General features: G+C 55.1%; 6 protein-coding genes across 20 annotated transcripts in view; 3 read left to right on the top strand and 3 right to left on the bottom strand.

Moving 5' to 3' along the window:
* The window catches only part of COL9A3 (collagen type IX alpha 3 chain), a 22,392-nt gene extending 6,146 nt beyond the window's left edge, over positions 1–16,246 (top strand). The window contains exons 6-32 of the mRNA XM_068565773.1: positions 35–70; positions 304–327; positions 614–667; positions 993–1,046; positions 1,426–1,467; positions 2,612–2,668; positions 3,077–3,130; positions 3,690–3,743; positions 4,127–4,180; positions 4,595–4,648; positions 4,997–5,050; positions 5,845–5,898; positions 6,825–6,878; positions 6,974–7,027; positions 7,213–7,257; positions 7,404–7,457; positions 7,538–7,591; positions 8,087–8,140; positions 8,246–8,317; positions 9,343–9,378; positions 9,863–9,907; positions 11,273–11,305; positions 11,484–11,630; positions 11,803–11,857; positions 12,343–12,525; positions 14,700–14,777; positions 15,594–16,246. Of these exons, the coding sequence (XP_068421874.1) occupies positions 35–70; positions 304–327; positions 614–667; positions 993–1,046; positions 1,426–1,467; positions 2,612–2,668; positions 3,077–3,130; positions 3,690–3,743; positions 4,127–4,180; positions 4,595–4,648; positions 4,997–5,050; positions 5,845–5,898; positions 6,825–6,878; positions 6,974–7,027; positions 7,213–7,257; positions 7,404–7,457; positions 7,538–7,591; positions 8,087–8,140; positions 8,246–8,317; positions 9,343–9,378; positions 9,863–9,907; positions 11,273–11,305; positions 11,484–11,630; positions 11,803–11,857; positions 12,343–12,525; positions 14,700–14,777; positions 15,594–15,784 (1,746 nt within the window). The 3' untranslated portion in view covers positions 15,785–16,246. The remainder of the gene's footprint in view (positions 1–34; positions 71–303; positions 328–613; positions 668–992; positions 1,047–1,425; positions 1,468–2,611; positions 2,669–3,076; positions 3,131–3,689; positions 3,744–4,126; positions 4,181–4,594; positions 4,649–4,996; positions 5,051–5,844; positions 5,899–6,824; positions 6,879–6,973; positions 7,028–7,212; positions 7,258–7,403; positions 7,458–7,537; positions 7,592–8,086; positions 8,141–8,245; positions 8,318–9,342; positions 9,379–9,862; positions 9,908–11,272; positions 11,306–11,483; positions 11,631–11,802; positions 11,858–12,342; positions 12,526–14,699; positions 14,778–15,593) is intronic.
* Positions 16,247–16,860: 614 nt separating this feature from the next.
* TCFL5 (transcription factor like 5) lies at positions 16,861–34,596 on the bottom strand. Of its 6 annotated transcripts, none has more exons than XM_068523852.1 (6): positions 33,947–34,596; positions 32,657–32,843; positions 32,209–32,371; positions 30,453–30,696; positions 28,432–28,573; positions 16,861–17,212 (listed from the first exon to the last, which is right to left on the bottom strand). In XM_068523852.1, exons 1-6 carry the CDS (start codon positions 34,594–34,596, stop codon positions 17,114–17,116), a joined length of 1,485 nt encoding a protein of 494 aa, XP_068379953.1. In that variant the 3' UTR covers positions 16,861–17,113. The 6 variants fall into 6 exon arrangements, with proteins under 6 accessions (XP_068379953.1, XP_068379954.1, XP_068379957.1 ...); XM_068523853.1 differs by lacking the exon at positions 16,861–17,212 and adding an exon at positions 27,369–28,315 and having other exon boundaries at positions 30,453–30,699; positions 33,947–34,514; XM_068523854.1 differs by lacking the exon at positions 16,861–17,212 and having other exon boundaries at positions 28,396–28,573; positions 30,453–30,699; positions 33,947–34,514.
* Positions 34,597–44,261: 9,665 nt separating this feature from the next.
* DIDO1 (death inducer-obliterator 1) lies at positions 44,262–98,644 on the bottom strand. Of its 3 annotated transcripts, none has more exons than XM_068525268.1 (17): positions 98,497–98,644; positions 79,144–79,319; positions 78,523–78,630; positions 76,878–77,715; positions 75,918–76,239; positions 73,769–73,981; positions 72,761–72,974; positions 63,539–64,016; positions 63,130–63,289; positions 62,474–62,590; positions 62,212–62,316; positions 61,813–61,948; positions 61,061–61,589; positions 60,469–60,622; positions 59,662–59,751; positions 58,655–58,850; positions 44,262–48,705 (listed from the first exon to the last, which is right to left on the bottom strand). In XM_068525268.1, exons 4-17 carry the CDS (start codon positions 77,711–77,713, stop codon positions 45,683–45,685), a joined length of 6,573 nt encoding a protein of 2,190 aa, XP_068381369.1. In that variant the 5' UTR covers positions 77,714–77,715; positions 78,523–78,630; positions 79,144–79,319; positions 98,497–98,644; the 3' UTR covers positions 44,262–45,682. The 3 variants fall into 3 exon arrangements, with proteins under 3 accessions (XP_068381369.1, XP_068381370.1, XP_068381367.1); XM_068525269.1 differs by lacking the exon at positions 98,497–98,644 and adding an exon at positions 96,322–96,362; XM_068525266.1 differs by lacking the exon at positions 98,497–98,644 and adding an exon at positions 90,498–90,592.
* On the bottom strand, positions 50,256–51,947 carry LOC137778771 (zinc finger protein 665-like). Its single transcript, XM_068566065.1, is given in 2 exon segments — positions 50,256–51,177; positions 51,179–51,947. Coding segments are annotated over 2 exon segments (1,470 nt in total). The 5' UTR covers positions 51,728–51,947; the 3' UTR covers position 50,256.
* A 163-nt stretch (positions 98,645–98,807) lies between the features above and the next one.
* On the top strand, positions 98,808–105,005 carry GID8 (GID complex subunit 8 homolog). Of its 2 annotated transcripts, none has more exons than XM_068524383.1 (5): positions 98,808–98,959; positions 101,630–101,759; positions 102,712–102,908; positions 103,215–103,412; positions 104,193–105,005. In XM_068524383.1, the coding sequence occupies exons 2-5, from the start codon at positions 101,642–101,644 to the stop codon at positions 104,364–104,366; spliced, it is 687 nt and encodes a 228-aa protein (XP_068380484.1). In that variant the 5' UTR covers positions 98,808–98,959; positions 101,630–101,641; the 3' UTR covers positions 104,367–105,005. The 2 variants fall into 2 exon arrangements, with proteins under 2 accessions (XP_068380484.1, XP_068380485.1); XM_068524384.1 differs by having other exon boundaries at positions 98,959–99,045.
* A 5,370-nt stretch (positions 105,006–110,375) lies between these two features.
* SLC17A9 (solute carrier family 17 member 9) lies at positions 110,376–126,117 on the top strand. Of its 7 annotated transcripts, none has more exons than XM_068523818.1 (13): positions 110,376–110,618; positions 116,254–116,451; positions 116,860–116,999; positions 118,741–118,840; positions 120,730–120,860; positions 121,339–121,435; positions 121,612–121,708; positions 122,353–122,440; positions 123,229–123,263; positions 123,625–123,740; positions 124,356–124,389; positions 124,557–124,586; positions 125,008–125,273. In XM_068523818.1, the coding sequence occupies exons 1-13, from the start codon at positions 110,560–110,562 to the stop codon at positions 125,176–125,178; spliced, it is 1,296 nt and encodes a 431-aa protein (XP_068379919.1). In that variant the 5' UTR covers positions 110,376–110,559; the 3' UTR covers positions 125,179–125,273. The 7 variants fall into 7 exon arrangements, with proteins under 7 accessions (XP_068379919.1, XP_068379920.1, XP_068379921.1 ...); XM_068523819.1 differs by having other exon boundaries at positions 110,377–110,618; positions 125,015–125,238; XM_068523815.1 differs by having other exon boundaries at positions 110,381–110,618; positions 124,334–124,389; positions 125,008–126,117.
* The last annotated feature ends 11,532 nt before the right edge of the window (positions 126,118–137,649 follow it).

Raw genomic sequence — 137,649 nt, 5'->3', positions numbered from 1 at the left:
CAGCCCACCCCTGACGCCCCCTTTCCTTCTGCAGGGAAGTCTGGGACCCCCAGGGCCACCTGGGCTGGGGGTGAGTACTGTCTTCTCCTCCTGGTGGGAGTTTGAAGGGCCCCAAAATGCCACGTCTGCTGCCCCTCTGCAGCTTCTCCTGGGGGCTGGTCCCTGGGCTGGGGTCCTAGGTGCTATCTGGGCTGTGCCCTCTCATCCCCAGCAACTCACCTGACCAGCTCAGGGGGATGGGGTGGGTGGTGGGCAACCTCCTCCCGCCCCCAGCAAGTTCTGACCCCATGCTTGGCATTGCAGGGCAAAGGCCTCCCTGGATCCCCCGTGAGTACCGATAACCCTCGTGCCCCACCCCCACCCCCCGAGCATGCCTGCCACACCCTGAGCCAACATGGCCACCAGGTCCCAAACCAGGGCTGGGGGCGGTGGGGGGGGGGGGGGCTTCTGGGCAGGGGGAACAGCGAGCTGACCCCTCACACAGAGTCCCCATGCTTTAAGAGAGGGCAGGCTGGCCCTGTGTAGGGATATGGGAGCCTGGTCTGGACTCCCCTGGGGATCCTCAGAGCTCCTTGGGTGCAGACCCCCATCTCTCACTTCTTACCTCCCCCAGGGAGAGGCAGGGGTGAGCGGCGTCCCAGGTGGAATTGGCCTCCGGGGCCCCCCGGTGAGTGGCTGCCAGGACTCCCCAAATGCAACCATGGGGGGGCCTCCCCGCTTTCCTTCCCTTTTCCCTCCCCCTTCACCGCCTCCCTGTGCCCCTCCTCTCCCTCCCCCTCGCCCTCTCTCTTGGTGGGCCTTCGTGGCTGACGTCCAGGACAGGGCAGAGCAGACCTCAGGACGCACAAGGCTGGGGCGGGGCAGGTGGGCAGCTCCGGGAGCGCCCCCATAGGGGCATCTTCCGAGTGGGAGGCTCCTCTCTGGAAGTCGCTGGTCCCCTCACCTCAGGTGGGGGCTGGTCCTGCTCCGTCTAAGCCATAATCCCCCCACAGGGACCCTCTGGACTTCCAGGCCTCCCTGGCCCCCCGGGACCTCCCGGCCCCGCTGTGAGTACTGGGCGGGGTTCTAGAGCCTCTCAGGAGGAGCCCCAGGCATGATGACTGCTTGGTGGGCTTGCCTCCCCTGTCCCCAGGGTGCCCGTCCTCAGGCCCCCCGTGCCCCCCGCCCCACCACCCATGTCCACGTAGAGAGTCCTGGAGCAGTGTGTGTCAGCTGACCCAGGGCTAGTGAGGCTCAGGCCTGGTGGCCACCCCGCCCCAAGGGCAGGTGGTTTCTGTCATTGTCACGTGCCCTGCGGGGGGGGGGACCAGCAGTACCTGGCACTGGCCACGGGGGGATGAAGGGCCCCTGAGTCCCCTGGAGGTCTTGAGTGGGCGGGGGGAGGGAAGGGGGGGCCATGTCAAAGCTGGCGTCTCTCTGTTCCAGGGTCGCCCAGGGGTCCTTCCCGAAGGCGCTACTGACCTTCAGGTGGGCACGTGCAGCCTTTGTGAAGCCCTTTGTCGGGGTGCCTGTCTTGGTGGGAGGGGCCCGTCTGGAGAGCACAGGAAGGCAGGGACGGGGGCCCCTAGGGACGGGTTCAGTGCTGGCGGCACCAGCTCTGGGTACGGCCCCCCCTGAGCTGCCCCTCCCCGCCCTCACCGGTCTAGCCCTGGCATGCGCAGCAGCACGAATTGAAGTTAATTTAAGCAAAATCACGTGTGGACCCATCCCGCTCCTCGGCACCGACAGGCTCCGGGTGCGGTCAACTGCGAGCTTGGCTGCCCTGGGGCGCAGACAGAAGGTTTCCCCATCACAGAAGCTTCCAGACCAGAGTCTGGGACCCACTTTTGGTTGTTGAGCTTTGTCTCTCTTGTCAGAAGAAAAACAGTGACTTTGGAGGCCTGGGGTTCGAGGGCTTCGCTTGCACAGCTGTTCGTGGGCCGGGCCAGCACCCGGCCTCCTCGGAGGAGCGGCTGGAAGTTATTAAAGGGAGAGCCTGGCCCAGCCCGCTTGCCCACTGGGGCCCCCGCTGCCCTTCTCTCCCCCACCCGTGTCCTGAGTGCTTGACGGTCGGTGTTCCTGAGGGAGGGTTTGGGGGTCTTCTGGAAAGAGGAGGACAGCTGGGGGAGGTGGATGTCACTGGCTCTGTGCCAGAGCAGCTGTGGAATGATCCAGACACCCCCATGCCGCCCCTGCGTTCGCCGAGCCCCCAGGCGCGGGGCATCCGGCCTGTGCCCGAGGACCACGTGTCCCTCCCTGAGGCGCCTCTGGCACCGAGGGGACCCCCGAGCAGAGCTGGCTGCAGAGCCGGGCGCGTGATGAAGGCCCCTTTGTGAAGCCAGCAGCCACCAGGCTGAATAGCTGCTTTGAACCTGCACTGGGGCTGAGACATCGGAGCCGGCTATGAGGAGGCGGCCGTGAGGGGCCGGCGGCCGTGGTCTGGCTCTGCAGCCCCTCACCGCGCCCCACGGTGGCCCTGAATGAGGCCCTGTCTGGGCTCCCCAGGAGGCCCCCGTGTGGCCCGAGCTCCCCTTCACCCGCCCCAAATGGCCCATCTCCGGGCCCCTGGGTTCTGACCTCAGCGCTGCCCCTGTTTTACTGGGAGGGGTCTGACCATTCTGTTTCCCAACAGTGCCCGGCCATCTGCCCGCCAGGCCCCCCAGGGCCCCCAGGAATGCCAGGGTTCAAGGTGAGCGGCCACTGAGGGTTGACTCAGACCCCAGCTCACCTTCACACCCCGTAGGAGGCGGCGGGGCCCCCATGTGGGCGGAGGTCCGGGGGGAGGTGGGCGTCCAGAAAGCCTGCCCTGGTTGCAGGATTGTTGCGGGAAGCAAGGGGGGCTGGCCCCTGCCCTGCTGGGGGACCTTGCTCTGTCCCTGTCCCCCTTCACCCCAGTGACCCGCTGGGGACTGGGGGGGCATTGAGAGAGGGCGTGGGGGAAAGCTGGCCTCAGGCCCCCAACCCCCTTCCCTGGCCCAGCCCTGCTCCTCCCAACCGGGCCTCTGTTTCCCCAGCTGGGCTGGTGGGCCAGGCAGGCCTTAATTGGCTCAGGGCTGCTTGTGGGGTCTGCTACCGTCCACCCGCCGCTGTCTTTCAGGGACCCACCGGCCACAAAGGGGAGCAAGGAGAAGTCGGCAAGGATGGCGAGAAGGTGAAGGCGGCTGGCGGCTGGCGGCTGGGTGGCGCCCCGGGGGGTGGCGGGGAGGCACAGGCGCTTGGGGGCACGGGGGCTGGGACTCTGGCAGGGCTGGGGGTGCCTGGCTCTTAGAGCCGGGTGATTTGGGGCAGGGTCTCTGGACAGAACCCCCAACACCTGGCCTCGCACGGAAGCTCCCTGAGCTTGGGCAGGCCCACTGCGGGCTGGAGAAGGTGGGCCTCAGCCCAAAGTGGCCCCCCGTAGTCCCTGCCACCCTCCCCCCTGACCACTGCCCTGGAGGGCATCTGCATCCTCCTGCACAGGCTGCGGGCGAGGCTGGGTGCCCTCCAGCGCGGTGCGAGCAGCCAGCCTGCCGCGTGAGCCGCAGAGGTGCTGGCCGCCGCCAGGAGGAGGTGTTGGGGGAGGACACGGTGCGACCTCTCTGGGCCTTGGGAGCTCAGCTGTGAAGTGGGGCGACGCCCCGCACGGCAAGGGCTCTGGCGGCGGGGTGGGGCAGTGGCCTCGGAGAGGTGCGGGGAGAGCTCGGGGCTGACGCCACCCACCTCTCCTGCAGGGTGACCCCGGCCCCCCTGGGCCCCCTGGCATCCCAGGCACCGTGGGGCTGCAGGTGAGTAAGGGGAGGTGTTGGACAGGTGAGGATGTAGGGTGGGGACCAACTCCCAGGACGGGAACCGGGTGCGGGTCCTGAGGCAGGGTTTTGGGGAATATACCAGAGCCCTTCAGCGGCTCCTGGGAGGTGTGGAATATACCAGAGCCCTTCAGCGGCTCCTGGGAGGTGTGGAATATACCAGAGCCCTTCAGCGGCTCCTGGGAGGTGTGGAATATACCAGAGCCCTTCAGCGGCTCCTGGGAGCTGTGGAATATACCAGAGCCCTTCAGCGGCTCCTGGGAGCTGTGGAATATACCAGAGCCCTTCAGCGGCTCCTGGGAGGCGTGCGGTCGGGGGGGGCTGCCGGCCCAGGCCCTGCAGCTCCAGCTCTCTCCCTGCAGGGTCCACGGGGCCTACGAGGATTTCCAGGGCCACTCGGACCCCCCGGGGACCGGGTAAGTCCACTAGCCCCCCGCCGCCTGGCCCTTGAGGGGGGCTGGGGGGCCACCTCCAGACGTTAGATGGGCCCCTTGAGCACGGGTCCTCAACAGTGGCCACAGGTGGCCTGTGTGACCGCGGCCCTCTGGGCCTCCACTCACTGGATGCTTCCCAAAACCGGGGCCTGTGAAGGCTTTTGTGGCTTAGGGCCAAAGGGAATGGGAGAGGCAAGCAGGGGCCAGCAGGGGAGGCCTTGGCAAGTGGGGGAGGGGGAGGGGCTTGGGGAACCACTGGGGGGCTGACGGGGGAGGGGCCTGCTGGGGGGCTTGGGCGGGGGGCTCCCGGCGGGCCTCTCCAGATGGAGCCGGGTGCTCTGGGGGATGCTGCCCAGGCCTCAGAGGAGAGGCTCAGGTGCCCCTTCTCCTCCACAGGGTCCCATCGGGTTCCGAGGGCCCCCCGGGATCCCAGGAGCCCCTGGGAAAGCGGTACGTGTGTCTGGGGGTGGGGGTGGTCCCGTGCAGGCCCAGGCTCTCTTCTCTTCTCTCTTGCTCACTCAGATGCCTCCCGCAGCCCCACTGGGCTGCCCATCCCGTGGGCACACCTGGGGGGAATCACATGTGGCACACCTGGGCAGGTACCAGTGGACACACCTGGGGGGAGGGGGCGAGTCCAGAGTCAGCCTGTCCTTCATGGGAGATTTGCGTTCTCTCTCTTTCCAGACATGAAGTGAGGTGTGGTGAGTGTCCCTCGGGCCTCTGTGACCCTCAGCATTGTCTTCCTGCTCTCCCACCTTCTTGAGTTAACTCTCTCCCTGTGCCCCCTTGTCATTGCAGGGTGACAGAGGCGAGAGGGGCCCAGAGGGGTTGCGTGGCCCCAAGGGCGACCTTGTAAGTGAGAGAACCTGTGTTCTCTGGGTCCTTCCTTGGGAGAACCTGATCCACGGGGCAGGGGGCGGGGGGTGGGGGGGATGGACGGTAAGTCCAGGGAGGCGAGGGGCAGCTGCGCTCTCCTGCGGGTAGTGGGGAGCCCCTGGACAGTGCCAAGCTGGGCCTGGGGGTCCCAGCCCTCCCCCTGCCCAGGCGGCTCCCCCAGGAGTCCCCCGGCCTTGTTGCCCCCGTGGCTCCTTGAAGCTACTGTCACCTCACCAACTCCTCTCCAGAGCAGCAGGGCAGGGTCCGGAGGACCACACTTCTGAGTGCGAATCCTGGCCACTAACATCCGTCAAGAGGCCCTGGGCAGTGGGGCCCGACCTGGGGCCAAGGATGCCCAGCTGTGAGATGCAGTAACACAGAAAACGACTCTCGGGTTAAGCAGAACATAAGTGAAGCCGAGAGATAATTAAGCCTCTCGCGAAATGAAGTGACCGTCTCCGAACCAATCCCGTCTTCCCCCGGCCTGAGCCCAGCGGCCAGAGGCCCAGAAGGCGGCCGTGTGATGCCGCAGCATCCACAGGACCCTAAGATAGTGCCCGGGGTGACGGGCCTTTTCCCCTGGGGGTCGGGCCTGGCCTACACAGCTGTCCCCTGGCCCAAGCTCAATACCCGGAGTCTAGAAAGTGGTGTGCACGGCACGTCTAAGGCTCCCGGGCCTACCTCCCCCGCCCCCCTCCCCTGGACCTAGTGAGGTATGTGGGAGGAGCAGTCCCCGCGGGCCTGACTGCGGTCCCTTGCGTGTCTTTCAGGGCAGGCCTGGTCCTAAAGGCGTCCCTGGCATGTCCGGGCTGGTTGGAGAGCCGGTGAGTGCCCGTGGATGCCAGCCTAGGGGCGGAGGGGGCTCTGCCGGCCCCTTGCTCCCTGCCCTTTGCACCTGCTTCCCCGGAGAGTCATTCTCCTCCCACGGCCCTGGGCTATACTTGGGCCAGCTGCCCGGGCCACTGGCCCTCCCTTGTTTCACTCTGCTGTCGCCTTCTGGAAATGCCTAATTGTGGGTGAAGGGCCCGCACACTTGCGTTTGGCCGGAGGCCACAGAATCTTTTGCCGTCTAGACCACACAGAGGTAGAGGGTCTCGGGCTGAGCTCATGTGCATTCCAGGGGCACGTGAGGGCGGGTGGGGGAAAGGGTGGCACAGGTGGGGGGCATTCTGAGGGTCCTGAGCACTGGCCCTCCACACCTGTGCCCCCTCATCCCTGCTATGTGCCCGTGCTCAGCCCAGACCCCCACTTCCTCCTGGCCCCCTCCCCATCCTGGCCCTAGAGGATGGGCCCCTGGGAGGCCCCCTGGGGTAGCACAGCCCGGCAGTGGGAGGCTGAAGGAGGGGAGGGAGGGACTCCAGCTGCTCTCCTGCCACCTTCCCAGCACATGGCTGTGTCTGAGATTCCAAAGTTAGTCAAGCCTGTGGGATTCAGCAGGCCTGAGCCCAAATCCTGGCTCCCAAGCCTCAGTTTCCCCGTCCGTAAAGTGGGCACAGCAGAACTTCCCTGGGCCGCGTGAAGAGTCTGGGTGGATGAGGGACGCGGGGGGGGGGGGCAGCGTGTGGTCTGGGTGCATCCTAACCGCCCTCATCTGCACGATCGGAGGGCAGCACAGGTTACTACCTGCCCCCTGAGCCCAAGAGGGCAGACCTAGTACAGGCGGCTGGGGAAGGGAGGGGCCTGGTGGGCGTGGTCTGGAGGGTGACCAGGCTGATTGCCCACTGGGCCTCACACCATCCGCTGTCCCCAGGGCATGCCGGGCAAGGATGGCCGGGACGGTGTGCTGGGACTCGATGGCGAGAAGGTTGGTACTGGCTAGCGGTCTGCAGGGGAGGAGGGGTCTGCAGGGAGTTCAGCCTCCAGGGCTTCAGCACCCCATGTCCCCCCAAACTCCCACAGGGAGAAGCTGGTCGCAACGGTGCCCCAGGAGAGAAGGGTCCCAATGGGCTGCCGGTGAGTGCACGGGGCTCCTGCCGTGGCCCCAGGGACAATGCCAGTGGTCGTCTCCCGTGGGTTCCTGAGTGGGAGCGCCTGCAGGGGGCTGTGCATCAAGGCCGGGGAGGCTGCAGGAGCCCCTCACCCTCGGGGGGTGCTCTGCCTCTGGCCTTGTATGCTGACCTCTGACCTCTGACCTGCAGGGTCTCCCTGGACGAGCAGGGTCCAAGGGTGAGAAAGGAGAACTGGTATGTGGCTTCTTTCTTCTGGGGAGGGGAGGGGAGGGGGAAGGAAGTGGGGAAGGGGGGAAACGGGGAAGGGGGTAGGCCGCAGCCTGGATCCTGGGCAGAGGGGTGTGGGCAGAGCTCACGCAGGGCTCACCCTTCCCCTGCAGGGCAGAGCTGGAGAGCTGGGTGAGGCTGGCCCCTCAGGAGAGCCCGGTGTCCCCGTGAGTATCTGCAGCCCTCACCCCCAACCCAAGTGTGTGCGGACCCCGCTAACACCCTCTGTGCCCCTCCCCGAGTGTAGGGAGACGCTGGTGTGTCCGGGGAGCGTGGCGAGGCTGGCCACAGGGGCTCAGCGGTGAGTCGGGGGAATGGAGTCTGGGGTGGGGGTGGGCACGGGGCCACAGCTGAGTGGTCCCCTTTTCTGTGTGGGCTGCGGTGGCGTTTTGGATGCATGAATGGGCTGAGCCTGTGAAAGCTGGGACATGGTGGTGGCCAGGCTCGAGCTGTCCTGTCCTTGAGACCTCTGTGCCGAGGAAGCAAAGTCCCAGCACCCAGCCGGCCGAGGGAGCACCCCGCCTTGGGCCTGGGAGGTGTGGTGGAAGCAGCCCCCACCCCAGCCCCACCACAGACCAAGATAATGAAGACACCGGCATCGGTGCCCCGCGCCAAGTCCGGCTGACGCACGGGGCCCGAGGGCATGCCTGACCTCTGCGACCCCCAGCTGCCCCCCAGGATCCCTCCTACCTCTTTCCCCAGCAACTGGGCCAGGTGGCTGGGGACCAGCTCCCGTGTCTGCCCAGCCCCCGCGGGGGAGGCGGAGCTGCACTCACACTGTCTGTCTGTCTTTCAGGGGGCTCTGGGCCCGCAAGGCCCCCCCGGAGCCCCTGGTGTCCGCGGTTACCAGGTGGGTGAGGTTTGCGCCCAGGGAGCCCAGGTGGGCCAGCCGGGCTGGGGAGGGGTCTCCACTGGGCTCCCTGTGGGTGCTGACGCGCTGGGTCCTTGTCTGTAGGGCCGGAAGGGCAGCATGGGAGACCCCGGCCTGCCCGGCCCCCAAGGCCTCCGAGGCGGCGTGGGCGACCGGGTAAGTGGCACCCCACCCACAGTCCCACGGGACACACAGAGGCGCCACGTCAGAGGCCCCCAGAGGCACCTCACACCGTAGGTGCGCAGTAGTCGGGCACTGTGGGTGTCCCTATTGTCCCATGATATTTGGGACACAGAGGGCCCCAGTCTGGGTGACCGGAGGTTGTGGGCTGTGTCCGGGCTCCGGCCTGGCCGCGCTACACCAGGTCCCAGGGGAACCTCAGGTGTCTTCCTTGGCCGTCCGCCCGCCCGCCGGCTGGCAGTGACAGGACCCAGGAGCTGCCATCTCTGGCGCCCCTTCATCCCGGGCCTGGTGGGCCACAGAAACCACGGCCTGGGGCTGGGACAGTGGGCCCTTCCTCAGCCTTCAGGCCAGAAATGCCAGGGGTCAGGGACATGCCAAGGGCACCAGGGCCTCCAAGAGGTAGAGAGAGAGGCCCTGGCACTGCGCCCGTCCCCGTGGGGGCCAGGGGCCGGTTACTGTATCGCCCCCCGGTCACCCTCGCCTGCACTTTGAGGTCACAGGGAAGTTTCACTTTCTGGACCCTTTGGGCGGGTTCTTCCTCATGCTGCTATCTGAGCAAATGGACAGTTTTTATTTTAACATTTTCGGGGTGATTCTGGCAGTTCCCAGACACGCCCCTAATCCCGCAGTCCCCTGGGAAGATGATCAACACGAGCTTTGGGCCCTGACTCGGCAGCTCGCGTCGGGAAGTTACCCTGGGATCGTGTAAGTGAAAATGCTGCACGATCCAAACTTTTTCCGGTGATGCCGAGCCCAGAGGCCTTGCCGTCCGGCAGCACAATCGCGCACCCCACGTGGGGCGAGGCTACGAGCCCCTAAAAAGATGAGGGCTCTACAGGAGGATCCCAGCACACTTAGGGGCCAGGATGCCGAACGTCCGGGAAGGAGGCTGTTTCCACAGCAGCCCGGGCGCCCCCCGCTCGTCCTGGCTCCACAGCGGGTGCGGGTCGCCCAGGGATCCCTGTGGTCTCTTTAACGCTCAGCCTTTCTCTGCCCAGGGCCCGGGAGGAGCTGCAGGCCCAAAGGGCGACCAGGTGAGCGACCGGTGGTCAGGTCAGCTGTGGGCTGCCCGCTGTCTTCAGGGCTGGGGGGCGTCCTTCTCATCTCTCTCATCTCCCTCCCTCTCCCGCCACCCCCCCCCCCACCAAGGCTGACAACTCTGGGCACCCAGCCGGACCCGGGGCCAGTTGGCTCCTGGGTACAACGGGGGCCGCCTGTGGCCTGGGCGGCTCCTCCGGGACCCTCAGAGTGGGGCGTGTTCCCTGCTGGCCATCTGGGTTCCAGGAGCAGATTAGAAAAGTGTTTGTTCTCCAGGCAGCACCTTCTCTCTGGAGGGCCCAGGGGCAAGGGGGGGGGGCCGCAGCTCTGGAGGATCTAGAAGAGTCTAAACCCACCTGAGGCTCTGCTTACTGTCTGCTTGGCGCCTCGGCCTGGCCCTGGGTCTCGGGCGCCGGCTCCCGCCAAGGTTGGAGGATGGCGGCGTAGACAGTTCTGCAACTTTGAGCCGTGTCGTTTCAGGGCATCGCGGGCGCCGATGGCCTTCCTGGGGATAAAGGAGAACTGGTGAGTATGACTAAGTCGGCCTCACTTTTGACAACAGAACTCGCCACGTTCGGGGTCGGGGGTTGGGGAAGGGCAGCATCTGCAGGTCCAGGCTGGGGTGGGCCGAGCTGAGGACCGAGGTGCAGCTGATGTCCTGGCTGCTGACCGGCCCCTAAGGCAGAAGGCAGCCCCAGGCCCAGCTGTGGGGTTTTCTACCGCCTCCCGTGCTCCATCTGCGGCTCCAGCATGAATTAGCCAGAGTTGAGATTGAGCTACAGAAAACTGCTTCCACAGAGGTAAAACTCAGGTTGAGTTTAGAATAAAACCCTGATGGAGTTCATCGACAGAGTCACACCTCGGGCGGTGACTGAAACGGAACAGTCAGGGGGTTTGGGGATAAAGATCTCTGTGGCTCCCACGTGGTGAGGGTCTCCAGTTGTGTGACCGAGCCCTTCTCTGAGTCTGGAGAAGATGGAAACGGCTCAGCCCCAGGGACCCTCGTCTCCAGCACAACCTTGTAGCCCAGAGCCAACTTTTCCCAGCTTGAGCCGAGGTGATCTCGGTTGTGTGCGCGAGTGTTGTTCATCTTGGTGAGTTCCTAGATGACCTTGACACACGGGACCCTGGGAACAGCCCCCCGACCTGCTCCACCCCTACCTGCGAGGCGGGCAGTGCCCCTCACACTGTGCTCTCAGCGACTTACCACTCAGGCTGTCTGAGCTGCAAAGCCTGGCCCCTCCACCTCCCTCCGGCTTCGAGGGGGGCCACCGGCTGCGGCCTGAGCGGAGGGCGGTGGCATGGATGGATGAGCGGTCCCGGGCCGTCTGCCGTCTGGCTGGGGCCCAGTTCCCGTCCACACCCTGCCAGGCAGCTTCCTGAAGTCACAGCTGGAGAAGGGGGAGCCTTAGGCCCAGAGACCCTCAGCTCCGCCAAATGTGTAACAATAAAGATGCAAGAGGGAGGGGATATGGGATATATGTATATATATAACTGATTCACTTTGTTATAAAGCAGAAACTAACACACCATTGTAAAGCAATTATACTCCAATAAAGATGTTAAAAAAAATAAAAAATAAAGAATGGGAATAAAATAAACATGGATGAGAAAAAGTACTATGCAGCTAATAACACTCTTTAGGGAAAACAAGTTTAAAAACATCAGTAGCTATAATACAATCTCAGCAATATAAAAAGAAGCCTAGAATAAAAAGGAGTAACCACTGTGGCTATTGTGATGCCATCAAATAGCAGCTTCATGGATGACTTGCTTTTCTCTTCCGTCCCCAACTAATAACCGCTAGACTGGTTCCTGGGGAAATAATTCCCACCAACTAACAACACGCAAGTAATTAAAATGCACAACTTCCCTTCTGCTCTTTTGCAGGGTCCCAGTGGCCCTGTCGGACCCAAAGGAGAGGTGAGTGCCGGGCAGAGGTTGGCTCCTCGGGGCCCCCAGGCCAGCCCCGGGGCACTGACGGCCGTGCAGATCACAGAGGCCTGCTCTGGTCAGAAGTCAGGAAACTGCCGGCCCTACTTCTTCTCCCAGAGGGGGAAGCCCATGCCCTGACCCACCCCTTCCTGCTGTTTCCCTCTAGTCCGGCAGTCGAGGGGAGCTGGGTCCCAAGGGCATCCAGGGCCCCAACGGCACCAGCGGCGTAGACGGCGTCCCAGGCCACCCTGGCCCCATGGGCCTCCAGGGCGTGCGCGGCGTGCCTGGCATCACTGGGAAACCCGGAGTCCCGGTACGTGTCTCCTCTCTGGAGCCAGTGCTTATTGGTGTTGGGCTTTTCCTGGATTTAGATCAAGTCTCTTCTAGATGAACAAGGTTACTTTGCAGAGTGTGACAGTGGGGGTGCCTCAAGGAGATGCCAGCGTGCCCCCCAATACGATGATGGATTTCGGGGTGAATTTCAGGGGAAAGAGGCCAGCGAGCAGCACGTCAGGGAGCTGTGTGGGGGGATGGTCAGCGGTGAGTGCCCTCTGCCCTGTCCCATCCCGCCCGCGGCTCCGCCCCTGGGGCTGCAGCCTCTCCCACCCCCAGCCCCAGCCCCGCCCAGCCTCACCCTCCGCCACCTGCCGGCCGGCCCACCGCCCGCGGTCCTTGGGGTCTGCACCAGAGGGGGCCCCCTCCCCGCAGGGCTCACCGCGGTGCCTGGTGCACGGGGGATGGGCTAAATGTCTGCTGAACGAAGTGGCCACGAGGGTCAGACAATCGCGCCCTTCCAGCTCTGACAGACCAAGTGGGCATCTTTCGGCCTCTCCGGTTCATGAGCTCCCTTCTAGGGCTGTGATTCACTCTTGGGGCCACCGAGGACCGTGACCGCATTTATCACGTACCCAAAGCAGTTAAAGCCCTTTTCAATCAATGAACAAACTTCCTCTGAAAGGCAGTATATTCGCGCTTTACGTAACACACTTCTGATGAACAGATGTCTGATCTTTGTTTTCCAAAAGAGCAAATCGCACAGCTAGCCGCGCACTTGAGGAAGCCCTTAGCACCGGGGTCCATCGGTCGGCCGGGTCCCGCCGGCCCCCCCGGCCCCCCGGGGCCCCCAGGCTCCATCGGTCACCCCGGGGCTCGAGGGCCCCCTGGATACCGCGGTCCCACCGGAGAGCTGGGAGACCCCGGACCCAGAGGTGAGTGCAGTGCACCCACCACGCGGCCACACACCGGAGCCCCCAGCCATGAAATCTGCCCCCGCCACGCAGAGAGGCTCCCCTGGGGAGACAGGGTGGGGGAAGAGACCCAGAGGGGAAATGGGCCCAAAGTCATCTGGCCTTCAGCCAGGGTCCTTCCGGCCTTGCCGATCCGTGTCTGACACACACGTCTGAGCTGCCTGGGGGCGCCCCCTCCCCTCCCCTCCCCTCCCTCTGGGTCCACGGGCTCATCTAGAAAAGCCCTGGGAGGTTGAGCCATTGCTAGAAGCCGCCTCGGGTACAGCCCTTCATGCTTGCAGGCCCAGCTTGGTTAATTCCTTATTAAGCCCACGGGTTGTGATAACGTTTTTCAAAATGTGATGGTTTTCTCAAATACCATTAGAATAACATTTGGGGGAGGACGGTTGAGAAGAATGTGAGGAATGAACGAAAAGGAGCCCCATTTGTAAGCAACAGCACTTCCCTTAATGAAAACTGGCGTGTGCAACCATTTCTGTGGCAAAAGGCAAAAATTAGAAATCAAAAATCCATTTTAAGGACTGTAAAGAACTAGGAATGAGTTGAAACGAGGTGAAAATCTTGATCCCACGCAGGGGTGCCATTGTAGGGATGCTTGGTGCCCAGACAGGGAGCTGCTGGCCACTAACCTTTTCCAACAAGGCCTTTAACACTTAGTTCATTTTAAATTCTAACCAACCGTTTGCCACTGCAGCCGGCCTGCCCCCAGGCAGCTAGCCTCACGGCCCCAATTCAGGATTTAAAGTTCGTGATTGCAATTTGTTCCAAACTTATTGACCAAATAATTTTCTGTTTCTGGAAAACAGCTTAAGAAAAAAGTTTCCAAGGGAAACTTAACTTATGTGAGTTCCTTTTATCCTCTGTGAGGTTAAGTTAAAATACCTCAGCAGGTGAAAATGCTTCCAGAATTAGAGGTATCATTTCATTACTGTTAAGACGCTGGGAGATTGAATAGTTTCAACACTAGAGGGCAAACGTGTCAAATGCACCTTCTCACCCCGTCCCAAGTTTACCATCAGACATCTCCCTGTTGTCTTGGAGACGTGTCTGAGTTCTGACCGTCCCTGGGCCGTCTGTGCCAGTACAGTCTGCGGGAGGGATGGTTGTCCTCAAAGAAAGACCAAACAAGGTTTTCTCCAAGTAGGGATCTGAGTGCCTTTAAGACTTTTGAAAATAAAATTCAAAAATAGCATTGATCACTTTATGGGTTCTCAGAAAAACAGCACAGCAGAATTCAGGGGAGGCCGCCACACGGCGCGGGGTCAGCGTGTTCCCTGGGGCGCCTGCCTCGGGGTGGGGACGACCGAAGGTTATTGTTTGAATTAAACGAGAATATATACTGTAGTTCTTCAGGCAGAAGCCACTGTCACTGCTGGGCTTCCATCTCCCCCCGGGACACAACAGATCAGGGACCTGCTCTGGAGGCCGGGAAAGCCCAGGCCCCACGGGAGGCCCCGACTGCCCGGCCCTGGGCCTCCTGATCCTTTGTAGAAGGTGTGCTACCGTCTGCGATGGGAAGAGGGACAAACGCCAACGGAAAGAAAACTGGTGCCACTGCTTTTACCATCAGGCAGGACAGAGCGCACCCAACAATGCTGCTTGGCTCACTGAGCGTCACTATGTTGACAAGAGGCTCAGTTTTCCGAGAATACCACTCAGGATAAGCTGTCTGCAGCCAGCATCACACAAAGTACAGGCCGACAAGCGGGCCCTCGTAGCGGGGCCTCAGCTCACCTCCCGGAGACCACAACCAGTTGGAGGCGGCGGAGTGGAGAACACAATTCAGGGGACATTTTAAAACACCTTAGATAATTTGTCAAAAATCATGTTGAACATAGGAATACAGGGTAAGCACTCAGCTGCTGAACAGGCATAAATACTGTGAACAAATCAGAAGTCCAGAAGCGCTGCTCTGAGGCTGGCGAGTCACGTGGGGGGTGCATTCTCTCAAATCCATCCAGCCCGACACTTTGCTGTGTGTCCTTTTCTGAACGTGTTTTGATTCAGTAAAAAGCTTAGGAAGCAGGCACCCTACTCGTAAAAAGGCAGGATCACACACTCGCCGCAGCAGAATTCTGTCTTTGAACCTGAATCAGGGCTTCTAAGCAAATGCGTATGTCACTTGCCCTTGACAGGAAACCAGGGGGACAGAGGAGACAAAGGCTCAGCTGGCGAGGGCCTGGACGGGCCTGACGGAGACCAAGGGCTCCAAGGTATGAGGCCGCTGTCACTAACGTTACACGGGCACCTCTTCTGAGGGGATAACTTTTCTCCTGACAAAGCACCCGTAGAGGCCAGGTTAGGGACTGTTTTAACGACCCTTTAATCAGATCGCCCTGTGTCTGTTTTAGTTCAGGAGTTTCAGTTAAATTCTATTCAACTAAAGCCATCGAGTATCTATTTCAGTTAAATCCTAACAGAATTTCCTCTTAAGTGACCCACATGTACCCTGGATGTTGACACTTTTCATGTTGAATATAAATACTTTGCCGAGAGGGAGGAGGGCAGCCCCAGCCGTGTTCCATCCCGAGCCTTCTCGGGGGCTGTCCCGGGGCCACCGCATCTGCACACACGTCCTGGGAGCAAACACACACCTGTCGGCCCAGCTCCTTGCTCACTCCACCCCTCCCCGCACCCCTAGCTCCTGGTTTCTCCTCTGCTGACCTCCTCTGCCGTCCACCTGCCCAGGTGGCCACCACCTGGTGGGGGGGGCGCTTTCTGTCTCACACCTAGTCCATCCCCATGGTTACCACCATCACCGTCAGCATCCCCCTCGCTCACCCCAGACCCATTCCTCACATGGCGCCAGCGGACTCTTCTCAAGTCCGAGCTGCCCTGCTTAGGACAGAACCCAGACTCCCGCGCCCTGGCCTCTGCCCTCGCTGTTCTCCGGCCTGAGCGCGCCTCCCCTGGGCCCCTCCCGGAGTTAAGAAACGAGCTACAGAAACACAAGACTTGGGTTGGCTGAACGGACACACCACTGATGTCCTCTCTCTGTGTCTCCACTCACCTTCCTGGTCTGTCTCAAGGACCACAAGGCGTGCCCGGTGTTAGCAAAGACGGCCGCGACGGGGCCCACGGAGAGCCTGGGCTCCCTGGCGATCCTGGCCTTCCCGGTGCTGTTGGCGCTCAGGGAACCCCCGGCATCTGCGACACCTCCGCCTGCCAAGGAGCCGTGATGGGAGTGGGCGGGGACAAATCAGGTCCCAGGAGCTCCTAAAACACAACTTCAGGAAGCGGGTGAGAAAGTGACGCCGACTGAGGCAGCCAGCTGTGCCAGGACCCCGCGGGGACCAGCAGCGTCCTGGCACCAACGGTTGGGCGCCGCCGTGCCGCCCAGCGAGGCCTGCCCCTCCTTGTCCTCAGCGGCAGCGACTGGACACTTGGCCCCCAAGAGCATCCTCCATCGAGCTGCTGTCAGAGTGCTCTGTCTCCACGTGTATTTACAGTGGTCCATTCGGCTGTAACATCATACCTCAGACACAGGCCTATGTAATAAAATCGTCAACCCAACATTTCAGAGGGATCTAGGGTGTACATATAGAAAGTTTTGTACAATTTCACGAGAGAAAAAAATATTCAGCAACTTGTTTACATGGCATTTGTGTAAAGGCTAAGATATCGTTTCAATAAAATGATATATGAAATCTTCAGATTAATGACTGGCCACAGTATTACAAAAAAAATAAAGAATTTAATGTACAGTATCCCTTCCATACAAAGGTCTCGTCTGATTTGCCTGCCTCCTTTGTGTACAAACGTTTAACTATCTCCCATTGACAGTATTTATTGAAAGTGACTGTATTGCACTAAAGTCTGTTGGTATTATCTATTGTAATAAATAAAGCCACTCATTTGAAAAACTCAGTTCCAAACACTACAGTTTATTACACAGAAAGTAATGACTCTCAATATGAAAATGAGGGCATTGAAGCAATCTACCGTGACAATATTTCATTTATGGACAAAAGTACCTTTAAAGGAGATCTCTGGAAAATTTCTAGCAAAAAGGTTTAAAATAGGACTGCATTTTGCAATACAGTTCTATGCAGCTAGAAATCATTACAAGGGGAAGCGATAAATAAATGAAATAAAATGTCCAAACTACTTACAGTTAAGAACAATTTAACTTGTTCTGGTTGCTAAGGGGGCATATTTAAAATGTAAATAAAATAAGTAAAAAGCAATGTACCTTCTAAGACTAAAGAAATTACAAAGGATGTTAATTTTTTAAGTTATCATGTTAAGAAAACATGATGGAATCAGACAGATAATTGAAAAATTACTTACTAATTGTCAAGATGTCTTCATCCACAAATGGTCTAAGAGGACATTAATGGGTAAGCATTTTGTTTTAGATAAATATTTTTACAAAATGTGCTTTCAAGGTCCCCACTGGAGTCCCATCAGCTGAATCAGGTCCCTTTAGAGTTAGACTATCAGAGCTGAGTTCCAGGGTCCTAGGAAATGTTTATGGGTCACGAAGGAACAGGCGTTTACTTCCCAGGCATCAGTGTTCACATCCAGTCACTTGATCTCCACAGCTGGGCTACTCTGTACTCTCCTGTGTGGGACCCGTCACCAAGGAGTCTGGTCTGGTCAACTTTAGCCTTCTGCCAGTTTTACCGCAAAATACACTCTCAAATTCCTAAAGTTGAGAAATGACCATTAATGTACCATATGCACAGACATGAAGACTGCTATCTTCAAAAACACAAAAGGTTGAAATTAAGAGCTAAACTACTTCAAAATATATAGTTAAGGTGTCACTCACAAACGTATGTCACATCCTGTAAGGGGATACAGATGATAAAAATGAGGATTCAAACATTTGTTTCAAATAGTTATCTTTACATGTATTTTTATTTAGTTTTCCAATAGATTCTCAAAATGCCTGACCATATTGTAAACCCTTCTGATATTTTTTTTAAAAGCAGACATATTTTTTTGTTATTTTCATTGTGGTAACACAGACATAAACTTTACCATTTTAACCATTTGTAAGTTTGCACTTCGGTGGCATTAAGTATGTTCACACTCTTGTGCACCCATCACCACCATCCATTTCCAGAACTTTCTACCACCCCACACTGACACTCTGTACCGTGACACACCCCTCCCGCCACGGGCATTTGCTGTCCCCCACCCCCGCCCCACTGAATGCTCAGTGTTAGGCGTGGCAACGGGGCCAGACCAAGAGCTAACTCCCCGGCACCCTGCTGGCCGCGGGTCAAGTTCATGCCACTATGCCTCTAAACACTTTGTAAAAGGCCTCAATTTTAATGGTTGAGTCAGTCTCAAGCTCACAAAAAGAGAAGGCAGGTGCGAGCAGACAACCCAAAGCTCATCGGCCTCCAGGAAACAAATGACATGGGTCTGCAAGATGCAGAAGGTGGGACGTCCTGCAGGACGCAGTATTCACGTTACTGAACCCAGCTTGGGTCCGCTCACCCACGTGCGGCATTACATGTCATGATTAGTTATACTCTTGTGACAACTTCAGCAGAGAATTTTTTTCCATATAATGGAAATTTCGTGTAATTTAATATACTAAATAATCTTCATTAGTTTAATAGTTCTCTCTGAGATGCCTCAGGAGCCCTTCAGAAAACTCAAAGTCAGCTAGAGAGGGAAACTTACAACCTGTTGTCAAAAGCAGCTCAATATTCCAGGAAAACTTTGCTTTCTTAACAGAGACAGAAAACCACATCCAGTCTTGCACCAGCTTACTTTTAATAGCGAAGTTCATTTAGTTAATTAAATTCAATCTAATATGAGCCAATCTTGACCCCACGCAAAACTCTTTCCTTAAGGTTCCTTTTCCACAAACCTCCCATCACTTTCTGTATCCATATTAGTTTGTCCCTTATTTTTTCTCTATCCAGAAACAACCAGCTCTGGGACAAAATATTCTCCCTTTTTTCCCTTAACAAAGATATTTCTATTCTTTTTTGGCTACACCACATGACATGCGGGATCTTAGTTCCCTGACCAGGGATCAAACTCTTGCCCCCTGCAGTGGAAGTGCGGAGTCTTAACCACTGGACCGCTGGGGAAGCACCTATCCCACTTTCTTTACACACTGAAATTCTTCCCTTATTACTTTTAGTAACTTAATTACATATGTATTACAATTTTTAATCCTTAAAAACTTTAATCTCTACTGAAAACCAAGAAGCAAGTAATTGAACTGTTCTTTGTATCAGCATGTTTTGATTGGCAAACTTACGAACACATTCTATGACCTCTAAAAGCATACATTTTCCTATAATACAATTTTTCTCTTTAATGTGGTACAAGACATGTATCTAATAAGCCCAAACATCTTTAGTTTTTTTCTCTCTCATAAGAAGACAAGAGAAGGTAAACTCGGACTTCTCTAGCAATCAATGTTCCAGTATTTTATCTTAATGAAAAATGACTTAGACCTTTAATGAATTTCCATCATATAACTTAATTTAGCAAAACTAAAGTTTCAAGTTACCAAAAATCTGGAAAAACTAATACACGATTATTCCTAAAGAGCTCACCTGAAAGCTTTTATCCCATTTATCTCTATTACTTATGACAATATTATATACAGACGTCCATCCATCCATCCATCCATCCAGAGATCTCATAGCTTTTATTTCAATACAAAACTTATTAGTTTATAAATTTTATCCCATTTTCCCCCTCTATTGTAAAACAGCCCTAACTGCATAATAGTAGTATAATTTAAGGATCCATTAACAGGCAACTTCTTTCCTGAATCTATGGAGTATTATGGCCAGGCCATGTTACAAAGGAAAATCATTTTTTTACACTTTGTTTGTGACTGAAAGTGGTCCAGTTCTAGAGAATGCACCCCAAGGGGCTGCATTCAGGAAATAAGCTTGAGTTCCAATACCAGCACACTTACACACAAGACAAAAAATGCACACAAACACACACACACACACACACACACACACACACAAAGAACAAAATCTAATTCCCGCAGGACAAAAACAAAGAGTGAAGTCCAACAATTTCCTCAAGTTCCCAAATGAGGGTTCCTGTTTTAATAACAAAATGCAAATGAAAAGATAGGAAATCATGACCTCACGTGTCATGGCAACTCACCCAGCAAATGTAAAACTTTATAACAGTTGGAACAAGTTAAATTTACCTACTTGAGTTTAAAAAGGCTCTTTCCCCTTTTTTCCTTTTGATTTGAAGTTCTACTAATTAACCCAGGCTGAAGTCTCAGGCAATGTGGGTTGTGTTTGCATTTCAAAGACATGATAAGAGTTATGGCTTCAAGCTTTCTCCTAGTAATATTTTTGTTCTCTGAGGGTCAGAATTCTGAGAAAATATTTAAGCCAGCTTTCTCTAACTGCATAGGCAAAAAAGAACCAGGTTTGGAATTTCAAAAGAGTTTCATCTTAACCAATTTTCTCCAGAGTCTGAAGAAAGTTGTGGCCATGTGGTGTTAGAAAAAACATTTTTCTTTTTATAGGAGCATAGCTGAACATATACCAGTTTGGTAAAATACACCCTAGACTACAAGACGGAACAGAGCTCTGATCACTCATTTCTTAATTATTCATGGCCAGTGTTGTCAAATATCAAGCCAACAAACAAACCAATGCAATGGAAAACAGTCTCTCAGGGTCGAAGTTCCCTAGTCCCAAAAAGGGAAATTCCCAACCAATGCCCCATCAGAGACAAAGCCAAATGACCAGGCTTCCCTGGTGGTGCAATGGTTAAGAATCTGCCTGCCAATACAAGGGACACGGGTTCGAGCCCTGGTCTGGGAAGATCCCACAGGCCGCGGAGCAGCTAAGCCCATGTGCCACAACTACTGAGCCTGCGCTCTAGAGCCCTCGAGCCACAACTACTGAGCCCACGTGCCACAACTACTGAAGCCCACGCGCCTAGAGCCCGAACTCCGCAATAAGAGAAGCCGCTGCAATGAGAAGCTCGCGCACTGCAAAGAAGAGTAGCCCTCACTCGCCACAACTAGAGAAAGCCACATGCAGCAACGAAGACCCAATGCAGCCAAAAATAAATAAATAAATTTATTTAAAAAAAAAAAAGCCAAATTACCAAGCCTTGGTCCAAAAGGGAAAATCCCAACCAATATTCTGCTATAGAAGTCAATGTGATAGGGAAGAATACTCTGGTGTCACCACACGTGAGCTCCATTACTTACCAAAGACATCTCAACCTGCCAATGCGAGTGCCTTGTTTCTTTTACCACAAAAATCAAAAGCGCTGTGGGCCAAGGATGGCTGGTTGGTAGCAAGGTCTTGGGGCTGCCCCTGAGACGAAGGTGCTCAGGCAGCTGCTGAACAAGATCCATCTCAGTCACAAAAACTGTCACCAAACCAAATCGGGTCCACTCACCCACACACAGTAAAGACAATCTACTGACACCAGGTTGTGGTGAAGGATAGTGCAACGTTTATTGCAGGCACCAAACAAGGAGTTCAGATTTTTGAGCATTAACACTGATCACTAGACAAGTCTAAGTTCACCTCCTGTCTTCTTATGAGAGAGAAAAACAACTAAAGATGTTTGGGTTTATTAGACACACGTCTTGTACCACATGAAAGAGAAAAACTGTGCTATAGGAAAACGTATGTTTTTAGAGGTGTGTTCATAAGTTTGCCAATCAAAACATGTTGATATAAAGAAAAGTTCAATTACTTGCTTCTTGGTTTTCAGTAGAGATTAAAGTTTTTAAGGGTTAAAAATTGTAATACATACGTAATTAAACTACTGAAAGTAATAAGGGAAGCATTTCAGTGTGTAAAGAAAGTGGGATATACATTGTCAGTGAGAGAAGGTATAAAGAATGGAAATATCTTTGTTAAGGGAAAAAAGGGAGAATAATTTTGTTCCAGAGCTGGTTGTTTCTGGATGGGGAAAAAATAAGGGACAAACTAATATAGATACAGAAAGTGATGAAAGGTTTGTAGAAAAGGAATCTTAAGGAAAGAGTTTTGCATGGGGTCAAGATTGGCTCATATTAGATTGAATTTAATTAAGTAAATGAACTTTGCTATTAAAAGTAAGCTGGCGCAGACTGGAAGTGGTTTTCTCTCTCTGTTAAGAGAGCAAAGTTTTCCTGGAATATTGAGCTGCTTTTGACAACAAGTTGTAAGTTTCCTTCTCTAGCTGACTTTGAGTTTTCCAAAGGGCTCCTGAGGCATCTCAGAGAGAAATATTAAACTAATGAAGATTATTTAGTATATTAAATTACACAAAAAACATTATATGGAAAAAAATTCTCTGCTGAAGTTGTCACAGAGTATAACTAATCATGACATGTAATACCGTGCATGGGCAAGTGGACCCAAGTTCAGTTCGGTAACAATTTTTGGCACCCCAGATGGGCTGGAAATCCCTGGGTGACACTGGGTCACCAAAAATTGTTACTGAACTGAATTTGGGTCCACTCACCCGCGCACAGTAAGGTCAATCTACTGACACTGGGTTGTGGTGAAAGAAAGTGCAGCATTTATTGCAGGTGCCAAACAAGAAGTTCAGGTCTTTTGAGCATTAGCTGCCCAGACTCCTTGTTTGGCACCTGCAACAAACGCTGCACTTCTTTTCACCGCAACCGGTGTCAGCAAATTGGCTTTACTGTGCGCAGGCAAGTGGACCCAAATTTGGTTCAGTAACATTCAGCCTCATCAATAAACAAACAGCAAGGAAAATAGGAAAGGGGAGCCATAACAGATTAAAAGATATTTAAGAGCTATGAACCCAATGCAGTGTTTGGATACTGATTTAAGTAAGTCAACAGTAAAAAGACAGTTGTGAGCCAAGCAGAGAAATCTGGACAGGGATGGAGATTAAGGAAGATGATGATGATGTGGTTGTGCTTTTAAACAGCCCTTTTCTTTTTAGAGATACATTTGTGAATGAAAATGATATGACATCTGGAAATGCTTTAAAATAATTCAGTGACGGTGGGAGGATGGGGATGTATAGGTGAAACAAAGTTATGCCTGAAGCTGAGTTACTGGACACGGAAGTTCATTATTTTAGTCTCTCCGTTTTTGTGCATGTATACATTTCTGTAAGTTTTTTTTTTTTTTTTAAGCATAGCATTCTTACACAATTAAGTCTAAGTTTATATATTTTTATTGTGGTAAAATATATATAACATAAAATTTGCCATTTTTTACCATTTGTAAGTGTACAATTCAGTGGCTTAAGTACAGTCACAATGTTGTGTAAACATCACCACTATCTATTTCCAGCACTTTCTCATCTCCCCAGACTGAAACCCTGTCCCTGTTAAACATGTACCCTCCCATCCATCTGCCTCCCCTAGTCTCTGGCACCCGCCATTCTACTTTTTGACTTTATGAATCTGATGACTCTAGGTACTTCATGTAAGTGGAATCATACAGTATTTGTCTTTTTGTGTCTGCCTTTACCCGGTCAGCATCCTGTTTTGGAGGTCCGTCCATATTGTGAGGCATGTGTCAGAACTTCATTCCTTTTCATGGCTGAATAGTAATCCATTGGCTCTACAGACATTCTGCTTATCCATTCGTCTGTTGATTGGACTGTTTCCACCACTTGGATTGTTTCTACCTTTCGGTGACTGTGAATAATGCGGCTATGAACACTGGTATACAAATATCTGTTTAAGTCCCTGCTTTCTATTCTTTTGGGTAATTTCTATTCTTTTGGATCATATGGTAATTCTACGTTTAACTTTTTGAGGAACCACCAGCTGCACCATTTTACATTCCCACCAGCAATCCCAAGGGTTGCAATTTCTCCACATCCTCACCAACACTTGTTATTTTGTTTTGTAATAGCCACAGCTAATGGGTGTGAAATGGTATCTCACATCCATTAAAGTGCTCTTGATTTGCATTTCCCTGATCATTAGTGATGTTGAGCATCTTTTCATGTGCTTATTGGCCATTTGCTTATCTTCTGTGGAGAAATGTCTATTCAAGTCCTTTGCCCATTTTTGAATTGTGCTGTCTCTTTGTTGCTGGACCATAATAGGTTTATATTTAATTTGTGTCCAGGAAGGGAAGTATAAGCGCTCTCTCTGCTGCCACTGCTCTGACTTCTGAGTCATCTGGAATGGCTGGAGCACTCCACCTGTACACACGCTAAGTGGCATCCCAACCGAGGCCATCTGCCATTTGCAACAACTGCCTATGCTCAGAAGCTATATCTGCACATAAATACATTCTAATTTCCTTCCCAAAATTTAAAAGATTTTCAACGGGTCTTAATGCAATGTAAGATGAACCATGGTTTGATATATTGGTTTCTATATTCTGACACCCAAAGCCCAACTATAAAATATTTGCCTATATTTGAGAAGGTAGAATTTACCTTTGAGAATAACTAAATAGAAGTCAGAAGGAAGAAAATAATCATCTCTCAGATGTAAGAAAGTACTTCAAGAGATTTTCTAAACAATCATCATAAAATGAGGAGGATAGCCCTGGGCACCCATCTTTATTTTGAATAGTTCTGCCAGCAGTGGGGTTAAGGTGTAGCTCAATCTAGACTCTCACGAGGTCCCTGGGACTCAGTTCATGGGCACTTGGGGTGACCGTGAAAGAGGGAGACAAGTGGACATCTCCCGCCCTTGACTGCCTCAAAGGTAAGCTAGTAATTGTTACTCTGCTCTCTCAATTAGCGTCTATTTCAATGAAACTTAAGTGAAATAGCTGAGTTTTAAGGGATTTTTACAACTCATCAGACACCTTGAGATGACGTCTGGTCAAAGTTGGATATTCACATTAGATTTGTAAATAGAAGAAGGCCAATAATAAAAACTATTTTTAGTAGGAAAAAGAAAGATCGTTCCAATTACATGTCAAGAAATTATACCAGGAAGTGAGGAAGAGGAAGAAAACTGGTGTCATCTGTACAGAGAGACGAGAGAATTAAAGGCAAAGGGTTAATGAAACCAAAAGGGGTGACAAACCTCGGGGCCCAGGTGGGAGGGTGTGCCCCCGACACTCTGCCACGCTGAGCCCCACAGAGACGGGACAAGGCCAGTCGCGGTGGGAGATGCCACGGGGGCTCTCAGAACAACAGGTCTGACAGACAAGAGAGGACAGGAAAGGCCTGAACCACAGTTCATAACCTCAACCTAATAAACATACAGAATTCGCCAGAAAACACACATCCTTTCCAAATAAACACAGAATTTTAAAAAATTGACCACATAAGAAGTCACAATGGAAGTCTCAACAAGTTTTTAAAAACTGCCATCTTCACTGATCAGAATGTGATAAATAAATGTGAGAAATAGATAAAATGCTGTTCTTAAAAAGAACAGTCTTATCTACAAAACAGAAACAGACTCACAGACATAGAGAACAGACTGGTGGTTGCCAAGGGGGTGGGGGATTGATGGAGTGGTAGCTTGGGATTAGCAGATGCAAACTACCATATATAGGATGGATAGACAACAAGGTCCTAACCCTATACAAGGTTACAGTTCCCTGTCTAGCACGGGGAACTATATTCAATATCCTGTGATAAACCAGAATGGAAAAGAATATGAAAAAGAATGTATGTAGATATATACGTGTGTGTGTGTGTGTGTGTGTGTGTATATATATATATATATTTATGTACAACTGAGTCACTTGGCTCTACAGCAGAAATTAACACAACATTGTAAATCAACTATACGTCAATAAAATAAATTTAAAATAAAAAGGACAGAGTTCCTACTGCACAGGAAAGGGAGAAGTAACAGTACAGCTGCACCTAATAACTGGGGCTGGTGTGCAAGGAAAAGTGGGTGCGGGGCGGCCCCCAGCCCAACTTCAGGTGGAGGAGGGAAGACAAAGCAGGGGGGCAGCGCCACCGTCCTGCCCAATGACTGTGATGGTGACAGGACAGAGGAGAGGGAAGCACAGAGTGAGAGACTGCCCCGCAGCCCCAGAGCCTGGCTAGGGTTCAAGGTCACGACCTCAAAATGTCACCTCACAACAACTGTGTCACCAGTGATCCTGGATTGGTGCTGGACCGGGGAAAATGGTGTAGAGGATGTTATTGGGACAAGAGGCAAAATTTGAATTAGATAAGAGTATTACACCAAGGTTAAGTGTCCTGATTTTGGCCATTGTATTCTGGTTATGTAAGATAATGTAATATTCTTTAAAATCACAGACTGAAGTGTTTGGGTGAAGTGTTTGGGTATCAAGGGGCATGGTGCCCACAGTTTACCATCAAATGGTTTAGACTGTGTGAGACAGAACAAATGGGGCAAAATGTGAACAACTGAGGGTTCTGGGTGGGCACACAAGGAGCTCTTAGCACTCATCTTGGAATTTTTCTGCAAGTTTAAAATTATATAAAAATTTTTAATTACCATAAATAAATACAACGAATCATCTAAATCCAGGCTTCTACAGGCACCTGTCTGGCCCAATCTCTTCAAAATCTCAGTGTCGTAATAGAAACTGCGGGGTAGGGAGGACTGCTATAGCTTAGAGACAGAAAAACGTCACTGAATGCAATGCAGAAGCATGGCTGGGTGCTGGTTTGGAAAAGAACGCAGCCATAAAAGTCACCTTTAGAACATCTGGGGGACATGGGAATACGGACTGGGTAGTAGATGGTATAAGAGAATGACTATCGACCTTGTGAGGTGTGAAAACGGCACTGGCGTTACGTGGGAGACGCAGGCGTAAATATTTAGCGGTGAAGGGTCATGACATCTGTCATCGTCTGAAATTGTGCTGTGCACGTGCGTGTTAAACACGGTAAATGTTGACGGCTCAGACTAGGTGAGGGGAGGACAGGTGTTCAGTGAACTCCGTGCTCATTAGAAAAATAAAACAAAGGGAACCACCTGCTTGCAGACTCGTTTACCTTCTCAACTTCTCCACCTGACGCCTCCTGGGCACTGAAAACCTAGCCCGTCGGACACAGAACGTGGATTCCGCCCCACCCCATCCTGCTTCTCCACACGTCTTCCCGTCTCAGCAAACAGCGCCGCCCGCCCAGCTGCTCCAGCCAGACGCCCCACCGTGGTCCCCAATTCCTCTGCCCAGCAGCCCTACATCCAGCACCGCGGGCCCTGGCCAGTCTCAGCAGGGCGGCTGCGGCCTCTGACCAGGGTCTGTGTCTCCACTCCTGCCCACCCCCAACCTCTCCTCCTGGAGTCTCTTTGCAGTATGTCAACCAGACCCCACACCGGGATGGAGGTGGTCCATTCACCCTCGACCTGTTAGCCGCTTCCCTCCAGCCCACGGGGTCTCTGTCTTATTCAAGGTGCCCCCAGTGTCTGGGACAGAAGCCTGGTTACAGTCGGAACAGACCTGTGGGATGAGATGTGTACTGAAATAATTTAGGAAAATCACTGAAGACTTTTGTGTATCACATCTTTAAGAACAAAAATGTTCATGCAAGTAAGAGGGGGAAAGTCACTACGGAAACAGGAAGGACACAAGGGTTTAAGCTACCTACATTCTAATTCCCCCCCAAATTGCTACTGACACCACTTCAGCCTGTTTCTTGATGGGTCTTGTAATCCGACCCAGAAACAATCTACAAATTCAATGTAACTAAATTTCAGAAGCCTAATACACATAAAAATTAAATGTCCATAAGCTTTTAAACCTATTTAATCTTTGAGTATAGATAGTGACAGTTAAGTTTTTTTATTGTAAACACCTTCATCATATTTGAATGAATCATATAAATAATAATTTACCACTATTAGGTACACAGAGCCAACCACTAAATCATTTTTTAAAATATAAAAGCTTTATTTTATTACAATAGACCAAGTCTATCACTAAAAACTAATGTTAAAGAGTAACCACATTATAAATAACCATAAATGATCCAAGCAGCACAAACTTGACACAGGTATTGCTTTAAAAGGCAATTAAATATACAATGAAAATAAGGAACTTGATGAAATTACGAAACACACAAGGTGGAAATGCACATGGGCACAGAAAAGGGAAACGGAGAAGACAAACTCTTACACTCAGCCCAAGGGGCCTCATTCCAGGCAGCCTGGGGCGCTCGGCCAGCCGCTCCCCCAGGATCTAGATACGGAAGGTTCTTTTTAAAAAGGTTCCACGTTTATAGTGCCAACCTCAGCTCGGTTCTCTAATCAGGCTCGTGCTGCCGTCAACGGCAGTGACCACACGACAGCCGGGGCCAGCAGCAAAGCCAGGGTGCTCTTCGCTAAGGCCTCATCCCACGCGCCCTGATCCCCCGAGTTCTGAGGCCGGTACCTGGACCCAAGGTCCCCCCAAGGCAGAGCACAGAAGCCAATGCAGGGGATGTTCTCTCATCTGAACCCCCAAGGAGGAGGCAGGTGGGACCCTCACTCAACCAGCATCCGCTCCCACTGGGAGCCCAGCTGGCCTGCAGGGAATCAATGGCTCCTCGGCCCAAACAGACAGGGTCAAGGTCGAGCTGCCTGTACTAAGGAACTGAGATGCCCGAGCCCCCGAGTCGCCCCCGATCCCCCAGGCTGCAGCGTTTCTCTTCTCTGCCTTCTGAACCGTGTTTGAAATCCAGACTGTTTATTTGACATTTAGTTGCCTCTTTTTTTTTCTGTTTGTGCTTTATCCCTTTCACATCTTCTGAGGGGGAAAAAAAAAATCATATCCTACAGGCAGGTCTCTGAAACCCCTTTAAGCCCCCAAACAATCCACTGCACAGGCGGGTGCCTAACTGCTGGCTGACCACACATCCAGGCTGCGGTTAGTACCTTGATAAGTGAGGAGCAGGGCATTATCCACACCGGACTCAGCATCTGACATTTGGTTCCATGAAACAAAGGACAGTTTGGGACATCTTAGAGGAAAAAGGATAAAAGACAACACTGATGCATTTACAGGATTCTGAAAATCTCCTGGCCTAGATACTAACCTTTTTAAGAGAATCTCCATGTCTTTCCTGAATATATTTCAGGAACGCTGTGGTCCACTGCAGAGTCGTTGCCTTATCGGTCTCGGCGTTGCAGAACGGGACTAAAAGATTCAACTCATCACAACAAATGCGGATTCTGCGCCTACAGTCAAAACCCAAAGTAATCACATAGAGAAGCTGAAGCAGAACAAAGGAATAAAGCAGGTGTCTGTGTGTCCTGAAGAATCAGCTCGCGGCCTGGCCACTGAGAGCGTAGGAAGGGCAGCCCCCCACCTCGGGGCTCCCCTCTACAGCGGCCAGCCCCCCCCTCAGCGGCCCACTAAGCCCAGTTGCGCTCCCTGGAAACTTCCCCGTTTACTTCTCCTGGGCCAGGAGCAAGGACCAGGTCCAAGTCTCCAGACCAAGGATGGACCCAAACCCCCTGAAATTGGAAGCAAAATTGTGTGTGTGTTTCTTCTGGGCAGGACATTCTCTCACTCACCTGCCCTCCAGGTGCCAAGGAAGTCACAGAAGCTAGGATTCACAGCTTTGATTCTCCAAGGGGCCCCAGTTCATAAAGGACCACAGACTACCAGCCTGTTAATATCCCCAAACCCGGTCTTTTTAGGGATGACTTACATCACAACTGGAGTCTTAGACCATTTTTAACTTTTACGTATTACATTCAGATAATACAGTCCTTGTTTCTATTTCCCCACCTGTACACTCAGAACTTTAGAGCAAACTTTGTAAGGTAACAAGAGCAGGAATTCACTAGATGCTCTGTAAGTGCAGGCACCGGGCCAGACGCTGCATTTCAGCTTGTTTAATTCTTGTGTCCCATCTACGCAGTAGGTAATATCCCTATTTTATAGACGAGAGACTCAGATGGAGAGGTAAAGAATGTGTAGGAGGTTGTTAAACGAGGAAATGGCAGAGTAAGAATTAAAACTTTTACCGTCAACACATAGTACGTATAAGGCTTTTTTTCAGATGGTAGGTATTCAGTAAATGTTTATTAAATAAATATAAACAATGCCCGTTATAATTCACGGTGAGTTCAGTGATGCCCTTCACTTGGCGTGTGTGTGCGGACACATCCTTAGGAAAGGTATCTAGCTGCCTAGCTTTAATATATCCCTTTAAATAAATAAATTTCCACTGCTCAACACTGTAGGTTCAGAGATGAATATTTGTCTTGCTCAATGCTCTATTTCCTGAGCCTAAAACAGAAACTGGTACAAAGTACTCAATAAATGACTAAGTTAATTAATTATATGTTAGGGAATCATCCCGTACCCAGCTATAACAGAAAAATTAACCATCTTTTGCTTCTACACAGAACAGCACAAATAAAATCCACAGATAAAACAGCTTACATAAGCTGTAACTTCCTCCTTCTTCAATATCCTTAAAAGAACCAAGCAAAACTGAGTAACGCAGCGTGCAAGCGGACTCCCTCCCAGGAAGGCTGCCCCGGCGAGCACCTGGGAACTTAGATTTCGGGGGGGTTCCCCCCCACCATTGGTCACTGGCTTATGCTAAACACCAGCTTTCCTTCTGGGCGTCTGGGATTTGGCCGCATGCCAGGTAAGGAATGCCCCCCCCGCCCCCCCCACGACCTGCCCCCAGTAGGACTCAGGGCCCCGAGTCTCTAAGGAGCTTTGCTGTCCGGGAACATGTCATCAGTGCTGGGGGGGTGACAGGCATCCTGAGTGGCTCCACTGAGAAGTGTTCTGGGGAGCTGGCGCCTGGGGCCCCTAGACCTCTCCCCATGCGCGTCTGCTGACTTTGCTGGGTTCTTTGTCCAAAATAAATCAAAGCCATGAGTCCTCCTAATGAATCATCAAACCTGGGGGTGGTCTTGGGTACCCCCATCCACCTAGCAAAGCAAGGTGACCATTGACTCTTGCCAGCTTTCCCTCCCTTGAACACAGAAATGGCTACACCATTGTTTTCTACAAAAAGGTGTCTGTTACCACCACTGACTGTCATCAGCTTGGCGTCTAAGACAACTGTATACCACCGACTCCACGCATTACCTTCTATCTCTTTCCATGCGGTTGTGCCTCTCCCTGCGCTGGGACCTGCCCCCCTGGGGCCCGCTCTGGGTCTGCTCCCCGAGGGTGGCCTGGGACGACTCCACTGACTGCCAAGCACCCTGCGCTGCTGTGGAGGCTTCACCCACATTCTGGAGCTCTCCAAGGGCTCTTCGTTCTATGCTTGTGTCCAACTGACGCATCCTACTCCGACTCCTCTTATTTATTGCTTGTTTACATAGCGTTTCTTCTTTGCAAAAGAAGGAAAAAGTGGTATTTTAATTTTTTTGTTCTTCTAAACTTACCCTCGTGAATGCTGAATATATTTTTTGGTATTTTCGATCCAAGATATAAACGTGAATGGGTAAGGAGCACACAGAACCGAACAGGAAGCACTCCAAAATTCCATAGGAACGGTTGGCACAAGGCCCTAGGTTTCAAACTATAAAGCTGAACATAAACTAAATTAGAACACCCCAGGTATTATGTAATCAATACAGCTTGTCAAAAGTCCCCCTTTTAAATCAACAGACCTTTTAACTGTCATCTATGAATAAAAAAACCAAGAAGTTGTTTGATTTTTCTGATATTCAGAATGGGGAAAAAAAAAACCACCTAGAAATATTTTCTCCAAAAGATTTTCTTGATATGCAATTATCCTAATACGACAATTGATATTCTAACTGCAATGCTCAGAAGAGGACAAAACCTAAGTGGTTTAGGATTAGACATGCCCTCACCTTACAAGTGAGATTCCCCCCACAAAAGGAGTAATCACATCACAGCTTTGACCTGTGCTACAGAAATATGTCCAATTTCTATCAAAGTACAGCAGGCGTCTAATTAGTACCTGTGGTGATGTGCATTCCCGAGGTACCGTACAAAGCCGAACCCTCTACAGCGAAAGAATCACTTAACACAAATTTCAGAATGGTGATAACTTTTCAAAAGACATAGAGAGGAATTCACAAGTATTGGTAATATTCTGGTTCTTCAGCTGAGTAGTCAGTACAGGGACTATTTTAATATTAACCTTTATACCTTACAAATGTTAACGTATACTTTCGTGAGCAATGTCATAAGAACAAGGGAAAATTAATCACTGGCGTGGGAGAAAGAAGGAGAGCTCCATCCCTACCCTGTCTTTATCAGCTCTTGAAAAGCTGAGTGTAAGCTGTGTTATTGTTGGATAACTCGAAAAAGAATGTTTTCCAGGAAAAACGGATTGAAGGTTAACGTCAGGGGTAAGCAAAGTTTGCCTTCAGAAGTTTCTTTATTTCTAAAACTTTCTGTATCACCTTATGGCCTCTTGCTCCCAATTCAATCCTTTGCCCATCTGCAGATCGTCCCCTAAAGCTCTGAGCGGATTTCAGACTCCTGCCTCACTCATGAAGTATGAAATAAGAGAAAAAAAAAAAAACCCTAAAAGTGCTGTCAGTAACATGAAGGTAACGAAAATGTACCTAAGTCTATCATTTTTCTGTTTAAGGAGGTTACTGTTAAGAAAAAGCAGCCCCTAAACTCAACGTCTCCAGGCCAAGTATAAACGTGATGTTCAAAATTCGCAAGGATGTTCAAAGTGAGGTGACTGGGCAGAGGGACGGAAGGATTCCTAAGATGCAAGCAGACTTCCCAGATCGTTTCATTTGTTTATAAACCACCTCTCTCCCCTCCCCAACCCATGGCCAAAAAAAAAAAAAGGGGCAAAGACATCAGGCAGGAGGAGAAAGCACCTGCCAGCTTCTGTTTTATCGCTTACCTCCTACTTTAATCCAAACTTGCTCAGGCAAAGCTTTGTTTCTACTACCCAAAGTCCGTTTAGTGGATTCAATTTCTTGCTGGTAACAGAAAGAAAATGCTCTCGGCAATCCAATATCCTGATGCTTGGTAGCTTCAAGTACAGAACACGAGTTACTAGAACTCTGGAAAAATATGAAGCAACAGGAACTTTATCAACAGGTGACAATCTCCTTTCTACGCACAAATAAAATGCACTTTAATAGAAGTAACGTCAAAGCTATTCACATGAACTTGAAGAAGTTTAGGTGCACTAAGGATTTTTAAATATCCCCGAACCACATAAATACTCTCGATTTTAAAAAGTTATTGAGCTCAATGAAAGAAAAAAAAAATCCTTGGGACCTAACTAAAATACAATTTATCCATTTAATACAAAAGAGCAAAGCTTCGCAAATCATTTTCCCTACCTGTGTTTGTGAAAGATTAGAATTTCCACTAGTAGAGCAACTATTTGCAGTAAACAGAGGGTATGTAAATTGCAGAGCAGTAGTTGCTGCAGCAGTTTTATTTTTCACTAATGTTGTACATTTGTTTTGTTGCTGATGAAGAGGAACATTCATTAATTCAGATGGATGGCGAATAAGGGTTACCAAACTGCCAAGACAAAAGAAACCCAGAAACACATGAAGAGTATGTGGCAGGTAAGTTTCCTGAAACACCACAATCACTCACTATCACACTCTAATGGTTAACCTTTGATTTTCTAGATAGGAACTCGAATCTGTTCCCATGAATGCCCCCCATCATGGAAATCTCTACAAAACAATTATCAGCTAGTGTTGTCGGGGACAAGTTCAAACTTTCTTCCTCACACTGGAAGGTGTGGCTGTGTGTCATCTTTTAGTTACACCTCCCTTCCCATCACACTTCTGACACCAATCTCTGTTTTTTTGGCCATCCTCCAAAATCTGACGACTATGGGCAAAATGGGGAAAACTACAGGGTGGGGACAGACAGAAAGCTGAGGAGACACCCTAGCAGACAGGCTACTCCTCTCCGAGAGTTGTTGCTGCGAGATCACTTAAGGGCTGGCAGTCTGGCTGAAGGATGAAGGTGCATTTTACACTCAAAGCCTCACAACATGACGTCTTTCCTCCCAGGGGATGCATCTGTGCAAGGAGAGGTCAGCCTCAACCTGAGTCAACAGAGGGAGAAGCAGAGGTCTCTCCTGACATTTAGGTGGGTGGTTTGGGGGCAAAACCTTTGTTCCTCAAGAACACGTGTGCACTTATCTCATCTCTCTTCCACATGCAGACGCAGAGTGCACACCACAAAGGTGATGCTGCAGGGTGTGTACTTAACATCTGCTTGCTGTGCTTGCGCAGAGCACACAAACTTTCAGCTCAGTCTCCAGACCCACTGAGGTCTGCTCCCTGTTAAGATGCAAGCTGCAGTGAGGCCGCTGGCCTCTGCACAGGACCCTGGTCTACACCCGGACCCAGGCTAGTGCCTCCCTGCAGAGGACCCTGGTTGGTTACACCCGGACCCAGGCTGGTGGCCTCTGCACAGGACCCTGGTTTACACCCGGACCCCGGCTGGTGCTTCTCTGCACAGAACCCTGGTTCACACCCGGACCCAGGCTGGTGCCTCTCTGCAGAGGACCCTAGTTACACCCGAACCCAGGCTGGTGGTCTCTGCAGAGGACCCTGGGCTACACCCTGACCCAGCCGGGCCCGCTCCCTGGGGGATGCACCCACTTGTTGAGCGCCATGCCGGTCTCGGGGGGATCCGCGCCGCGCGGGGCTGGCGGGGGCTCGGCGGGGATGCTGTTGAAGCGGTCCTCCAGGCGGACGCGCACTGCCGATTTGGCCCGCGCCTCGGGCGCGCCCTCCACGTTCTCCTTGCCGGCGCCGTCGGGCGCCTTGGGCCGGGGTGCGCCGGCGCCCGGGCCGTCTGCGCCCGGTGTCTTCTCGGCGGCGGGGGGCGCGCCCGCCTCGCTCAGCAGCATCATGCGCAGCTCCTGTAAGTCGACGTGGCCCAGGCACTGGTTGGCGCCCGCGAAGCCGCCATCGGCCAGCGCAGGCGGGCACAGCACCGGGTACACGGGCTGCGCGCCCGCCGCCGCCGCGCCCCCCGCCGCCGCGAAGCCGCCCGCCGCCGCGCCCGGCGCCGCCGCCGCCAGGAAGGCCGAGTTGAGGCGCGTCTCGAGCTCGCCGTCGGTCGCCACCGCCTCCATGTGCGAGTAGAGGATTTGCTGCAGCTGCGTGTACTCGACCTCGGTCATCTCCACGAGGCTCAGGTCGGTGGTCGCGACGCTCAGCCCCGCCTCGCCCGGCGCCGCGTCCGCGCCCTCGGGGCCCGCCGGCCCGCCCGCCTGCGGCGGCTCCCGCTGCCCGGGGCCCGACATGCCGGCGCCAACGGCGTGGGGCGCGTGGGCGGGCCGGCGGGGCCAGGCCGGCCGGGCGGGCGGGAGCGCGGAAACCGCCGGCCGCAGCGCGCCTGCGCCGCCCGCCCACAACGGCAGCCCCTCCCCGGCGCGGCCCCGCCCCTGCCCGCGGCCCCGCCCCGCGGCCCGGCCGCACCAACCGCCCGCCCCGCCCCCGCCGCGGCGCCCCCTCCCGAGCTGCGCGCGCAGGTCGGGGGCGCGGGGGTCGGGCGGCGAGGCTGCGGGGCGCGGGGCGCGGGGCCAGGCCGTCCGAGTCCAGTGCCTGAGGGGCCAGACCACCCGGGTCGAGTGTCCGCGGGGCCGCCCGGGGCCTGGCCGGGTATCAGGGCGCATGCAAGAGGCGCCTCTCCAGGGAACGCTTCACCACGTATCCACGGGGTGCCGTGCGGTCCTCCCCTTCTCGGGACACGAGGCCTGCAGTGCGCCCGCACAGTAGACAGGTGAGACAGCGGCCCCCAAATACAGGTGTGACAAGGCAGTGTGTACGTAGGTGAGAACTCAGTCAGGTAAATAAATGCACGTGGTGCACGGTTCCTCCTAGAACCGGCAGGGCTCCTGTAATCAATGCACTCGACAACACTGGCCAATGATGAGCTAGAATGCACATGCCACGTGGGTTCAACCTTTTAAAGTGTGCTCTTCAGTGGTAGTGTATTCACATCCCATCACCACAATCAGTTTTCGAGCATTTTCATCACCCCAAAGAATCCCATACCCATTAGCACTCCCTACCCACTAACCTTCTTTCTGTCCCTGTGGGTTTGCCAGCCCTGGGCGTTTCCTATAAATGGTATCATAGAATAGGTGGTCTTTAGAAGAATTATTTTTGCAGGCTCAAAATAATTACTGTACCCACCTCTCACCCTTACCCCCATCTCAACCAGTGGTTGTTTTCTGTATAGGAACCACGTGGTTTAAGGAAAGGCCTGTGATTTAGGCACAGTTTTCTTCCATCAGGCTCTGAATCGCTCATTCTGTCAGAGCTCAGACATCTATGGAGTGCTATTCATCTCTTTTGCAGTATCTTTTCTTTGAACAATATAAGATCATCCTGCACTTCCCTGGAGGTCCAGTGGTTAAGACTCCGTGCTTCCACTGCAGGGGGTGCAGGTTCAATCCCTGGTAGGGGAACAAAGATCCCACATGCCACGTGGCACAGCCAAAAAACTTAAAAAAAAAAAAAAGTAAAAAAAATACATATATTTGCTTTTCTTTTTGTCCACTTAATATGTCCCCAGTAGGAAAATGATGGACCACTTACTCCATAAAAGGTATCAGGTGTGGGGAAAAAAAAAAAGAGCACTTTTTCTCACACCTAACATAAAAATTAGTTTCAGATCATCGAAATACCTAAATTTAAAAAGAAAATTATACAACTACTAAATATATAGGATGATATCAATAAAATCTTTGAGAAGATTCTAAGCGTGACATCAACACAGACCGTAATGTGCACAGGCTCGCCCTGGGGATCTTGTTTAAAAGCAGATTCTAATTCAGCAGGCCTAGGTGGGACCCGGAATGCCACCTTTCCAAGGAGCCCCCAGCTGACGTATGTGCCGCTGATCAGTTGACCCCACTTCGAGCAGCAAAATCACGGAGTATGGTGAAATTTACAATGTTTAAAAAAGAAAATAAAATCAAGATTATATGCGACTTGGCTTTTCGCTTATTGGAAATAAAGACCATTGGCACCTACATTGTCCTTTGTGTTTCTTGATTTGGGCGGATTCCTTGCAGATAACAGTTTTTGAGCCCTCTTTTATTTAGACATGAAACGTGAGAATGATCTGGCTTTAGTGGGACTTATTTTATAAATAAAACGTGAAGAAAATATAAAACATGTTTTTTTCAAAGTCTAAACGTGGCTCCAAGCGGTTCCGGTCTAGCCCTCCAGGGGTAGCCTTCCTTAGCTGAGGACCCTAGCTGAAGAGTCAGGCAGAGCCCGGCGGAGCAGGTCAGGGCAGGAGAAAGGCCCCACCTTGGCTCCCCCTGAGCTAAGAACTAAACATGCAAATAAATAAATAAATAAATAAATAAGTAAGTAAACAGCATCATGGACCAATGCGAAGGGCTGGTTTTCGAGGACAGGAGGAGCTCTCTGTGGACAGGCCATCGTGTAGGGGGAGACCCCCAGTGGGTGGCAAGGTCAGTTTAGTGACTCTGGACTAACGGCTGGAGACGCAGGCACAGCATCCATGTGAACCTCAAGTAATGCGGGCCAGCGTTGGACATGACACCATTGTACGAATATATGGATTCGGTGAAACCGGCAGGGCTGGATAGCAAAACCAGACAGAGAATAGAGACATTACAGGAAAATAAAACTGCAAAGCAATATTGGACATGAACAGATAGGCAGACATTCTTAACAAAAGCTTGGCAAATTGAATCCAACAAGATTTTTTAAAAAGAGTAACTCAAAAAATAAAAATAAAAAATAAAAAAAAAAAGAGTAACTCATCGTAACCAAGTGGTGTTTATTCCAGGGATGCAAGTTTTGTTTACATTTGAAAATCAGCCAATGTAAATTACTATATTCATAGAGCAAAGTGAAAAACCATATGATTACCTCAAAAATGCAAAAAAATAAAATAAAAGTGGCTGGCAAATCTAACATCCATTCCCAGTAAAATTTCGGCAAATCAAGCACAGAGGGCAAGTTCCTCAACCTGATAAAGGGCGTATATGAAATTACCACACTTCACATCATACTTAAGTGGCAAAAGACAGAATGCTTTCCCTCTCGATGAGGAAAAAGGAAAGATACCCACTGTCGCCACTTCTGTTCAGCATTGTGCTGGAGGGTCTACTCAGCGTGACAGGGCAAGAGAAAGAAGAGCATGCAGGTGGGAAGACGAGAAGTGGAACTGTCTACTTCCTCCCTAGGCAGCACGATGACCTAGGGAGAAAATCCTACAGAACCTACAAAAAAGCCAGTGAGTTCAGCGAGCTCGGAGAACACGACGACATACTAATACCAGTCATGTTCCTATACCCTAGTGGTGGACATACGCAGACCCTGCAGTTAAAGTACAATAGCGCCTACAGTCACTCAAGCACACACCGAGCTGTGAGTTTAACAGAATACGTATAGGACATGCGTGTTGACTAGCATACAGGGTGGTTTCACTGCCCTAAAAATCCCCTGTGCTCTGCCTGCCCATCCCTCTGCCCCTTTGCCCCCTGGCAGCTACCGATCCTCTTACTGTCTCCATAGTTCTGCCTTTTCCAGAGCGTCACAGAGGTGGCATCACACAGCCTTTTCTGATGGGCTTCTTTCACTTCGTTAAATGCATTTCAGGTTCCTCTGTGTCTTTTCATGGTTTGATAGCTCGTTTCAGTTAGTGCTGAATAATATTCCACCGTCTGTGTGGGACACCGTTTATTTATCCATCAGCTGCTGAAGGACATCTTGGTTGCTTCCAAGTTTCGGCAACTATGGATACAGCTGCTGTAAACATCCGTGTGCAGGCTTCTGTGTGGACGTGAGTTTTCAGCGCCTTTGGGTAAGTAGCAAGGAGTGTGCTCCTGGAGCGTATGGTAAGCGGGTGCTCAGTTTTGTAGGAAATGATCAAACCGTCTTCCGAAGTGGCCGCACCATTCTGAATTCCCACTGGCGTGAACGAGAGCTCCTGTCATTCCATATCCTCAGCCGCGTCTGGTGTTGTCAGCGTCGCATGCTTTGGGCAGTCTAAGAGGTGTGCTTGGCGGCCTTCCGAAGACTCAGTTACTGTGCCAGCTAAGTGGCAACCCCGCGCGGGGCAGGGCGGGCAGGGCGGGGGCGATGTCCCCCGGGGCCCGGTCTGGCTCCGCAACCAGGGGTGCTCTCACTCCAGGATCCCTGGATCTGGAACCAAGGGGTGCGAATGGGGCGGCCCCTCTCCCTATTACCTCTCCTGATGCCCCGCAGAATCTGTGCTTCCTGTTCTGTGACTCTCGGTTCCAGAGGGCTCAGTCCCCAGGGGAAGAGAGCTTCCTGGCGGGGACGCAGTGAGGCTTCCTGGGGCCGTCGGTGGAGGCTGTGGCCTGGCCACCTGGGACTCCTCGGGCCCGAAGCAGGGGCGGCAGGGCCCGCCTCTCGCGGCTGAGGAGCTGGGAGCCGAGGCAGGTCCTCTTCGTCCTCCAAGCCGGCGGACAGCCACAGCGATGCCCTCGGGCCCGACGGCTGAGGCTCAGACCCGGCAGGAGCGAAGGTTTGGGTCACCCACCAGGCCACGAACCCCCAGCAGCTGCTCGAGGGCCCAGGGAGCGTGGACGGGGTCATGGAGGAGGGTCATTGTCGGTACCAGCGCCGCCGCTGCCGCCAGGAGTGACGGCTGTGACAGCCGCGCCTCGTCCTGCTTTTGATGGAAACGTGCCTGCGTGTTTATCCACCACACGCTCTTGTCTTCTCCTCCTTGCTCGTCCCTGATCACGTAGGATGCAACGAGAATGGCCGGCCTTATTCCCATAGTCTGCAGGACCGGGAAGCCCGCCCAGAAGTGATGGGAGGTCCGGTCCCCTCCCCTGGGGGCGGGGACAGTGGCGATGGGGGCGTCGTGTTGGGTGGGAGGTGAGTTTGTGCCTGTCTTCCTTTGGGAATTTGGCTCAAAGAGCGGCTGTAAGCAAGGCATGGAGGTGTGCGGGGGGCCGAGATGATGGGCGGGGGGCGGCTAGCCGGGCCCCTTTTCTTAGAAGCCCCTCTGCTGCGTGTTCGCGGTTGAGGGGGTCAGCAGAGACAGTTCTGCACGAGATCTGGAGACCAGAAGAGAAGCAACAGCCGCACCGATTTTTCAACTCGGAGGGTCGATCTGGGGTCACGCACGTGGGGGTCGCCTTGTTGGGGGCAGTGTCCCCACTGGCCACACCGCCTCCCGGGGTCCGCTCAGCCTCTCTCGGGCCAGGTGTGCCTCTAACCTTTATGACAAAGTGCACCAGCTTCTCGGGCCGGATGTCCGCACCGTCCAGGCTGGAGGTAGAGAGAAACACGTGGGAGAGGCTAGTCCATCCTCATGGGGCCCGGCCTGGCCTCACCTCGCCCTCCACACCCTCCCCTCTGCCCGTGCTTCCGTCCAGCCCTGGCCGCAGCAGCTCCCACAGCCGGGGGCTAAGCCTGCAGACCAAGCCCTGACGCGTCCCCCCATCCCTGTCTCCCTCTTCTCTCCCTCCCGCCCTCTCTGTCTCTCTCTGACCCAGATAACGAAGAGACAGTGAAACCCACGGCACGCACCGGCGTCTGTAAATCATTTGCTGCGCATCTTGTTATTGCTGTGATTTGTGAGTTTTGTTCCCTCCTTAAGGAGTAAAAGAATCGGAGAAACCTTTGTTAGAGATGTGATTTCAATCAGCGGCTTAGGAGAATTCGGTTAAATACCTTTGTGACCGATTTCTAAATATTTGGAAAAATTGTTAAGTATTTAATTTGGTGTTTAAGTGTTTGATATTGTGTTTAAATATCTCTAAAAATATTGTTTAATAGATTTATAGGACTAAGAAATAGGACATTGAACAAAATACGAGTTGCCTTCTGCTTGCTCGAAAGTTCCTCAGCTATTAAAGTATTGATTAATCACACACACGCACACGCACACGCACACGCACGAACAGAAGGAAAGACAAACCAAAGGAAAGTTTAGGGCAACTGTTTTTGAACTTCCAAGGAAATTAACGTGAGTTTGAGCTCGCGGGGTCAAGAGATGAACACTCGTGACGAGGGGCAGGGCAGCAGGAGTCAGAGGCCAGCAGAGGCAGGGAAGGGCCGAGTCTTCAGTTAAAACTGCAAAATCACAACACATTAAAAGCAGCAAGTGGTGGACCCAGTGCTGGAGAGAATCGGGTCCGAATGCCCAGCAGGGTGGAGAGATTCCAGGACTGGCCTAGAAAAAGGCACGATGGAGCAGGACGCCAGAGCCAGGGATGCACAGGGCCGTCCTGACCGGGGGTGACAGCATGGCCGAGAAAACCAGCGGCAGAGGGACCCGAGGCTTCTCCACGCGGCTCCTCTCCCTCCCTCTGCCCGCCTCCTCCCTCCCCACTCCTTGTTTTCTAAACAAAAGGAAAGTGCTCCTTTACTCCTTGATTAACACGGGTGGGGATCTTTTCTGAAGACCAAGAGTGCGCCACTACAGACGAAAGGATGCACATCGTCCAGGGAGAGACGCGTGACCGCGGCCGGTTCGCCTTCCAGACTTGAGCTGCTTTCTTTTCGTTCCTGACATGTGTGTGCGTGTGTGCCAGTGTGTGCGCACGTGTGTGCGTATCCGTGTGCGTGTGTGCGCGCGGGAGCTGGGGCTTATCCCTGGGAGCTGCCAGCCCAGCACTCGGTCTCCCTGTGCGTCTGGGTGTTGCTCACGGTCAAAGTCACAAGTGCAAACAGCCGTGCCTGCGGCGCTGCCATCGGACAGGACGCCCCTGTCCCCCAGATGCCTCCCTCGTGCTGCCCCTTAGAGGCCCCCCACCCCACCCTGTCTGCAACCTGCCCCCTCCAGCATGTCCCTCAGGGGGTCCTGCGGCCAGTGGCCTTGGTCTGGGGCTTCTCTCACTGGATGCACTTCCCTCCTCCCCGTGGCTGGGCCACAATCCACCCCCGTGTTGACTGAAGGGCACCTGGGTGGTTTCCTGGTTTAGGCAACTGTGAATAGATCACTATAAGTATTTGGGTTCTCACCCCCTTGGGGTGACATTGCCCCCACGGATGACGAGTCACTGATTGGAAACCCGCAGCTCTTCTCCAGGGCGGTGCCACCTTCCCTCCCCGCCACCCCGCATCCTCGCCAGCACTTGCTACAGTCAGTTTTCTGACCCTTTACATAAAGGGACACCCTGGGGTGGTGTCCACAGTGGCCGAATTCCTCTTCTTTTTCTCTGGCAGACCCTGATACCCTGATTTGCTGCCTTGCAGCCAGAGGTGGCCGCGTGCCAACCTGGCCAATGAGGTCAAAGCAGACATTTAAAAGGGGAACAGAGGCTCTGTCGCTCCTGCTGGCTTCCTCCTATAACACTGAGGTGATGACGTGATGGCTGCAGGAGCAGCCTTCTTGCAAACACGAGGACAAGAGTCATGAGCTGAGGATGGCAGAGCACGGGGGACCCTCAGTGACGTTGCAAGCCGCTCCAGCCACCAGGGCTGCCTGCCCCACCCTCGTGTGAAGCTCAAAGATGGAAAAAGTCTCTGTGCTTCCTTGGTGACCCCCCACCTGAACACCAGCAACATGGGTATAGGAAAAGTGGGCCAGGAACACCATTAAGAACACTTGTCTCAAAAAAAAAAAAAAAAAAAAAAAGAACACTTGTCTCCAGATGGCGGCATTTGGGAGATCTTGATTTTCTTGGTACACCTCTTTCATTTCCCACATTCTGGGAACACACAGGACCCCACAAATCTCCAGGGAGCCCACATTCTCTGGAAAGTAGAAGTTAGAAACTTTTGAACAATGTGAAAAATGTAAATGATGTTGTTTTTTTTTTATAAATGTATTTATATTTTTTTATTTTTGGCTGCGTTGGGTCTTCGTTGCTGCGCGCGGGCTTTCTCTGGTTGCGGCGAGCGGGGGCTACTCTTCGTTGGGGTGCGCGGGCTTCTCATTGCGGTGGCTCCTCTTGTTGCAGAGCGCGGGCTCTAGGCACGTGGGCTTCAGCAGTTGTGGCACGCAGGCTCAGTAGTTGTGGCACACGGGCTTCGTTGCTCCGCAGCACGTGGGATCTTCCCGCACCAGGGCTCGAACCCGTATTCCCTGCATTGGCAGGCGGATTCTTAACCACTGCACCACCAGGGAAGTCCTAAACGATGCTTTTGATGAATACTTGATACCTTTGGGAATTGCCCAGGTTATAAGAAGTGAAGAAAAGATACAAGAATGTATAGAATCCCAATTTTGTAGAAGAAAAATAGAGGGAAAAAAAGATTAAGGGGAAAGATACAGATGGCTGCCCGTGGTGACCGCTGGGTGGAAAGTGTGGGTGGTCTTGGAGGGCCTCCCCTTTCCTAAATGTCTGATGGGAAGCAGGCGTCAGAGCCATCCCAAGCCAGGAGCTCCCACCCCCGCCCTGAGGGGCCTGGGTCGGAGGCTGGGGCTCGTACCCTGGGGCACCTGCCTCCCCAACCTTTGCTCAGGCCCCTTCAAGGGCACAGCCAGTTGGTCCCCGTCGCTGTGCCCTCGCCCTGCTGTCTCCCTGTCCCTGGACCTGCTGGTGTGGGGGTGGGGAGGGTCCGGCCCCTGGGGTGTGATCCTCCCTTGGAGGCTGCTTTCATCCTCCCCGACGGTTGCCTCTGCGGAGCTGGATGGGATACGGGGCCCTGCCAGGCACCGCGGCCCTCGAGGCCTCAAGCGGGAGGGAGTCCTCATGCCAGGTTTCCGGAGAGCCAGGCGCTACACGGCGCACCTGATTGCGTGTGAGTGACTTTGGCTAAACGGGATCACGGGTTGGAGCCGTCAGGGCTGGTCCTGGAGGAGAGCAGGGCTAGTTGGCAGGGTGAGGACAGAGCTGCGGACGCCACGGGCGTATTCTGTGGAGCAGATAAAGCAGGGCTTGGGGAGGATGCAGACGTCCCAGCTGTACTCAAGGGACTGAGGATTTTAAAACTCGGGCATATTTTCCCCGACGTTTTGGGAAAACTGCTTGGACAGCAGCCTGCAGGCCGGAGGGACTCACGCGTTTTGGAGCTGGGCACTGTGCCCAGCCCTGCTCGGCGTCTATCCTGCAGGATTCGGGATTTCCTCTTTGGCAGGACCTCGCCGTAGGGCGGTCTTCCCCAAGGTCAGGCTAGCGCGGTGGGTTCTCCGTAGACGAGCGGCCACCCTCCTGGCCTCGCCCAGCCCGACGCCTTTCCGAGACGGCAGTGATGGCGGCGTCCCCTCGCGGGACCCCCGCTTTGCGGCACTCGCCCCTGGTTTGTCGTGCGCTCAGCCAGGAAACCAGACGATAAGCTACTGACTCTCCAGCCCACAGGGGTAGAGCCTGTCCTGCCGGAGGGATGTTTTCTGGGTGTCTCGGCTCACGGCGGGCGATGGGTGCACAAGCTTGTTGAGAAGCTAAATGCTGGCACAAGGGCCACCAGGTTGGGGCCAGTCAATGGTGGCCCTGAAGTTCAAGGGCAAGGCCCACACCTTTGTCTTCTCCTCCCAGCGGTGGCCGCTTCCCTGACCTGAAGGCACCGCATCTGCTGGTCCAGCCCCTGCCACTTATTCCACCCGGCAAGACGCCCGGGCCACCAGCTCCGCCTCACCACACACTCGTGACCAGCCCGGTGCTCCTTTAAGGCCCGAGTCAGCGGCCGGGACTTCGGGGTGCCTGCCGAGCCTGCCGGTACCTTTGTCGACCGCCTGCCCCCCCCCCCCCCCAACCCGAGCCCCACGTCTCTGTCATCCCCTGACCGTGCGCTTCTCTGTCCTTCCCTTGGTGGCCTCGGGCCTCCTGCTCTACACGGGGACCTGTGCTGGAACCATCCCGGGAACGGGGTGCATCCGGCAGGGGTCTTCAGGCCAAAGGGCACCGCTGCCCACACCACGCCGACTGCCAAGAAGCGGGAGCTGAGGCATCCCTGTCCAGACCCGACTTTCCAACGCGATGCCACACGAGACAGAAAACCTTCTGTAGGTGTTTATTCTACTTCAAGTAACAAAGCTATGAAGTTCCATGTTTTAATGTACAGTGATATAATACTTTGCAATATAAAATACAATTTACAGAAATTTCTATCAAGTAAACCTAAAGAAACACACTTGATTTTTTACATTTGTTGTACTTAAATTAGAAAAATTTTTGTTTTACACGTAAAAAAACCTTCACATCACGCTAGATGTTGGAACTCGTCGCCACTTTAACGTAACCTACTGACAGGGTCTATAACACCAATCACTCCAAATTGCTAAGTTCTCGATGTTCTCATAACTTAAAACGTTTGTGCTAGAAAGTGAAAAATCTGTAGTGATGTACGATGGAACAGACTCCAAAGAACAAATGAAATTGTCTCATTTTATATTTGCAAAAGTAAGTTTATGAAAATATAAAAAAATTATCAAAGTTTATTTGTACAGTCAAATAAATTAGCAAGTTTTTTCTCTCTTTCGCACTTCAGAAGTACTTGGAAAATACATGACAAGAAGCAGTATACTGTGTCTCACCGTGAAAAGCTTTCTAGTTTGTAGTTCTTAAGCTAATATCACTATTTTCATCTCAGGCTTTACACAAATATTGTTCCATTTCAATGACAAACGTTGAGATTTGTCACCTGACAAGTAGCACAAGGTGGAGCTAGTGCACTTTTCCTGGGACACAGAACCGCTCCGGTGGTAAAGTTCAACAAACAAAACGTTCCTGATTATTCAAATCAAAGAAATCTACTCCCTCCACCCGCCCTGCCTTTTAAAGTACACTTAATTGCTTTCTTTTCTCTCTTTCTTTAGGCTGGTAAAATTTAAACCTTTTAAAATAAATTGTTATTTAAAATTCCACAATTTCTATTCAGATGTTGCTTTTAATCATGTTTGGGTGGGGGGGGGGACATGTAAGGCGACACCTGCACAGTGAGCAAAACCAAGAAATGTGTTTTTGTTTCTGGTTGAAGTTTGTAATTCAGATTTCTTCATGACAAGAGAAAGATGCTCCTGTAAGTTTGGTGTTTCTCAACATTCCAGAGACCAGCTGACACAGCCATGCACAGAAACACGCGGCCGCCTGCCCCGAACCCTGTGAAGTTAGCTTCTGGAAACAGATATCACAGATGAGATGTCAGGAAAGGTATGGCTCTGAGGTCCACTAAACTCCCTTAAAATTTACAATAGTCAAGTTATTAGAAAAGATAACTTTATAATCTGAAAAAGCAATATGCTTTTGTAGGTACTTTCCCATTTCAGTACATTTAAATGGAAACGTTAAAGAGTTCTTGGTTTTTTGTTTTTTATTTAAAAAGCATCAGAATTGTAAAGGTGTGAAATTTTGTAAGAAACCATCATACACAAAATTACAGTAATTTCTCAAGTCCAGAAGGTTCTGTCCTGTGCGTGAGCTCCCAGCTCTTTCCAAGGCCACCTGCTCAGCACGTGAGCGTGGCTTCACGGCGGCCCTAGGTCTGGGCGGCGGGGGCGGCGGCCCGCGGGGCCTCGGCCTTGGGGTCCCGGGGTCGCTCCGGGCTCCGACTGCGGTCCCTGCGGCGCTCCCGCTCGCGGGCCTTGTCGCGGTCGCGGTCCCTGCTGCGGGACCTCTCCCGATCACGTCTGCGGTCGCGGTCGCGGTTGCGGCTCCGCTCTCGGGCCCGGTCCCACTCGCGCCCCTTGTCCCTGCCCGCGTTCCGCTCGCGGCCCCGGTCCCACTCGCGGCCAGCATCCTTGTCACGGTGTCGGTCCCACTCGCGGCCTCGGTCCCAGTCCCGCTCGCGGCTCCAGGTCCGGCCGCGTTCCCGCTCCCAGGGCTTCCCACGCTCCCGCTCGCGCCGCCGGTCCTCGAGGGCCCGGCCCGGGCGGCTGTCGGGCGGCGGGGCCTCGGGCTCCTCCGGGGCCTTGTCCCGGGGTCGTCCCTCGAAGCCTGGGCCTCTGTACTCGTGGCCCCTGCCCTCGCGGAATTCAGCCTCGGGGCCTGGGGCCGGCGCGGCGGGTGGCCCGGGCGGGTGGCTGGGCAGCTCCAGCAGCGGCCGGGGCGCCGGCTTGGGTCCGGGGGCGGCCGAGCCCTGGAAGTGGAAGCGTGGAGGCGCCGACTCGTTCTTCTCGGGGAAGGGAGCGGCCCCCCGGGGCCCCCCAAAGGGCAAGGGCGCCGGTGCCCTCTGGCCGGTGAATCTGGGCGGCGAGTGGACCCTCTGCTCTTCGAACTGCTGAGGCTGCATCCCCCTGGGTCCCGGCACGAATCCAGGAGCTTGGCCCCTGGGGCCTTCAAACTGCCCAGGGTGCGGCCCCCTCGGGCCCACAAAGTGGCCGGTGGGGGGGCCTCTCTGACCTCCAAACTGAGAGGGAGGAGGGCCACCTCGGGGTCCTTTAAACTGAGACAGCAGAGGCCTCCTCTGGCCCCCGAACTGGAAAGGCGCGGCACCCCTGTTTCCCAGGAACGGGGCCTGCTCGGGCCCCTCGCACTGGCCAGGGGGGCCCGAGGCCTCACCGTACGGGGCCTCCGGGAACTCCCTCTTCTCCCCGTGGGGGTCCTTGCGGTCTTCAAACGGAGGCGGCCCTGCTCCCCTGGGCCCACCCAGGTGGGAGGGGGACGGGCCCCTCCCGTCCCCGTAGGGAGGTGGCCCGTGTGGCCCTGAGAACAAGGAAGGGATGGGCCCCTTCTGGGGCCCGAATCTGGCTGGTGGAGGCCCCCCTCTTGGCCCATCGTTATTAGAATTCTCTTCCGAGAACGGAGGGACTGGCCCCCGTGGGCCTGTGAAATTGGGGCCGTGAAGGCCCGACATTCCGAAAGCGCGCGGTGCAGGCTCCCGCTGGCCTTGGAACTGGGGCGGAGGCCCCCCTTTCTGTGCTGCGGCAGGGAACGTGCCAGCCCCCTCGCCTGGCCTGGGCTGTGGCTCTCTGTCTCCTTCAGTTTCAGCTGCCAGGGAGTCACTTTTTTCGGGAAACTGAGCATTTCTTGGATCCTCGTGCTGGCAAGAGCCCAGAGGCTTTTCCTGAGAGGCGTACACTGGGCCCGGGAGAGGACCCCGTCCTCCGGGAGGGTGGAAGGTCTGGCCCTCGTGCTGCGAAGGGAAGAGAGGCTGCAAGGAGGCGCCCGGCGGCGTGGGCAGCAGCACCTTCCGGGCAGGCCTGGCCGCGCCGTCCCCGCCGGCCGCGCTCTCAGGCCCCGGGCTTTCCGTGGGCTCGCGCAGGGGGCCGTCCTGCTTGGCCGGCAGTGGGGCCTCTTCACCCGGAGCCCACGGTGGAGGGGCCGACTCCGGTTCCTCCTGGGCCGGGAGTGGCCCTGGGCCGGCAGCGGCCCCTCCGGGTGCTTCTCTGGCCGGCGGGGGCCTCGGGGCAGCCTCGCTCTCGTTGCTCTCCGCGGCCAAGCGCCGGGCCTGCCGGGGGTCCCGGCTCAGCCGCGCCTCGGCGCTCGGGCCCGGGGCCTGGCTGTTGGCGGGGGGCGCGGCCGGCTTGCCCGCGGCCTGGGGCGGCGGCGACATGAGCGCGTCCGACACGGAGAAGTGGGCCATGGAGGCCCCGACGGCGGCCCTCTGCTGCCTGAGCGCCTCCTCCTGCTCCGCCACCTGCCGCTTCTGCTCTTCGATCTGCTTGTTGAGCTCCTCTATCATCTGCTGCTGCTCAGCCAGGGAGGGGGCCGGCAGGCCAGGCCCGCCGTGCGCGTCCGCGCACATTCTGGTGGGCAGGTCGTCGACGGTCACTTTGGCTTCTTCCAGGATCGTCTCGTCCTCCGGGTCATAGGCCACCTCCTCGCGCTCGGCTGCCTCCGCGGCCTTCTCCGCGTCCTGGCGTCTCCCGCGGTCTCCGAGCTGAGTGTCGAAGGCTCTCTCAGGACCGTACTCTTCCTCGGGGTCGTACGGCCGGTCGTCTTCCTCCTCCTCCAGAGCTTTGTCTTTTGAGAACTGACCGAACTGCTGGACGATTGGGTCCAGCAGAGGCGCCGCCGGCAGCCCGCCGCCGGCTTTGGCTCTCGAGTCCTGGTGGGGGGCTGGGGCCGACTCGGCAGGCTCTTTGGTGGGGGGGTCGAACGCCTTCTTCTTCCCAAAGAGAGTCTGCAGGATGTGTTCTAGGGGCGAAGCTGTTTTTGAGGAAGAGGAAGTGACAGAGGAAGCGGCCACCGCAACGGTCACTGACGCGGGTGATGCTGTGACAGTGTTCGTGGCTCCTGGTTTGAGCGACGACAGTATCTGTAACACGGAAGACGAGGCCGGCGCACCTGGTGCTTCTGGAGGAGGGGGTGGGGGTGGGGGAGACCCCGGGGGAGTGGTGCTGACAGCCGCGTCCCCTGGGCACAGCGGGTACTTGGGGGGCTTCTTCTCAGGGAGCAGGGCTGCTGGCACTCTGGGGTGGACGGGATCGATTTCTTCTTGTGCCTGAAGACGGGGCCGCTTCTCCTCTGTCTTGTCTAATTCGCCAGCATTTGAAGGACGCTTTATCTTTTGACAGATTACTAACCCCAGGATTATGTTTGGACGCGGTGACTCGAGACCTAAAAAACAAAACAGTTGTGCAAATTTTAGAATCGAATTGTAGCTTTTGTCCTTCAGGGGTAAACTCTGGGTGTGAAGGGCGGCGGGGGGGATGGTTTCCAGGGGGAGGAGGAGGATATTCTGTGGCCAAACAGAACCAAGCGTTTGAAGACCTGCTGCAAAAGATGCAGACTGCACCGCGCACCTGCCCAGCCTGACGGGCCCTCAAACCGCAAAACCAAGAGCCCAATGCACACGCGCATTCGCCCAGTGCTAAAATTATCGCAGATTGTCAATTATACACAACGCTAGGGTAGAGGCGTGCTGGAGGCGGCGGGGAAGGCCAGCACGTACACACTCCAGGCCGTTCACCTACTGGGAACGAAGCCTGTATGTACCAGGATGTTTTCTTTTTTTTTTTTTTTTTAGACACACTACAGCCACTTATTGGAAGGCATAACACAGAAATGATGTCAAATGATCGCAAACTGATAGACAGGCTTTATGCATTTTCTATCAAGATATTTTGTAGGCACAAACAAGATTTTTCTAAAACTTATATGGAAAGGCAAAGGAACTAGAATAGCTAAAATATCTGAAGAAGAATAAACTGGTTGGAATCACTCATTCAATTCAAAACTTCTAATAAGATAAAAAGTAATCAAGACTGATATTTCTGGAGTGAGACATACAGAACGATGGACCAAAGCAGAGAACCCAGAAACAGCCCCACACAATCACTTCCAACTGAGTCTTGACAAAGGTACCAAGAAAACTGAATGAAGCAAGAATCTGAAAAAATTACACCATATCAACTGATCTTCCGTACTAGGAAAAAAAAAATGAAATAATCTCCACCAGAACTTCACACCTGTACAAATATTAGCTCATAATTGGTCATAGCTTTAAACGTGAAATGTAAAACCATACTACTTTAACCTATAAGAGATTTAGAAAAGAAACCATAGGATAACATCCTCAGAATCTATCTATATATCTATCTAAGTTTTAACATATTTTGACTTGTAATTTTATTCTGCAGTATGCAATATTTCAGACTAAACTTGAGACTTAGCTATTCCTCATGTGAATGCTCTGATGTGGATTCTGTTGTGAAAAGTCTTGAAGAAATTTTAAATATTCATTACGTTTGTAAGGTTTCTTTCCACTATGAATTCTTTGGTGAATCCTGAGGGGACACTGGCTTAAAGGCCTTTCCACATTCAGTGCATTTCCCTGGTTTCTCTCAGGTATAAATCCTCTCATGACATCAAAGCCATGAATGTTTAATAAAAAGCTTTCCCACATTCATTACATGCGTAAGGCTGCTCTCCAGTAGGAATCTTGTGATGTTCTGCAGTTTTGATCTATGGATAAGAGCCTTTATACACACATTACGTTCTTGTGGCTTCATCAAAGATGTATATTCTGATGTCCAGTCAGTTGCGAAGTCTGTACAAGTCCTCTGTCCCGTATGTTACCCTGATGTAATTTCTCTTTAGTGTGGACTCCCTAGTGTCAATCCACGCTTGAACTTGTATTATTTTGCCACACTCGTTACATTGGTCAGGTTACTCTCCAGCATGAATTCTCCGATGACTTATGAGGCTTGAGTTTTGAGTGAAGACCTTGCCACACTCACTGCATTGGTAAGGTTTCTCTCCAGTGTGGATTTTCTTATGTCTGTGGAAGTTTGAGCAATGAATAAAGGACTTGCCGCACTGATTACATTTGTAAGGTTTCTCTCTAGTATGGGTGACCTGATGATAAGTAAGACTTGAATACACACCAAATGCTTTGCCGCACTCGTTACATTTGTACGGCTTCTCCCCAGTATGAATTCTCCGATGACGTATGAGGCTTGAGTTTTGAGTGAAGACCTTCCCACACTCACTACATTTGTAGGGTTTCTCTCCAGTGTGCATGACCTGGTGTCGAGTGAGGTGGGAGCTCTGATTAAAGGCTCTGCCACATTTATTACATTTGTATGGTTTCTCTCCAGTATGAATCCTGCGATGATTAGTAAGGCTTGAACTCTGACTAAAGACTTTGCCACACTCATTACATTTGTACGGTTTCTCTCTAGTATGGATGACCTGATGATATATAAGACTTGAATACACACTAAAGGCTTTGTCACACCCGCCACACTGGTAGGGTTTCTCTCCGGTGTGAATTCTGCGATGACGTACGAGGTGTGAACTGTAACTGAAGCCCTTACCACATTCCTCACACTTGTGATGTTTCCCTTTCGTGTGGATTCTTTGATGTCTAGTGAGATGTGAGCTCTGATTAAAGGCTTTGCCGCATACATTACATTTGTAAGCTTTCACACCTGTGTGGATTACCTGATGGTTAGTGAGTTGTGAGCCATGATTAACTGCTTTGTCATACTCATCACATTTGTAAGGTTTTTCCCTAGTGTATGCTTTCTGGTCTTGTGTGAGTAATGAAGAATGCCAGAAATCATTCCCATATTCGTTAAAAATGTTGGTTTGGACACTCGGGAAGAATTCTCTGAAGTACTGAAAATGAGGAACCACTGTTGTTAGACTTCTCAACTTGATGATACTCATAAGATTGCCCTTCAGTTGGAAATATCTGCAGTTCAGCCAGATGTGACTGAAAGCTTAGTCCGAGCCTGTTTTCAATAGGCTTGTTTCCTTCATCTCTTCTACCAGTGAGATGTTTTTTATGGGTGACAGGCACTCCTCTGTAATTTCTTTTGTCACTTCTCCACTGGTACTCAAAGTCACGCATATGTCTCTGGATTTCCCTATAGCCATAGTCCTCAGTCTCACAGCTTTCATGTCTTTCCAACAACACTGTGTGCAACATTTCCCCTGTATGACTGTTCTCTTTTGGTGCTGATTCCTTGATCACACATTTAAGAGAGGTATCCAGGGAGAGCAGGTTCCTGTAGGTCTCCAACATCACGTCCCTGTACAAGGCCCTCTGACCAGGGTCCAGGCATTCCCACTCCTCCTGAGAGAATTCTATGGCCACATCCTTGAATGTCAACTGTGCCTGAGTAAGAGCCATTCCAGACTCCTCTTTCTTTCCTCTTCTTCCTCTTCGGGGTTTCTTCCTCAGGCAATATGAGTCTTTGAAGTCGACGATCCCGTAGGGCGACCTTCGCTCCGCGGTAACCCAGGATGTTTTCTAAACAAACTCTTAGCTGTGTTCCTTTATTTGCCTCTTGCTACGTATCAGGAAGGCAGCACCCCCTTTCGACTTTAACTTATGAGCTGCAATATGTAAATTAAGCTATTCATACTAAAATTAAAGGTTCAATTAAGGACCAATTCTACAACTCAATTATAATGATTAACAAAATTATACTGATTGATATAGCACACGCCATTCGGTAAGTTCATCAGTCACTGGTGTCAAAATTACAATTGATGGGAAAAGTGATGCTGACCAAAACGCCTAAAACAAATGTCCTTGCAGGTTTAGAAAGACATTCAATGACCAGTAACTTATCAAAAGTTACCGAATGCTCAGGTCTCTGTCAACACAGGACGTGCGGCTTAAAGCCCAGAGGTGTTCAGGACAGGGGCAGCAAAGGACAGACCACGTGGAGAACACGCTGGGAATTTCAGAACATTGCGCAGTTCTTAAAAAATAATTATTGCTTAAAAAATTCTTCGTCCAAACCCTCTGGATTGTGGTGCCCTGTCTACTGTTTCTGTGCGGCTCCTCCACCCTCACACTAGTTAACAAACCCGGAATACCAAGAGCGGAACAGAAAAGCCCAAGTCACAGATCGGTAAGTTAGGGAGAAAGGATAAACACAGGACCAAAATTCTGTTTCAACAGCATATTTAAAATCAATCAAATTGGATAAATTCAATTTACACATAAATCACTATTGTGTAAAAGATATTCATGCTATATATTTTTTGTTTTCACTCACTAAAAAAGAAAATCAGCACTGTTTTTCCTGTTCTTTCTGTGATTTTAAGTTGATCACAGATCAAATAGTTGTCTCTGGACACCCACTGTGTAGTTTCTGAGCGACTGTCACCCTTCCTAATTTCCAACAGAGATGGGGTGACATGCCGAGCACGAGGGTGGCGGATGTCCCATCCCACCCCCGAGGAGGAAGACCAGGCATGCCAGAGTGAGCTGGGCTGGCCCAGCATCCGCGTGGATCGGCGATGTACTGCTGGCCCCCCTCCCCACTGTACTCAGCGCCTCGTTTCACAGGTTGACATTCAATGGCTGAGGTGCCCGTGAAGACACCCACTCGTGATAAGAGGAATGGCTTCCAGAACGTCCTCTGCCTGCCCTTCTGATGACAGTGGTGACTCAGGGGAAGGAGGAGCTGGGCAAAGGAGGGCGTGGAGACAGGAAGGTCAGGCCCACTGCACTGAGCATGGCATCCAGACGGTTCTGCTCAGATGTGAAAGATACTCTATCAAGTTCGCTTTCTAATCAAAACGAATTATTTTAACTTAAAATAGTAAATCTCTCACTCACTACAACTGCCACTTACTGAACAATTTACAGCTCACTAATATCCAGTTTGGGGCACAGTCAATAGCTCAACTGGCTCTCGTGGCCCTTTCTGGACCGACCGTCGCTGACACGGCCCCAGAGCTGGCAGAGCAGGTCCCCACGCCGGGCCACAAGCTGGAGCCTTGGCCAGCTCTGTCAGCAGGCGCAGCAGAGGAGAAACGTGCTCAGCCACGCGGGCGGGGGTGGGGAGGGCTGGGGAGCCCTGGTCAGGGGCGCCCTCTCAGCAGCCCAGGGCCCACGACTGTCCTCATCGTCCTCAATGCAGATGGGCTACGTCACCTCTGAAGGGCTAAACTTCTAAGGCGCCAGCACCAGGGCTTGCGGCAGGAATCGCATTTCAGGTCAAAGACGCCGTGTGTGGAGGGTAAGTCACTGCGTTAAAACCAGGGAGATGGGGTCCTGTCCTCGGGAGGTGTGCCAGCCCTACAACTTGCAACAGCTTTATATGCTTCCTAACAAAAATGATATATCCCAGACTTGGCAAAATTCTCTAGACTCTACCCTTTGTGGTCACAGGCACCACAGGTGAGGTTATGATTAAATTACTTAACATTTACATTTGTTTCGAAAACAGGAAACTCCCTGGAGACCAGCATCTAACTAAGCAGCTAGTATTTTTAAATGCTTTCAGCTCTCAACTACTTCATCTACACACACCCGTAAGTGATCTAATAAAGCTCCAGAGTTGGAGGAGTGTTAGTTTTGAATTTCCCCACTAATCTTCCCCAGGATTTTACATTTAAATTGGGCTGTTTCTGAAGCGGTCAAATCTTATCTGCTTCACCTGTGCACGTTATGGCTGCATGGAGACTTGAAATGTTAACTAGCACCGTGGAGATGACTTACTCGTGGAAGAATATGATTCACCGTGCTACCGGGGCCTCGGCAGTGACCGTTAGGGAGGTGAGGGCACGTCTGGCTCCACCCCGCTCCGCACCCTCACGAGAGGCGCCTGGCAAGGGCACGCTGGACACAGTCGAAGGGCTACTACCACTGGGGCGGTGGCAGGGGCGGCTTTCCCCCGAAGGCCCCATTTTCCGCCTGGGGCCCCTGCGGGCGCGCCCACTGTTGAGTGTGACCCCTGGAGAGGAGAGGGCGTCCCGAGAAGGCGCAGCAGCAGTGAGCACGCTGCCTGCGTGCAGAGACAGGGCTCCCGCTGGGGGCCCGGGGCGCCTCCCCGGCTCCGCACAGGGCCTCTGTCCCATGGTTACAAGCGGGGTGCTTACTTACCGACCTCCCTTTGAGGGTAGTGGTGAGGCTTATGACTCATCAAGCAGATGAGAACTAGGTGGGGGGCCGCTGAACTATCATTTCCGGACAAGAGGTACTCATGACACTGAGCACCGGGGTGTCGGCACCCCTGCCCGACCCCCTCCACGTCGCGGGAGCAAGCGTGTCCACGATGTCCCGTGTGGGTGAAACAAGCCTTCTTAGCTGCAATGTAGGTCCCCGAGTCTTCACGGCGAAAGGGTCAGCCCCAGACCACCCGTACAGAGAGAGAAGTGGACAAACCCAGGGACGAGGGACAGCTGAAAAGGTGTGTGTGGATTTCCTGAGCCAAGACCCAAACCAGGAGCTGTGTCCCGGTGTGTCAGCAACAGGGCCGGGGGGAAGCAGCCCCCATGCACCTTGGACGTGGCACAGCGGGGGACGAGGTTTAGTTTTAATTAATAAACCAGCTGAAAGCTGCCCAACTATCAAATGAGGCTTTTACCCCTAAATCTACCTGGCATGCTCCACTATTCAGTATTTAAAGTGAACACCTTCTCATGGTCTGAGTCCGACAAGACAAAACGTCCACACCTGTGGGAACAGAAACTGTGCTGGAGTTCGCAGCAACCGTCCTCAAAGAGGACTTGGGCAGAGACCCAGCAAATACAGGGAGAAGCAGCTGCCCGCCCGCCGCACTCGGCTCCCATGCAGACTTCGCCCGCTCCCACTCTGGGGTCCCTAAGACCTGTGCAAAGCCAGGGCTCCGCGTCCCAGCGAGGAGAGCGTCGTCCATCCGTCCGCCCGCCCGCGTCCAGGCGCCCCCAGCGCAGCACCGCCGCCTGCACAGCCAGAAGCACACTGGCGTCGGCTGAGGCAAAGCAAAGCAAGGTGGAGACGGTCCTTCGTCACAGTGCACCTGGATGGGCACCAAGAGCTACCAAACGGTTCAAACTCAGACAAACAATGACCAGTTTCCATGAAATATTTTTATTGATTTCAAAGGAGAGAGAAGCACTTTCCATTCAGCACGATTTTGCCTGTGATTACAGCATCTGTACACAGCTACGCAAGCAGACACGCAGAAACTGAAGACGCGCTTACCTGACAATATGGCAAGTCACAGAAACGGTCTGCTAACTTAGGGAGCAGTTACGAGTGAGGACAGAAGGCAGACGCCACGGATGGAGCCAGCCTGCTCAGAGAATGGCCCTCTCCCTGCAATGCCGCGGAAGGCAGGTCCCTGTCCTCTGCTCGGGGTGGTCCACACCTTAGACGCCCGAGGGCCCTCGACAGGCGCCCCCCAGCCCCTCGGGAGGGCCGGGCGCCCTGGCCTAGGCCCAGCGTCCCATCTGACTGGTCTTCCTTCCGTGAATAAAGCCCCTAGACGCGCGGACCAGCTGAGACCCGAGTCCCCAGGGGTGGAGCCCCGACAGTGTGCGTGGGACTGAGCTGAGCCGCGTCCACAGTGGAAGGACTGTCCGCTGGGTCAGAGGGACGCGGGCCTCCCGGCCGTCCTCCAGGCTGCGTGACGTGGTGATGGCCTGGCACCTCTGGGACAAGTCGAGGGAGCCCGGGAGGACAAAACGCCCTGGAGGCAGACCGGGCTCGGCTCGGATGGGCTCTGCTGCCGTGCAGGGACTGCGCTGCGGGTTCTGCACGGAGACCGCCCCGTGTCCACCATCCAAGCGCGGGGCGGAGAGGACGCTGACCGCGAGCAGGCCGCGCGGCCTCCCCGGCTCCGCACACGGGTTCAACACCTCGTGTCCTCACCTGCTTCTCCAGTGTGAGCCACGCTGTCAAAACCTACGGGGCTCCCAAGTCCAGAGACTGACGTGCCGCGTCAGGCACTCTCCACCCCCACAGACCTGCCCTCCTCCTCCCAGGGGCCCGCCCGCTGGCGGGCTGCCCGAAGTGGGAGGCCTGTGCCCCACCGAGGCCTTGGGGTGGAGATGCGGCCGGGGCGGACCCTGACTCCACGCTTACTGGCCCTGCGACCTCAGGCAGCGACAACCCTGGGCAGTGCGGGCGCTCCCCGCTGCGGGGCTGACGCGGGGGTCAAGGGCGCTCCCATCAGGTTGCGGGGCAGCGCTGCCGGGCAGCATGTGCTCAAGCCCGCTGGCTGCTCCATCGAGGGACACGGCGGCCCTCAGACTGGACCTGTGCCGTCACAGGACGCCGTGCAGAGACAGGAGGAACGCGCCCGGCCCACCTTCCAAACACTCACGCACACACACAACACGCACGTGATGCACACGCCACGAGCCTGGGACACACGGACGTCTGTACCCAGGGAGCGCCGAGTCATGATACAAACGTGCGAAGCAGCTCAGGTAGGTAACGTGGCCTGGGGCCAAGGGAGTTTGGCTGATGCGCAAGTGTACAGAACACACACAGACGTTAATATCAAACAAAGGTATCAGGAGAATTAAAAACATATGTACTGAATTAAACAAGCTGAGATTTAGAAGCCCTTCGATTAACAAAAAAAGTCTTTCAAAGTTTATGGTAAAATTACCCATACAATTACGTTTCCAAAACCCTTCTCACTACTTTATTTTACTGAAACATTCGTTCTCTACCGTGGATGAAACCTGCAGGCTTTGGAGCGTCCCCTTCAGGAAGTGACAGCCTTGGGAATGCAGGCGGAGGAGTGACGTCCACTCCGCTGGTCATCAAGTGTGGTCACTTCGCAGATGAGGTGAGCGCCCTGCCCCGCCTTCCTTGTCCCCGTGTCACCCCGGAACACCCAGCGCGGCCCCCTCCCTCTGCCAGCCGGGCCCCAACCCAGCACTGCACCAGCTCCCGCCGCGGCTCCAACTGGGGGTCTCCTCGGTGGCCCCCGCGCCCCTGCCTCCTCACCACACCGGACCTCGTCCACCTCTGCCCCCTCAGGGTCTGTCCATGGCCCCGAACCCGGCAGCCCCCTGCTCGTGTGACAAGGTGCACCCGGACGGAGTCAGGCAAGATCCCACCGCGGGCTCTGCAGGTGGAGCCGAGAGGGGCTCCAACACGGGTGAAACAGGGCTTCGCCACCTCCCAGGTCCCGCTGCTACAGACGCGCAGAGTGTGCGTGTCACAGGATCTACGCTCACACTAGGCCCCACACAGGCTTCCGCCCCTGTGACTGACCGGAGGCTCCTCACGGTATCGGGAAGTCGGCTTCACCACCGTCACCGCTGCATCAGGAACACGGCGTCCAGGGAGCCGGCCGGCGCCCCAGGAGCTGCCTGCCAAGAACCTCCGCCACGGCCCTCCCTGCTGCCCGTCAGGCGGCACCGCTTTAGCGCGAGGAGTGGGACAGCCCCCCGGAGCGCCTGGCTTCTAACGTGTTTGGCACTGAGACGGTTCCGTGTGTTGTGGCAGGGAACACGAGCCCTGCGGTCACGGGGACCGACCAGGACGCTGGGCCCAGCCGCAGAGCCGCGTAAGTGCCTGGCTGCGGCAGGGGCGCTGGCCACGGACACGGAGGCGCCGCCCGTAGAGGCAAGCGCTTCAAAGAGCGCTGACCGCGGCTTACACTCAGCATCTTTTAGGCTTAGCCGTCTTTGGGGGCGCCACGGCCAAGGAGACACTCCCGTTTAGGCATCTTTCTGCGAGACTTAAGTCCCGTCAACTTCTCGGGGTTAAGAGAAGTTGGGTCCCCAGAGACCACGTCCCCCTTGGAGTCACCCTTAGCTCCCTTGACAAGCCTGAACTTTCTTTCCGGTCAGCCTGTAAGTAATTCTTTAGAAGCAGCACTTTCTAAGCAATGAGTGAACAGAAAGTGGTCTGCCAAAAATAGGAGTTCGAGCAGCAGATTTCAAAGTGACTATTTCTAGAACTAGTTCCCGTCTCAACGCTATCTCTCGTTTCTCCTCAGAACGAATGCCTGTAGCGAGGACAGGCGACGAGGCTCGGCCGGACGCCTGCAAGGAGGCAAGCCCGCAGGCCAGGCCCCGGCCCTGCCCTCCCGGCACTGCCCAGCCCCTGCCGCCAACACCCTGCTCACACGAGGCGGGCGGGCTCCGGACGGCTTTGTCCCTCTGCACAGGACTTTCCTAAGACAATTCCCACCTTCCTCAGGGGACCTCCGGTGCCACTCTCCACTATCCGGGAAGCCCCACAGCTCGACGCTGCTTCACCCCTGCTCCCAAGTTCCGCTGCCAAAGGCCGGGTCTGGGTGAGGCACGCAGCTCGCTGTGAGGGACTCCGCAGGGCGTGAGGGGGACGTGTGGGCGGAAGGCTGGGGCCTACCTGGCCCCTCGAAGGGCAGGAGTTTGGAGGGGACGGGGTCCGCAGCGCTCAGCGGGATCAGGTAGAGGTCCTTGACGCGCCTGCTGTTGTTTGCCACGACGCCGAAGCGGCCGCGGCTGCTGAAGTAGGAGTACAGAGAGATGTAGGCCACCTCCTCCTCCTCCGTCGCGGGGTGGAAGCGGATCAGACACAGCTCCTGCAGCAAACAGAGGGCGGGGAGCATTGACCTGTGGCCACTCCGGAAAGGCAGCCGCTTCATCCTGCACCTAAGCCCCAAAAGCAGGAGGGAAGCGAGGAGAGAAGCGACCAGCTCCGATTCTGACTGTCACAACCCTGCTGCCCAGCACATCAGAACAAGGAGCTGCTGAAGGGGACACAGGCCCGAGTCTCAAGACTGCTGGGTTTGACCTTGGTTTTGGAGGAACCGCTTTAAAACTACTTAGCGCCCCACTGTCCTCAACCAAGAGCCCACCTCCTGGGGCTCTCGTACTGATGGGGTAGTGTGTGTGCAGGGCCAGCCTGGGGCAGCGTCTGACACAGAGCTAAGTGACCACCAAGCGTGTGATGAGCTGCCCGCAGCTCCGAAACGGGAGGGCTGAACTAGACCAGGGTCGTAACCCTTCTGTGACCCCAGTGAAAACCAGAGCCCCTCCCCCAAAGAGCACTGCACACGCAGACACACAGCTGCGTCCGCATCTCAGGGGTTCACAGACTCCAGCCCGGCCGCCTCCCCCCACCTCTACTCCATCAGCTCAGACAAGAAGGGACAGAGCATCTGTATTTCTAACTCTGAACCGCACATGCGCTTTCACAGAGCTTCCACCGTCGTGCTACTCAGACACCCCTTCACAGGTTAGCCAGCTATCAACTTAAACGTTCACCTGCAAATATCTCACGAACTAGAGACACTTCAAGTACTAACGCTCAAGACGAGAAGTCAAAGAGCGAGTCGTGTGTAAACAAACCCCTTCTTCCTTGGGTGCAGAGGTCAGACTGTGGGCAGGTACCTTAGACACCGAAGATCTGAGTTTGCCAACGTAATCCCAGACTGTCTTTGGGGCAATCCTTCCGCCGATGTGAATCGTGTCGGGCAGGTCCTAAGTGAAACAGACTCTGATTAAATGGCCGGTGGAACCATGGCGGTCACGGAGAGACCCCAAACTACCCGAGATTCACAACTAAGAAAACTGCAACTATCCCAGACAAGGCGGCAGTAACTGTGTCAGACGCTGCTTAGTTGGCTAACATCCGGGATTATGAGCGGCCAAACCCAGGGGCGGTAGGAGGATAAGCTTCTGCTCAACAGAATGACATTTAGCAAAATGTTTCACTGTTGTCTTTTATGAACATACACACGTCGTAAAGATCCAGGTATGTCTCCGAAGTGACTGAGCACTCCTCGTCAAGTCTGAAATGCTAGTGCTGTTTCGTTAACTTCGAAAAATAAAAGAGCTGTCGTGTGTGCCCCTCCACACCAAGGCAGGTCACGCGTGTCTGGCCACACCTGCAGTGGGCACACGCACACCCAGGTTTTGCACAAGCTCTAGCGGAACAGAGGGAGAAGGAAGACAAGCTTCAGCTTTCTCAGAAAAGACGGAGGGTCTGATTTCTCATGTGAATTTTTGCCCCTGTCCGAGCCGCGTAACCTGCTGACTCGGCCCAGCAACCCCTATTTTGCCTTCAGAGGTGCTTGTGTGTCCACTCAGCAGGAAGGTGGTCACACGCCTGACTCCAGCGCGGGATGAGAGTGCCTGTGGAAAACACGCACGCACGCGCGCACACGCACACACACTTCTCTCCCTCCTGGTCCTAACCTCACTGAGATAATCGAAACATCCAGAGACAGGATACGCCTTAGTGACAAACTTCGCTACACTCTGCATGTTAATAAATCCTTTCCAAATGGTGCTGAGTCGAGACAAAAAGAGGGTGGTGTCTCCTTCTGGAGGGGACCGGGACTCTGAGACGCTGTAAAACAAAACCACAGAAAATACGTGAATCTTCCTCTCTGCCCAAAGAATCCCCAATATTTATTTATTTATTTAACATGTTTATAAAAGCAAAGCGAATTCCTGCAAGTTTTGGTAGCTTACTTTTTCAAATTAATTACCTTAATCATAATGATATAAACACATTCTGGTCAAACAAATATGAACTATACAGGCAACAAACTGGATGGCTGTAAATTCAAATTCCAGCTTTCAAGAACTATATTTCTAAGGTGATAATTAGTCATCCTAAAACTGAAGCTTTAAAAAAACGCCTTTTCAAAATAGAAGATTGAGGAGAGTTGTATTTCTGGGTGGATTTCCGAGCCAAACGACTGAATCACTCATAACTACTCCTTCTGTTCCTCTGAAAGAAAGGCCGCAGCTCGGCTGCTCTGACCACACACGGGGGCCGCACCTGATGCTTGGCGACGGCGGGACCGACAGGAGGTATCTGGGCTCGGGCGACGTGGACGGCTTGGCCAGGATGGACTTGGGCACCGTCACGGAGGTCGGCACAGGCTTCGGGACGTCCTGTCGGGGCTCCGCTGGGTGGGCGCTGTCTGCGCGGGCTGCCGAGGGAGCCGTGCCCGTGCTCGGCCCGCCTGGTGCAGTCCTGGGGTCTCGGCCGGACACCGTGACTGTGGTGAGCACTCCGCCGCCACCGGGGGCCGGGCAGGGGGCGCCTTCCAGGGCGGAGGGCTCGGGGCGGCCGTCCTCTGGAGGCACCGGGAGGGACCTTCCCTCCAAATGGGCGCGAGCAGCGCTTTCCAGGTCTGGCTCCGAGGCGTTTTCGGGCAGAGCTTCTGGTGCCGCATCATCGGCTGAGCTGAGAGCGGGCTCAGAGACAGGCTTGTCATGCTTGGGCTTTGAGTCCTCCTTCCTGGCAGAAGTTGACCACTTCTGTTTTTGCGGAGCTGGCTCGCCTTCCGACGATGGAACCTGACCTGGAGAACAGAAGGAAGGCCTTCGTGAGAAATCCCACACGTTCGAGAGCACAGCCTGCCCACGGGTAGACACACGATCACTGCTTTAAAACAACAACACCATAAAGGTAGGGGCTCACTTCCTAAGCTTGAAGAAACGATTCTAGCCTTTCCACTGTGCAACTTGGTTCGAATGCCGCTGTCCCAAGAAGGGTCTCCACGGTCTCCCCCCAGATGTGCTCACCTGTGCAGATCTTACAGTTCAGGTCAAAGAGGTGCGCCCGGTGCTGCCCGGTCGTGTCCTGCAGCATGCTGCCGACAAGGTCCAGCAGCGGCGCCGCACTCCTCTCGGGGGCCGCCCGCACTGATTCTTGCTGTTCCTAAAGCACAAGAAGCAGAGGAGGTCATTCCTTTTCCACCCCCTCTGCAAATTAGCAGCACCCATGGAAAAAGTATCTCACGTGATTAAGAACCACTGAAAAAAGAGAAAAAGGACTACTGAATACAAGTACTTGAGAAGCAATACAACTACACACACTTGTGTCAGCTCAGTGCCTTGCCCAGTAATTCAGGCACCTAACAACGTCTGGAACGAGATCACCTTAGTCAATTCTCGTGAGCACTGGAAATCCTAAACGCTTACATCAGAATCCGATACTGGCGGAGAATCTTCCATATCGGGAATAGTTTCCTGTTTAACGGTAGGCTTCTTAGTCTCATTATGCAATTTAGTTCTGGACTCCATCACCTAGGATGAAAAAGACAGACAAACATGAAGCCTTAGCCCTACTTTCCCAAGGGGACTCTCTCATGCCAACAGGCTATTAATTCACTCCGGGGCGGGGTGAGGGGGCGCTGGTGTCAGGCTTCTGGCACCCGCAGCCGCCTCTCCCGTCGGCACTCACAGGCTTTGACGATCTCTCTTTCCACATGGAAAGCTCTTTGGAGACAAGTTCTTCTGGCTTCATTCTCACAAGTTTTGCCAAAGAGATTTCTTCACGCAGAACACGATGGAAGAGCCCCTGTAAACAAACATCTCTTGTTCACTCGTTCAAAACCCTCTAAGATGCTAGAGAGGATGTGGAGATAGGCAGCAAGGCAAGCCCCTGCCCCGCGGCAGGACGAGGGCCCGGAGCAGCCCATCGATGCTCGGAGAACAGGGGCCCAGAGGTCGGGCAGCTGATCTCGAGAACCCCACCGCACTGACCCTGCTACAAAGACCACCTCACAGAAAACACAATCGACTGAAGAAGGTACAGTGTTAGGGACAAAGGTAGAAGAAATCCCTTCTGCCAAGGGGTTAACAAGGCAAAATGGAAAGTCAGAGTATGTGCCCTGCTTCTGAACACAGGTAAGAGGTCAAGAGGCCGATCCAGACAGCGTGGGCCCCGGCAGGCACACAGGCGCACAGGTGGCAAGGACCTCAGCAGGCGGGCGAGCGCCTGGCCCCACGGGAACAGCATGCCAGTCACCCACAGCCGCAGGGGGACTCAGTGCCCTAACCCAGGCCTGGGCAGCACCTGGCCAGGACTGCCCCTGCTCCTGACGGTCGGACACGCACCTGGTTTTTGGGGTCCTTGAGGTTGAACATGAGGCTGCGGTACTTGCTCTTGTACCGATTGTCTGTGACTCGGAACAAGTTAAACATCTCCTTCTCGATGTGCAGTGCAATTTTTCCTACTTCATTTTCTGTCATGATTAAGTCATCGCTGTCAGTGACTCTAGATGGAATGAAAAAAGACCCACGGTAACTGCTGCACACTTACATGCCATGTGGGATCTCAGCTCCCCAACCAGGGATGGAACCCCAGTGCCCCCTGCAGTGGAAGCGTGGAGTCTTAACCACTGGACCGCCAGGGAAGTCCCACATGTGACATTTTTCTTAAACAGCGGGGCCATCGTGAAACCACCACCCTTTACGTGGAAAACCTTCCACTTTAACAGATAAGAAACAAAGTGGAACAGCCCACCTTTTCCACAAGATCTCCTTCAAGGAGCGTCTTATGTTTTGCCGAATTTGAGAATTTGGCTGTGACGAGGCGGGGCTCACGGGGCCCAGGCGTCCCGGGGCTGGAGAGGCCAGGGGAACTGAGGTGGTCCCAGGCTTCCTGACGGCGCCCACCGAAGCAGCGGAGCTGGGGAACTTTCTGGAAGCAGACGTGGCAGCAACAGGTGCCAGCCTTGCCTGCTTGGCCGAGGGAGCGCTGCCCGAGGGGGAGGGGGCAGCCGAGAGCCACGGCCTCTTGGGGATGGTGCCCTTGAAACCCGGTGGCGACTTTTTGATGGCCGATTTGGCTGCTGCCGTGTTTGCGAAAGGAGGGGACTTCTTTGGAAGGAGATTTCTGGGCGAGGGCTGCTTGCCGCCCCCCGAGGAGCCTGGAGGAGCCAGCTTCTTCGGCACCGCCGCCACCGCCGCCTTGGCCTCTGTGCGTCTGTCCTCCTTCATGGCTGCAAAGGAGAGGGGCCCGCTTAGTGAGGCAGGGGTGCAGGGGACCCCACATAGCATGTGCACCTGAAACCAGCAATCCTAATAACCCGGCATCACTGTGAGACAGATTTAAAGAGAATTTTTAAAGTAACTGTTAAACTCAGAAAAGGAGTATAAAGAGGGCTACCGGCAACATTTATGATAGTGAATATACTTTGTTTCAGAGAGAAATGCTTTATTATTAAAACTTTTACTTCAACCGATAAACCAGTAAGCTATCAAAGGCTGGATTTAAACCGTTAGCTTAGCTTGGAACTCGAAGGGCAAATTTCGCTGTATCAAGAAAAGGTACAGATTTCAAAGACCACGCTCACGGAGAGTCCCAGTGCGGTTTCTGGCGCACAGGAGCTTAGAACGTCTTTCCAGGGTGGATGAGACACATTCTCTTCGAATGCATATCCGACCCCCACCTCGGGGGCCCTCGGGGCGCTGGAAGGTGGAAGGACCAGCACGAGGCCACCCTGGGGTGGCGGCTCAGCGGTGTCCATCGTCCTCTTGGACAAAAGTCAACTGGACAGGGTGACTTCAATAAAATACAGAATGTTTGCAGAAAACTGCAACACGGGGGGGAGACCAGTTATTTTTACACTAGGAGCTGGGTGGCAGGAACGCCACCTGCTGTCATTCACGTTCCCATTCACACCCCTCTAGCTGCAGCTCGCTATTGGGTAAGACAGTAGGTTAGCACTTTTAAGCCAAACAAGGATTACAGCCAAAAGCTAAAATGAGAATCTTTATGCCAGTACTTCGCACGGACTGATTACGCTTAATCCTGTATCAGACCATCAGAATTACAGTCAGAGGCAAGCAAGGAGGTTCATCCTAAGACCAGTCCCTCGGTCTTCGGGGCATGTGGCCCAGCAGAGGTACATGGGGAGCCGTGACTGAGAGCAGGGGCGTGCTCCCAGATGGCCCTGCTCAGGCCCACCGCCCAGAACGTCTGGGACCCAGGGCAGAACGGGGAGGGGGGGGGCAGGCAGGTCCAGGGAGCAAGCCAGGAGAGCACAGGGACACCACCTAGGGCCACGTCACACAGGACCGACGGAGAAGCCACCTCCCCAGGCGCAGGCTTTTCTCCAACTACCCACGGCGCAGTGAGCCCCCAGATGCTAAATGGGAGACTTCGAGATGCTCTAGCAGCCTTCCGATTTTACGCAGGGGTTGAAGACCCACCAGTTCCAGTCAGCTGCCGGTGCTTCTTGCAACTGTCCTAGTGAAGCAGGGAGAAAATCTGAAGTCCGGGCGGAGAGGTGAGACCCTGTCTACAAATAAGGCCTGACCCCACAAGAGCCCCCAAGGCGTTCAGAGCCTACACCCTGCGTGACCATCCTGGCGAAGGGCCAGAGCGCTGCCCTCAGGACTGCCTTCCTCCAGCACTGGTCAGGCCAGTTCAGCCAAAGGTATTAAAAGCCCAGGGACCGCAAGTTTTTTCCATTTCATAGTACAGGTGAAATCATCTAATTTTACAAAGTTTGCAACAGCGCTACACACATCCAAAACTTAGAACCGTGTTAGAAGTACTTCATTGTCATCAAGCCAACAACCCTGACTGCAAATCTCCTATTTTCATCTCACAGAGACCCCCCGACCTCACGTCCCCTCGTCCACGCTGTCCCAATCACTGGCCCCACGTGTGCTGGCACCGCCGGGCTATGCCGTCCAGGCTTCCCCAAGACCACCCGCTGCCCGCTGAGCAGCCCGCTCGTGCTCCACATCCGCCCTGCTGGCTGTCACCCATGTCCCGTCAGCAAGTCACAGCTAACTGTCTAACAAAGTAGGAACTGGGGACGTCACAGGAACTAAGACCAAGAACTACGTTTCTACGTATATTATTTCATCAGCTCAAATCCATATTCCTAAGGCGCGACCATACCTCAGTACATGGAAACTTATCTTTACCAGCTCAGCCTTGGCTAACAGGGTCCACAGCACCTGATCTGGGGGGCGGGGGGGACTGCTAGAGCTTAGGTTAAATGAAATGGACAGAGGCCCCTCTTCTTGGGGGAAGGAACGAGAGCGGAGTGGAGCAGGACGCGGTGCCAGCTGTGACTGCCAGCAGGGGATGAAGGAACAAACCCGTCAGGATTAAAATCGAGTCCTAAAACCAGCTCAGTCACTGACTTTTTACAAACTTTGCTGAGATTATTTTAGTAGCACACTTTTAAGCAACTCTAAAAAGCTGGCCTAAGGTGCTTCCAGAATTCTCAATGAGGCGCCCATGACGGGGCTGCAAATCTTATGTGACATTTACATTGTTTCAAGTGACAAGTCCTGTTGACTTCGAAAACATTCACTCCCTAAGATCAACGCTTCTACTGGTCTAACCGGTGTTTTCTCTCATTCAGGGAAAACAGAAACCAGGAGCTTATTTTTAGGACATTCACAGTACAGGTGACTAAAGTGACCTGCTATCCAAGAGTGTTAACAGTAAACGAACATAATCTATTTAAAAAGCAGGGGATGGCTTTCCTTAACCATTATGCTGCTCTTTTATAAAATCAGCTGCTTCTGGCTTCTAAAAGTCAACTTTCATTATACCTCACCTGCGTCTCAGAGCGTATGTATGATTACGTAAATAAAAAATTGGTAAAGCGTGGAAACTGGTGGACCCCAACAGCAAGTCAGCTCTATCCCTCTTCTACTTTGAGGAAAAATGCTCATAACAGAAAACAGTTGCATCTGGTCCCACCGTCAGCTGGATGTGGGTCAGCTGCTGCTGGAATGACAGTGACACCGTGTAGTGCCAAAGTGACTTGACAGTGACAGAAGCATTAGTTCTGAGAAGAGCTAAAATCAGATTTGCAAATTCTTCATCCAAATTCCCTTTTAACTGTATTATGTGTATACGTTCACAGAAGGGCAAGGCGTAACCAACCAACCAACCACGAAGCACCAGTTCTAGAACAGGAAAGCAGCACACCCCCATGGTAGAGTGGCTCCAGCAGTGGCAGGCCCCCAGCGCTGCCAGCTCGAGGCAGGGTGACCACCTGCCCATCTGCTGGACAGAGACGGCCTCCTGGGAGTGTGCACCCAGTCTGGGCCATCCCGGGGGCTGCCTGTGGGGAAAAGAGTGGCCCAAGTTCCAGGCCAGGTGCTATCTTGGGGAGCAGATGCAGGAGGAAAGGCTGGCCGGTGGCCAGGCCACCGCCCCAGATGACGTCGTTTCTGCTGGGTCTGGCCATTGGTTTATAGTGGAAACGAGTTGTTCGTGGTGAAGCCCGGGAGGAACCAGGCAGGCCGGGGCACTCAGGGACCAGCAACACTCTAATTGGCTAACTTCCCAGTAAGCACGAAACTGGGGGCCTTGTCACACAGCAAGGTGGGCCGTGGCGCTATGGCATCGCTGGCCACTGGGTGGCACTGGTGGGCCTTGGCGGGGGCAGGAGGAATGGGGAATGGAAGCCGCGCTGCTCCGAGCACAGCGCCGCGCAGCAGGACGGGGAACCAGCGCCGGGCAGGAGCCGAGTTGCGCAGCATCGCGCGGCCCCCGCCCAGTGACAGCTGAGTGACAGCCGTTGCCGGGGTGGCCCCTCACAGGGACCAGTGAGAAACCCTGAGGGACGGTCACTGCTTTACACCTTTTGTCCTGCCCCAAAGAGGTGCCAAGTTACCCTAAAAACTCCCAGATAGGAGGCTTTCAGTCACACTGACATGGTGGGGGGCAGGGGGTGGGAGACACTACTCAGAATGATTGGCTGTAAATGCCAAAGGAATCAAAGAGCTTCTGATGTGACCAGGCGCCAAGCCAGGCCACGTGGTGCAGGTCGGAGCGTCCCCTCCCCACCCCATTCCCACAGGGCCCCAGATCCACCCAGGCTCAGTGGTGAGGCCGAGGCAGCTACCGCCACGAGGACCGGGTGAGGACCGGGTAACGGGACCCGCCAGGGCTCCGAGGACACAGCGGAGCCGCAGCAGGGGTTGGGGGAGTGGACTCAGCTCACTGTGACGACAGCTCTATTTTCAGCTCAGCCTGACACGTGTACGAGGACGTTTCTCATTTCAACTTTGTTTCTTGGCTGTCAAGACTTTTCCTAGTGTGAAAATTCAAGGAGCAAGAGAGAACCATTTTGCTTTTGTGCCTTTGCTTAAATATTTTGCAGTGAATTATTCCTGTAGAAGTAAAGTTATGCTTACACAGAAACAGAGAGAATCCCCACCGAAGACTTGGGAGGCCTGATCTCCATCTCTGGGGCCCTCCCGCCAGCTGCTCTCCATTGCTAGGGGTCTGTATGTGGGTCCACAGCCAAACTGCCATGATCTGGGGCTATACAAAGCTTGTCCAGATTGACTTTTTTCTTACTGATGTGCAGTATTTGAGCGACTTACACCTCAAGAGAGAGGTGCATAGAACTGGCCATAACAAGCTTGCAAAAAACCAAGTACACCTCTGGAGGCAAATGGACCCTTCCTTGTTTTCAGAGTTTCACAGATTTTGAAAACCAAAACCCAATTCATGTTGGACTGGTAATATATGAAAAAAATGGTCACATCATCCCTCAGCATGAACCACAAGAAGGAAACGGGGCCGAGGCTGTGTGAGGCGGGCGCTCCGCTCTCCTGTCTACGCCAGCTGGACTGCTGTGGACTGGCCACCAGACCTGAGACTCAGCTGCGAGTAGAGCTGCTGCTTTCCCTCACCTCCAAAACCCGCCAGCAGGCACTTTCACCACTTTGACAAGGTTCAACTTTAACTGTTATCTGTGCCTGCATCACCTGCTACTTCAGGCAACATGATGGGGCCGGGGGCGTGTTAAGACTCTGGGGCATATGGCCCGCGGCACCTGCTGACCCCAGCAGGTTAAGCGGCCGTTACCTTTGTGCTCGTCTTGCTGACGCCTCCAGGTGCACAGCAACGCCCCGACCTCCGTTGACAGAAATCAAAGTGAAACCCTTCTTATCCATCTTCCAGGTTTACTTCTTTAACTTTCACAAGGTAAGACTATGACTACGTGCACGGTGATGTGCAACACGCAAAAAATCAAAAACATTACTTTACAGCTTCAAATATACCTGAGACTCCTACACCGTGTGGGAGGGTTTACAGCTGCATCTTCAGAAAGAACCCTTGGGACTTGATGTCACCTAAGGGACTCTGCCGCGGGACCATCTGTGAACAGTGCCACAGGAGATGCAGAGTCCCAGAGGCTACACGAAGGCCAAAGAGCAGGTGAGGTGAGCAGGAGCAATCCTGCTAGAAACTTCTACCCCCCCACCCCCGCCCCGCTGAAGCACAAGAACTAAGGGGGGCAGCCAGGGTACATCTGAGGGTCTCTGTCAGAGAAAGTACATGTACGTGCGAAACCTTCCCTGTACTAATTTTCTGAACAGTTGGCTATTTAAAAAAAACCTGTAAAAAGTAAAACACTTAAATACGAGAGAATGTCAATGACCAAGAAAATTTCAGCTATTTGGATAACTTTCAAAACAGCTGTCAAGGTAAATCCTTATCAGGACAAGTTATGGTTCTCTCTCCAAATGGCGGGAGGAGATTGGTGAGATGTACAAGGCTGCTTTGTCCCCACCCACATTTTTTTGCCACTGAAGATCTGGAAGAAACAGATAAAAACAGCTCGTGCAGCTGATAAAACATGCCTCTCCGAGCGTTCCATTTCTACCAAACACCCCTGGGTCCCAGGCACCCCCCACCCCCCATCTCACCGTGGGGACTTGTCTTCTCTTACTACCTGTGAAGCGTGCTCCCGGAACCCACACCACCAATCCCTGGGAAACCCGCGTCCCCAGATCCACTTCGCCACAGCACGGGGACCGGACATGTGGCACACGGGGACCAGGGGGCAACGCTTGCATTGGGGCAGGATGCTAATGTATCACTGGACCTGAGTGCACAGGTTCTGCCAGGGGTCCCCATTTCAATTCTCAAAGCTATATGAAACTGCAGAAATCTGATTTTCCAGTCAAAATTTGTTCAGGTCCCCAGAGTTTTAAGTCATCTCAGGGCCATTTAGGGAGCCCCAAACATGGGGAAATGTGCCTATGCCTGTCACAATTCCACTTCCAAACCCTAACAAACCAGGGACACTTCAGAAGAACATTTTCAGCCCTCTTCGTGCCTGTGCCTGGACAGTAATGAGAGGCGATGAAGAGGAAATGAAGAGGAACCATGAGGAGAAGTAAGAAACAGTGACCTGGGGGGAAATAAAATAGCAATTGTTTCCATAAGTTACACTGTTTTTGTTTTCAGAAACTCTGAAAAACAATTAAAAAAAAAAAAAAAAACTCATCAGAGAACAAGTACATGTTAATCCCATCACCCTGAGGACCTGAAGGATCTACTGACTGTCCCACGAGAGAAGCAGGTCAGAGCCTCTGTGTAGCAAGGTCTTGCCCATGATGCTCACGAAGGGCTGCCCTGAACCCACAACCCAAGGCCAGTGCCAATGGCCTGGGAGAAGGGGGGGTGGGGGGCAGAGCACCTCCAGGGGCAGCACATTGGCTGCCCAAGGACCTACCCGAGACTTGACCTGAATCCAGGTCAACGTGGAAAACGCCCCCTCCTAAGAGCTGTCCCGGCATCACCTGCACCCAGAAAAATATCACGCTCTGCAGCCAGGGAGGCAGGTGGGGGCCCTGGTGGGGACGCAGGGTTCTGCTGAGTGTGTGCGAGGGGCCCCCTCCCATTGTGCCTGTGTGTAGGGACCCGGGGAAGGTCCACAGCCACTGCCACCGTCAAGTAATGGTTTGGGGAAGAGGCAGAGGCACAGCTGCTACTCACCGAGGCTGAAGTCGGGTGTTTACCAGCGACCTTTTACACTCCTCCCAATCATCTTTTGGGAAGATGACATTTCTGGGGTAACAAAAAATGATCAGAAGCAACTAGCTCAAAAGCATGTCCCTTCTGCAGGCTAGAAGCTGTGGCTATCCATCCACGTAGTTCTGAGACGTAAATGTGCTGGGAAGGAGCTCAGTGAGGAGCTGGTGTGCAGAGAGAGGGCGGGGCAGAAGGAAGAGAAACCCCGCCTGTGAGCAGAGCCACCACCTCCTTGCGGCCCCTCTCCCCACCCCTCCACCCCAATCTCCCTCGAAAACCGGGAAGTCAGAACTGGGGATAAGTTAAGCACCCACCCCTCCCCCAAACCCCGCCAACTTTCCTTTCTCACCGTGCGCCCTGCCCTACATCTGACTCCACACTCGGAGCCTGGGGGCAGTCTCCCAATTCTGGTCAACAGAGATGGAAATTAGCTGAATTGAAATCAATCACCCAGGGTTTTGTGGCTACACCTCGGTTTTCCTTTTATTCTGTCACGTGCCTATAACCAACTGAGAACATTTAGCACAGGATTCCAACGTGACTGCTCCCCTCCCATTCACAGCTGGGCGATGCTTATATTTAGGTCCATTCGCAACCCCTGTAAAGGCGCTACTGTGTAGAGGTGCTATAATTTGATGGATATTTGCGACACATTGTTAGCATGAGGTTCTTGGTTCAAACAACCTGAGGTGTATTGAGACTCATTTTAATACAGTAACTGGTTAATTCTATATTTAACCACTCACTCCAAAAATCCAAAAATAAATAAATAAAATAAATAAATATGTATATATATATATATATACACACAGTATTGCTTTGCAACTCCATTTCTTAGGTCTTGGGTCATTTACAGTCTCAAAATGCATCTAGTTCTGCAGTTTTCTAGCCACGCTACATCCACGAAGCCTTCCTTCAGGCCACTGGCCTAAAGAGCCGGCTGAGAGGAGGAAGCAGCACATGGCTGTAATCTTGGAATTTAGGGCCATTTAACCTCTTGTGCTTTTAAAAAAAAGTTGCAGGAGTATAAAAGATAGCATAAACAAAAACTGAACACAAAATGACCTTAATCATAGAATAAGATGTGCCCCAGAGCAATTTAAATTTCTAAAATTTAATTTTGGAGAATGAGCTGAAAAAAAGAAGAAAGAGAGAAGATTCAAGCTGCATGGTCTCATCTGGGATTGCAGAGGTCTGTCTGCACTCGAAGCCTGGGGCGGACGACCCAGCAGTGCACGCCAAGACTCCTGGTCTGGGTGCTGCCCAGGTGGAGAGACACTGTGCTCGCTTACCTTCAAGCACAGGAAGCAGGGTGAACGGCCTTCAAGACTGGCATGTGTGTTTATGTTGTGTGTAGTATGTGAATTGGACATAAAAAAAATTCCGGTTCGGTCAAAAATAATGTAACTCCTGAAAATCATGCTTCAGTTGAAAATCAGCTACAACACTACCGTGCTAATAGTAATAGGTTCCCACAACATACAAAGAAGTGAGGGTCACGTGTGCTGGGAGCAGACTGTGTGGAAAGGCCCCCGCGTGGAGAGCCCACGGCGGTGACGGCGCTGTGGTGAACATCTGGACGACAGCAGACCTTGAGTGCCGGGCAGCGCGCCCCCTTGTCAGATTCTGCTGGAGATACTACACATACTTACCAGAGCCTGATAATAAAGAAAAGCGATTAGAGACATCAATCGGCAGAGGTGAGACATTCAGCAACAGGGCTGGTACAGCTTTTTGGAAACACTGACAGGAAGTCCCGACAGACTAAGGATGGGCACGCGGGGCTCAGGAGGTCTCCTCGACTCGGGCAAGGGCTTTGATCTCTGCAGGTGCAGCAGAAAACGCGGCTAGAACTCCTAGCTCTGGACAGGCCCGAGTGCACGGCTGTCCAGAAAGACCGGGAAGGGTCCAGAGCTCCCCCCGGGTGATACATACATTTATACAACAGTGGCGGCCAGGGGGCAGCAGTCTTTTCTGGCTTTACTGCATTGTAATTGTGGTCGCTGGCCCAGGATGGCGTGCTGCTCTCACAGGTCGGCTCCTTAGCGAGGACCTCACTCCTTGGAGGGACCACCGCCACCTTCTTCGCTGTGTTCTCCTTCTTGTCTGGAGCCAGTCTCTTGTGCACAGAAGAGATTTTAATGCCTGCCTGGATAATCAGTAAAGCCCCAATCATTAACGAGGTCAGAAATTAACCTTTGCTCATTTCACTCTGCAGTGAGGGTCACAACTCAATCAGCTCCTGGGCCATCCTAAGCCCAATACCCTGCATCTGCTCAGCAGAGGGCTTGGCTCCTCCCCCACATCCAGCAGGCCCGCATCAACATCCGAGTGATGAGAAGGTCCCTGACAGAATAACCCGTCATCCTAGCATCCTGATGAGGTGCTAGGCCGCCAGGATAACCGAGGGGCCATGGAGTGAGGCAGTGAAGCAAGGCAGAAAGCACGGCGGGCCGGCGCCCTGTGTGAGAACGTGCCCAAGCAACACGGACAGGCAGGAGCTGCAGACACAACAGCACGTGGAGAAAGGACAGGCGTACACACAACATCCCTGTACCCCACCAGGCGCTCAGTGCGGCACCCCCAGAACCCACTCGCCACCCTGCTGCCTGCGCGTCAACTCCCCACACAGACTCCAACAGGGACCGCTCTCCTCCCAGCGGGGCCGGTGTGTGTGTGGAGAGCTATTCCACGCAGCAGCCGGTTCCCACGTTCCCATCAGTTAATCCCTCGGCTAGAGGCGGAGAAGGAAAACATGAGAACACCTGCCCATATTTGTAATTCTGAAGAGAACACTGGTGGGCAAGGCGGAGGGCAGTGTGAAGGTGCCTGCATCCCGTCTGGGCCTGTGTGCCCTACACTCTCCAAATCAACCCACCGAGCCTGTAACCTCCAGATGCTTTTGGTTTCAACTACACACATGGTGGGTCTCAGTCAATTTACCTGAACGCTACATTTCTGAAGAATGATTTTTTCCGGCTTTGTCTTGGGTTTCTCTTTAGGTTTTGGTTTCTGCTCTTTGCCTGCGCTCAGGAAGCGCATGGTGGCCGCGGCGTGTTTCAGGATACAGTCGCTGCTGCAGTAGACAGAGTCGGGCTGCGCCACGCTCGAGCACCCAGGGCCGATGCATCTGGCGGCACCAGGCGCCTCCACGACCTGCAGGATCAGACGTGGCTTCAGTGTACTCACCCACTTTGGTGGGTATGGCACTTTGTAACATAACTATTTATGGTACCGAGATTACTGCTTTTAATCATGTATGAAAAAATTATGAATAAAAATGTACCTTTGTTTATTCAAAACACACAAATCTACCTCCCCTGAGTAAGGCACTCAAGTTCTTAACTGCCCTTCATGCCACGCATGATGGGCAGAACTCTAAGGGGACCCCGGGACTCACGCTGCACACTTCTGAATACAATGGGATTTCACACCACAAGTAGGTTCCCTTATCGGGCAAATGGGCAGGGATTTTACCAGCAAAATTAAGATCCCAAGTGAGAGGATTCTGAGTTAGCCCAAAGGGTCCGACTTCATCAACTGAAAACCCTTAAAAGAGGAACTGAGCCTCCAGAAGAGAGAGGATTCCACTGCTGGCTCTGCTGAGAAGGCGCCCATGCCTAGGCTCAGCGGGCAAGGTTGTGAGACGACACCCAGGACACCCAATTAAACGTGGGCCTCAGAAACAACAGATAACTTTTCGGTATTACCATGCCACAAAAATTGCCCGGGACATATTTTACATGCTAAACCAAGTCAGAGCTTTTGGAAGTGGATCTTTCCCCAGCCGAACCTCTGATGAGACCTCAGCCCCCACCGACACCTGGAGGGCAGTCTTGTAAGACCCAGAGCAGAGGGGGCCCAGCTAAGCCAGGCCTGGACTTCTGAGCTAATAAACGTGTGTTGTGTAAGCTGCTACACAAGCCTGGGGTCGCCTGCCGTGCAGTAGGAACCCGGTTCACGACCAGGCCTGAACACAGCTGTCCATGATCACTCGAGCATGTTTTGATGGCCGAGACTAACAACACACATGAACATACCCCTCCAATGTACTTGAGCAAAATCTTGCATCTCAAATTATGCACTTAATTGTTTTTCCTCCACAGAACCCAAGTTTTACTCAGAGAAATACTTAAGTTTATGTGTAGTCGCAAACACATCAGCAATAACACGACGTTTCCTACTGACTTACATTTCCATTAATTCTTCTTCCTTACCAGTTATCATACTTCCACTCGGTGCCTCCTCATACCCCCACGACAGTAAAATTTAAATGGTCCAGCCCTCGAGGCTAACTCAGTGCAAGGGGCAGACGGCGGGGAGCTATGACACGGCCACCGCAAAGCCGTCTGCAGGCCCAACACCGGCTAGAGAACGGGCTGTGGGGGCAGCATGGGCCCCCAATTCAAGGAAGGCCTGGGGTGGAAACACGCTCTGAGTAGGACAATCATGAGAGCCTGAGACAGCTCTCAAGATGCACGGAAACCATGACAAAGAATCATGGCCCTTGGGCAGGAGACACGAGTGAACAGAGCTGGGAAAGGAGAAAAAAGAGCTGCACAAGCACTGGTGAGTGGGAGAACACCATCACAGAGGGCGTGCCAGCTGCAGCTGTCTTGTCACCCTGGGGAGCCGTGCGGCCACCACCGCTGGCCTTGGCATCTTGCTGCGAGGTAGGGACAAGACCACTGGTTCTCTCAAGGCTGTGACGGATAATACAGGTGCACACGTGCCCCCGTGACTCAAAAACAATTTTGTTTGTTCATATGTGTACTTCAAGCTCAGGATCCATTCATGAGAAAACTTAAGGGAAGACTTAAAAAAGTGAGTCCACTTATGGAAAATGTTAAGTCAGTAATAACAGCATAGGAGATAGATATGATTAACAAACATAGAGAATAGATCGGCCTGCCAGCCTTGAGCAGGTGCATGGACCTGGGAGCTCGCAGACCCCAGCCCCGCGCACAATGCCACTCCTGGGAAAGGCTAACTTATCTCAGAAGACAAACCCTTCTGTCTTGATGTTTCTGCTAACGGCAGCTGAGGGCTCCACGGTCACCTCTACCACTGACCTTGGGAGACAGGTACTTACAGGCTGGAATATCTTGAGTTTTTTCTTGCCACTTGGGTTTGCAGCTTTCTCAATTCTACCCTTAATTCCTTGGTCTTCACTCGATTTCTGCTCCACGGTTCCTATACTTGTACAGTCCGTGCCGTCAGCGTCTGCAGGTCTCGACCTCGAGTCCTGCGTGCCTGTGGTCTCGGAGCTGGGCTCGTCCTGCACTTGCAGGATGGTGCAGTTTGGGCAGATGTAATCCTCCCCGTTCCTTTCCAAGAGCCTCCCTCGAGCCTCCGAAATGCCCACACAGTCGCCGTGAAACCATTCTTCACATCGGTCACAGCAAATCATAAACCTGGAATGATAAAATAATGGTATTACGAATGGAAAGTGAGAGACCAACTCAATTTTAAACACAAGTCAAACTTCAACATTCTATTATGAAAAACACAAAACTAACACAGAAAGGTGGAGAGGACAGAATAAAGAGCATCCCCGTGCCCTTCTCAATTTTACTAACATTCAAGCAAACGTGCTTCACCTTCCCTTGGAGAGGAGCACCCCGCCCCTGACACCACAGTTCCTGTCCACAGAAGGGCGGCCACGCCTCCGCCCCCCTGAGCTGCCCCGATGTCCACACCACAGCCCAGTCGCAGCCGGTCCAGAGCAGCGTCACCCAGCGAGCTCTCTGGGACAGCAGACCCCCACTGGCCCAGGCCGCCTCGTCCGTGGCTGGTGGGACCGAGGCGGCCAATGTCCCACGCCAGCCCCCACCTCGGTGGAGGGTGTGGCTCTTGGCAGTGCCCCCCCACCCCGTTTTTGGTTTTGTTTTTTGACAATGACTTGTTCGTCTTTCCCAAGAGAACAAGTCCCTCATTCAGGCCACCCTGGGACTCTCTAAACTAAGGTGAATGGAAAACCCTCTCTGGCACTTTCCACAGCTCGGACTCCCCCCGGAAGCCTGGGCAGCCACTCCCTCCTCCCACGACCCACCTGTTGTTGTGAGGCTGGCGGCACAGGCAGTACAGGGCATTGGGGTCGTACACCTCACATTCGGGCTTGTGTCGGACTGCGTCTCTGGGTTCCTCTGCATTCCCCCCTGGGGCCGCCCTCCCTTCCAGCTGGCTCTCTCTGTCCACTGTCGCCGCCTGGGATGCAGCCCCCAGGTCGGCCTCCGGCTCCTGCGGGACGGGCAGCGAGCCCTCCATTGCATCGCCTGCCTCAACGTCCATGGTCTCCACTGGGTCCTCCTCCCGATGCTTCTTCCTCAGGCGGTTCTGGATGCCCTTTGGGGGCCTGTCGGTGGGCTCCTGCTCGCGCTTTCTCCGCAGGCGATTCTGGAGTTCTTTCAAAGTCAACCCGTCACTGTCGCTATCGGAGGTGTCATCCTCGTTGCCACCCCCTCTGGCCTTTGCCAAGGAGGCCGTTCGTTCCTTAGCACCCGTGGAGCCGGACCTGGGACCACTCTTCCCGTCCGAGGTGCTCTCCACGCTCCCCTCGGAGGCGCTCTCCCCATCTGTCGCTGGACAGGACACCGGCTCCGCCGAGTCCTCCAGGGACACGGGGGTGCCCCTCCGGCCCCGGCGCCGTACCGTGGTCAGGAACTCCTCCACCCGCTCGGTCCGCTTCGGCTGCCTTCCGCTGCGACGCAGCGACGGGCTCTGCTGCTGCCGGGGCGGCGGCTCCAGGGCATCCACTTCCCCATCCCCGGCGCCCTCGCGCTTGGCGATAGTGGTCCTCCGGAACCCCCACGTCTTCCTGAACTCTTTGCTGGTGGGCTTGATGGCCTTGGGTGTGTCCTCACCACTCGGGTCACCATTCTCGTCCATACCTAACAGGGAAATGCAACCAAACCACGCCAGGTGTCAGCCAGGGCTGCGGTCCAGGCCCAGGACCGGCACCCACCAGCCACGAGAGCGCACGAGAAGGGGCACCACCTGCACGGAGGAAACCCAGACACGGTGAATCGCAACAATTCTCCACCTACAAAAACCGAAGGCGTTTCCTAAAGTGCGGTGAGAGGATTCAAGGGAATTCCTGAAGAAAACTGTAACAGTTACGTATCTAATGCTCAGTAGAAAAACACAACTAGCAAACCAAATCTGTGAATTTATCAACTGCTGAGGACGAGGGTTTGTACAAGAGGTAGCGGGGAAATAGGAAGCGAGCAGCAGTGCTGCCAGGACAGGACAGGACAAGGTGGCGGGTGCCTCGGGCTCTCCCGCACAGAGACGCGGGGCCCACCTGGCTCTGCCCGCAGAGCTCGGTGGACAGAGGGCCGTGCTGGCTCTGGGCCTAGCACTTGGAAGCCCCGAGCTGCATGTGAGACGTCCAGCCACGCTGCTGGAGGGATCACGTGGAGATGGGGGGTTTGGACGCTGAACACCCACACCCAGCCCCCACTGAATGCTGCCCAGATTCCCGAGCCACGACTGTGTTGACACAAGATAGGCCCACCCAGCTCTGCGTGCAGGGTCTGCAGCAGCAGACGATTGGGATGCTGAGAAAATACTGAGCCAGACAGCACCTTTGGTGTGTATTTCTTCTCTCCTCTTTCTAACAGACTGTTTAAAGGGTCATGTTTGTGAAAACTTCACTCCTGTTTAAAATGAAAAAGCCTGAAAAAGATAGTATATACCTTGAGATTTTTTTCCCAAGCAGGCTTCAATTACATTTAAATGCTAACGATGACTCAGGTTTTATGCCATGTTCCATCCCAGGGGAAGGACTGGTACAGAATGAAAACCTTCAAACAGAAAATACACAAAATTCAAAATCACACACAACTGAATTCTCTTTTTGGTTCCCATAAGTATTGTCACCTCCCATTTCCATGTGCAGGTCTGCAACTCCCCCACCCTGGGCCTAGGCCCACACTCTCCCAGGCCACTTGGAAGCTTGCAGGAGTAGCTGTGACATCAGCACCTGTGCCACCAAGGACCACGCCACTGTCCTGGTCACCCAAGGCTTTCTGCAGGAAGGACTCTCCTCTACAAAATACAGTTCTCACCAGAGAGAATATACAACATCATCGTAAATGCACTAAAAAAACCACCCATGTAAAAATAAAGTAGTGCTCTGAATCAGATTCTTAGCACACAATTAGACACTCTTCAAGAAATCTTGGGCTAAAGCTTAAACCATTTCAAACAAATACTGTTACATCAGTTTCTTTACATATAATGCCGCTTTTGAAATAGAAAACATGACATCAAACTTAAAATTGTGTTGCTGGTGTTTAACACTATTGCCATGTTACCTGTCCCACACGGAAGCTTGGGCGCTTCTTCCGACTTGCTAAAAACAACCAAAACCTGGCTGATGCAACTGCGGGGTCCAAGGGAAGCGCCAAGCCCCGAAAACACTGCTGCTGCTGGTCACTATTCACAGATTACAACGCAGATTATCTCGAGACTCTGACCACGGAGTAAACTCCTAAAAGAAAACAACAAAACAGTTTAAAGATTTAAAACAACTATAACTAGAATCATGTTTAAGAAAAAAAAAAAGGCATGAAGCTTTCCAAGCAATCTCTTATTTGAATGTACGTTACGTGACCTACAAAGACATTCGGCGAGTCAACAAACAAACAAAATACACAAAACAAAGTCCCCCGCTTCCTTAAGGGCTTTTAGAGAAGGGAAGATACTTTGACTACACTCTGAAAGCAGGGGGCTGGACAGGCCACGGCTGGCGCACTGGTGGGGAGGAAGCTGGTGGGCAGAGGCCTCAGTGGGAAGGAGGGTTTCAAAACTGGTAATTGGTACCAGCTGCTTTCCAATTACAATCCTACTTTTGAGATGGACCCAGGTCAATAAAAACCCAGAGACAGAGAGAAAGGAACAAAACATGAACAAAAAAATTATACATGAAAGTCGTTATTTACAAATTCTTTTTTTTTTAATCTATTTAATTTTTGGCTGCGTTGGTCTTTGTTGCCGCGCGTGGGTTTTCTCTAGTTGCAGCGAGCGGGGGGCTACTCTTCGTTGTAGTGCGTGGGTTTCTCATTTCGGTGGCTTCTCTTGTTGTGGAGCATGGGCTCTAGGCGCATGGCTTCAACAGTTGTGGCACGCGGGCTCTAGAGCGCAGGCTCAGTAGTTGTCGCACATGGGCTTAGTTGCTCCGCGGCATGTGGGATCTTAAGTTCCCTGACCAGGGCTCGAAGCCGTGTCCCCTGACTTGGCAGGCGGATTCTTAACCACTGTGCCACCAGGGAAGCCCTACAAATTCTCAACACTATAGCTATGTCACCCTTTTAGTTAAAAATCTAAGAAAGATTTCAAAGGACTAATGTTATGATTATTGTACATCACCGTGGCACAGCTCATCTATGTGTATTTACATATTTAAAGAACGTTTCTCCTCCTGTGCCCTCATTCAATCACGATACCTAGTTTGCTCCACAAACGTTGTCTCTGTTTCTAGGTAAGTCCTCAGTGTTAACATTTTAACACATTTCGCATTCTAGACCCAAGACTCCCCGCCGCCCGCACCTCACCTCTTCCTCACCTCACCCCAACAGTCTCCCATGTAACTGTGGTCTCCTTGGTGACCTCAGAGCAAACATTCCGTCCCACCTCCTTTTAAAGAGACTGCGACCACCTCACTCTGGTCACCCCCGCGCCCCCATGGCCACCGCATCTCTCACATGCGGTCAACCCATCTCAAAACGAGAAACTTCTCAGGAGAAACTGTTCACAACAGTGAACATTTATAAAAGCAAAGAAATTACGATATTCTCAGGAATTAAAAAGTTTTTAAAATTTATGTTAATCTGAACCCCCCCCCCGCAAAAAACCCCCATGCCTCTGGATTTGAGTTCTGAATAATCAGAAAAGGAAAATCCAGTTATTTCTGTTAAGTGGAATGAAGTACTTTATTCAGAATAGATCATATCATTTTAGATAATCTGGTTCATTTTGGTTCATTTTTTTGATTTTACATTTGCAAAATCGCTTTCATAATTTCTTCCCAGAAATTCTAATGTAAAATTTCAGGTCACAAAACAAAAACAAACCCCTATGATCAAGGCAAAAGTTAAAAAAAAAAAAAATTGTGCTATGTTCCTAACACAACTTAAAATGTGGGTCCACACACAACAGCAGGTCACCAGACGGTGGTCACACCGTATTAGTAACAACTTTTCCCCAGAGGAAAAGAATGGTGGGCGGGCATCCCTGAAACTGGGAAAGAGAAAACCTGGAGGCGAACATGATGCACTGAGATAGTTTTATATCTTTACATTTCTAAGTGCAAATGTCCTCTCAGCTGAAAACGGCTCCATTTCCTAAGCAGACGTACAAATACCAACACGAAACCTTAGGTTCCCCCAGGCCGCCCAAGGACAGGCAAGCAAAGCAGCCCACCACCTCCCAGGCAGCTCTCCAACTTTCTGCTGTTGAGGCCCCTTTATACCCTTAAAAACTGAGGACCCCAAAGAGCGGTTGCTCGTGTGGGATGTGTATTTCCAAAATTACACCTGAGAAGGCTTTCAGAACTGTGGATGTTCCCTGACACCACATCAAACCTCGACAGGCCGCAGTTCCATGAAAAGTAGCTGTGACACGAGTCTGCACCCACATCCATAAATGCTCCACACCCTCCTGCGTCGCACGCACTCTGAAAACATCTTGTGCCTATGTGCAGGGTGGCCAGTCGGACACATGCAGAGTCCACGTGCTGGCACATCTCATTAGACGACATGAGACGCATCTGTTAATGTTAGCGTCCATCTCCTAAAATGTCTTTCATTACTGGGAAGCCATCAAGCTCAGGGTGGCAGATAAAAGCTTTTCAAAATGCTAATTTCCGTTTAAAGCTGGAACTTTGTCATCAGTAACAAATACTGTCAGCTGCTTTCCTCGAGTCTCACACTGTGCACCTTCGAGAAAACGCCTGCCACACACCACCTGGACAAATGCAGTCCCTCGGCGACGCTCTGCGGCCCGAGCGGGGCCCCCGGCTGCGGGCGCCTCTGGCCCCTCAGGGGCGCTACCAGGAACCTCTGTGCCAGCAGTGCAAACGCCGACCCGGCAGGGCCAGCTCACGAGGCCAACTGTGACCCTGGACAGGGCTTCTGAGCTCTTAGCCTCCAAAAGGGTTTCAACACACACCGTTTCCGGTAGCTCAAGAACACGCTGGATACACGCCAAGCAGTCACACGTATCCGCACTTCAGTGTCAGAGGAGAGGAAACATTTGCTTCCACAAAACTGTTCTAAAACCACCATTTCATTTTCCCTTCAGACTGTCCAACGCTTGAAAAACATTAAGCTGCCAGAAGTGGTTTTCTTTAAAGCAAAACCAAAAATACGCTCCCCAAACAAACAACGTTGAGTGATGCCCGACTCTACAACCACGTAAATCTGAAGGCTCCACTTTTGCAAAGCTCGCGACAGTAAGTAACCGCATCTTGCCCATTTGAAGATGTTTAGTTCTACGGACTGGAGACTAATTTCTCTGAGATACTTTAAAATGTAATATATAACCGCAATGAAGCTCCTATTTTCAGAGCACAACAAACACGAGAAAACAGTTGCGGCTTCTCAAAAAGATAACACACAAGTGCACACCTGCCCTGCCCACCTAGCGGCAAAACAGGGTGGTCCTCCGAATCTCACACCCCCGAAACAATATTCAAAGGTAACAATTTTAATTTTGAAACAATTCTAACCTGCCTGTCACAAATTATATCCAATGCTACAACATAACCCCATTATTTCGGTCACAAATTATATATCCAATGCTACAACGTAACCTCATTATTTCGGACTCTGCTAACTCAATTTATGGTTCTAACAGGCTGGGCCAAAGTTCACAGTTACTGATATTTCACGTTAAGAGTCTTCCGCCTCATGACAAATCCTTTGCTGGGGATGAGGAGGGATTGAGAAGATGCTGAAAGTTCTCTGAAGTACTAAAAAAAGCAAGCTTTCCCAATTAAAGCCTCTTTCACAATTCCGTTTTTATTAATGGGACAGTCACTAACGAGGGCACGCCCAGGAATTTGAGAGGACACGCGACATCCTGCCGACCTGGCAGCGCTCCCTCTCAGTGACCCCACGCTCATCCTGACTCGACTGCACAAGTGGCAGTGCAGTCCTTCAGGTGGCCAATCCAAAGTCTGCTGCTTTCCGAATAACACTGTCATTATTAATATTCCACTGAAGCAAAAGGACCCACAGCGCGATAAGCTTCTCAAGCGGTCGCTACAGAGAGAGAAATCTAGGAACCACCTGCTGTTCAAAATTTCTTAGGCGTTTTTGCTTTACAGGTCTGTGCAGACAAAAAGTAAAACTTGTTGCTTAAAAAGCTCGCCAGGACTGGTGCCTCGGCCAAGTTCTGGTGAGGCCGGGACCCCAGCTCCCCCATTGCGGGTGGGCAGTGGGCACTCTGGTTTCTCTCCATCCACTTCCGAGTGAAAACACGGGCTCATGACCTCGGTGGGCAGCTCTCCAAAAGCGCTTCAGGAACAACCAGCAGAGCCACCTGAATGCCTCCAGGTTAAGCGGAGGAAGAAACGAGGCTTTCCCTGTTCTCTACTGAACCGCTTGCTACCTTGGATGGACTCCTGCTGTGGTCTGCACGTTCGTGCCCCCGGAGCCCTCCTGAATGGGATGCCTGCCCTGGAAAAGAGGCCCCAGAGCTCACCTGGCCCTGCCACCAGGACCCCACTGCCCCGGCATCCTGACCTCGGGCCTCCCGCCTTCAGAGCTGCGAGAAATCAAGTCCACTGTGTGAAAGCCCCCAGTCTGTGGTCCTTGCCACGGCAGCCCGAGTGGACTGAGGCAGCTCCCTCTTGTCTCTCAGGGAACAAGAACACATGGCTTCAAACACTGGCAAGGGACTATCTGAATCCTACACCCTGGGGTTTGGTGCTCGTAAGACAAGACCGCCGCCAGGGTCTTGGGGACCCTCTGAACTGCACAGGCTCTTGTCCTCACCTAGTCTGCAAGATGGGGCAGGTCTGGCTAAATGCCCAGGACAACACTGGGATGGGTCCCCAAATGGGAGACTCCCCTCTCCTTCCCCAACCAAGACAGAGGGTGTGACTGTGAGAGTGGGGGGCGGCAGGAGGGGCACATACGGGACCTGGGCACAGTAAGTCGCTCCCCAAGACAGTCAGCCCTGCTGGGCACCTCAGGGGCTGCTTCCTAGGGACCCTGATCCTCCAGCTCCGCCCCCCCAAACGCCCACCCTATCGCTTTCATATACGCAATGGTCTGTCTGGGCCCCAAGTGCTCCGGGGCTGGCTACTCCCTTCCAGCACCCACGGGGGCACTGCTGCCAGATCCCCGTGTCACCCGTAGCACCCGGTGCAGGCCCGGCGCACCGTGTCTCGCTGCGGCAAGAGCTGCTGGTAAGGATCCAGTGAGAGGCTGTGGGTGAGGACAGCCTACGATAAAGGCAAAAATGTCACCGTTCCCTCAGGCCAAAAGACCCCTGGGGCCTCCTCCCCCAGAGCACACCCCGGCTGTGCTCTGGGGCTCTGGTTCCAGGCGGTCCACTTTCAGGGGGACGTGTGCACTGAACCCTCTTCACTGGGGACCACAAACTAACCAGATATTCCAGGCTTTTCCCAGAAAGCAAGGACGTGGTTGAGGGCCCCCTGCCCCAATTCAAAGGCATTGCCTATCTTCTTAAAAGTAACCCATTTCCCCAGGTGTTAAAGTTCAGAGTCAACTGTCTTTTTAAATTCCCATTTCTCAACAACGAGAGCATTTCTAACCGTGACCTAGAACAGAGATTCTCAAAGTGTGGCCCCGGGGCCTTTCAGGAGGGCCCGCCCCCGCCAAGGTCAAACTATTTGCACAACACTAAGGGCACAGATGTGGTGGTTTCTCCGAAGCCAAGTGACAGAGATAGGACGAAGGAGACAAGAGAATCCGGCTACTGTGGCTTAAGCCAGACGTTCAGGAGAGATGCAAAGCCCTAGGCCAACGCTACCTTTCTCATTAAGTTGTTTTTGTTTTGGAACATAGTCCATAAAGTGTTATTTATGTTATTATTTTAAGTCAGTAAATTTAAATGTCTCATTTTTAATGCCAAACACGGGAAATATCAATAGATACAACGTAAACAAGAGCCCTTTGAAGTCCTTGTTAATTTCAGGTGCAAAGGGGGCAGTCTGAGAATGGCCAACAGCACAGACTTGACACTACTGGCAACTTCAAGGGGCTGCCCTTGATGGGCCAGTGACACTGAAGGGCCGTGACAGTGACGCTCCAGGAGGCTGCTCTCCCAGACCCTCCCCCCCTCTCCTCGGATGACTGAGAAGGCACCGATTATGAAGCTGCAGCATTCAGAAGGACTGCCACCTAAGTCCAAAGAGAAAATGGTTGGAGAAACACCCAAAGGCCTGCTGCTGTCTCACAAGCGTCTGCTTCATGAGTGGAGCTGCATCTCATGCCACAGGCCAAGGGGCAAAAATGATGCTTGGAGACCTTGGAAATGCAAGAGACAAGAATTAAACTGTATACTTGAGCTGGAACCTTCCTTTCTTTCTCTGAGACTAGAAGAGGCCAATGTCTAGCTTTGGGGGGCAGTGGGGAAGGTCCAAGCTTAAATAAAGCAGTTATTAAATAAAAACAGGATTTTCTGTGCCGATTTTCACAAATCCATGCAGAGCTCAACTTGAGGCAACTTCCCCGACTCCCGCCACTGCTGCCTGGGTCGGGGAAGTGCAGAAGAGAGCCACCTTACTACTAAAAACACATACTGTGTAAATTACAATCTAACAAACCTCAAGAGTCAATGGCTAGCACTGACCTAGCCCTGCCTCCATGGGGCACTGGGGGCATCTCAGGGGGACCACTCCTTGTGCCGGCTCAGCGTCCCCAGTCCTGACCAAGGCAGCCACCAGTGTCCTCCTCCGCTGACCACAGCGTGACCACACCCGCACACTAACAAGTAGGGTAAGTCCTCTGATAAGCAGACAGGGGGCTGGGAGGCTCAAGGGGCAGCACCACGGAAGAAGGCAGGCTTCACACCACAGTGTCCCTGCCTTCAACCCCAACTGCAAACCTAACAGCCAGGTGTGCTGCCCAGGGAAATGGGGACAACTGTGAAACTCCATCGTGTCAAGTGCCAGAGTGTAATAAATAGCCTGTGTCATTTAGTAAAATGACAATGTCTGCTGGTGAGCAGCTGGGAAAACAGGCCCTCATAGGGGAATCTGCAAATATTTACCAAGAGCCCCTTCTGTGCTCGGCAAAGAGCAGGCAGCATCTCTGTTCCACCCGGCCAGGCGGGACTGCTTCACTGTGACCTGCCAGGGATAACTAGGGAAATGAAGGCGCGTTTAAAAGGGTGCTCCCAGCATGCCTTTTTCTTTTAAACTAAGGGACACAAACCAATGCCCATCACCCGGAGACCAGTTTGAAAAAAATCCAGAAACAGCCACATGATGGAATTCCTTAAGACTGTAATTAAAGGATGATGAACTCTACAGCCCCTGCCACGGAAAGAGCCCCACACCCTAGAGCGAAGCCAGCAGGTAACAGTTCCCAGCACATCTTGCCCACCCCACCCCCGCCCCGCCCCAACCAAGTTCACAAACACATCCACAGCTGTAAGTGGGCTTCCAAATGGTGCCATTTCTGGGGTTTCTGCTTTCTCTATATCCTTTCATATTTCTTTATATCCTGATTTTCTCTCTCTATAAACTCATCTTTGCAACCCAAACACAGTACAGCTATCTTTACATTGGGGGGGAAACCTCATTTACCCTCCTGCTGTAAAGGTGTATTAAATACCTCTTGAGTGTCTCTATCAGCATATGAAAAACAAAACCAAAGCACCTAAGTTTTGACACTCAAGAGAGAAACATCTGCTTTACAAATTACAAACAAGATAATCACACTTACTAAGTAGGTTTTACAGTCATGGCTACAACAATTCTTATTAAAATGCGTACAATTACCTATTCAACTTCACAAAACAACTTACCCTCAAAATTAGAGGTGACCTTTGGACTCCCATCCAATTCCTGTGTATAACTTATACTTGGCCTCCGTATGCCGCAGATTGTGTAGTCCCGTAGTATTTACTACTGGAAAAAGTCCCTGTGTAAGTGTACCCGGACAGTTCAAACCCATGTTGTTCAAGGGTCAACTATACTACTCAAAAAATAAAATGAAGAGAACAGTATGGAGGTTCCTTAAAAAACTAGAGTTGCCATATGATCCAGCAATCCCACTCCTAGGCATGTATCTGGAGAAAACTCTAATTTGAAAAGATACATGCACCCCAATGTTCACTGCAGCACTATTCACAATAGCCAAGACATGGAAGCAATCTAAATGTCCACTGACGGATGAAATGGATAAAGAAAATGTGGTTAATGTATACATCAAAATATTACTCAGCTATAAAAAAGAATGAAACGCCATTTGCAGCAACATGGATGGACCCAGAGATTATTATACTAAATGAAATCAGAGAAAGACAAATATATATCACTTATATGTGGAACCTAAAAAAATTGACATAAATGAACTTACTTACAAAACAGAAATAGACTCAGGCATAGAAAACAAAGTTTATCCCACTGCCCGCAAGCTCAGGCAGGGGGATAAATTAGAGTTTGGAATTAAAAAAAAAAAAAAAAAAAAAAAAAAGGCCTAAGCGAGAGACTCCAGGAAGTGTGGGCACTTAAGATCAAGGGAGCTCAATGTAGACCGTTAGGCCTCCTCCTTCCCAAATAGTACGTGTCCATTAACTGTTAATCACAGAGTCTTTGCAATGGAATTAACACACATCATTTGATGCTGGCCTTAAAGAGAGTAACATTAGGTTTCCACTGTACCTGACGCCATCATTTAAGTAAGAAGAAATGCAAAAAGGACTGTTTAAGTAAGGAACGTTTTTCTTAAAGGACTTCCCGAAGCCACCAGGTGTATGGGAAATCAGGCCTCTACTGGACACAGTGCCAACTGCAGGGACCCAAGGACAACAGTGAGCTGACCTGTAAACATTCAACCTTGGCTCCGTAAGAGCCAAACGGAAGTCACTTGGTAGCTTGCAACATGTGTATAAAAAATGTAAAACACATCATGTTAACAGAAATAAAAAACAATCAGGACCTGGAACATCTGGCAAACACACATTAAAAAGACCCAGTCCGCGGGCTGCCAGGGAAGGGGCTCCGAACCAAAAAGGCACCCTGTGGTCAGTCCCAGAGAGACTTCCAGTGTCAACAGCAGGACCCACAACTCCACCTCCAAAAAGAAAACGGGAGCCAAGTCCCCACTCCAATCCCTCCCCTCCTCAGCAAGAAGACAAACCCCACTCACACGAAGGCCCACCTGAAGCACTGGGCGCCTCGTGTCCAAGCCCCAGTGACACATTTCCTCAACAAGCCATTGTGACACGCATACATGCTGGGAGGGGCACTGTTCGCCAGTAAGAAATGGTGACCGCGGTAACAGCAGACAATCAGGGGAGTGGCCAACTGCCCAACTTTTAATTCTGCCCTTTCTTATCAGAGCATAACTCGCTTCGCCTGAAACAGCCTGAATTTAATCGAATACTAATAGAAGACAGTTCTCGGTGGAAAGTCAGAAGTAAATTAAAGATACACCTTATTCCTAAACTGTTAACCTACGTCTGCAAGAACACAGGCAGCTAGGAAACAGAAGGCGCTCAGGAAATGCATTAGGCAGACCGCTTCACAACAGGGTTGGGGCTGGGCCTCCCCAGGCAACACCTGAGACGTCTGCCGTGTTAAGATGGGAAAGCAGAGGACTAGACGTGGAGACGTATATGTTCAATACACGCCACCCTCAAGTGCCAAAAAGGGGCCCCAGGCTCCAGGGACGTGGCTGCCGACCCTCACAGGTCCCCATTATACACGTCTCCAGGCCTGGGAAGGCCACCTTTCTGGTCCCTGCTACAACCAGGGTGCTTGCACACAGGATGCAATAAATATTTGTTGAATACAACGAGGAATCGTTCTAAAGGTCACAGATCTTATTTCCTTAAAATCCATGGCTAAGATATGGGGATGTGTGCATATGTATAGCTGATTCACTCTGTTATAAAGCAGAAACTAACAAACCATTGTAAAGCAACTATACTCCAATAAAGATGTTGGAAAAAAAAAATTCACAGCTAAAGCACCTTTCTTGGAAACATGAAGCCAGGGACTACGTAGCTCTGGGGAAATCATGGAACATGTGTCTGGGGTTGGCCCAACAGCCCGGTTAGAACCCAGCTCTGCGATCTTGGGCAAGCTCCTTACAAGTGCTTTGGCTTCTTGGAGGTTAGAACAGGTACAGAAGCATCCTACTCGCTGAGACGAATTAGCACACATCAACGGCCCAGAACAGGGTCAACCTTGGTGGAATGCCCACTGTGACCTGTTGTTGGTGCCAAGTAGAGGCTCAGCTTCCCGCTTACCAAGCTATGGGTAATGAGGTTATGTGAGCACACTGAAAAGATCTTAATATCCGCCATTCCCTCCTGCAAAATACCCAAGTACATGAGGTTCAAATCTCATTCCACCAATGTGCAAATTATATGGATATTATCTAAGGCCAAAACACGAATTAAAGAGTATCTTCCACTTAGGACCTTAGAACAACAGCACCTGAGCTAACTCTAAGCTCACTGACTGAAGTGCTGGATTCAGAGCAGAAAACCTGCCCTGACCTCCAAGGTTTCCCAACCTGGCGGGGGAGCAACCGAGGGGGAAAGAAAAGAGAGCAAATGAGGGCGTGGGATCTGAGCCCCAAAGACGTGAGCCAGAAAGGGCACGGCCGGGCACACCTCCGGTGGAAGGTGAACGCAGCCCCTTTCTACTCTGAGGTTGACCAGAGGATAAGACGTAACACAAATTTGTGTCCTACATCAAATCGACAAGTCACGCAATAAAAGCTAAAAATCCGTATTTTACGGCTAGGCACATACTCTTTAAAAGAGCGAAACCGATTTTCTGGAGACCTTTTTTGCTTCCTATAGCATCAAATATCACACAACTATCGTAATGTTATTCTTTACAAGAACAATCGACTAGAAACCAAAACCATCAAACGAAATAAAAGCGAAAAGAACCACACTTTAAAAAAAAACCCCAAAATGAAACTTCATCTCCTTTAAGGTGTCCAGAGCAACTAGACACTTGTTAAAAAACAAAAAAACAAAAAACGGAGAGGGGGGATTCAATCCTACGTTACACAGTTACTTGAAACAGAATCACTTCCTCCACGCACCAGCAGCGAGACCGGGAACTTCTAGGAAAAAGCATCGCCCTCCTTCTGCGCTGCCGCTGCGGGGGGTCACCGGGCGGCGTCCTGCTCGCGCACCTCTCAGGCCGTCCACACCGTAACCCAGACCCGAGGACACGCCCGCGGCGGGCGGACCGGGCCGGGCCCCGCGGAGTGGGCCCTGCCCGGCAGCCCCGGCGCCCCCCTGACCCTGCCCACGGCCCTCGCGGTCCTCCCCCCTCCCCCTCCCCCTCCCCGCGGCCGCCGCCATCTTCTCAGCTCAACAGAGCGCGGCTGGGCGCGAGCCCTGCGGCGCCGGGCAGGCCGGGCTCGGGCGCCGCCACCCCCACCCGTCCCTATGCGGCTTCGCAGCGGCCGACCCTCCGCCCGGCGCCCCGGCCGCCACTCACTGCGCGGGCCGTAGGCCTCCAGGATTTCGCAGCCATTTCCTCCGAACGCCTCAGAGTGGGCGGGCGGGGTCGACGCCGCCACCGAGATGCGGGGGGTAGAAGGGCCGCCCGCGCTCTGAGCGGAGGGAAGACGCCGGCCACCGAGACGCGGCGGGTAGAGGAGCCGGCTGTGCCCCGAGCAGCGCCCCCGCGCGGCTGGCGGAGGAAGGAGCCCGACCCAGGCCCCGCCCCTGCCCTGCGCCGCGCGGTTCCCGAGCCAGAGGGCCAAAGCTGGGAGCAGAGGCGGCGCGGCTCCAGTCGGCTGGCCACCCCGGGCCCACTTTGGGGCAGAAGGGGCCGGGAAGAGGATGGAGGAGCAAGGCGCATCGCTCCTTTCCCACCAGACTACGTTCCCAGCTTCCCTGGGACTCGAGCCCGCTCCCCACGGGGCCAAAGAGCTCAGTGCCCGGGCCGCCCCCGCCTACTCAACCGGGCACACCTGCCCACGAGGGCTGCAGGGCACTTGCCCATCTCCAAATACTCAACAAACGGACTTCAGAGGGGAAACACCTGCTACCTTGGGACACTGGACAATGGCCCCCGAGGACAGTAACTCCCCGGCCGAGGGCCTTTGTCCCCATCGCTGCCGCTACAGCTCCCTTCCACATTCCTTAGTAGCAGGAACCGCTGGGCAAAAAGCAGAAAAGTGCCCTGTGTGCAGTAAAGCTCCACCCGTGACTCTACAGAGGACTGCCAGGTGCTTCCGTGGGGGAGAACCAGGGGCCTGGGAGCAGGTGTGCTTCTAAATAAACATCTCTGAAGATCACACGGCCTGCCAGGTTCTCAGACTGTCCGTTTTCTTCAAAGGAATCCAACACAGCTTGTTTCCGTTGATGTGATTCCATTAGGGCTGCTTCCATGGACTCTTGCAAGGATGAATTCTGCACTCTTTTTAACATCTTGATTGTCTTTAGGTTTGCTCCAGATGGGTGTATGAGAAGTTCATAAACCAGACAGAGTTGAAACTGGCTTGAACCAGCAGTGTGATCTTGGGTAAGGTGTGTGTAAAATGGGACTCATGCTGGGGTGCAGGGGAAGCTCACAGGAGGCCTCCCTGCAAAGGGCTCCCTAAATGGGAGTCGGAATGGGGAAACCCCACCCAGCCTCTTTAGCTGAAGATCTTTACATGAAGCAAACCCAGCAGCAATGTCTTTCTACAAGGTGAGATTTTAACTGGCTTGCAGTTTCGGGCGGGCGCTGGGACGCACGGAAGACACTGAGGACCGGGCTGCCAGTGGAACAGGAGGCAGCTCCGGGTGGAAAGCCCAGTGGACAGAAGGGAGGCCCAGAGGGGAAGCCCCGCCTGTATCACTGCAGTACTGGGGGGCTCAGGAGGGCTCTCAGGCAGCAAAGGAAAGGAAACCGCGCCCCCACCAGCCCTGCAACTGCGCCTCCCTTTCTGATCTCCCAGCAGGAGCTGGCCCTGACCACGAGCCTCCAGGCTCAGGGGCACCTGCCACCTGTGGGAGGAGTCAGGCCCTCGCCCTTCTCCCACCTCTTCAGGTAACTCCAGTTCACCCGCTGTCACTCCTCACTGGAGCTGCTCTTCCCTGGTGAAAAAGGCATTTCTGGAACTGCAGTTTGGATACTTTCGAGTTGAAGTCTACTAGCTAAGGAATACCTTCTCCTAACAAACTTATACCCAGAGGAACAAACAGATTAAAAAGGAGTCTCCAGTTGTCTCAGATTCTTTCCTAAATACCCCAAATACACAAAGAAAAATCCCAAAGTTCGGGGGACTGACAACACGAGTAGCTCAGAGGGCAGGAGGGAGCAGGAAGCTAAATAGGCTTCCAGGCCTCAAGGGGGTTTCAGTCTTTGAGAAAAAGTATGATTGGTGCATCCCCAACGTGTGTGGACACCAGGTCCTGCCACCAATACCCATGGACAATTCGGAGGAAATTTATAAAAGCAGAAAAGCACATCCGGGAAAGTCAGCAATCCTTTTAAAAGACTGCTTCCTGGCGTTCAGCCTCTTCTCACCCCTGAGTTAAAGCCCACTGGCAAGCAGGGTCCTGAGCAGAGCACCCCTCGCCTTGCAGTCAAGTGCAACCCTGAGAGACAAGGCAAGGTGCATCTAGGCCCTTTCCAAGAACAATCTAAAACCAGGCGAGGTGACAGCCAAGCAGCTTTATTGCTACTCTCATTTGGAATTCAAAGGCGAGCAAGCCAGCGCCCTCCCAGCAGGCAGGCAGAGAAGGAGCTGAGTAGTCAAGGTCTAGGGTGGGGCCGCTGCCTGGCCCTGGGCAAGGTCCCCAGTGAACCTGGACCCAAACTCAGACCCAGGCCTGGGGCAGAGGAGAGATGCCAGGGGGCAAAGTCAAGGTGGGACCCCCCCCCCCTTAGCTCCTCCTCCCTAGCCTCGGCCAGCAGTTTGGAGGAAAACCCTCAGGGTTTCTTCAGAATAGCTACCGCAGGTGCCCCCTGACCCAGGGGTCATGGGCTGCAGGGCTCAGACGTCAGAACAACGCTTGTTACTCCTGCCTTTCAGGGTGGTTCCTGTAACTCTGAGACATCTACTTTTCCCCGCGAGTTTAGTAAAAAATAAATAAAGTTAACTTCAGAAGAAATATTTTAAAAAGTATAAGGCATAAAAAGTGTATTTCCTTTCTGGTTGGTTTCATCTCTTAGCAGTCTCTAAAGGAACACACCAAATGAAAAAGCCAGAAAAATCAACGCCTTTCACAGATTTTAACAGAAAAGCAGTTGAAGAGTAAAGCGGAAACACCATTCGGTGTACTGCACCCACCACCACACTGTGCCCAGATACACCACGTACCCTCACAGCTCGCCGTACCACAACGTACGTAACAGGAAAAGGGAGAAACAAGCCCACAGATCTGAAGCGAATTCCTGGGTCAGCTGGTGAGCGGGCACCTCCCCAGGCTGGGAGCGAACAGTCTGCTGAGACAAGGAGGGCCCAGGGCAGGGCCGCTGCCACCAGTGCTCGGCCAGCACCTGGCCTGGGGGGCCCCAGGGGCAGGCACACAGCGACAACTAGCTGTACCGCCTACAATTTAAGAGATTCGTTTTTCTGAAAGAAAATACTTGAAAAGTGAAAGATTGTTGGAAGTCAAGTCTAACAGTGGCTTTCTGGATTTGTCTAAAAGAGAAAAAAATGTATAAATTCCTGCTCTTGCCTGGGTCACAAAAACAAAATGGTGAAAGTGAGAAAAGAGTATTTGAAGGAAATACCAACAAGAGTAACACAGGGCTTCCCTGGTGGCGCAGTGGTTGAGAATCTGCCTGCCAATGCAGGGGACACGGGTTCAAGCCCTGGTCTGGGAAGATCCCACATGCCGCGGAGCAACTGGGCCCGTGAGCCACAACTACTGAGCCTGCGCATCTGGAGCCTGTGCTCCGCAACAAGAGAGGCCGCGATACTGAGAGGCCCGCGCACCGCGATGAAGAGCGGCCCCCACTTGCCGCAACTGGAGAAAGCCCTCGCACAGAAACAAAACCCAGCACAGCCATAAATAAATAAATAAATAAACCCAAAGTTTAAAAAAAAAAAAAAACAAAAAGAAACAGGTCTCATCACCATTATCACCATTAAAAAAAAAAATTCTATGATCAGCCAGCCCCCCTACTTTAGACCAATTAAATCAGAATTTCAAAAAAAAAAAAAAAGAGTAACACAGTTTGAGCTATTAGGAATTTCAAAAGGATACCCAAAAGGTTTTATTCTGGGGTATCCCTGATTTCAATGAAATCAATACCCATAAATTACCCTTTCAATACCAAAATAGTTTTGAGTTCCAAATTGAACCAACTGCTTCTGAAATTTAGAAATCCAAGGAGAAACAGGATCTCCCAAATCTGTCTACAGAAGGTAGGAGGACAAGAATGCTGCCTTTTACAACTACACAGAAAAATGACAAATCTTGGGAGTCTGTCAGACATACAAAGTTCCTCTCGTTCAATGGAAAGTAAAAACATTTAAAAGAGTAAATATAAGAGGATTTTAAAGTCAAAAAAGAAAAAACAAAATTTGGCGAGTGTTTTTTAAAAGGAACGCGTGGATATCGATTGAAAAAATGCCTCATCTTCATTCAGTGCTTCTATCTCCCAAGTCAGACATCTGATCAGAACTGGGCTCATGCAAAAACAAAACCACCAAAACCAAACAAAAACAAGAAACCCCTCAAAGCATATACAGATATACAGCTACGCACGTATACGTGATAGGTGTTTATATATACACACGCGTGTGTCTGTATGGATCTCCGATGTGTGCATCAAAGCCCTAACCAGCCAGGTGTGAAGGGAAGGGTCAAATCCAGCAGAGACGGTCTGCGAGCAGCCTTGAGAGCGCGCTGCCTGCGCCCCTCCGTCCGGCCCCCACCCCACCCCAAGCGTTTCAGGTGGCACCGTGCTGGACACAGTTTACGTTACAACCTCTGCAGGAGTTAAAAGGTCAAGAAAACTATTACTCTAAAATATTACTTTACCCATCCAAAGAAACTTATGACGAAACCAGTGCTTTCTGATTTAGTGATATAATCGAGAAAGGAAAATACAATCCCGCAAGGAGGGGGAAGGCGACCATCTCAGACCCCATTACACGTGATTCACAGGGTCTTGAATACATGCAGCAGAACTAAACAGTAACAACAGTCTTCCTTACTCCTTCCAACAGCTTCACGGAGAAGCTGAAGACAGGATACTGTGTGAAGCTAAGGCTACGGGAACTGACTTTTTGGAGTTTACTGCCCACTTGTGGTAACGATTCCGAGCAGCAACAACCAATCAGCTTATACCTCATCCTGAACAATCAGGGTTGACTTGCCAAATCCCCTGGAAAGCAGGGCTCCAGCATGTAGGGGTTTGATTTTATGCTTTGAGGGTACGAGAATAAGACAGAAACACCCTCCAAAATACTGCAATTCTGTAAAACATGGCTGATACCCAGGTTGTTGAACAGTCCAGGATTTGATTAAAGGAGCACTGTGTATTTTATTCTCAAAACGCATTTCCTTTTTTAAAAACTCTTGCCTGCTCTTTTAAAACTAATAAACCTTAACATCTCTCTTTAAAGAACTGCTGATCTGTGAATCGCTACGTTGTACATCTGGAACATATAATATTGTACATCAGCTATACCTCAATTAAAAAAAAGAAAAAAAAAAACCCAATTACAAAGAGAGCAAAAGAGAACTGTTAATCTGTCAGAATGAAACTCTCCACCAGGGCTTGGAGAAGAGCAGAAGCTCTGGGCCCCTGCCTTCCTATCGCGAAGCCAGTCAACCACCCCACGGGGCTGAAATCTTGGTCAACCTGCTCGCTGCCCCAGATGATGACCAACGTGGCCCTGCACCCCCAGCTGCTTCCTGCTCCCCGCTCCCCTGCTGCATGCGGGTGTCTTCAGGGCTCAGCCCAGGCCGCCTCTCTCTTCACTGCGCACTCTCCATCCGGGGCCTCACGCCCTCCTGGCCGAGCTGCTGTCCTTCACCACCCACTCGTCTGTTCCCCTAACCTCTCCACTAGATGCCTCGAATGCACCGCCAAGCCTAACGCATGCGAAACGAGCTCCTGACTTCTGAGCTCCCCGCTGATCCCGGCCCTCCTCTGGTGTCCCCATTCAGTGGCGGCCCGGCCCTGTGAACCCAAAGGCACAAGCCCGAAGCCCAGGGTTCTCTCCGACACACCTGCCTCCCCCTCAGCCATCGAACCCCGTGGCTTTAGCGTTTCCCGTGACCAAGTCCACCTGCGAGCTCCTCTGCACACGTGCTGCAGGGCCCCAGGCGCCTCTCAGTGTTAGACACCTCACCCCCTCTCAGCTCACCGCGATCTGACATTTTCCGCGTTCACCGGCTCACCGAACTTCTTGCCCTGTCACAAGGGCAGCTTTTGGGGAATGTCAAGTGGCCCGCCCCGCCCCGCCCCGCCAGTCGCTCTGCTGGAAGCCGCGCCCCGAGGCTCCCGGAGAGCCCGGCAGCAGCGCTCTGGCCCCTCCCCGCTGCTCCTCCGCGGGTCTGGACTCCAGCCGCTGCTCCTCTCCACGGACGTCCTCCGAGTGATACGTTTACGGACTCTCACGAGGTGTCACCAAGAAAGCTGCACTTCCAGCCTCATGGCTCCCTCCAGCGTTCCATGGTCCACCCTGGGCCCCTAACCACCCCTTCCCTCCTCCCATCTCACTCCTCACCCTGCCGGCTCTTCCTCAGCTGGCGCCACCATCGACCCCACCAACCAGGCTACACATCCGAGCGCCATTCTCGACTTCTTCCTCTGCTCTCACTCCACTGGGACTGCTAACTTCCCGACCTTTGTCCTTTTTTGCTGAGACTGCTTCTAGCGAAGGTCCTCACCCTCACTCATCTATTCCTCCACATTCTCAACAAGTATCTACAGAACCCCTGCCACATACTAGACGCTTCAGCTCTTATGAAGGTCATGTGTTGGTGGCGGTGAACTGTGACACACTAACAGGCATCAGTGACATAGAACGGTGTGCTGAAGGCAACGAAGGAATCGTTTAGGGACCACGTGAACACGAAGGGGTGGCACGACATCCTGCTTGTCGGGATGGTGTCCCCACTCCCAGGAGTTGGCCTCAGGAGTGTTGCACGCAGACCCAGCTCCTGAGAGCCCAGGTGAGAGACCCTGGTGAGTCCAGAGTCAGGGTAGGAGTGGTGAGGCTTTCAGCTGTGCTCACTCTACACAGGCAACTGGGGAGTTGCCGATGGGTGTGAAGAGGGGGCCAGGGACAAAGAGAGATGTTCCTGCCTGAAGTGTGGGTTTCAAAAAGCAGCCAGTATCTAGACAGAATTCAGGCTGTGCAGGACCACTTCTGGGGGTGACGGGCCATTAACCTATGACCCGCACAGAGGGTGCAGATGAACCTTCTTTAGAACCCTCTAGCCTCTTAGGGCACCAGATTTTTGCTCATGCACCCTTGAAAAGAATTTTAAAAATCTGCACCCCTCGCCCATCATAAAGTTGACATCTAAAGTTGTTTATAGGATTAAGTGCTTGAAAAGGATGTAATTACAGATACATACTGCATTTGCGTCTGCGTTTTAAATAGATTTGGTCAAAGCTTTGGACCTGCAGATTTAGCTCATTTGACTAACCCTAATGGAAGATAATCTACAATTAGTCGTCACTGTCAAACCTATTTGCCAAATTCCACTTACTTTCTGCAAGAAGTCCCACACCACTTCCACGTTATTTAGTTCACTCCCCAGCAATCACAGGAAACCAACTAACCTCCGAATTCTAACTCAGGAGGATATCGGACTTCATCCGGTGGAGTAAAGGGCTGCCCCTCAATTTCCTTCCTGAAGGGTTCTAAAATCTTTTAACTTTACTCTCCAGCAACGGGAAAACGAGACCCTGCTCTGAAGGAGTCTGCACTCTTCTCCAGCAGACGGACAATAATAACCAAATAAACGCGCAAATGACTTTCTGCGTCTCCGCGACCACCATGTCCCGGCCGCGGCGCAGGGAGACCCTCCGTTGTGCGGACAGCGACCGCAGCACCTCGGGGCCCCTGTCGCACAGGCCTGCAGTCCCCGCCCAACCCGAGCGCGGCTTTGGGACCACGGGCGGTAAAGACCACCGGGCTCCGGGCCGCAGGGATCACGGGCAGAAAAGACCACCCGGCACCGGGCTGGTAAGACCGCCGGGCCTGGGACCGCAGGGATCACAGGCGGGAAAAATCACTAGGCCCCGCGCCGCAGGGACCACAGGCGGAAAAGGCCCCCGGGAGGTTCCCCGAAGGCAGGCCCGTCCGGGTTGACTCAGCCGGCAGCGAGCGGGTGCGCGCTCCCCGCCGCGGTCGTGTGCCCGGGAACCCGCCCCAACCGTCGGAACCGAGAGCTCCCGCCGGCCGAGTTCGGGCGGCTCCTCCCGGGCCTGCGCGAAGGCGAGCACCGGGTTAGCAAAGACCCCGCCTCTGGGCTGCGCGGAGCACCGGCGCCTGTCCCCCCTTCCCGCCCCATGCCCTCGGGCTCACACAAACGACTGGAGGGACGCTGGGACTTTAGCCTCCGACTCAGTCCAGATGTCGCCGTCCCGGCTCGAAGTTCCCCCACGACGCCTCCACGGCGGCCATCTTAACCAGAGGCGGCCGCCGCCTTTTGACTCTCGCGCCAATCCGTAGAGCGAGGGCGCCGTGAGGGGAGTTCTGCGCAAGGACGGAAGCTGGAGTCCCGCGCTTCCGGGCGGCCGCCGCGACCCGCACCCTCGCGAGAGCCCTTGATTGGCTGTCGGCTTGCAATCTCGCGATCTCGCGGGAAGTGGCTGAGGGGGCGGCCGCCGGTGCGTCTGCCCTCCCGTTCCCCGCCCCCGCCTCCGCCTCCGCCGCGGCCCCCGCCTCTGCCTCCCCCTTCCCGGCGCCGCCGCCGCTCCCTCCCCGCCCGGCCCGGCACCCCGAGCGGCCGCGGAGACCGCGCAGCGTGGCAGGCGGGATCCTCACGGTAAGATGGCCGCGGCGGACCCAGGCGGCCGGGCGGAGCGTCCCCGCGGGAGCGCGGCGAAGCGGGGCGGGGAGGCGGAGGGCCAGGTAGGGGTCGGGGCCGGGGAGGGGTCGAGGCGGCCCGGGAAGGGGGCGGGCCGGGCCGCGGGGGTGCGCCGACCGGCCAACCGCGCCGGGGGGCCTTCCGGGGTTGGGGGTCCGAGCAGGCGTCATCGGGTCGCGTTGTCCGGGGAGGCGGCGCCCTCGGGGTTTGCAGGTTCAAATGCTCCCTTCTCCTAAGGCGGCGGAGCCCGGGCGCAGAGACTCGGTGTTTGTTGTTGACGAAGCGCGTTTCGAGGGGAGTCTGCACATTCCGAGGTGGCGCCTGCTAGGAGGTGATAGTTCTCGACACGTCGCACAGGTGTCTCTGCGACGGGAACCGTTTCCACCCGGAACCGCGTCCGAGCAGAGGCTGAGCTGCAGAGGCCGGACGTTGCTCTTGCGAGCAAGTGTTCCTCGCCGTCTGCATTGGGATGTTGAATTATGTCTGTGGTATTTTTAACTCCCGAGTTCTTCCTGCACGAAACAGAATGGGACAGTTCTCCAAAGTTGTTACTTTTTCAGACGTCGCTCTGTCGTCCAGGACTGAGAATTTGATCTGAGTGAGTTACGCCAGTGGCCCGTAGCTTAGAGAGATGGGCCCTTGGGTGAGGGACAGCACCTCTTGATCGTGTCTTAGGACAAGTGTTCTTCTGCGGATCAGAGTTGGGCATGGCATCCCCCATGGACCGAGGACTTTGTCTTGTACCCTTTTGCTTCCCCACCTACACTCTCTCCCTGGGCAATCTTTGGCGAACTCTTGGCTTTCAGTCATTTTGTGGCGGCTGTTTCCCTAATTGTTTCCAGCGCTGAGCTCAGGACCTGTAATCCACGTGCTTGCTTGACTTCTCCTGCCGTGGGTCTGATAGCCCAAACTTGCCCGGCTCCTCAGACCTGTTCCTCTCATTTGTGGCTCCATCCTCCAAGGTCTCAAGCTTGAAACACCTCCATGGTCCCCGAGTCTTCCGTTCTTTTATCCTTCCACGCTGGGTCCAGCAGCAAGGCCCACTGGCTCTGTCCACAGAGTCTTGGTGGGCTGTGCTCTGTGGCCCTTCTGCTGCTGTCCCCTCTTGTCTGGGTGGCTCCTCACTGGTATTCCTGCTCAGCTCTCACCACCCCACGGTCACCCCGTGTCCACTGGGCACCCAGAGCTGTCTTTTAAATTTTTTTTTTTTGTTTGAATCGGTTTAGCATGTGCTTTGCTATGTATAAAGTAACATCCACGACATCTATGTCAGTTATAGAGGATAAAACTGACGTGGACGGTGGTGGGCTCACCACCCATCCCGAGAGCCCAGCTGGTGCTCCCAGGGCCCCCCTTCCTGTGGTAACCACCTCCTGAGTTTCATGTTTCATGCCCTTACTTGAAACAATGGCAAAACGGTTTTGCTATGAATGTATATTGAATGTATTTACTGCTAAGCAAACATTGTACAGCTTGTCTTGTTTTTCTTCTTCACAAACCGCCGCACTTGGGGCTCTGCTGTGACTGGCTCTCTTCATCCATCTGGTTTCTAAGTCCCCCATGTGGTCACATTCATTTATTTTACCTGCTTTAGTAAATCCTGTTCCGTGGATACAGTCACAGCCCCTTCTCAGTAGTTCTAAAATCCACGTAACTCTGAAAACCAAAGGTTTTTGGTTTTCTTTTTAATCTATTAGATGGCAAAACCTTACCTGGCAAAGGCTGTTTAGTAGCTTCTGTTCCACTTGGTATGAGGCCTCATACGTTTCACTGAAGAAATCGTATCTGATTGTGGGGTACTGCCCCACACCACAGAGAGGATGGCGTATGATACGTGGTAAAATGTGCAGATAGTCTTTGTACAGCCTGGACAGTGCTGAAGCGTGAAACCGATGTGCCCCAGGGTTTTGGTGCCGTGGGACCGTGCTCCCGTGAACCACAGACCATTTGTCGGTGCTGCTGTTGGCTGAACATCCGGGTGGATGGCTTCCATGTTGTCGCCATCCTGAGCAGTGTCTCTGTGGACAGGCTCGTCTGGGTCTGGGTCTCAGTCTCCAGGAGTAGAAGAGCCGGCTGTGAGGAGCACACGTGCGCAGCCTCGCACAGCGAAGCCGAGTGTTTTTGCTGTGCGGTCCGTTCTGACCGCAGGGTAAAGGGGTTCAGGAGAACTCCACGTCTTTGTGAACACATGGTGTTGTCAGACCGCTTCATTTTTGTCAGTCTGGAGGGTGTGTGATGTGGGCTTCACTTGAGCACACGCATCGCAGCACGTGATTCTTCAGCCCGTACTCTTGTGGCTGCCCTTCGTGCTTAGAGGGGAGTTCATCTAGATCCCCTTGTCCTGTAGGGCCTTACTCGGACCCCGGCCGACCTCTTGACCTCCTGGTCCTAAGACCCTTGGCTCTTCCTCATGTTCATCCTCCTTCCTAACACCCCAACCTTCTCTTTGGTCCCTGAATCTGTGTTTTGAGTCTCACGCCCTTTGCATGTGCCGTTTTCCACATTTTAAGTATCTTCCCACTCTCCCCGTCTTACTTCCTGCTCTGTCGCCGTGTTTATGTCTGAAATGATTGCAATTGTCATAGAATTCTTCACCGATTCTTAAAATATTACCTTTTTTCCCTGTAGAAATAAATCAGAATGAGTTACACAGAAAAACCCGATGAAATCACAAAGGACGAGTGGATGGAGAAGCTCAATAACTTGCATGTCCAGCGGGCAGACATGAACCGTCTCATCATGAACTACTTGGTCACAGGTAGGGGTGTGGCGAGGGTGCTGCCGCTTGGGCATCCGTATCCCTTTCTGTGCACACAGTCGGGACTTGCTGAAGTTTCGCGGTGCACTTGTGTTCAGGCGTCATGAAAATGCAGTGTTCTTTTTGATAAACTTGTAGTTACAGTTTTAAAGAGCTATTCTCTTCCGGAGATGACATCATGATTTCAGGTCTCTGAGACCTAAGGAAAAAATCTGTTTCTTGGCCTTTGACATTTTTGCAATTGATCAACGTGATTAAGAAAGTGCTGAAGTACGTTTAAAACCCAAGTAATTAATCTCTTCTGGCCAGTCTGGTAAATGATACTGGACTCTTTCTAGAAGGTGTGTCCAACTCAAAAGAAGAAAGGGGGACGGGCATACGGAAGGAAACGCACATGCTCTGCGGCTAACACTCAGTCCTCCTTGACACTGGGAAGCAAAAGGGTAACTCTGTACGTGGTGAGAAAACCCACATGTTTCCAGAAAGCGAGTCGCCTTCCTGTGAGTTCCCAGTGGCCACCACCCCTCCCGTCAGTCTCTGATGTGGAAGAGAATTGTAAACTCACTAAGAGTGGGAGTGGCCAGGGCCTTGCAGGCGGAGAGGGCCTTGCTTCCCCTGGAGCAGGTCGGCAGCTTCTCTGCACTGGGCCTGGACCGCAGCCCTCCCCACCAGGGGCCACACCGGCACGTGGGGCCTCAGCACCCATCCTCACCTGGCTGGGAGGTTAGAGCGTTTGGGGTGTTGGGGGAAGGAAATGAAGTACTATGTCTGCGTTTCTGCATTTCCGGGGCATAATTGGTAAGTCACAAAGGTATTAAACCCAAATCCCCAAGAAAGTGCAGTTATATCAGAGATTTTTTTATTCAAGGCGGATGGGCTTTCTAGAGATAAAAGGGCTTTGCATTGATGTCTTGCTGACCTTCCGAGCAGTGAGGATGGTTTTCATTTCCAGAGGGCTTTAAGGAAGCAGCAGAGAAGTTTCGGATGGAATCTGGGATCGAACCTAGTGTTGATCTAGAAACGCTCGACGAGCGAATCAAAATCCGGGAGATGATACTGGAAGGCCAGATTCCCGAGGCCATCGCACTGGTCAATAGCCTCCACCCGGAGCTTCTGGACACAAACCGCTATCTTTACTTCCACCTACAAGTGAGTCTGGTTTGCGGACGCTCAACAAATTAAGGTTCTTTATGGGATTCAGAAGTAACGAGGCTAATTCGCCTTAATAGAACGTTGCTTTAATTGACGTGGGGAAGGGGTTAGAGTTAGCTGCTCTCCTGTGTGTCTCAGAAGCTGTTTCTTGCTTTAAAAACGCAAATGTAACAACTCGGAGTTGCTAGACAACTCTGTCCTCTGAGAGGCCCTTTCCATGAGAAGCAGGCGCGGCCGCGGGGGTGTCACTGGCTGGGTGGCCAGGCGCCCGGCGCTCACACCGTCTGCCTGGCCCCCGACCAGCAACAGCACCTGATCGAGCTGATCCGCCAGCGGGAGACGGAGGCGGCGCTGGAGTTCGCGCAGACCCAGCTGGCCGAGCAGGGCGAGGAGAGCCGGGAGTGCCTGACCGAGATGGAGCGCACGCTGGCCCTGCTGGCCTTCGACAACCCCGAGGACTCGCCCTTCGGAGACCTGCTCAACATGATGCAGAGGCAGAAGGTGGGCGCCAGGCGGGAAGGGGGCTTCCGTCTGCATCCTCCACAGATGTTCTTGGGATTTCCAAAGAAACGGGGCAGTGGGTGGGTGGTGTCGAACGGGCCAGCGCTTCTGGCCGGGACACTGCTGGGAGGGCATCGGCTGTTCCCTAGCTTAGACTTCCATCGTGTCACACTAGGGGCCCAGGGCATCGCGACTATTACACGACAGTCAAGCCTCTTTGCACATTTTTCTTGTTTATCTGAGCCTTCTTCCTATATAGCTGGAGACTCGTAGAAACAGGTGTTTCAAGTACCTTTTGATTAAAAGCCCACAGTTGCTTCGGACACTTTGGGGCTCCCCGTTGCAGCCTCTGTGTTCCCTCCAGCGCTGTGGCTCCCCGGCTGCAGTGCTCCTTCGCCGCCACCCTCCGCTACCCTGGAAGGAGGGTGTCCTTGGGGTCCACCTCAGGTGTCGTCCTGGGGCTCGTCAGGATGGAACCGGTCCCACCCCCACCTTGGTCTGTCCTCTCTGCCAGTCCCCTCGTGCCCAGCTCCTGGCATGTCGCCGCCGTCCAGGCCAGATGCGACATCTGCTGACCACACCGTGAGCTCCTCTGGACAAGTAGCGTGTTTTACATCCTCTGGAGCGCCTGACAGTCACAGGCTTCGTGTTTGTTAAATAAGTAACCAGCTTCTCACGTAAAATTGGTTTCCAAGACGCATGAAATGCATCTTATGATGGACCCTTTTTGCGGGCGCTCTGCGTGTGTGGTGGTTTTTATTGGCTGCCTTTATTTTCTAGGTGTGGAGTGAAGTGAACCAAGCTGTCCTGGATTATGAAAATCGTGAGTCAACACCCAAGCTGGCAAAGTTACTGAAACTACTCCTTTGGGCTCAGAATGAGCTGGACCAGAAGAAAGTCAAATATCCCAAAATGACAGACCTCAGCAAAGGCGTGATCGAGGAGCCCAAGTAGAGTCTGGGCAGGGGCCCCATTTCACCGCCCGGGCCGGCAGAGCACCGTCTGGGACTGAAGATTTTTACGGCAGCAGAGAACTCTTTCCTCCCCCCTTTTACTTTGTTTTTTGACCCAGAATCTTTTCGAAAGGGAGAAGTAGCCCTTTTAAGTGCTGGAGAACGCGCAGCGAAAGACACCGTCTCTTCCTGCTGGCGAGGAAGGCTGGCGAGGACCGCATCATGGCCTGACCTCAGTGCTCTGGGCGTCTCGGCTCCCAAGGCGCCGCATCTTAGGGACACTGGTCCACCCGAGGCCCCCGCTCGGAGCATCTGGGCAGCACTGATGGCCGTCTTGCTCTCTGTTTGCGTCGAGGCAGGCAGCACGTCCTCACCCTCCCACGTCTCGGCTGGCCTTCGTGTAGAAGGATTTCCTTCCCCTCTTGGTTTTTGGTTTGTTTTTGTTTTTTCATAGGAAAGACTATATAAATTTGTAAATCCCAATTCAAAGACTTCTTTTGTGTGCGGGTCCTGAGTTTGATTTTTTTCCCTTTTGGTCTGGGTCGTGTGGCTTTGGGGGAGATAAGTGCGTGTGTGCGTGTGTATATGAGGGGCGGGCTGTGTGTTTTTTAATTTTTTAAATATATATTTTGGTGCTGTACGTGGTGAGAGACTCTTTCCTAGTGGCTCAATGAACCATCTCTCCTGGGCAGTTATGTTAAAAATAAAGGTTTCTCTTTCATTTCAAGAATGACCAAAATGGTCTCTCAAAAGTTTTAATCATCTCCAGCACACCTTTTGCTTCTGGGGCTGGCTTCCCCATGTGACGGCAGTGACACTGTCTAGTACCTACAGCCGGAGAGACGAGTGACTGCGCCGCGGCGTGTGCCGTGGTGTGTGCCGTGGCACAGTGGACTCTGTCACCTGCACTTCAGCATCTCTCACGCTGTCAGCCAGTTCTGTGCCTGTCCTGCTTCTGTGCCCTCACATCTGTCCCCTGCCCGGCACCCAGTGCGGTCGGTGATACCCAGATGCAGGCTCGGGTGTTGGGGTTTGTGGCAGGTGGCCCGGGGCGCCGGTGTTGGAAGGGGTTTTGTGGATTGTTGCAGAGCTGCCGGCCCCTGGGCAAGGCCGGTGGAGGTGGAGGTGGAAGGGGCCCCGGCGTGCGCAGCTCTTGGGGCTGGTGGCTCCTGTGTGTCCTCTGGTGGGAGCGCCCACGTGGCTGAGACTCAAGTGCTCCCTCGTCTGACCCCTGTGCAGGGTGGGCTGTGCTGGCACCCGGGCTCGATGGAGAGAAATGCCATTAGCAGCCAAATCTGGGGAGCCCATGGGCCTGGATGCACAGCGAGGCAGGTCCTCGGGGAGGTCGGGGGTCTGCCTCCGACGCCCCGAGTGTTTGTCCTGAAGCATCTGTGGCACCAGCTCTTCCCTCCACTTACCACTCACTTTCGACCTGCACTTGAGTCTGCGGGGTCACTGGTTTTCAGTGGGTACAGCTTCAGGCAGGATTTTCCTTCCCCAGGGGGTTGTGTAATTCAGTCACGGGTGCAAAGGCAAATAGACCACTCAGGCCCTAGACTGGCCCTTCATGCTGCCCTTTGGACCTTGTGAGGGTTGGGGGGGTGTCCTTTTCTTACCCCCAGAAGTGATGAGTTTCACCTCTTGGTCGTCAGCCTCAGGTGTGACCTTTCTGTATGATCGTTTTCTCTGAGGTTTGAGGATAAAAATAAGTTAGGGAGAAAGGGGGTTTTAATCTTCAGGTAATTAAGACTTAATACAGCAGAAGCTGGAAGAAAAATATTAGGGAAGTAGACATAAAACTACATTTTTTTAAAAGCACAAGGTAATTCAGCATATTCCTAATCCTTTATTATTGGTGTATATAAGATTGTTTATGTGCATAATTAATATATAATCAATTTGAAATATTTTTCAAAGGAGAGGGTTTGAGATGTACAGTAATGGGCAAGAATCCTCCATAAACTGTCAGGACCTGAATGGGGTTTGTCACGTGCATGAAATGTTAAATGCTTATGAGAAGTGTTGCTATTTTATTCACCAGTTAAGTCAGTGAGTGACTTGATGAGCCAGTGCTAAAACCCACGTGAGCTGGGTGCTGGCCAGACTCGGAGAATTCAGATGTTACTCTTCAGCTCTTTACCTTTTGTTTAAGGGGTTTAGTTCCTTCCCCATGGGCTGGAAATCTTCAAGGGGGCGGCTTTGCAGACTTCTCTGTTTCCTCTTTTTTGCAGTCTCTGTTTTTTCAGCAAGCAAACTACCTTAAGCCATTTCAAGGTAATGAACATTAAGTATGCTGATTTTTCTGCTTCGTCTCATTTGGATCTCGCTGTTGGTGTTTGTTAAAATGTAATGTTCTACCAGGGTAGTTTATTTCTTCTTTTTACACTTTCTGGTGGAAAGTGCCTTGAAATAAATAAAATGTGAGCATATTCTGGTACTCTGTGTTCCTGATGTTGTGAAGTCACATGAGGAATGACCCCTAGTCTGGATTCTTCCAGAGCACAGGGATTGTCGCAAAGCAAATGAGAGCTAATGTATTTTGCCATTTGAATTAAGTTTTCCAGTTTCTAGAAAAGGCAGCTGTTGGTTGGGACTGGTCCTGGCGTGGACTGAGATGCCGGGAGCAAGCCTGGGGGTCGCAGGGCTGGCTCCGCCGTCCAGCCAAGATGCCCTCTGAAGACAGACATGCAGAGAAAACGTGTGGAGGGCAGCTTTTCTAAAGCAGTGTGATGTCTGTACTTTCCCACTTATCTCTGCTGTTAGTTTGGAGGAGCGTGGCAGAACCAGGAGTTTCAGAGAGAATCATACACATTCTGTGTTAAAAGACACTGCCGTCCTCCAGATAACAGGGCAGGACTCCTTTCTGGGTGACTATTGCCAAGTCTCAGTCTGAACAAAAGACCAGATTAAAGGCGTCAGGTGTGGTGACTGCAGGCTGGGCTGCCCGTCCCCAGCCCCTGGACACCAAACGTGTTGTTCCTGACAGCGGGTATGTTTCCATTTCAGAAATACGTACTGCTCTTTCGGGTTTACGGTCCGTTGTACTGTTGGCAGCAGTCGCATGAGAGCCTGTGTAAAACAGTCACCCGCCCTAGCACTTGGTGCCCCTCTGATTCTGTCATTCCAGGCGATTCCCGGGGCGCATGCGTGCAGCGCCCACAACATCTTCTGAAAAACGCAGAACAGGTTGCCTTTGCTGCCTTTTCTTAATTTCATAGTAAAAGTTTGCACATTTTTCTCAGAGTGGTCGTCTGAAAGCTCTCCCCCCGCCGCCCCCCGCTGACAACGTTCTAATAAGAACAAAGAACTCCGCGCCACACTAACACATTTGTATGTAGACCTGGAAGGGTGGGGGAACTTTGGCTCCTGTGCGTCTGTGCTTTGCTGTGGCTCCATCCCCACTCTGAAACCTGCCGTCTGCTCTTCTGCACGGGCACCTCATTTCAGTTTTGTGAAGGAGATGGAGCTAGTCGGGCTGCCCACCGCATGACTTTCAGCTGCATTGGAACATTCTAAGTAATTTTTTTGTGACGTATGAAATTTCCAAACCTTCAAAGAAGAAGGGCTGCTCCAGCAAGCCCGGGGCCGCCGCCGTGGTGCCCGTGCTGGCGTCCAGCGGGGCGGGTTCCCTAGCACCCTCTGTGGAAGGCCAGTGCGGGACCCTGGACGCAGCCGGAGGGCGATGGGCGGGGTGCAGAGTGCGGCCCCGTGCCGGGCACACGCAGGGGTGTCGGCGCTGGTGGCGTTGGGGACAGGAAAGGAGGGCCCTCCCCCGTCGCTGATCCACGGCAGGGACCTCTCCTGCCTCGCAGGGGCGGCCAGGTGGCCCTTGGCGATGCCCCCGAGCCCTTGGCTCTGTGCTCACCTCGCCCAGGGTGCTCGGTAGGGGCTGGTCCTGGCACAGGGCCTGCCCGTCCTGGAGGCTGTGCCTTAGCACCGAGATATGCCGTCGAGGCTCTCCCTTCCCTGTGGTGGTTTACTTACGTAGACGTCGGGCACGGGGTTCGAGTGGGCGACATGGGGCTCGGGTTGTCTGCGGTTTGGAAGTCTCCCAGCTGGAAGGCCAGGTTCACGGTCACATCCGACCGTGGCACAGAAGGAAGTCTGCCGGGCTCGTTTACCCCCAGCTCTGACCAAGTGGAGCAGCGACTGGAGGTGAGCAGATCTTGCCCGCGTGAACCTTTCCGAGCGGCTGCGTTTTCCCCACGTCCGATGCCTGTGCAGCAGCAGGCTCACTGCAGCACGAGGCTGAGACCCTGGCGCGCCTTTGGAGCCGGGGACGCGCCTGGCCGCCGGGACCCCGAGGCGCTCTGCGTGTTTGGGCTGCACGTAAGCTTAGTCACCGGAGAGGCCGGAGGGACGTCTCCTCCTCCGGTCGTGGCTCCCGCTCTCCGCAGATTCGGCCGCGGGCCCTGTCCCATGAGGTTTTCTCCCCCACAGGTCGTGGTGTCTTACAGTCACACTAATTTTACCAGCTGGCTTCCGCAAGTGAAGCCAGCCCAGCCGTCACGGAGGATGCCACGCCGGGGCTGGAGGGGCGGGAAGGGAGGTGGTGGGCGGTCAGCCGGAAGCCTGGAAGGCCATTGACCACCCTGACCAGGGTGAGGGGACGGGGCGCTGGCCTCTGCTTGGCCACAGACTCGTGGGACTGGTGAGTCCTTAATCTCTGGGTGTTCTGTTGTATCCTGAGCGTAAAACAGAAGTGTTGAACAGCAGTGTTTGTAAGATTCAAATAATGACCTCACCAGCACTTTGTCCCCACTTCCTGTCTCCCCCTCCTCACCCGGCTGGGCTCCCTGCGGTCCTGGAGCTGGCCCTGGGCCTCCGCCCGCCCTGCCCGCACGCCTCCTCCTTCCCTGCTCTCAAACTTGACTCGTATGTCTTTCTGGGGACGCCTCTCAGCCCGTCCCATGGCAGAAGCCACCCTTCCCTGCCCCACTTAGTCTCCTTTTTGTGTTTCGTCTACACGCCCCGGAACGTCAGTTCCAGGAGGAGAGGGGCTTTGGGTAGGCAAATGACAAATGCCCCCCACAGTGTGGCTCTAGGTCTGTATGTAAAATCATCAGCAAAGAGCCTCGGGCAGTGGGTGAGAGTGAACTGCCAGGAGGAGGGTGCGGTACTATCGTAGCTGAGCTGAACAATGATTCTCACACTTTTCCGAGTCGTGGGCTCTTTGGGGGAATGCACCTCTCTCCAACACCATCCCTCTGCCCGTTGAGCGTCGTATGGATGGAAGAACAGCAGTTCGTTTGGCAAGCGTACATGGAGCAGGGCGGGGGAGACCCAGGCCCGAGGTGTAGGTTCGGAGGTTTCCCTCCTGGTGGGACGTGGCCACGTTCGCCAGGTTGCCGTGTGGAGGATGGATTGAGGGGGTAGCAGGTGGAGGGGGCGTTGCAGGGTGAAGAGGGGGCAGCTGGCGGAAGCAGAATCGCCCAGAAACCCACCTGCTTCCTATGTGTCCCAACGGTCACAGCCTCTCCGTGCTGGCTGTGCGCTGCACGTGGGCGTGAAGCCTTCTGAGGTCAGGTGGAGTCCTGAGAGTGAGGACCCACAGGACTCAGCGCGGGACCCGGCACGTGTCCGTACTCGGCACACTCAGCCCCCCGCCCCCCGCCCCCGCGAGCGCTGGGCCGCCCAGGGTCACAGGGCTGGAGCCCACCTTCAAAGATCCATTTTAAAAATTGGTTCCCCTTGAGTCTTGCTGTCCTTGCACAGGTGAGACTACCCCGAGCTGTCACCTGATGCACAGGCAGCCCTGTGAGGTGAGGACCACCCCACCCCACCTCCATTTGTGGATGTGCGCGCAGGCTGCCCTGCCAGCAACGTGTCCGGGCTGGGATCACTTCGGCTCAGCCCCTCCAAAGCCCCATCCTTCCTGCCGCCTGCAGGGGAAGTGCCCGCGCCATCCCGAACTTCCGCGACCGGCAGCGAGGAGGCCCCGGGGCGCGAGGGTCTGACCCGCCCACCCACGGGAGCGCCAGGCCTGGCCTTTCCGACAGAGTGAGCGGGGCGGAGACCCAAGTTGCGCGCCCCGCCCCGCCCGCCGCGGTGGCCGTCCGGGGGCGACACGTCCTGGGAGTACGCCGGACGGAAGCCGCCGCTGGGACTGACACGTGGACTTGGGCGGCGCTGCCCGGTGGGTCGGCCGGGCGGGAGCGGCCCCAGACACCCTGTGCCCGCGCCGTCTGCGCCTGATGCAGCCAGCCCCGGAGGAGGCCCGCAGGGACGCGGCCGAAGACGCCCAGTGGTCCAGGTGGGGCCTCGCGGTGGGGGGGGGGGGGGCTGGGGGCGGGGCGGCGGTCAGGGGAGGGAGCGGGCATCCTGGGCAGAGACGGCTCCCTGCTGCCCCGCACCTTTGCTCTGCCTGGGGGGCCTTACACCTCCACGCCTCCCGCCTTCCATCCAGGGCCAGTGCCACCCACCACCCACCCAGAGCCCCCTGCACTCTCTCCAGGCTGCCCCGGTCCCGGGGGTGGTGCGAGCAGTGTCTTGTCCTGGGGGGCCTGCCTGGCTGGGCGGGGTGGCTCCCAGGCATGGCCTCCCCACCCCCCAGGACTGCACCTGTTGACAGGCCCCAGCTCCAACCTGTGACCACCCACTGAGTGCCACATGTGCAGGCAGGCAGTGGGCTGGGGGGGGGTTGGGGGGGCCACGCCGGCATCTGCAGCAGTTGGCTGAGCCTTGCCATCGTCGTGTGCCAGAGATGTGATGCCAACAAGGTCCCCGCGGGGGTGTCGGTTGTGGGGGAGGAAGAGCCCGGGCAGGTCACCCCCTTCCACTGCCGGGTGCAGAAGGCCCTGGGACAGGGATCTGCTCACCAGCACGACTCACACAGCGGCCAGGAACGAGAGGCGAGCCCTCAGAGCAGCCCCCAGGCCACCCGTGGCTCAGAGCTCCCTCCGGTCCTCCAGTGGACCCCAGGCCTGTCCACCTCCAGCTCCGAGTCCCCGGGGGCCTGCCCTGCTGCCTGCGGGACCCGCCTCTCAGAGCTGGTTACAGGAAGGCCTCAGAAGCCAGAAGGCTCCCTTGGGACAGGGCCCGGTGAGGGCGGGAGCCCCAAAGCCCAAATCACAGCATGGGGTCTCCTTGCCAGGTGCCCAGGAGGGCGACAGGCATGCGGGCATGCCCGACTGGGGAGCGCCCTGCGGCCTGCCTCTGCTCCCTTGCTGTCTCCCCACCCTGCTCCTTGTCGAGGCGAGGCCCCGCTGAACCAGGTGGCAGGCGGCTCTGCAGCCAGCTGGGCAGAGGGCCGGGACCTCTAAAGAATATTTTGCAAACTTCCCTCTTGGTTATGCTTTAACGGATCTGGATCTGGCTGGCTTTGCCTTCACCACCTCCCTCCCTGCCCAGTTTAGAAAGGAGCACCTGCAGGTGGGGTAGCGGGGGTCCTGGGTGGAGTGGGGCTCAGTGGGAAAAGGTGTTTCACAGCCCCGAGTGGCTAGAGGTGATGAGAATCGTGACAAGGGCGCCCGTGGGCGGCTGCTGCCATGTGGATGACCCCCGAGGCAGGGCCACTCCCCAGGGACGTCCCAGCCGGGCGTCGGCAGCCTTGGGCCCACACGTTCTCTCTGGCGGTTGCCCTCTGCCCCTGCTTGCCCTCTGCCCCCAGCACCGATGCATTTCCCTTTTCTGAATCGAGGGTCCAAGTGACCTTGTGTTTGCTCAGCCGTGGGTGCTTCTCTTGCACAGGGGCCATTTGCAGGATGCAGAAGGTTCTAGAAGGTTCACAGGAAGCACCCTGAAGAGCTGGGGGCTCAGACCCGAGGCTCGGGAGTGGGCAGAGCGGGCTGGAGGCAGGTCTTCAGGCCTTTTGTGGCCAATTCTGCCATGACCTTCCGTGTTCCTAGCAAGCCCGTCCGCAGGTCCAGGATTCTGCGTCTGGCGTCCTAATCGGGCCTCCGGCAGCTGGCCGTGTCTGGGTCACCCCCTCCAGCCAGGCCTCCAGCTGGCCTGTTCTGTGTCCCCAGCAGCTGTGGAGGACATCCCTTTGCCCGCCCAGTGGCACTGCCCGCCAGCTCAGGGCCAGGGCTGCGGGGGCCTCCGGGGCCCAGGGAGGAAGCACACAGCACCTGGCCCCCCAGCTCCAGAGGGGGTCCCATGCCAGCGCCTTAAACTCAGAGTGGGCTGGTTGCCTGAAAGATGATGGGCCCTTCTTGACCTCCCAGGGCCACAAGGAGGCGGGGGGCAGCGCCGTATTCTCGGTGCCCTGCCAACCTTCCAGAGCAGGTCAGTCTCATCTGGCTTTCCCCTGTTTCTAACTGGACTTCCCACCCAGAAAGCAAACAGAGCCAGGCTCCCAGGGTGCCGGCACAGTGCATCCGAGGGAGGGGCAGATGCCGGGGACGCGGTCCCAACTGCGCGCAGGTGACCCTCCGCCGCTCTGACCACATAAAGGAATAAAACTTCCTTTTAAAGGCAACTTCGGGCTGTGGCTGTTCGTGGGGAGTTGAAAGCCTTGCTCCCCAGCCCCTGTCGCTCCCCTTGTGCACCAACCTGTGTGTGTGTGCTTGCCGAGGGCTCGCCTGCAGGGCCGTGTAGGTGGCCCTGGACGGAGGCCAGGCAGGGCTGGGCTCATGAGTCTTCTGCTGGCTCCATCCGGGTGGGCCCGGGTGGCCGGCTGGGCTGGCCTTGGTGGGCAGTTTGGACGGTGCCTCCCGCTAGGCCTGGTGGGATGTTTGCTCAGAGGGAGCTGTGTCCGCGAAGGCCTGAAGTGCTGGGCTGGGAAACGGGGGGCAAGAGGGTGGACTGAGGGTATCATTCCCACGGTTGGAGCCGCGGAGGAGACGGGCCCTGAGCCCCCAGGGGTCGCATGTCATAAACTCAGACATTGATTGAGCCGGTGCCTCCTGGGGGCTCGCTGGCCTGGCAGAGCCCCCGCCCCGCCCCTCACAGTCTCTGGTTCTGTAAAGGAAACTAGCATCTGGGACCACCAGGCCCCGGGTGAGTCCGCGAGCTGCCCCGTGGGGTTCCGCCCCCTCCCTCCGCCTTAGCCTCTCCAGGGGGGAGGTCACCGAGACCTGCCGCATGCGCTGTGCTACCGTCGTCCTCACCGCCTTGGCTTCTGAGTCATTCCAGGCACACTTTACGAACCAGGAAGGAGGGTGGGGGCATGATGGCCCCTCCCTCGTCACTGAGGGTCACTGGGCAGTTTCCGAAGGGAGCAGCCCCCCAGCCTCGGCCGAGGCACGGTCCAGCGGCCGGCTCCTGGAACTGCAGAATGGCAGGCTTTCCAGCACGGGACATTATTTCCCACTGGACTCATATAGGAAGTTCTAATATAAAAAGCAACTCGTCCAAGAGTGCTGCCTGGGAGCCCCACCCATGGCACCCCTCCGGGCACCCAGAGACCCAGTTTGAAATCCGTGGTCCAGCGCACATGGGGAAACTGAGGCACAGGGAAGGGCGGGTTTCCCCGAGTCAGGCCAGGGCCCAGAACGGCACCCAAGTCTCTCCTCCGGGAGAGATGGTCACCACATCAGACCACACACATCACTGAGGGCTGCAGAGCACTTTGGACTGTAATTCCCAAACTCCAAGCCAGGCGCCGCCCACAAACACGGCTCTGTCTGGGGACAGCAGGCTGGGCTCATTCACCCCAAACCCCCCGAGGGAGGGGCTCGAGCCTGGAATCAGCTGTCTCCGCTGGTGGGATTGCCAGACGCTGCAGCCTCTGGGGGGCAACAGCTCCCCGGCTGTGAGGGCAGCAGCGGGGACAGGGAGGGCCTCTGCAGGCCTGAGACACGGGGAAGGCTCCCCGACTCGCTCCCCGGACTGTGGAAAAGTACACTGATGTGCCAGGGGGAGTGGAGCTGGGGGAGGTGCCCGTGGAGGAGGGGGACACTGGTGCCAGGCCTCCCCCAACCCGCTGGCCAGTCGACAGCTCCTTGTTGGGGCTCCAGGAACTGGTGGGTCACCTTGCTGCTCACTGACCCGAGAAGGAGCTGGGCATCAGGGACATGAGCCCGTCTTCACCCAGGAAACTGAAACTCGGGAGGCTGGCGGACGGGCTCCATGTGCCACCACCCACCCCCCGCCCCGGCTGTGACCAGGTCCAGGACAGCAGCTCCTTCCTGCCCGGAAACTTTCCCCCAGCGCCAGGGGTCCGGGGTCCACCCTGCCAGGAGGAGGGCGCTGGCCAGAGGGGGTGGGGGGCAGCCCCGCTTCGCTGCTGGCCCAGCGGTCCTGCCCTGGAGATAATGGACACGGCCATCGCGCCCACTTATCAGGTCCCTGGTACGGGTGCTGCCTGCCAGCGGGCAAGATCCTCAGGGCCTCCGAGGTCTCTCACCCCCGGGAGGCGTGCAGGCGAGGGCTCCGGCCCTCCCCGGGGTGGTCCTGGCCTCACCCTGGACTGTCCCCCCAGAGTCGGCTCACAGCCCGAGCCTGGGTGGGGCCCACAGGCAGGGGACCTGCCCGTGTCCGCAGGTGGAGTCCAAGCTTCCACTGCCCTGGGCCCCATTGGCTGTTCTTTGCACGTGCCCGGCCGGCTGGGGGAGCCCCCGCCAGGTCCAGACAGGGGTCCAAAGGGGTTTTGGGGAGCGAGGGTGAGACTCCAGCGTCCTGGCTCACCCGCCAGGTGAGAGACATCCTTCCCTCTGTTCTGAGAACCGCCCGTGCGGCTCCTGCCGGCCTCACCTTCCTGGACACCTGCCCAGTGGCCTCCCCAAGGCCGTACAGCACTAATGCCTCGGGCCGCTTCGGGCTTGGAGCCCCTGCCCGGTGCCTTCCCCACAGCCTGAGCTTCTTCCCTTCGTGCGTCTCACGCCACCAGCCCCCTCCCCACCCCGGGGGGAACCCTTGCCCCAGTTGGGCAGGTGGGTCCAGGTGCAGGCAGGACCCCCAAGACCCCACTGAGACTCTGCAAGGCCTGTCCACTCTCGCGACCCACCACCCCCCAGTTGTGGCCCCCACCCTCAGGGGACGTCCCCGCCCTGTGCAAAGACATCGCAAGTCACTAGTGCTCCCCCTCCTCCAGGCCATCCCCCACTGGGCCCCCCCGCCCCACCACCTGCACAAAGAGCACTGTGTCTCCTCTCTCTCTTTTTCGTTAAAAAAACCACCAATCCCCCCTCCCCAAACTTTGTCTTTTAGGACAGTTCTAGATTTACAGAGCTACCGCAAAGGCAATACATACTGCCACACGCTCCACACCAGTGTCCCCCATTCACGTCCTAGGTCAGTGTCCATCTGTCCCCATCAGTGCTGGACCGCCGTGGGCAGTACTGCTACCGAAGCCCATGCTGTGCTCGGGTTCTGCACTTTCCCCCGATGTCCCAGGACCCCACCCAGGGTCCCACAGGCACTTGAGTCTCCTGGGCTCCTCCAGGCTCTGGCAGTTTCTGACTTCCTGGTTTGGTGACTGACAGTCGAGGGTGCTGGCCAGGAGTTTTGGGGACCGTATGGACTTGGTCTGGCAACCTTCCCAGGTGGCCAGGGCTGCCTCACTGCTGCCCAGGCTCCTCCCAGGGCCTGCCTGCCCCAAGGTGGTCTGCTGGGCAGACCCAGCTCTCCTGGAGACCCTGCGGGGGCCCGTGGTGCTGTGGTACCCTCCCTTTCTGCCGCGGCTGGGGTCCTCTTGCCCAGCCCATCGCCCCCTTGGCCGGTTACCCGCTGTCAGCCTGGCTGCCTTCCTGGGCCTTTGGTCCATGGAAACTGAGAGCCCGGGTCCCGGAGAGCAGCACCTCCCCAGCTACGGCTATTCAGCCTGCCCTGCGACGGCCACCCGGGCGCTCCCACCTCTGCTGCTTGAGGGACCCCGTGCATCGTTTTTTGTGTCTGCCCGTTTCTCCCAGGAGTCACCAGACATGAGCAGGTGGACGTTTGAGAGGTGGCCGAGGTGCCCCATCCAACAGCCTCTCCTGGGCCTGACCGGGCCCTTCTCTCCCCAGACCCGAGTGCCAGGTGTGGACAGGGGCGCTGCTTCTGGGGACATGCCTGCTGTACTGCGCCCGCGCCAGCATGCCCGTCTGTGCCGCCACCATGAGCCAGGACTTCGGCTGGAACAAGAAAGAGGCCGGTGTCGTGCTCAGCAGCTTCTTCTGGGGCTACTGCCTGACTCAGGTGGTGGGTGGCCACCTGGGGGACCGGTAACCCCTCCCCCCGCTGCAGGGCTGGGGGAGGTGGCTCCTAGGAAGGGAATGGGGGGGAGGCCCCCCCCACAGCAAGACGGGGGCTGGGAGACCCGAGGTCCGTGCAGGGGTGGGCTGGGGCCGGCGCTCAGCTCGTCTTGGGTGCTTGGTTCCCTGGGGAGCAACCGGCATCCACCGAGGCAGCTCTGGGGCCCGTGGGGACAGAGGGACCAGGCTGTACCCTGCGCGCTCAGCCTCGGCCTCCTCTGCAGAGGGGATATGGCTGCAGTGCCCACCCCGGAGGGCAGCTCCAAGCGACGGATGGCGCCGGCCCCCTCCCCGGGTTCCTCCACGGTAGGGTCTCCTGGTCCGGCCTGCAGCCCAGCCGCACAGCTCCCCACCACTGCCCTCTTGTGCCCCGTGCAGGATCGGGGGTGAGAAGGTCATCCTGCTGTCGGCTTCCGCCTGGGGTTTCATCACCGCCGTCACCCCGCTGCTCTCCCACCTCGGCAACGCCCACCTGGCCTTCATGACCTTCTCTCGCGTCCTCACGGGCTTGCTCCAAGGTAGGGGGGCTGCAGGGGGCTGCAGGGGGCTGCCCGCATTGGACCTCTGGCCCACGCGCCGCAGAGCAAGGGGAGTGTGTGCACGGGGGTGTGTGCACACACATGCATGTGCATGTGTACCTGTGTGCACGGGCGCGTGTTCAGGTGGGTGCTCATGGGCGTGCACGTGTGTCCTCGTGTGTGCCCCTGCGTGTGGTGTGCCTCAGATCAGAGCGGGTGCATCAGTGCTGCAGCGCTGCTGCTGCTGAGGTCATGGGCTCTCCTGCCTGGCAGGCGGACAGCTCGGGCCGTCCCCGCTGGCGGGCTGCCGGCTCTCGGCTTCACTTCCCTGCACCGGGGTTTGTTTGTGCTTCGATGCCGTCGCGCCCAAGGCACTTTCCGTGTCTAGATCCACTTTACAGTCTGGCTGGCACGTTTTAATGTCACGTGTCCTCCTCTGCCAAAACTTCCGCTCCAGGGATCTGGTGTCAGCCAGGTTGCCACGCGGCACCGTCGGCTCCACCAGCCGCATGGTGGGCACGTGCCCAGTTTCTGTGTGCTGCCAGTCGGAGGCCACACCCGCGCTGGCCGGGCCAGCAGGCTGAGGGGATGCCAGCTTTCCCAAGCCCCCCGCTCTCATTCTTTGGGGATATTACACTTCTGAAGAGAGCCCCCCTCGAAGATCTCCGGCGGCCTGGGGGAGCTGGTGGCAGGGGCGCACGCCCACCCTCCAGGGAGTGGGACAGCCTTCTGAGCTGCCCTACACCAGCCTGGCATCTGACAGCATCCGTCCACTGGACGTGACCCCTTCCTCACCACACCTCCCCACTTCCCAGAGCTCTGGTAGGGCGTGGGCCTCTAGCCCGTACCCCCAGGACCCCAGATGTACATCCTGGAATTGGCCTCTGCCTGTTTGCTGATCAGCCCCGCCGGGCCGGCCCACAGGTGGTCCTGGTGGTCCAGGCAGCCCAGCGCCTGCGCTCCTTTGAATTCACCCCACGTGCTCCCCACATGGTGTGAGCAGGGGCCCGGGGCCCCAAAGGGAAGGCAGGGACCAAGTCCTGTCCCTATGTGCCCTGGCCTCTGAGCTTCCCCAGGTGCTTTTGGAGAAAAGCACAGTGTAACGAGCAAGAGCTGCAGTCGCCAATGCAGTTTTTTTTTTTTTTTTAAAACTAGATTTTAAAATAATTATAGTTTTACAGGAAGTTACAGTGAAATGTACAGGGCGGTCCCGAGCTCCCTCCCCCACCTCTGTGTGGTGACATCTCACGTAGCTACAGGGCAATGTCACATCCAGGACCTGGCAGTGCAGTTCCACGGGGCCGTTCAGGTCTCACCGACGTACAAGCACCGTGTGTGTCAGTGTGTGTGCGTGTGCACTTGTCACTTGTCACCTGTGTGTGTGCTTCTGCATGTTGGTGCCAGGACTCTGGAGCCGTGTGGCTCTGGGAGCTGGCATGACAGTGGAGGAGCGCCAGCTTGGGCCCAGAAGTCCCCCTGCAGCCGTCCTGGTGGCAGGACCTCGAGCGAACCCCCCGCTCCCCAAGCTGAGCGTCTCCTTAGCTGAGTGTTGGGAAAAGCCCAGCCCTGCTGGTCCCTGGGGGTGACAGCGGGAGGAAGGAGACCCGGGCTTGAATAATCACCGAAGGCCCCGCAGAGCTTCCAGCCCGTGTCTCACCCCTCCGCCGGCCACCCTGGCGGGGCCCACGGACCAGCTTGGGACACAGCTCCACGCGGGCCTCTGCCTTCTCTGCCGCCCCAGGGGTTTACTTCCCTGCGCTGACCAGCCTGCTGTCCCAGAAGGTGCGGGAGAGCGAGCGAGCCTTCACCTACAGCACCGTGGGGGCCGGCTCCCAGTTTGGGTGAGTCCCGGCCTGGGGGGTGCCGAGCCGGGGCGGGGCGGTGTGGGGAGGCGAAGGGCGTGTGCCTGGCAGAGCGCCTCGGTGCGTCTGGTGGGGACAGGCCACGTGCACATCTGGGACAGGGTGACACAGGTCTGGTGACTCTGTGCTCTGGGAGGCACTTGCCACCCCCCGTCTCTGTGCACGCTCGGTCCCTCTTGGGCCAGCGGCAGGTGACCAGAGCTTTGGGGCTCTGGCACATGGGCTGGGGTGTTAAGTTCCCTTCCACCTGTGCTGACAGAACTGGATGGGGTGCCCGTCCAGATGGGGGGGGGGTGGCCTGCGTTCGCCCCAGAGGGTACCCGTCACGGTCCAGACGTGAAAGGTCCAGACCTGTGCCCCTCCCCACTGCACCCCCCAGAGCGCCAGACCCTCCGTGGGGCGACCGCACTGGGGCTGGAAGGACGTCTTGCTGTCCTATCGGGGCTTCACGACCCCCGGGCTCAGGGCCCTCATGTTACTGCTACCGAGGTCCAGGCAGAATGCAGAGGGGTGAGGGGTGCCTACTGGGGGGCTGGGAGTGGCCCAGATAGAAACCCAGGGGGCCCAGTGACATGTGAATTTCAGAGAAGCAATATACGGACAGGAGAGTTTCATTGTTTATCTGAAATCCCATCTCGCTGGGTGACCTGGGCCTTCCGGGCAGCGGGTGGGGTGCAGGGGAGGTACAGGGAGAGACTGTGCCCACCCCCTCCCCGCAGGTGGGGAAAGGGAGGCTCAGAGCGGAGGCCTCCCGCCACTGGCCTTGGGGGAAAACTTTCTCCTTCTTTCTTCTTTAACTGTCTCCTGGCCAAGCCTCAGCAGGTGGGGGGCAGCTGGGGGGTAGCCTCTGAACACACAGGCCAGCCTAGGGGAGGGGTGGCCCCAAGGGCATATTTGGGACAATAGCATCGGCAGGACATGGGGAGGCGTTTGGGTTGGGTGGTTGTTTTTGCATTTTGAAATCTTTTTGAAATTTCATCCTCTCCGAAATGAGCAGCTGAAAACCGCGAGGAGGTCTTATGTTTCAGCATGTTCTTGTCACCGCTGTCTTCTCGTTGCCTTTTTCATTTTAAAAGGATCCACACACAACTGTAGGCCAACTGGGAGGCCTAGTAAGGAGACACTAGGGCAACACAGGACCCCTGTGCCACGTCACGGCTGCCACGTCCACGCTGGCCCCCGTGGCACCGAGAGTCCCCGGAAAGCTTGCATCTGTCTTAAAAAAATGCACAACATGAGAGTTGCGGGTTAAGTTTGATTTGGGGCAAAATGAAGGCTGCAGCCCGGGAGACAGCATTTCAGAGAACCTGCTCCCAGGAGGTGAGGGGAGGAGCCAGGATATAGAGGAGTTTGGCAGCAAAAGGGCAGGTAATGGTCAAAAAATTATTGTTAATTAAAGAAAACCCGATCTCTCAAGTTTAGTGATTTAGCACTTTTCTATGTCTGGGAAGATGCAAGAGTCTGGGCTCACTGAAATCATTCCTTTGATGTGCACCTCAGCTCTCTGGGGCCAGTGTCCTGTATTTTCACATCCTGAGTTTCCGCAGGGCTCACCACAGGGAGTGACTGCAGTCTGACGGCAGGTATTCTTTTCAGCCCTGAGTTTCCTCAGGGCTCACCGGCTCACGTTGGAGGGCTGCAATCGTTGATGACTGTGACATCCTTTGTTTGTTGATATGGCAGGAAATATTCCATTTATCACATCCCTAGCAAGCTGCGGGGGGACCAGCCTTCCGGGCAGTTGCCTCACAGGGGATAGAAATGCCCTCTTTTCTAGGGACTCAGCTCATCCGGGGTGGGGGTCTCGGAGACGTCTCCGAGCCCCAGTGAAGCGAGGGTCCCAGCCACGCCCCTCCCTGTCGTTCCAGGACGCTGGTGACGGGGGCCGTGGGCTCCCTGCTCCTGGACTGGTACGGCTGGCCGAGCGTCTTCTATTTCTCGGGTGGGCTCACCCTGCTGTGGGTGTGTTACGTGTACAGGTGTCTGCTGGGTGAGAAAGGTACGCGCTGCTGCCCGGGAAGGGCGGGGGCCCTGGCGCCTTGTCCCCTCCAGCGAGCGGCCACCGAACCCCCAAGGGCAGGCCAGCTCGGGGACCCCAGGATCCCCTAGGTAGAGCCTCACAGAAGACGCCCACTCCCGGAGTCTCAGCCGGCTACGGTCAAGTCTGGTGTGAGAGTCGCTGGGTGAACGCAGACGTGCAGGGGCTGCCCAGCCAGCAGAGGCAGATTGCAGGGGTAGAGGTGGCTCCCGGTGACAGGAGTGGGGCCTGGAGGGTTTGAGGACTCAGGGGACAGATGGCCAACACTACTGTCCACCCTCGAAGGCAGATGCTGCCGACCCCAGGCTCTGGCGGAGAGGACAGGATGGCCCCCAGGCGCAGCTGGGGACCCACGAGCCGCCCCCAGCTTCTGGCCTGTGGCGGCAGAGCCGTCCACCCTCTTTGAATGGCTTTTACGTGGAGATGCCTTGCCCTTCAGATCTCATCCTGGCCTTGGGCGTCCTGGCGCAGGGCCTGCCGGTGTCCAGACACACCAAGGTGCCCTGGAGACAGCTCTTCCGAAAGCCTTCTGTCTGGTGAGCCGGGCTGCTGCGGGGATGGGGTTTGGGGCCCTGGGGCCCTCGGCCGCAGGGCGAGCGGCCCACGCGGGGGCGGCTCCACTCTGGGCTCCGCGCCCTCAGGCCCCTGGCTGCCCGGGTGTGGGGAGGGGGCTGGGGGGTGTGGACCCTGAGCCTGGCCCCCGCCCCCCCAGGGCAGCCATCATCTCCCAGCTCTCGGCGGCCTGCTCCTTCTTCATCCTCCTTTCCTGGCTGCCGACCTTCTTTAAGGAGACCTTCCCCGGCTCCAAGGTGGGTTGGCCGTGGGTTGGCCGCGGCAGCTCGCAGGGTTGGGGGGCGCCGCGAAGCACATGCAGAGGGGCCCTGGGTTCCTTCTGCTGAGCTCTGGCGGTTCTGACGCCTCTCGGCTCAGCGCCCGCACCTGGGTGCACGCAGGAGAGGCCCAGCTGCTGCCCCGGCTGCCCGCCCGTCTGCGGACAGTCCTTCCGGGGGGGGGGCACGCAGGGGCCGTGATGTGGGCACAGATGTCACCTGCTGGTCAGCCTGGCTGACTGCACCCCGGCCGCCCAGCCACCCTCCCAATTCTGGTGACCAGGACCCCCTGGCTGACTGCACCCCGGCCGCCCGGCCACCCTCCCAATTCTGGTGACCAGGACCCCCTGGCTGCACACTCTGGGCGGGGTGCGGCCCCCCAGCTCTGCCCCCCGGGTGTGGGGAGCCATGAGGGAGGTTCTGCCTGCAGGGGTGACAGTGCTCGAGGGCCCGGCGCTCAGTCAATGTCGGGGATGAGTTAGGATCTCGGAGGCCCAGCCTGTGGGCAGAGAGCCTGGTGGGCAGTGGTGGGCGTGGGCAGCCGCCTGGCCTGTTCGTCCTCTCCCCGTGGTCACGCACCTGCCCTGGCGGCCTCTGAGGCCCCTGCACCCTCCTCCCTGCAGGGCTGGGTCTTCAACGTGGTGCCCTGGCTGGTGGCCATTCCTGCCAGTCTGTTCAGCGGGCTTCTCTCAGACCGTCTCATCAATCAGGGTGAGCCCTGGGGGAGGGGCCGGTCAGGGAGCCATGCCTGGGCCTTGCCTCACTTTGGGGGGCGGAGAGGCACCCCTCCTGGGGTGCACCTCTAGCGATGGGACGAGGCCACGCCCCCGAGGACCAGGCCGTGAGAGTGGGACCCCTGGCGCTTAGAGACAGCCAGGTGGGCCCGTGGAGCCCGGCTCCCGGCCTGACTCTGCTGATGACTGCCTCCAGCTTGTCACCTCCCAGCCTGTTTCCCCATGAGGGGACATTGGGACACAGTCACACTGCGACGGTGTAATTCCTCCACCCGGGGGCTGGACACAGCCCCCAAGCCTCTTCAGAGGAGGAAAGGGCACCTGGTGAGGTCAAAGGTCTCAGGCCTGAGACCCGAGTGCACACGCTCCGAGGATGACCGTCCCGCAGACACGTGCGCTCCCCGCGACCCTGCACTGCGTGTCCTTAAACGTCAGTCTTGTCCTAGTTACAGAAGAACCACCCACTCATTGTGGAAAAATTAGAAAATTGGTAGAAACACAAAGAAAGCACTTTGTAACCATAGAGTGTCCTTCCTCAGGTGCGTCTGCCAGGCCTCGGCCTTGGGAACCCTCTAAGTGCACATGCACTCACACACGTGTGTGCACGGCTCACGGTGATGCAGGCTGCCCCACCTCGAGCCCAGCCCGGCCCTCCTCTCCCCGCTCCCTCCCCGCGGCTGTGAGGGTGGGACCCACTCTGGGTGCCGTCTGGGAATGGGACAGCACAGATGGGCTGACAGGATGTCTCCTGGTCTCCCCGTCTAGGTTACAGGACCATCACTGTGCGGAAGTTCATGCAGGTAGCAGGGTCGTGGGACGGCTCTCTCCCTCCGGACATCCCTGTTTTGTTCCCGGGGCCCCTGACCTAGAAGGGGGCTGGTGTGGCACAGTGGCTGGAGGGCACCGTGGGTCAGTGCTGGGGACAGGTTTGGCTGACCTGAGGCCCTTGCCTGAGTCCTGGTGCCCATTTTGGGGCCCGGGTCGGCTCACGTCGAATGGGCTACGACCAGCAGGGCCCAGATCACTCGTGCAGCCTCGTCCCAGCGGCCTCCAGGCAGGCCCCAGCCCGGGAGGGGTCCCCACCGACCCTCGTGCAGCGTGGCCCAGGCAGCCCAGGAAGGGGCGAGACCCCCACCCCGTCCCCACTCGTCTCTCCCGCAGGTGATGGGCCTCGGCCTGTCCAGCGTTTTTGCCCTGTGTTTGGGCCACACCTCAAGCTTTTGTAAGTCTGTGGTCTTTGCATCGGCCTCCATCGGCCTCCAGACCTTCAACCACAGGTAAGGGCCAGGTACCTCGTCCACCAGAGCCGCCCACGCTGCCTTTGGGCTCCTGGGTCCTGGGCCCCTGGCTCGGGGCGCACATGGAGGGCGGGCGCATGGCAGGCCCCCACGAGTGAGCCACGAGGTGAAGGGCAGTCAGGGTACCAAGCTGGCGAGGACCTGGGCCTTTTGGGAAAACAGAACGGGTGCTTGGGGAGGGGCTGGCAGAGGAGATGAGGGTCCCCAAGCAGCATCTTTTGAACCAAAGGTAGGGAGCGAGCCCATCGGATTCCATGTCTTGTTCTGCAGGCCTCCCGGCCTGCGCAGCAGCTCAGTGTTTAGTCAGGATAGCTGCACTGACTTGCTTTGGGAATCGGCACCTTGATGTCGTTTTCCAAATTATCGGGTAGCAAATGAGCGTGAGTCCAAGCAAACTTGCCTCCCTGTCTTGTTTCAACCTGGGAGTGGGTCCCGCGCGTAACCGCTGAGCTGGGGCTGAGCTCCGGGCATGGCCAGCCTCCGGGATCCAGGTGATCGGAGGACCGACCGCCGGCTTGGCGGGTGGCGGCCACCCTGTGGTCACTCGCCGGCGTCCTTTCCTCTTCCCGCAGCGGCATTTCTGTTAATATCCAGGACCTGGCCCCGTCCTGTGCCGGCTTCCTGTTTGGTGAGGACCTCGGCCCCTCGTTGGACAGGAAGTGGCTGCCCCACCCTGCTCTCCCCCCCCCCCCACCGCTCCCAGGGCCCCCAGGGGCCACCCCCAGGCGGGTGAGCCGTGGGAGGGTCTCAGTGGGCCTCCACTGACTGGTCCTCGTTTTCTCGGTCCTGTTCCAGGTGTGGCCAACACAGCTGGGGCTTTGGCAGGTGAGAAGTGGGCTGGGGTCCCCTGCCTGCGGGTTTCAAACCCAGAGTTCCCCAGGGCGCCGCCCCACGCCTGTGTCCTCCCACCTGCTCCGCTGCCTCGGCCCTCAGGGTGGGGTGTGGCACCCTTCGGGGGGGCCCCACAGTGTCAGAGCAGTGGCGGGGGGCAGCCCAGACGCCAGGGCTGGCCGGGGGAGAGCACAGAGCCGCCTTCCGCGGTGCTCAGGCTTCCGATGGCATGTAACCGTCCCCAACCACCTGACCCGCGGATGTGAGTGAATCCCCGAGGTCCAGGGTCCCCAGAGGCCGAGTGCCTGGGTGACGGGGGCTCATGCCCTCAGGCCCCCCCGCCCTCAGCTCCTCTCCAAGCTGTCCTCAAAGGGGCGGGATGGCCTGTCACCCCGCCTGCTTGTCCCCTCTCGAGGGCGCAGGAGTCGTGGGCGTGTGCCTGGGTGGCTACCTTGTCGAGACCACGGGCTCCTGGACGTCTGTGTTCAACCTGGTGGCAGCCATCAGCAGCCTCGGGCTATGCACCTTCCTGGTGTTCGGGAAGGCCCAGCGGGTGGACCTGAGCCCCGCCCACGAGGACCTCTAGCCGACCGGCCCACTGTCCCCGAGGACCCAGCGCCATCAGCCTCGGGGACAGCGCTCAGCTTAGAGGCCCCCTGCTCCTGGCCCAGGTGTGAGCAGAGAGGGAGCCTCAGCCCGCAGGAGGGTGCCGTCCGGCGCCCCCGCCCTTGCGGGTAGCAGCCTCCTTCCGGGTTGGTGGCACCTCACGGTGGGTGGCTTAGTATCTTTAGTAGCAACAGCTTCGTCACAGACACGGTCTGTTCCTCGTAGATCCGTACAAGCCCCACGGGGTCAGCCCACCCCGGGACCGTGTCACTGCAGGGCAAGGCGCCCCACTGGAGTCTCTCCCCAGAGCCTGCTTGGCTCTGTTTCTCAGCTCTTGGGGCCGGATCGTGCTCTGTGGTGGGCCGTCCGTGCACTGCGGGGTGTTTGGCAGTATCCCTGGCCCCCACCCACTAGATGAGCCCCCCCAGTCATGACAGCCACCCCTGTCTCCTGACATCACCAAGTGTCCCCGGGGGACCCGCCCCCTGGCTGAGGACCACAGCTCTAGAAGAAGGCCGGGGAGGGCTGTGGTGTTTCCGCTTCTCCAAGCAGCCAGGCTGAGGCTCCCCAGTTCGATGGGTGGGCAGAAGTGGGGGCTCGAGGCCCTTGTGCATCGTTGGGGACCCTGCCCCCGGCGTCCCCTCCCATGGATTCCCAGGCACTGGCGATGCGTCCCGCTCCCCTGGTGCCTGGCGAGGGCGCGTGGGCACCCGCTCCTGGCCAGGACACGCCCTGGAACCAGCGAACCCTACGCTCCGCCTTGTCTTTCCCCCTCCTTGTTTACAATAGAGGGGCCGGTCGTCTCGCGGATTAATAATAGATTTTGCAAGATGTATATGCAGAGAAAAGAAACTATGAGAATATGGAAAAGCACACCAAAGCCTTATTTAAATGATGACTATTAAACTTTTAAAAAGAAGACCATAATGTTATTTAAGGCCCTTCTTATGAAAAGAATAAATGTGTGTTAAAGATTTATTTCACTCGTTCAAGGAAACCAGCAAAATGTTTCATACAGTCAAAGGAAAATGCCAAGAACAAACGTACTGATCCTCTAGGATGCTGACACAGATGTGCAAATGCAGCCGAGGTGGGGTTTCCTCGCTCCCGCTCTGGACAGACCCCGCCTGTGCGTCTGTGTCGGAGCTGCTTGGTGTAGCTGTCAGCTGTGTAGATTCTAGAATCAGACAACTCCTAATTTTCCATGTAAGCAAAGATTTTCTCCTGCAGTCCCCCCACTTGTGATCAGAAAGAATCTGAAAGAAAGATTCTCGATTACAAAGTGAGTCTGGCCTCTGTAGGTTTGGCCTGATTGTTTACGGAGATGTGGCCAGAATGTTAATTTACCATAAAGGCCACGCTGTTTGCTCGGCTGGGGATTTTCATGAGAAACCTCGGCTGGATTTGTAGGCTGTGCTGTCCTGAGCTGGGAGCCCTGCCTGGGAAACTCCCCACGGCGGGGTGGTTTCCTCAGGACACAGGACACAGGTGTGTCCTTGTGCCCGTTTTTAAGTGCAGCGCAGGGTTGCTCTGTGTTCACCTTGTTGGGCAACTGTCACCACCATCATCGCCATGACTTTCTCCTCCCAGACTGGAACTCTCCCCTCCCCCTCCCCCAGACCCTGGCGCCCACCATCTGCTTTCTGTCTCTATGAACTTGACCCTTCCAGCGACCTCATGGAAACATATCATACAGTATTTGTCCTTTTGTGACTGACTCATTTCGCTAAGCACGATGTCCTCAAGGCTCATCCGTGCTGTAGCGTGTGCTGGGATTTCCTTCCTTTTAAGTCCGTGTAATACTTCATCGTATGGCTGGACCACGTGTTGTTCAGCTCTTCATGCATCGGTGGACACCGGGCTGCTTCCACCTCTCGGCCACTGTGAATTCGCTGCCGTGAGCGTGGATGTGAGAGTAACACCTTTCTTTCTAACCCACAGCAAACTGTAAACTCTTGGAGAGAGTGAGAGAGACGGCCCTTCCCATGGGAACATAGCCGTCTGGGGTCTCAGTGCTCGAGCCCTGAAGGGATGCGGGACCCAGAAGGTGCTGGTGGGTCCTGCTCAGCAGGGGGACCTAGGGCATACGTGTAAACTGGGATCCCCGGCCTCCTGGAATCCGAGTCTGGTCACACTTCTGTCACCGCCTCGCAGAATAGGGGAGGGAGAAACCAGGATCTGGGGGCACTGGGCCTGCTGTGCAATAGCTGGGCCCAGCCCCCTCCCGTCACTGCTGTTCCTGGTCCTGAGTGTCACCTTGGAGCTGGGTGCGGCCCCTCAACCCTTCCCAATGCCAGTGTTGGGCCCTGGGTCAGGCTCCGTGGATTCCAGGTGAAAATGTTTGTTGGGTGGGAGGATGGCCGGGCCCCGCTGTGTGTTATCTGGTGCAGCCAGGCTCAGACACGTCCCCAGCCCGGGTGGCCCTGGCAGGATCCCAGGGCCGACACCAGCCCTGAGTGCAGCAGGGGGAGAGCCGGGCAGGAGTCTGTAGGGTCACCAAACCCCAGACACTCAACCTGCTGTGCCTTCCCTTCTGAGAGGAGGGACTCTGGCCGCCCGGGGCCGTGAGTGTGCATTTGTGCACGGCGTGTGTGCATTAGTGCATGCGTGTGTGCATTTGTGCACGCGTGTGTGTACGCCTGTGCCTGCCGGCCCACAGCCAGGAGGCGCCTCGGGAGGGCCAGGCTGCTGTCATCCTGCAGCTGGCTGACAGAGGGCGCCGGCCGACAGGGCTTTTCCCCGGCCCCAGAGCCGCCGACCTGACTCTTCCCTAGGACGCCAGGTGCAGAGCCAAGGGGTCCAGTCGGCCACTCTGTGCGGTGTGGGCCGGTGCTCTTGCCCCTCAGCTCTGTAGGAAGGGACGGGTTGGAAGGTCATTCCAGGCGCAGGGAGGCTCGAGGCTGCACCCCGAGGCAGGAGGGGGCCCGAGGAGCGGCAGGACCTGGGGGGTGCGCATGTGCGAGCGACTTTCAGGGGCGGGGACCCTCTCCCCCAGTCTGGGTCCCCACTGTGGGTCCCTCCCGCTGGCCGCTGGGCCTGCACACACGGGGTTACGGCGTCCACTTCTTTTTTTAAATAAATTTATTTATTTATTTATTTATTTTTGGCTGCGTTGGGTCTTCGTTGCTGCACACGGGTTTTTCACTAGTTGTGCCGAGCGGGGGCTGCTCTTCGTTGCGGTGCGTGGGCTTCTCATCGTGTTGGCTTCTCTTGTTGCGGAGCACAGGCTCTAGGCACACGGGCTTCAGTAGTTGTGACATGCAGTCTCAGTAGTTGTGGCTCGCAAGCCCTAGAGCGCGGGCTCAGTAGTTGTGGCTCGTAGGCTCTAGAGCACGGGCTCAGTAGTTGTGGCGCATGGGCTTAGTTGCTCCGCAGCATGTGGGATCTTCCCGGACCAGGGCTCAAACCCATGTCCCCTGCATTGGCAGGCGGATTCCCAACCACTGCGTCACCAGGGAAGCCCTGTGTCCTCTTCTAACAAGAAGACAGACAGCAGCAGGACTCCGTGGTTGGAGGCCCTGGGGGGCCGTCCCCCAGTCCTCTCCCCAGGGCACAGGTGTCCTCAGGGGCAGGGCTGTCCCCCCACCTGGGACTGCAGGAGTTTGGCCTCAGGACGGGCTGGGGTCCCTCTGGGGCCCAGGATGTGCCAGTCCAGGTTCCCCCCGATGTCCTGTCCCCAGACCCCGACAGCCCCACGCAGGCCTCGCTGGGTGCCCTCCCCCATCTCCCGCTCTCAGGCGGGGTGTCCCCTCCTGGTCACCATAAGTGACACTTTTCTGTCATTTCTTTAAAACAGGATCTTTAATGGCCACTTAATAACTGTAATTAGCATGTTAATTAGCCCCTCCTCTCTGGGCTCCCCCCACCCCCATTTCTGGCTTTGTCCTTCAGCCGTAGGACAAGGCCCTGGGGGTCCCCACTTGCCCTTGGGGGACCCCTGCTGGCCTTTCCTGGGTGGGACGTGCAGGGGCGACCCTGGCGTTTGGGGCGCCCCTGGGGCCGCGGGCCGTGTTCTCTCCAGTGCACAGTGGAGCCGGCCGCTCGTTCCCTCCACTGGTTCCTGCAGAAGGAGCAGGGCTGTGCGTAGGAACGCACTTTTGATGGGGATTCGCTTTATCATGTTTAATTGAACACTGTTGAAGCCGTGGCATGAATATTCAGCGAGGTGGCTGGAAGCCTCATCTGATTGCGGGACGCGCCCCAGCACGGCGCCTGTCAAAGGGGGAGCGAGGTAGGGAAGCTATTAATTGAAATAGCTTCATTAATTAGTAATTAACAGCAGAGAAATGACTGTGTAACACGTCGTATTTCAGTAGATGTCCTTCATGTGTTATGGGGACTTTAATTAAAGGATGGGGCATTTTAATTACAGGCAAGCTTGGCCCTTTGACCTTTGGAATACAAAAGAGGCTCCCAACTTTCAAGGCAGCTGGCGGAGTGGGTGGTGCAGGTGGCAGGGACCCTCCGCCTTGCCGCACCTCGCCCCTCGGGCGCGTGGGCTCTGGCCGCTCCTCCCTGCACCTGGAGGAGGTGGGCCTGTGGGTTCTCGTGGGGTCACAGGCCGGTGCAGGGGAGCGGTGGGGCGGGAGGGAGCACCCAGGGAGTGATGCCCGCCGCGCCCTGCGAGGAGGGGCTGAGAGCAGTGCCCTGAGGCCGGACGGAAGACCCCCGGGCCGGCTGCGCCCACCCGCCCTGCTGGGCTCGCGTCTCTGCTCTGTCCTGATGGACCGCAAGAAGTCGGTGACAGTGCTTGTCCAGAGCACCCGCACGGCGGGGAAGGTGCGCCGAGCGCCCTGAGTACACGGTGGTCCCCTCCTCATCCCACCCGGACACGCTGCGCCCAGCAGGCAGACGCCCTCCCTGCCACTCCTGCCTCCTGCTGGATGACGAAACAGCAGCTGTCTCGGCTCCACGTCTCTTTCCAGCTCACGCTCTCTGTCTCTCTGTCTCTGTCTCTATCTCTGTCTCTCTTCATTGTCTCTGTCTCTATCTCTGTTTCTGTCTTTCTGTCTCTGTCTCTGTCTCTGCCTCTCTATCTGTCTCTCTTCATTGTGTCTGTCTCTGCCTCTCTCTCCCCAGAGGGGTCCCGGGCCCCTCACCCTGGCCATCTGTTGACACTACTCTCCTAAGGTCCCGGAGACGACGAAGTCCAGCTGTGCCTCCAGCCTCTCTGGGCTTTACTCTGAGAGGCTCCTGCTTCAGCCTCTGAGCCACAGGGCTCCGCGCCCCCCCAGCCCTGGCGCCCAGGCTCTCGCAGTCGCTAGACGCACCTGCCCGTATTCTCCCACCTGGAGACTTTGGCCGGGCCTCTGTCTCCGCCTGGACCCCCTCCCCACTTCATCTAGTACACGTGTGCAACACTCATGAACATGCACACGTGTACACAGGCACACGAGTGAGCACACTCATGCACACACACGCATGGTACTGATGCGGGGGTCCCTGCTAGCCAGGGGCTCCTCTGTGCCCCATGCCTGTGTGCTCCTTGGTGAGGGTGCAGCCTGCACAGAGCACAGGAGGCCTGGCCTGGGGGTGCATGACACACACTGTCTGCCTGCCAGGAGTGCCCGCCAGGAGGACCCAGGACTCCTGCATCCCACACTGGATGGCAGAAATCCTGGGCCTGTGGTCTCGGCATTGATCGGGCACTTCTGGTGCCCGTATCAGGGGTGGGGGGAGACAGGTAGCAGGGAGGACCCCCACCCAGCCCCAGAAGCCAATCTGGCATAGGATGCTGCGGCCGTTTCAAAACCTGGCCCCCAGACTCCTTCCCTGGAGAGATGGGGCCTGTGTCCCCCTGGGATCTGGGTGGGCCTGTGAGACCAGAATGGGACACCGGAGCTGGTGAGCCTATGCCCTGCTCTCCTGGGGCCGCCATGCTGTGAGGAAGCCCAATCGGAACTGCCTGGAGGAGCCCACCCCTGCCAAATGCCCGACACAGACACAGGCAGAGAGCACATGATGATGGACAGAAAATCACCCAGGTCTTGGGATGATTCACTGAGCAGAATAGCAACCAGGTAAGAGCTGGAGAGAAGATCCCACACGACGGACGGGGGGCTTCAGGAGAGGGGCCGTCCAGGGGGCTGCAGGAGCAGGTGTGTTTGAGCTGGGTCTGGGGGAGGCTGGCGAGATGGGGGGCTGTCGCTTGGCGAGCACAGCCCCAGGGACAGTCCCGCTTGGCCAGGCAGTGGGGACCTGGCTCCAGTCAGTGCCACCTTCGGAGGGTCACCGGCCGCTCTGTGGCTGTCCAGTAGTTGGGAGAGAATTTGACCCCCTCCCAAAAGCGTGTCCTGCCTTTGGCCAGGTGGGCAGCGGACGTAGGAGCTGCTTTGGGGAAGAGCCAGAAGAGCATCAGTGCCAAGGACAGACCTTGGGAGACGCCACTGAGCGTGCAGGGACAGCGATGTGAGATGCAGCCTGTCCAGCTGATGCATCGGCTTTCACCACCATCCTGCAAGCCTGTGCGTGGGTCCTGCTCTGCCTCCCTCCTCTGGCTGGGAGAACCTTCAGCCAGCACTCAGGCTGGGGTTGGAGGAAGACCTGGGGCAGGGGAGGCCTGTCAGGGGGTGGGGGCGTGGAGGCCCCCTTGCTGCCCGCGCTGCCCCCGCCCTGCCACACCCGATGGGACATTTTGCACCGTCTGGTCCCTTCTCCTCCTGCCTTCTACTTTCACGCGTGCCCGTTGACGCGTCTTTACCAACAGAACCTGGCACCTCCGCACAGAGCAGCCAGCGCTTTCAGGATGGGTCTGGTGGTGTTGGCCTCGGGCTACCAGGACCAAGCGCTCAGAAAGGGGGTTTGCACAACAGACACAGATGCTCTCACAGTCCTGGAGGCTGGAAGTCTGAGGTCGAGGTGCGGGCAGGGCCCCTCCTGAGGCCTCTGTCCTGGACATGTAGATGACCGTCTTCTCCCTGCATCCTCACGTGGTCGTCTTTCTGTGTGCGTCTGTGTCCTGATCTCCTCTTCTTAGCAGGACACGGTCAGACTGGACCAGGGCCACCCTAAGGGCCTCAGTTTAACTTAATCACCCCTGTAAAGGCCCTATTTCCAAATACAGTCACATTCTGAGGTCCTGGGGGTTGGGACTTCAACATATGAATTTGGGGGGACATCATTCAGCTCATAACAGTGTGGCTCCCCCGTTTCCACCTACTCTGAACCGAGGGTCATAGGAGCCAGGAGAGTCTGCCGTGGAGACCTAGTGGGTGCTGTGGGCCGCCCGGACCCCCGTAAGGATGGGGAGGGGGCTGCTGACAGCTCACAGTTGTCTCTTTCCCGCAGTTGACCCCCACTGTGACTTGTCAGCTTGCAGGGGACTAAGGCCCCGCTCTTGGCCTCAGTTGGGACAACCCTAAAGGTCATCAGGCTCCAGAGTTCCCCACGGGGGGGTGGAGGCTTCTGTTGTGGTGCACTGCACCCCAACTCCGCCCCTGCTCCCCCCCGGCTGGTGTCAAGACCACCCCCATGACCTCCTGCAGCCAGTCTCCAGCTCGGCCTCGTCTGTAGGGGGCCTGGCCTGAGGCAGGCCCCGCATCCCTGGCTGGGGGCTCCCAGAGCCCCTCCGAGCTTGGGAGGGACCCACGTCTGCCATGTCTGGGACTCTCCATACGCTAAACAAGGAAGAAATGCCAGAGCTGCCTTAGGAGACGCGGCAGGGATGAACCGCTCCCAACGCCCAGGGAACGGAGGTGAGTTGGTGACAGCGCAGCTGGGTCCTGCTCCCAGAGGAGGTGGGGCCACCCCCAGGCGCCCGGGCGCTCATGTGAGGGACCCTTGAGCTGGGCATGGGCAGCCCCGCCCCCCTTGGCTGCGGGACGAGCTTGGCCAGGTTGGGGCTTTGGGGGTGGGAGCCGCTCCCGGCACTGCAGCACCTCGCAGTCCGGGCTGGTGTGTCCCCGAGGACCCTCAGCATCACGGGTGCCCGGAGTTTTCTCCCCAGGCAGATGAGTCTGGCCTCCTCCCCCCCGGCACTTTTGCCCCAAGTGGATGATCTGCACACGGACGGGCCCAAAAGAGCCAGCTGGGGGGGGTCCCAGAGCTGCAGCCCTGTCCCCACTGCTGTCTCCCGACGGGGGGCTTGGCTGGGCTCCTCAGTCCTCCGTCCATGGGGCCGCTCACTACTTCCATCATTTCTGTTTCCATGTTTCCTTTTCTGAAATGATTTTCACCAGGGTTAATTCTTTCTTTTTTTTTTTTTGTTTTGGCCATGCTGCGCGGCTTGCAGGATCTTAGTTCCCTGACTAGGCACTGAACTTTTGCCCCCTGCGCTGGAAGTGCGGAGTCTTAACCGCTGGACCCCCAGGGAATTCCTAGGGTTAATTCTTTTATGTGAAAAACAGACAAGGCTCAGCTACTTGGTCTATGTCAAAATCTGCCAATCATAAGGTCCGGTCTCTTTGGGGCCTGTGGCCACCTCACCCTCTTGTCCTGGGCACGTCTGGAGCCCTAACTGCTGCCAAGCAGACCTTTTCCTTCCAATAACCGTTGCTCAACACAAAACGCAACCTTGAGCACCTCGCAGGCCGCGGGCAAAGACCGGGCAAAATCTGGGCAAGACCAACATTCTTGGGCCAAAACAGCTGAGCCGAAGTCCCCACTGCCGGTCGATCCCTCATCCCCGCCTGTGCCCGACCCGAGTTTGAAACCCCGGCCAAGGGCACGGCTCCTGCAAGCCTGTCCTTCCTTCCCCGCGTCCGGCAGGGCTGGGGTGATGCTGGGCTTCCTGCCGCTGCCGCCGGATGCAAGCCCCTCTGCATCTTCAACATTCCGTCCACGTTGAGTCGAGACTGTGGCAGCAGGCGGCCTCAGGCCAGTTTCTGTCCCTGGGACCCTCTGTTGTTGGGAAGCAGCGGGACATGGGCAGGGGCGGCCGGGGGTCTCAACCCTACAGCAGGAGACCCCTCGGCGCCAGCCCGGCCCTGCTCTGGCTCCTGAGTTAGCACCCCCGGCCCCGCCTGCTGCTCGGACCCCATGCTGGGCCTGCGCCCGTGAGTCCCCACGCGGACTTGTCTCCAGAACTGGCCCTAATGGGCAGCTCTGGGGGAAGAAGAAGGGGGGGCCGGCAGCTGCCTCCCTGTGGGCGGAGGGCCGACCTCGGCCCCGGTCAGCGTGGGGCGGGCGGGGTCAGCGGGCATCCCAGGTCCCACACTCCGTCTGGGGCCCTGATGGATGCCTCTCCTCTCCCGTGTCCTGTTCTGTCGCTGCGGCCGCTCCGGGGACTCGCCTGCCTGTTTACAAACTCGTGTCTTTGTCCGGGCAGAAACAGTCCTGTCTCCTGCTCACCAGCAAGATTCAAAGGGGTTTGAAGAATAAATGTTTTCCTAAGTTTTAGCTGACATTCAATTATAATGACTTTTTAACCAAAGTGACTGTTAAACGTGTGCGTTTTACGGCCTCCTGATGTCTGACAGGTGTTTTTGCCCATGTGGGGAGCAGATGCTGATTGCGCTTCCCTAATAGCTCATAAATAACGAGCGCTTGGTGCTTTCCCTTTGTATGTGGCACTGCCAGTGGCCAATTTGTTCTTCAGAAGTGGCCACGTTGGCCTGTCAATCAGCTCTTGCTGCAGGCGCTTTTTGGTGATTAGAAGCCGCTTGGAGAGTGAGAGCTCCAAATTAGTTTTAAATAAAAAATAAGAATATTCATGCTGTTGAACATCTAAAGGTAAGAGAAACAAAAGAGTCCAAAGCGGCTGGCTTGTGTCCTGGTGTTGCTGGCGGAGGGGGCTGCAGGCCCCAGACCCACCGGGGTTCCCCAGGGACCGGGCACAGGACGGAAGCAGGGGGATCATCAGGGGATGCAGGTGACCTGGGTCAGCCTGAGACACAAGGCCATCGGAGAGCGGGATGGGCAGACCATTCCATGTCGACTCCGGGCCTCTGTGGGACGTGAAATCTCACCCTGAGGAGGAGGGAAGAGCCTGTCTCCTGGAGAGAAGGACAGTGTCCCCTTAGAGAAGTGATGAGGATGCGGCGTCTCGGGCGGGGGCCATGTGGGCACGCGGTCTGCCAAGCGATGCCAGCTCTCCCCTCCTCCCTCACCCCACCTCCCGGCCTCTGACATCTCTCCCAGGCCAGGCCAGGTGGTTCACCCCTGCTGCTACGTCACACCTGCTGTCGTCCCCTCTGGGAGTCGGGGTGATCGCCCTGAGAACCCCTTCCGGGGTCCTTGCTGGGCTCCCCGCCCCAGGCCCTGTTCAAGGTGCTGAGTCAGCACCAACCCAGCTCAGCAAACAGGCTGAGGGGGTGCCGGGCGGCTTCCCTGAGGTGGCGTCCGGCTGGGATCTGGTGGGCGAGACAGGTAAAGGGCCCCCGGGGCTCCGGGAACAGGCATGCGAAGGCCCAGTGGGCGCAGAGGGGACAGGTAAAGGCCTCATTGCGCCGGCTCAGGGAACCGCTGTTCGGAGAGAGATTGTCGGGGTGAGCTGGCTGCGTGGGAGTCTCTGGGATCTCCTCTGCTGCCCGGAAAGTCCTGGCACGAGGCTTGGGGATGGACCCAGGGGTGCAGAGGTGCGCTGGCCAACGTGTCGTGGGGTCTCTTTGGGGGGCTGTCTCTGCCCTCTCCTGCCCAGAGCCTGCAGATGAGTGATGCAGGCAAGAGGCTGGGGGGAGCAGGCAGGCTGAGTGGAGGCAGGGGTCCTGGGCTGGGCCAGTGCCATGACTGCACACAGGGTGGGGGACAGCGGGGGGGCCCCGGGGGTCGTGAGAAGTGATGGGCTGGGGGAAGAGGCAGCGGGGCCGGTGAGAGCAGGTTGGGCCCATCCAAGGCCGGCAGGGTCTGGGTGCAGGAGCCCTGCTCGCTGACCGCCGGCCTCTCTGGGGACGGGACGTGTGACCCGCAGCCACTTGGACCGTCTCCCCAGGTTGTGCCCTACAGTGGCCCCTCCTCCAGCCTCTCCTCCCCTCTGCCTCCTCCCAGGAGTGTCCTTGTCGCGGCCGGGTGGATGCCCCAGACCCAAGGGGGCTCAGTTTCCCTTTGGCGTCCAGGATCTGTCCTTCCACACTCCGTCCCTCTCGACGTCTCCCGACGGCCCGGTCCTGGGGTGGGCGTTTGGGGCTGGGGTCCCCAGACTGTGTGCAGCCCCAGAGCTGGGTCCCCTTCTCTGCTGGAGGCTGGACCGAGCAAGGGCCCAGGAGTTGTTGCTTCCCCAAGGGGGCGTGGTCGGGAGCATCCCCTCCATCTCTGGTCTGAGGTCCAGTCCTGGTACCAAGCGTCCTTCCCTCTGGTCCCAAGTCTGAGGGCAGTGGGATGAGCCTGGAGAAAGTCTTACGTTTAGGCCAGAAAACAAGTGAGGGCCTCCCCTGCCCGCCCCACCCAGCCCCCGTAGCCCGAGGTCGCCACCCCCAGGACCATACCTGCGGGCTGTAACTCCCGTCCTCCCAGGGCTCCCGGGTAATGCCTCTTTAACACGCGAAGATAGATCCGTCTCATGGCCCCCTCGTCCTGGAATCGACCCTCAGGACTCTCCGGAAGGAGCCAGGTGGGCAGGAGGATCTGCTCTGGTCCGAGCAGCAGACGCCTCACTGGACACACAGGGGGTTCTGGTTGCTTCTGGAAGGGGGCGTGTGTTTGAAACTCGGTGGTGGCCCCTTAAGGTGGTCCAGGAGAGGGTGTGGGATGGAGATGCGCCCTCACCTGGCACCAAGCCCCCTGCCCGACACTGGGGGCCCTCGGCTGCCGGGGCCAGGCTGTAGCCCCACGGCCCTGGCCAGCCTCTCGGGACTTCTCAGGAGTCTTCGATCCCGGGGTCCTCACTGGAGCTGGCAGGCTCATTGCAGCCTGGGCGGGAGCTCTGGACCCAGACCTGGGCTGAGGCCCTCCCTGGAAGCTGCATGACCTCTGCCAGTGACCCTGGGGTCACTCTCTGGAGAGTGTGAGGGACCACGGCTAAAACAAGGCCATCATGGGAGGAACTTCCCCAGCCTGGCCCATGGCAGGGCTCAGGGAAAGGTTTGATTCCAGGCATGCGAGCTGCCCTGGAACCCCCCTTCTTCCTACAGGGGTGACCACTGCTCTGGGGACCCTCCCCGCTCTGGTCCTGCACCCCTGACCTCTGCTCAGCTGGACCCCTGGCATCACCCTCCCAACCTCTTCCCTCTCCACCGGGTCATCCTTCCTTCATCCCTTAGGGCTATGCTGCTGCCTCGGGGCCGCTGCACCTGCTCTTCCTCTGCCTGGATCCCCCACCCCCATTCTCCCAAGCTCCGCCCAAGGTCACCTCTTCCGGGAAGCCTTCCTTCGTCTCAGGCTAACTTATCTGGTTACTGTCTGTGCCTGCTCTCGACTGTGAGCTCTGCCAGAGCCGAGCCCAGCTGTTCTTGCTCACTGTTGTGTCCTCAGCAGACAGCTGTGCCCAGCCCCCGGGGACCCTTGATCATTAACAACCTTTGGTAATCAATCAGGGTTAGGGCCGTTACAATCAATACCAGCATCATCTCATCTTGGT

This window comes from Eschrichtius robustus, chromosome 16 (assembly GCF_028021215.1).
Source record: "Eschrichtius robustus isolate mEscRob2 chromosome 16, mEscRob2.pri, whole genome shotgun sequence".
In the NCBI taxonomy this organism is placed as follows: domain Eukaryota; kingdom Metazoa; phylum Chordata; class Mammalia; order Artiodactyla; family Eschrichtiidae; genus Eschrichtius; species Eschrichtius robustus.
Note: the sequence above shows the minus strand (reverse complement) of the source record. Positions and strands in the feature narration are given on the sequence as shown.

Coding starts and splice junctions, on each gene's coding strand:
- TCFL5 (XM_068523852.1), bottom strand. CDS start 34,596: ATGTCGGGCCCCGGGCAGCGGGAGCCGCCGCAGGCGGGCGGGCCGGCG. Junction 32,372..32,656: donor CTAATCTTTCACAAACACAG/GTAGGGAAAATG, acceptor ATATTTTTCCAG/AGTTCTAGTAACTCGTGTTC. Junction 28,574..30,452: donor CGCATGGAAAGAGATAGAAG/GTAATGCGTGGA, acceptor TTTTGACTGTAG/GCGCAGAATCCGCATTTGTT.
- DIDO1 (XM_068525268.1), bottom strand. CDS start 77,713: ATGGACGAGAATGGTGACCCGAGTGGTGAGGACACACCCAAGGCCATC. Junction 62,591..63,129: donor TCAAGGACCCCAAAAACCAG/GTGCGTGTCCGA, acceptor GTTTGTTTACAG/GGGCTCTTCCATCGTGTTCT. Junction 58,851..59,661: donor TCAGATCTTCGGTGTCTAAG/GTACCTGCCCAC, acceptor TGTTTGCTGCAG/GAGCTGTGTCTGATCCGCTT.
- GID8 (XM_068524383.1), top strand. CDS start 101,642: ATGAGTTACACAGAAAAACCCGATGAAATCACAAAGGACGAGTGGATG. Junction 101,760..102,711: donor CATGAACTACTTGGTCACAG/GTAGGGGTGTGG, acceptor TTTCATTTCCAG/AGGGCTTTAAGGAAGCAGCA. Junction 102,909..103,214: donor ATCTTTACTTCCACCTACAA/GTGAGTCTGGTT, acceptor GCCCCCGACCAG/CAACAGCACCTGATCGAGCT.
- SLC17A9 (XM_068523815.1), top strand. CDS start 110,560: ATGCAGCCAGCCCCGGAGGAGGCCCGCAGGGACGCGGCCGAAGACGCC. Junction 116,452..116,859: donor GGTGGCCACCTGGGGGACCG/GTAACCCCTCCC, acceptor TGCCCCGTGCAG/GATCGGGGGTGAGAAGGTCA. Junction 121,709..122,352: donor AGACCTTCCCCGGCTCCAAG/GTGGGTTGGCCG, acceptor TCCTCCCTGCAG/GGCTGGGTCTTCAACGTGGT.